At 44.0% G+C, this 103,377-nt stretch overlaps 1 protein-coding gene across 1 annotated transcript; it reads left to right on the top strand.

Moving 5' to 3' along the window:
- Window positions 1-16,942: 16,942 nt before the first annotated feature.
- Window positions 16,943-69,963, top strand: LRRC63 (leucine rich repeat containing 63). The gene is given in 13 exon segments (XM_030565271.1): window positions 16,943-17,143; window positions 28,242-28,359; window position 29,261; window positions 34,083-34,505; window positions 34,508-34,537; window positions 34,540-34,884; window positions 38,144-38,281; window positions 39,106-39,263; window positions 43,181-43,279; window positions 49,454-49,590; window positions 61,743-61,826; window positions 66,051-66,290; window positions 67,393-69,963. Coding segments are annotated over 13 exon segments (1,980 nt in total). The 5' UTR covers window positions 16,943-17,120; the 3' UTR covers window positions 67,577-69,963.
- The last annotated feature ends 33,414 nt before the right edge of the window (window positions 69,964-103,377 follow it).

Genomic DNA, 103,377 nt, shown 5'->3' with positions numbered 1-103,377 from the left:
GAAGGAATCAATGCGGCATCCCATTGGAGAAACACCACAAACAGGGTTATAACACAAACCATAAACAAAAACCCACCTCCAAGTACGTTTGGCACTGTCCTTTTTCCCCTTAGGGTTGTAAGTCCAATCACCCCAAAGTCCAACAACCCAAAAGTCTCTGGTCAATGCCACCCCAGAGTTCGAGAGTTTATCTGTAGAGGTCCCTCCCCCCAGCCTGGGTAGAAAGGGGCACCTTACGTGGTCCAGGACCAACTTCCCTGCCTCTCCATGGGTTCTGCTTCCGCCTTCTCCATGAACTGCTCCACTTTACCAGCTGCTCCACTCTGCTCCTCCAGCCGTCCTCAGAAACTGCTCCGCTCCACCAGCTACTCTGCTCCATGAGCTGCTCCAGTTCTCCCTGCAAACTGCTCGGCTCTGCTCGCTCTGTGGGCCACTCCACCCGTCCCACAGCTACTCCGCTCTGCCAGCCGCTCCGCTGCCACCAGCTGTCCCGTGATCCGCTCCAGCCGCCCCACAACTGCTCCACTCTGCCAGCTGCTCTGTTCCACAGTATGTCTTCAGGCTCCCTCACTAGTTAGCACAGTACTGCCATCTGTTTATGACAAGTACTCAGTGCTCTCAGCTCAGTAATTTCAGCTCTTTAGTGATTTCAACTCTTAGTGATCTCAGCTCTTAGCAGGGTAGCCCCAGTGCTAGTGCACCATTAGCCCAAAGTGAATTCAGCTCAGTAACCTGTATTTAGATTCTTGAGGGAATAAAAAAATCAACTCTGACATTCCACAGTGGAGAGAGGAGGGGGTAGAACTGGTGCTTCTAGCTCCACAAGCAGACTGCACCACCAGGCACAGATACCTGTCCCCAGCCTCTCTCAATTCACTGGGTTTTAGAACCCATGTCCCTTGTCTACCAAGTACCACTCAACTGAGGTTGAGTCATTTCTGTCACAAAGCAGTCCCACTGCTCGGCAGCATGGGATGGGGTAGGCGTGCCTATGCAAATACACTCTCTGAAATTCTTTCCACCAGATGTCAGGGTAGAGCTCATCCTGACTCTGCTTACAAACAGGTAACCTGACACAGAAGGCAGCAGTTTGTACTAGTGCCATTGACAGCATGTTGAAGACCTAATTTGGCCTGCAGAACCTTTATTACTGGTGATGCACTAGAAAGAAGGAACCCAACTTGATTTACTGAGATCAAACTACATTTGCAGGAATGGCAGTAGGATTTTTTAAATCTTGTTGGTTAAATGCCTTATCGAGGCCATGTTTGCACCACAAACTTTGGCCAAAGCATGTTACATTGACATAAAACCACCACACTTAGTATATCACTCATGAATGTGCACACTTGGCTCCTTGCACCAGTACTGAGCATACTCACCAGCAATGTTTGTGTCAATGCATTGTGGCATACTGTGTTCTACCTGGCTTTGCTGTTTTGGGGCTTGTTAGAAATGTTGTGGTGCTTGGTGTACATCTCTTACCATAACACTGTCAATGCACCTATTAATTTTGTTGTGCTCACTGTATAATTATTACATCACATTTGTCACTGATCCTGTGAGTTGTGCCAAACTCTACAGTAACCAGAAATTAGTTGCATTCAGTGCTGCTAGACACTCTGCAGCATATGTTCTGATCCAATGAAGATGGACAGAACAATCAGAACACACTCTCTTTCCTAATGATCTTTCCAATATCATAAGAGGCTGCTTTACATTCTCTGCAGCTAGGGCCAATGCACGCTGGGGAGAAATGAGACAAAGAGACCCCATGTGTTTTCAGATGTTAAAACGAGAATGATGGCTCTCAAAAGCTTTCCCAATAAACCCTAGCCCTATTCTTGAAAAAGAGCAATAAGCACTAAAACCATCTAAAAGATAGACAAGTCTGAATCAAGATTCTGTATTCATCACTATCCTGAGATAATACCAAAAGAACATAGGGGAACTCAAACAATTGACATATACAATACGGTAATATAAATCATAGTGGAATTTTGTTTTCTACTATTAAAATAAGTATGAGTTGAACACAATCATAGTATCGAGTCAAATCCTGCAGTCCTTACTTAGGCAAAACCTCCTTAGACTACAGTCGGAGTTTTAGCTGCGTATGGACTGAAGGCCAAATCTTGCTTACTTTACCCATGCAGTTATTCCCATTTGAAGATACTTGGACTATTTGCAGGAGTAAGATAATCAGAATGTGGACCTGAGTTAGGACTGAAGGATCTGTCCCATACAAATTAGAGATAGAGAATATTAGGTCTTCAAGCCTAACAACAGCATGTGATGAATGAATTAGAGAAATCATCAAAACAAAATATTCTGGTAACATCAGTGAGATCTATGGAATCCAATGAGTAAGCACAGTCTGCCCAGGCAGCTTTAACTTACATACTCAGATTTTCCAATGTTTAAGAAAACACTATTGACAAGAAAATATTTAATATGCTTAATTGAGTTTCTTCCTTCCTCTTCTTTTTCCTTCCTGCTTCACTCCTTGTTTGAGCATACCCTTGTATAACCCTCTCTTGTGCAACTGTCATGTTTTCCGTGATCTGCACACAATGCTTTGAGGGAAATGGCAAACAACAATATTTTTGGTGCAACATAATTCAAGATAAAGTAGTCATAATAATTTGCATTTTTGGAGTCATATTTTCCCACCTAGTTTCAAGTAAAACTCCCTGCTGTAAGCACGGCCATCACTGGGGGAATTGTGTTTAAACATAGCTTGTATGATAGAGCTTCTGCAGTGTATGAGGTACCCACAGAGTTTGGAAAGAAGTCAGGGGACAGGAAGTGGGGAGTTGGAGGAGAGAGAGTCATGGAGGCGGAGTGAGAAAGTGCTACTGCGCAACATTTTCTTTCAGCAACTGTTTACCGGAATGCTGATACTGGCCTCCCCTGCCTTGGTCACCTGGTTTGGAAATAAATGAGGATTAGCAAAGACACCACTGGTTACAGAATGGTTTACCCACTGACTCTAGTGGCTCAGTAATTCAGAAAGTTTATAAGAACAAACTAAGCTGTTGGAAAAAAACAGCACTGGGAGAAGAGAATCTATAAAAGAGAAACAGCAGAGGGGGATGTTGGTAGGGAAGGGAGTGGCCTATTGCCACACACCCTAAAAACTTAACTATGGCCTTGTATTCAAGCAGAGCCAATAGCAGGATACAGGAGTCCTCTCCTGGTTCTGTGCTCTTGTGTACAAGACCACACTTCCATACTGTGGCCTGAATCACAAAGGGACTTAGGCACTGCAATGCCTAACTTTTAGTCACCTAGAAAATCACAGTAACAACATTGATGATCCACAAAGTCAGACATCTAGGCTCCCTGTACAATGAATGGTGAGAGACAGGCATCCAAAAATGAGATCCACAAAAGCCAGCATGCTAGCTAATGAGAGATGCCAAAGAAAAGGGGGTCTCCTAAGGCCATCCCCTCTCATGGAGATATGTGCTTATCTCCACTAATGATCTACAACCAGATTCACTCCTGGAATCAGGAGGCTTAGGTCAGTGTTGCTCAACGAACAGGCTGTGGACCGGCTGTGGACCGGTCCTGGTCCCTGAGATCTCCCTGACACAGTTTAGGGAAGCAGCAAGCCAGTCCCTGATATCAAAAAGGTTGAGAAACACTGACTTAGGTGATAAGTGGTTTCTGATGAGAAAGAGTTAGGCACCTGCCTCATTCCACACACAATGGCTGGAGGAGGAGGAGCTGCTATTCCTTTTAGAAGTTTAGCCCAGTGGTTAGAATACTCACTTGGGAGATGGGAGACCCCAATTCAATTCCCTCCTCTCCCTGAAGGGGAGAAAGGATAAGATCAGGGATCTCCTAGGCCTCTCACGAGAGTGGTCCAGACACTGAGCTATAAAATATTCAGACTCCCTCAGTCTCTTCTGTTGAAGCTATTCCACTTTTTAAAAATAACTGAAGAGTCATGAGAGCCAAGGGATTTGACCTGGCATCTCCACCAGGATACAGAGTCACTCTCATGCTCTGTGGCCCAACAATTCTAAGTCTTTATACACAGTGGAACAGCTTCAAGAGAAGAGACTGAGGAAGACCCACATCAGAATATTCCATAGCTCAGTGGTTAGACACTCCTAAGAGAGGTGTGGGAAACCCCTGTTCAAATCCTTTCTCCCACTAAGACAGAGTGGGAAATGGAACCTATATTTCCTATACCTGAGTGTCCTAACCACTGGGCTAAAGGTTATAAGGTGGGCAGCACCACCTACAGTGAGGTGTTGAACAGGACCTGATCTAGTAGGCAGCCTCTGAGCATGCCTACCAGATCAGGCCCTGCAGGCATGCAGATGCCTATCTTTCCACAGTTTGTGGAACACATTGGAGCTTATGTGGCAAAAACATACAATGGGTAGAGGGAGGCAGCAGTGTGCTTGTCAAGAGGTTTAGACACCTAGAGAACTTCAACCCTGAAAACTTATGTGCCTACAGAGTTAAGTGACAGCAGAGCAGGAATTTTGTGGATCACAATGGAGCCTAAAATTCAGACCCGAAGTCTGGGATTCAGGCAGCTAAGTATCTTTGTGGATCTGGGCCTGGATCCCTAAATGTTTGTCATAACTGAAAAGGTATAAAAACTATCATGAATAATGAGCGAACTTTTGAACGCACATCTTCGACTAGTTAATATTTTTATATAATTCTACATAGTAATTGTATAAAACGAAGGATTCAGACTTGCACTCTGATTTTATTGAAGTCATAGAATCATAGAAAATTAAGGGTGGAAGAGACCTCAGGAGGTCATCTAGTCCAAGCCCCTACTCAAAGCAGGACCAACCCCAACTAAATCATCTCAGCGAGGGATCTGTCAAGCCAGGCCTTAAAAACCTCTAAGGATGGAGATTCCAACACCTCCCCAGGTAACCCATTCCAGTGCTTCACCACACTCCTAGTGAAATAGTTTTTCCTAATATCCAACCTAGACCTCCCCCACTGCAACTTGAGACCACTTCTTGTTCTGTCATCTGCCACCACTGAGAACAGCCTGGCTTCATACTCTTTGGAACCCCCCTTCAGGTAGTTGAAGGCTGCTATCAACCCCCTCCTCACTCTTCTCTTCTGCAGTCTAAATAGGCCCATTTCCCTCAGCTTCTCCTCATAATTCATGTGCCCCAGTCCCCTAATAATTTTTGTTGCCCTCCATTGGACTCTCTTCAGTTTGTCCACATCCTTTCTGTAGCGGGGGCCCAAAACTGGACGCAATACTCCAGATATGGCCTCACCAGTGCCGAACAGAAAAATCACTTCCCTCAGTCTGCTAGCAATGCCCCTACTAATGCAGCCCAATATGCCATTAGCCTTCTTGGCAACAAGGGCACACTGCTGACTCATATCCAGCTTCTCATCCACTGTAATCCCCAGGTCCTTTTCTGCAGAACTGCCACATAGTCAGTCGGTCCCCAGCTTCTAGCAGTGATTAGGATTCTTTCTTCCTAAGTGCAGAACTCTGCACTTGTCCTTGTTGAACCTCATCAGATTTCTTTTGGCCCAATCCTCCAATTTGTCTAAGTCACTCTGGACCTTATCTCTACCCTCCAGCATATCAACCTCTCCCCGCAGTTTAGTGCCATCCATGAACTTGTTGAGGGAGCAATCCATCCCATCATCCAGATCATTAATGAAGATGTTGAACAAAACTGGTCCCAGGACTGACCCTGGGGCACTCCTCTTGATACCGGCTGCCAGCGAGACATTGAGCTGTTGATCACTACCTGTTGAGCCCAACAACCTAGCTAACTTTCTATCTACCTTATAGTCCATTCATCCAATACATACTTTTTTAACTTGCTGGCAAGAATACTGTGGGACACCATATCAAAAGCTTTGCTAAAGTCAAAATGTATCACATCCACTGCTTTCCCCATATCCATAGAGCCAATTATCTCATCATAGAAGACAATCAGGTTGGTCAGGCATGACTTGCCCTTGGTGAATCCATGTTGACTGTTCCTGATCACCTTCCTCTCCTCCAAGTGTTTCAAAATGAATTCCTTCAGGACCTGCTCCATGATTTTTCCAGGATCTGAGGTAAGGCTGACCGGTCTGCAGTTCCCCGGATTCTCCTTCTTCCCTTTTTTAAAGCTGGGCACTATATTTGCCTTTTTCCAATTGTCTGGGACCTCCCTTGATAACCACAAGTTTTCAAATATAATGACCAATGGTTCTGCAATCACATCAGCCAACTCCCTCAGCACCTTCCGATATAAGTCCCTGGCCAAACTCCTCATTGGCTTCAATGATGACCAGGATTTGCCCTTGGTAGCCAAACTTTCAAAAGTGACCATTGACTCTGGGTGCCTCCTTTTCTGAGTTCCCAGCGTGAGATACTATACCTGACTTTCAGAGTTATTGAGCATTCACGGCTCTCATTGTCATCAGCTGGAAATGTGGACGAACAACTCACCTGAAAAACAGTCCATAAGTGTCTGAGGGCTGTAAATGTCCCAAATCTCAAGTGATGTTCACACATTTACCTCCCAGCTGCCAGAGGATGCTGTGACTCAAGGTTTGATACAGCCAGGCAGCACCTCTGCATCATCAATCTGCTCCCCTGCTGGTGCGAAGTCAGCCCTGAGCTAGGAGAAAGAGGAGTGGGCAGCTGTCAGGGATGTGCGGGGGTCACCTAGGAGGGCTCAGAATGAGCAAGGACTGATAATGGGGAAGAGATCAATAGGAAGATGAAAAGGGGCATGTCCCAAAAAGGGGATGGGGCTAATGGAGAGAGGAGTAGAATGGGGGGAAGCTGTGCAGAATTCTACAAACCCTCAACTCCTCAGGCTCCCATTCCCCTCAACGTTGACACTTCCTCCCACATACACAAAGCTGCTGTCCCAACACTTTAGGATCTCACCTGCTCCTATACCCCAGAAACAAATCCCTTTACTAGATTTGGGCAGTCCCTTACCTCCTCCAAGAATTGGGTCCCCACTGGTTACCCAAACAGTCTGCCTCTGGTTTGCACTCCTCACGCCCTCCTTTTTCTGTGGAGTGCACGGAATACTCTGCTGTATATGAGGAAATCATTACTACCATGCAGAATCATTGGATAATCAAATTACAGCAGTCAGGCAAAGCTCTCACATCCCCTGGCCAAGCAACTCTGTACTAGTCCTGGTCCCTTTCTCCTCTCAGCTCAGACCATGAGAGTTATCCCTGAACAGTTATAGGAAACGGAAGAAATTGACTGAGATCCCATTGTTGGGCTGCAGATCTCCCAGGAACCCAACAATTTTCCCCTCAGTGTTGCAGCCAAGTCCTAGCATGCTGTTCGGGGGCACTCTGCTGTTGGAGGTGCCTTCTTTCAATCACAACTGGGAGACTCCTTCTTGTACCTCATACATAAAACTGATGTCATTATAGTTAACCTCAGTGTCCTGGCCAAATTGTACTTTTGGCAATTCTGCCTACCTCTGAAGTTTTATCTGGATCCTGTATTCTTCACTTCCTCTCCTGTTGAACAGTGGCCATGTGTCATGTCAGAGGTGGCTGCATTTCAGTAACCAATAAGTGATCCAAGTGTAGTCTATCATTCAGTTACTCTGCTTAAAGCATGTGCACACTTTGGAAATCCAGTTAATTACTTATTACAGGCAGAGCAGATAGATTGCCTGTGCTTAAGGTTAACCTACACTTCCCATTATAAGATCTTATTTTCTGTAACTTATAACTTTGCCAAAATACAGCCAGCCATTCAAGCTAAAATTTTCCATGCTGAGTGTCTGCTCACAGTGAATCTCCCTACAAAGTTTTAGCCAAAACAGTTTACCTGTTTCTGAGAACAAAATTTAAAAAAAAATACACAGTTTCCCCCAAGTTAAATTTTTTCCCCATCAATTTCATGGATAAGCTTTAGCACCTCTGTGCTTTAGAGAAGAGACTTGAAATCTGGAATGGGGCATGCCTTGTGTCAGGGATGTGCCTTCTGTCATCCCTGTAAAAATTTACCCAAATTTTGCCAAGTTATAAGCCTCTGAAAAATCTCAGTTCACACATGCTCAATAAACACTTGTCAGAGTTTGGAGGCTAAGTTCTCTAAAAATTTTCTCTGTACCAAGCATGAACTATTCTGGGGTTGCAGGGCTGAGCAAGACTTTCCCTGCATTTGTTCCTCCCAGCCCCCTGGGGCTACTGTGGTGCTGGGCACCTGAAATGAGAGAGGGAGACTGTATCTCCTGTGTGCTCAATGCTCATTTAAGATCATGTTGGGTGGCCAGACGATCTCAAAGAATTAGCAATTATTTTCCCACTAGTAATATTGTTGCCTTGCCAACACCGTGATGAGTGATTAGAAATGTAGTATAAATAATAGGCTATAAACCAGGAGTCGGCAACCTCTGGCACGCTGCTCATCAGGGTCAGCACCCTGGCGGGCTGGGGCTGTTTGTTTACCTGCTGCATTCGCAGGTTTGGCCGATCATGGCTCCCACTGGCTGCGGTTTGCTGCTCTAGGCCAATGGGGGCTGCAGAAAGCGGCGCAGGCCAAGGGATGTGCTGGCCATGGCTTCCCGCCGCCCCCATTGGCCCAGAATGGCAAACCGCAGCCAGTGGGAGCCATGATCGGCCGAACATGTGGATGCGGCAGGTAAACAAACTGGCCTGGCCTGCCAGGGGGCTTACACTGGCAAGCCGCATGCCAGAGGTTCCTGACCCCTGCTATAAACCCTCTTGATCAACGGTTCAAATCCAGTCCAGGCTAGTAGAGACTGTAAAGAATTGCCATCTAATAGATGTTTTGTGGCCATGAATTGGTGGTTTCACTTCCTTCCCAGTGGACAGGTATCCACAATACAAAAAAATACTCTTCCTAAGGACCACATTTTCAGCAGATCTCCTCACCTACAGTTTTAAAATTTGCAAACACCTTAGGTATTTATATGGCCCTCAGTACTGTAGTATCTGAGTGCCTCAAAATCTTTGATGTACTTATCCTCACTCTACCCCAGGAGGGCCGGGTATGCTATTATCCCCATTTGACAGAGTGAGAATTGAGACACTTACAGACTAAATTATTTGCCCAAGATATCCATAGCAGAGTAGGAATTGACTCCAGATCTCAGATGGCCTAAGCTAGCGCTCTAACTACTGGACAAGCCTTCCTCTCCTGCGGAATCTGTTTGCCTGCACATAACTTTATCTGTCTACACTTAATAGGTAATTGTGAAAGCAAACGTTCCAGGTTACACGTGCCAGTCAGTATTGTGCATGAAGATGCAAGTGTTTGTGTTCACAGCTTTTCCTGTGAAGCTAGCTGAAATTTGGCCTTAATAGGCAGTCTCAGTAGAGAAGTCAGGTTTGAAATGGGTTGACAAGTGACTTGCCCTCACACACCTAGACTTGGTCCCTGAAGAACTGAGTTGAGGCACATCAATAGCCAATGGCTTAAACCCGCACTGGAACTTTATAGGGTCTGTGAATTCAGCTTCAGACATTTTTTAAGAAATACCTGCAAAGAGAAAAAAGAAGATTGTACATTTTTTTAATTCAGTGTGTTTAAAAAAAGAAAAAAGATAAAATGGGTTCTTCTGACATTACACATGAGGTCAACATAGTGTTTTCTGTACTGTTCTTACTGGAGGACCAGGGTGGACGTGATGAATCTTTAACAAAATCATCTTTCCTTGCAGACTGACTAAAACTCATTTTCCATTCAGTTACTTCAGTATCACTTCTTTGATACTTGTGATGTCATAGTCTAGCCACGAAGTCATCGAGGACAAACCAGGTAGATAAGAGCTGAATTTCTGACTTAATATAAAGCAGAAATTAAAAACTTTCAAGCCTTTATTAATCATAAAGGAGCAAAAAGTACAAACCTACCCCTCCTCTCCACTGGGACCGAAAGCATATTTAGATTTGACAGAAGCCTGCTGTGGATTTCAAGAGTCTGTTATGATAAACTGCATAAGTAGAACTGTGTATATGTAAGAAATGCCAGTGTAATCGTGTTTGTGAGAATGAGAAAAGATAAAGTAACTAACAAGCTAGATAAGACCCATTTGAACTAACGCTAAACCTGTACTGAAGGGGGAAAAGAGTTAACATGGAAATGAGAGAATAATACAAATGTATAAGAAGAGAGAACAAATGTTATAAATAAGTTTGTGTGTTAAATGGAGGTTGAAGCTGCATTGTCCAATGCTGGAGGCGACTATGATGAGATTGTCCTTATAAGCTTCTCACTTATGGGAAACTGATTACTATTCTGAGCTGTTTTGCTATAATAAATATTTGTTAGACCCCTCTGCTGAGTAAGTGAACCTCAATCCAACACCCCTACCCCTATTGCCGGTCTTTTTTATTTGCTGATAAAGTCCCATGCTCACCTATGGCACAATATAAAAACACTGCCAATCCCGAACCTTTCACAAGCACTAAATTCCCCAGTTTCAGACATATTTAAAAATAAGCATCATTTGAGAAACTGTATGTCTGGCATCAGGAGTGCTTCAGAGAATACAACCTAACCTAAGCCAAAGGAGGCCCGAGGATTCTGAGGCCCCACCTCACCAAGGATAGATTGCACTGCTAGCGTGTTGTTTACTCCTATGCTCCAGTTTCATATAATGAGGGGCATAAGCTGCTTTGTGCTGACTGAGAGTGCAGTGGTCGTAACAACTTGAATCCCTTGAATACAGACATTTCCTCAATGTATCTCTGCCTGGGCTGGGCACATAGCAGGTTCTCTTCTTGCCTACTTAACAGGAAACCTTCTCCCACTCATATCAGTTTCAAACACATCCAAAGTCGTCACTGCACTTCAGTGAGACTTAACCTCACCAGTCAGCAGGGCAAAGGAGTTTGGGCTAGTTGAGGACAAGCGTAGAAGATTTCTCACTGATGTCTGGACCTTTTAGTTGCACAGGCCAATTAAGCGGTATTGCAGGGAGCCCCATATCTGCTTGAACTGCTTCTTTCTGGAAAATTTTTTGGTTCTAGGAATTATTCTCCTTTTTCCTAAAGTGATATATTTTAGGTGACATCACACTTCTGCCCAATAATCAAAGTCCAAGTTAGTGGAAGAGAAGTTTGGCTGGGAAAAGACTATCAGACCATTTTAAAATAAACATAGATTTTGAGGGAAGTTTAAGTATTTTTAAAAATACTTAAATTCGTTGTTCATTTTAATTTATAGGTTAAAAAAAGCCTTTATTATATCTTCTCTCATCCCCATTAGCGCTTTTAACTGCTTGTGTGCACAGAACTACAGTTCTGATTGACTTTGCATATATACATGATCTCACTGTAACCTGTAAAATGTAATACAGTCCAATAATGCTCTTCTTGGACAGGTTTAACCCTATAGAACAATGAATGGAGTTCAGAGAATCCCAGAAACAAGAGTCCAAGATCTTCAACAGTGACTAGTGAGGATGCATGCATAAGGGTATGTTTACTCTGCTACTAAAAATCTGCAGCTGACCTCTGCCACCTGACTTGGACCTGCGGGGCTTGGATTAATGGGCTGTTTAACTGCAGTATAGACATTCAGGCTCAGGCTGAAGCCTGGGCTCTGGGACCTTGCAAGGTGGGAGGGTCCCAGAGCTTAGGCTGCAGCCCAAGATCACATGTCTATACCACAATTAAGCCCCTTAACCCAAGCCCCTTGAGCCTGAGTCCACTAGCTTGGCCAGCTAAAGGTTTTTAATCGCAATGTAGACATACCCTTAGTTTTTGCATGTCTGACACCTTAAATAGAGCATTGTCTTAAGAGGGGACAGTGCTCAGCACTTCATGGAAATTAGGGCCCCTTTAATTTGCACCCCCAAACCAAGATACCCAACATTGCAAATGACTTTTCAAAATCTTGGCTCAAGTATATAATCAAAAAAATCTGAGGGCAAAGGTCAGCCAGGAGACCTGCTGGTATATAGCCAACAAATATATGAAATGGGAGAGGGAAAGGGAAAATACATTGTCAAGTCTAAACTACTAAAAACAAGTTAAATTTTAAATATTTTATTATACACGTTTCATGATAAAAATCTCAGATTTTTTTTTTTAAACAGAACATCAGTGATTGAAGACTGTGTACAAACAGCAGAGAACTACAAATGCTTGGAACTTAAAAACTTTGATGAAACACACCCAGGAGATTTAAAAATTCCAAATATAACAATAGAGCTGAGGTTGTATAGTCAGAAAATATGTGGAGTTTAAATGATTTATCTTCTCCTACATTCAAGAAAGCACTGGTCTACAAGATGCACTGAGATATCTTGCTTCAGTTCTCCCCATAAGCATTACAAAAAGAACTTGCTGGCATCCTATTGTAGCTAATCTTTTGGAGACTTATATTCACATACATTAAAGGATGTTCTCATGTATTATTTCACAACATTAAAATGTAGAATCTGTTTCTTAAGTATATCATTTTAGACAGTAATTTCATCTGAGACTTCTGCTTAAGAACTGCTAGCATATTGTGTTTGTATGTTTGTACAAATAAATAAATCTGTTAGTCTTTAAGGTGCCACCGAACTCCTCATTGTTTTTGTCAAGGATGTATATTCAAAGCATAATCACCTTGCTCTGGCAATAATATATCACAGCAGGAAAGAAAGATTAAATATTAAAGCTTCAGTCGCTAAAAGGAACAAAAGCAAAGCAATGTAAAGCTAGAGATAAAATTAATCATATTGAGGGAAAGTTTGTCACAGATTGTTAAAAAAAAGCCATTTTAAAAATAAAAATGTATAAAAAGGATCACAACAGGTAATCATCAAAAACAAAAGTCACTGCATTCCAAAAGAGCAATCAAATGTATTAACAACTTGTCCTCCACCCACTAATATTATTGCAGAAGAAATTCATGTTCTTCAGACATTAGGGATCAAACCCAAATCCCAGTGCCCGGCATGAGAAGCTGACCAAGATGACAAGCAGGAGGGGAATACTCAAGTACAGACTGCAGATCTACTCTGTGACCCCTCGATGACAGCCCAGCCACTTCCACTGCCTCTTGGAGCATGCACGGGCTGTACTGCCCCCGGCTTTTCCATTTTTACACAGCAGAATTGCACCAGTTTCATTACTTAGGGGACTTCTGTGGCTTTAGAGGAGGGAGCTGGATTTGCCCCTACAAGCACAATATTGAAGAAGCAACAGCAGATTTCTTCCTTGTGCTGAATATTGAAGAATTTAGGGAATTAAAGTCCCCAAGCAGGCTCATGATATTGTCATAAATTTGTGCATTTTCACAAATGTGCTTACAGTATTGTATCCATGTGTCACAATTACAATACATTCTACTAACTTCAAACTCAGCAAGTTTGTGTTTTTTAAGACAGCTCTTGTCCCTGCTTTATATGCTGAAATGCAAAACATAGGCCCTGATCCTACAAACACTTAGGCATAAGCTTAACTTTAACTTTACTCACATAAACACTAAGGGTGAAATCCTTGCCCTTTGGAACCTAATGGGAGTTTTGCCAGTGATGTCAATGCAGCCAAAATTTCATCTTAACTGGTGGACACTGGAGCTGGAGATGTAATTTCCAGCTCATGTAGACATACCCACACTAGATCTGATTCAGCTAGCATGCTATACAGAGAAGTGTGGCCATGGCAGCATGAGTGACAGAAGGGGCTAGCTACCCAAGTATGTACTTATGGTCTTGGATGGCATCAGAGGGTACCCATCCAACTACTCGTGGCTATTCTGTTTTTAGAGTGCTGTCTCAATCAGAACTAGTTAGTGCAGGTATGTCTACTCAGGCTGGAAATTATACCACCTAGCTCCAGTGTAGACATACCCGTAAGGTCTGCAAAATCAGGGCCTTAAAATTTGGAGCCCAACCCTGCATTCCATATGCAAGTAATGAATTATCAGGCCTACTATTTGGTTTTGACTTCCTAAAGAGTTGGAAGGCTAATACTGTTTAATATTTAAATACAATAATCCGCCTTTCCTAAAACTATATAACGCCCAATGCTTCCAACACTTCTCAGGTGCAGTTCTTACTCAGACTGTTGGTTTTATTAAGCTCAATGGTATTGCTTTCATGAGGAAGAAGTATTTATTTCAGTAAGGGTTTGTATGATTGCACCATACACGAGTCACAAAATTGCTCATTCAGAGTCAAAGACAAGGAACCCAACCAAATACTTCACTATGGACAATGTGAAAATGTAGATTAGTTTCAGCACTTCAGTTTTCTTGAGATCTGTTTAAACAAGAGGATTTCTTTAAAAGTCTTAATCAGGATGAGGGCCCTGTTGTGATAAATGCTGTAAAAATTTAGTCGTGGATGTGGTGCCTGGCCAAAAGAATTTACAATCTAATCTAGAGTTCATCATTTCACATTACATTACTGTGAGAATACATCTTAGACATAACAAATATTGCTTTGGATTTCACATCACTAAACACAACAGAAATATATGACTTGTAGACCAGATATCACATTGTTATTAAGGAGTGATACTTATATGGAAAAATCTGAACATACCAATGTAATTTAGCAAATAACCTGCCTTCAATTTTCTATTATTTACTTTACAGTCAATATCTTTGGTTTTGTTTTGTATAAAAAAAATATATAAAATGTCTCCCCTCCTCCCATCACCAGTGTGTAATCTTCCATGTAGCTGATTTGTACATTAAAAAAAGCACAAGACAGGACAATTGATTTGATGACAGTCCAGTTGAAAAACATTAACCTTGCAGATAAAAGGACAAACAACATATTAAATCAGCAACATGCAAAACAGTTTCTTTACTTCCATAATAAGTTAGAGAAGGGGTGGGCAACCTACCGCTTGTGGGCTGGATCTGGCCCATCAGGGCTTTGGATCCAGCCCACAGAATTGCCACTTCTGTGGCACTGCAGGCCCCGCACCGCTCCCAGAAGTGGCCGGCACCACGTCCCTGTGGTCCCTGGGAGGCTGAGGGGGAAGGGCAGCATGTGGAGCCCTCTGCCCTTCCTCCCCCGAGGCCACAGGGATGTGGTGCCGGCCGCTTCCAGGAGCGGCACAGGGCCAGGACAGGCAGGGAGCCTGCCTAGTACGACTGCATGTCACTGCCACCCCGGAGCCACTCACCCTGAACCCTAAACCCCTCCTGTACCCCAACCCCCTGCCCTGAGCTCCCTGCCACATTCTGCATCCCAACTCCCTGCCCTGAGCCCCCTGCCACACCCTGCATCCCAACCCCCCGCCCTGTGCCCCCTCGCACATTCCACACATCCCCCAGCACCTCAACCCCCACCCCAACCCTACATTCATGGCCCTGCATGCAAATTCCCCATCCAGATGTAGCCTTCAGGCCAAAAAGTTTACTCTAACTGAAAGGTGAGCAATGACCTTCAATGTTTGTGAAAACAATTACAAATATAAAGAAGTTTTCTTTACTGTGTCACTTTAAAAAACTAAGATTAGCTGAAACAAAAAACAAGAGCCATCACTATTCACACAAAGAAAGACACTATCTTCCTGCTTCTCCTAAGCATGCCACTGAACTTAACGTTTTCACCTGACAGAGATATGAAAAGCAACTCCATTTCTGCTTTCTCTCTCACCCCTTCCCTTTTATAAATAGTCTGGAACGGACCCAGTTTAGTCTTTCCTCAGGTGACATTTCTAGTGCAGTCAATCAATAGCAGTTTTGCTTGAATCAGGACTGCAGTATTGGTCACGTTGCTGAAATTTAATGTTATCTGAAGGCAGCTTAAGTCAATTTGGAAATAAAAACCACTAAGAAACCTGCATTGTTATCAAATACAATTAGTAACTCTATGTCCAGTAGATAACAAGACAACGGGTCAAGGTTAAATGAATACAACTAAGCTAAATGTGAAGTTTCTTTGATTTTTTTTTTTAAATCACTGCTAAGGACAATTCCCTTTTACTTTGCACCTTTCCAGACTACACACAGACAAAAATTATTTTGTCAACTACCTTAAAGCCGATAACTTAACACACAACAAGAAACATGAGGAAAACCAGACACAACATCCAGAGCAACAAACATAAGATGACTGTGACAGGAGATAACGGTTTCAAAACTCACTGTTTGCTTTGTTTTCTTTTTAACTGATGCTGCTGCCCTTCAGTCAGTGGGTTTCATTCCTAGGCACACAAACAGGCAATGGAATCCTGCATCAAAAGGAAAGGATGAGAAAAAGGGTAAGTACTCCTGAGTCATTAACTACCAAGCAGCATGCTCAATAAGTCTCCTCATTAAGAAGGATCAATATATTAAACAGCATTATAGATTATTAAAAAATCATCAGTCAGTACAGAAACATCTTATACAAGTAATGTGCCAGTAATAAATCACAACCATAAATCGCAATGACAAGCAGAAGGATGAAAAACATAAATGATAAGGAATACTGTAACACTATAGCTGATAAATAACTGCAGATAGTAATAAAGGAAGTACAACAAAAGGTAAGAGCAGTAATAATCACATCAATAATTACTTATCACTAATGATGATAAAGCTAACCCTAGGGCAGTAGTGATAAGGACTATTCTAGCATCATCCATAACTATTCAGCGACACCAGTAACTATGGAAAGGCTGACTAGGAAAGACTATAACTACACTAACAAATGAATCTAGACGCACCCATGCTAATTACGAGTGTGTCATACTTATAAACTCAATACTATTAATTATCTTCACCACTCCTGTAGTGCAAGGCTGCTGCACGTGGGTCCAGCGCCTCCTCCTGTTTGCCTCCCCACCTTGGCCACTAGCACCTTGCAGATGGGCTGCACCACGCCTGCCCACCAGCCCCAGCGCGCGCGCCGCACGGGAGCGCGCCGGCCTCCCTCTCTCTCCTCCCCCCCCCCGGAGGACTGGAAGCCGGGGACGCGCACTCGCGCTCTGTTTCTCTGTCGTCGCGCGGGCTGGCGAGAACGAGGCTCCCTGGGGGTTGCTAGGGCCCGTCTCCAAGGCCGCCTGGGGCAGCCGAGGAGGCATGTGAGGGCCTGCGGCTGCAGCAGGGCGGAGAGGAGCCCCTTCCCCACCGCCCCCCGTCTCCTGGTGCTAGCGGGGATGGGGCGGAGGCTGCTGTGAGGCTGACTCCCCCCGAGGAGAGGCTGGGGCGCCCGGCCCATGTTACTGCAATGCCAGGCCCCTGGGCTGTCAGGTGCGGCTGGGGTCAGGGGGGCAGAGCAGTGTGACAAAGCGATCCCGGATGGGGCCCCTCTCGCACACTTCCCCGGGGGCTGTAATGCTGCCGGCGCGCCAGGTTTCTGACAGCTGGGGCTGTGCTTAGAGCCGCAGCAAGCCGGGATTCGCTGCGAATTTCAGCCTGCGCTGATTCAGTGAACGTTTCTAGCGCTCCTGGTTGTGGTGGAATCAGAAAACCAGGGCTGAGTGCACCCCCACTGCTCGAAGACCAGTAGAAACAACCCTAAATTGATTATTTTTGTCAAATCTCATGACTTTTAAGCCAATCTCATGATTTTTTTTTAACCATTTGTGGTCAGGAGTGCTGTGTTTGGATGAAACAAAGCGTGTGGCGGTCAGAAAATGGCACAAAATACCACAACTGTCTGTACAGTGTTTTGAGATCCTTGCATGGAAGGAGCAATAGACATGCAGAAGATTATATACTTATGTGTGTATACACATATCTATAAATCTTCACTTTAATAAAATTGGGGGAGGGGCTTAAAATATAGTTAGACTATGGCAGGGACATTACTGTATCAAAATGTGCTTTTTTAAAGGATATGTAGAAATAATGTATGATAGGAAAGAATTTTTTTTTAATTTGAGTCCAAGATGGGGGAGGGGGAGGGAGGATTCTTGCTTACAAAACAAAAGCGAGTATAATGTGTATTACCAGTAGCTTTTGTACTGTAGTCTTTATTTGTCCCTAACTGTAATATTCTTTTCAAAGTATATATTTATGAAAAAGTTACTTTTTCATTTAACATGCAAAGCAGATGCTTTGTCCTGGACAGTTAATATGAAGCTATGTGGGTTAGGGTGACCAGATAGCAGGTGTGAAAAATCAGGACGCGGGTGGGGGGCCTATATAAGAAAAAGCCTCAAACACTGGGACTGTGCCTATAAAATCAGGACATCAGGTCACCCTAATGTGGGTATAAATCTATTTCTGCTATATACAAGAGCATAGTGGTTCTGATATTTAGCAATTATTAAAGCCAAATAGAATCTGGTTCACACTTTAAACTGATTTGCGTCCCATACTGTATTAGTCACAAAAGATGAAGAGAGAAAATTTAGATTGAAAGACATTGAAAGCATTTGGCCTTTAGTGCAAATTTATAACATGATTGAAGAAGAGTGCTAGAATTAGATATGAAATAAAGAGGTCTTGTTACTACAGCTATGTCAAACTTGCAGTTTTGCTTGCAAGGGTTTATATATTCTTCAGCTTAATAGTTTTTTAAGATGAGAAATCTTATGATAATGATAATCTTATGATAATCCAGTCTGACTACTTGCATAAGGCCACAGAACCTTACCCAGTAATTTGTGCATCAAGCCCATAACTTCTGTTTAAGTTATAGCTTATCTTTTGGAAAGATAACTAATCTAGGTTTAAGTGATAGAGAATCCACCTTGTCCTTCGGTGAGTTGTTCCAGGGGTTAAATACTCTCAGACCTGGTCTACCCTACGCGTTTATACCGATTTTAGCAGCATTAAACCGATTTAATGCTACACCCGTCCACACAACGAGGCCCTTTATACCGATATAAAGGGCTCTTTAAACCGGTTTCTGTACTCCTCCCCGACGAGAGGAGTAGCGCTGAAATCGGTATTACTATATTGGATTAGGGTTAGTGTGGCCGCAAATCAATGATATTGGCCTCCGGGCGGTATCCCACAGTGCACCACTGTGACTGCTCTGGACAGCAATCTGAACTCGGATGCACTGGCCAGGTAGACAAGAAAAGCCCCCGCGAACTTTGAATTTCATTTTCCTGTTTGGCCAGCGTGGAGAGCTCACCAGCACAGGTGACCACGCAGAGCTCAATCAGCACAGGTAACAATGCAGTCTCCTGAGAATTGGAAAAGAGCTCCAGCATGGACCGCACGGGAGGTACTGGATCTGATCGATATATGGGGAGAGGATTCTGTGCTAACAGAACTCCGTTCCAAAAGACAAAATGAAAAAAGTTTGAAAAAATTTCCAAGGCCATGATGGAGAAAGGCACACCAGGGACTCAGTGCAGTGCAGAGTGAAAGTTAAGGAGCTCAGACAAGCCTACCAGAAAACCAAAGAAGCAAACAGAAGGTCCGGGGGAGGGCCGAAAACATGCCGCTTCTACGCTGAGCTGCATGCAATTCTAGGGGGATCCGCCACCAGTTCCCCACCCGTCCATGGATTCCGAGGTGGGGGTGGTAATCTCAGCCATGGCTGAGGATTCTGCGGATGGGGAAGATGAGGAGGAGGAAGAGGAGGACGAGCTTGCAGAGAGCACACAGCACTCCGTTAGCCCCAACAGCCAGGAGCTTTTTCTCACCAAGATGGAATTATCCTCCCAAGACAGTAGCCCAGACAATGGAGCCATAGAAGCGACCTCTGGTGAGTGTACCTTTGTAAATATAAAACGTGATTTAAAAGCAAGCTTTTTTTAATGATTGATTTGCCCTGAGGACTTGGGATGCATTCGCGGCCAATACAGTTATTGGAAAAGTTTGTTAACATGTCTGGGGATGGAGCAGAAATCCTCCAGGCACATCTCCATGAAGCTCTCCTGGAGGTACTCCAAAAGCCTTTGCAGAAGGTTTCTGGGCAAGGCAGCCTTATTCCGTCCACCATGGTAGGACACTTGACCACGCCATGCATGTAGCAAGTAATCTGGCATCATTGCATGACAAAGCCTAGCTGTGTATGGTCCCGGTGATTGCTGGCTTTCAAGCAACATCAGTTCCTTATCTCACTGTGTTATCCTCAGGAGAGTGATATCGTTCATGGTAACCTGGTTGAAATTCAGGAATTTAATTAAGGGGACAGAGATGGCCATTCCTACTGGGCTGTTTGCCTGTTGCTTAAAAGAAATCCTTCCTTGCAGGTAGCCAAGCGGGGGGAGGGGAGAGGGGGAATGGCGCTGAGCTTTTTTGCGTTTGGCTAGCAGGGATCTTCCCTGCTACCAGCCACGCGGTGGGAGGGGGTGGGGGGGTGATTAGCAGTGATCTTCCATGATACCAGCCATGCGGTGGGGGGAGGGGTAAAGCGATTATCCCAGAGAATTGGATGGGGAGGTGGTTTCTGATGCTGCATGTTAACAGGAAAGAAGCAGCACTGAACGGGATTTGCTTGGTATTTGGGAAAGGAGGGCATTGTGTATATGAAGGCTACAGAAGCCGAAAGACAATGGCTTACCATGGCCGCATGCAAGCTGGATTCTGCTGTCCGGACCTGCGTCTGAGAGATCTCTAACACCAGAGCTGCAGGTACTCAATATTAACATGCAAAATGTGACCTTGTAGTGAAATCACATGTGCTATGTAAGGTGAATAGTGTTGTTCACTGTGAAAGAGTATAAGCATTGTCCTGTAAAATGTATCTTTTTAAATACTTCTCTCCCTTTTTTCCCTCCCTCATGCAGCTGCAAATTTTTCAAGCCTCCCTACTCCATCCCAAAAGCTATCTCAGATAAGGCGGCGGGAAAAAAAAAGAAGTGAGACGAAATGTTCTCGGAAATCATGGAAGTAACCCGCAATGAAAGAGCTCATCTGAATGAGTAGAAGGATATGGTATCAAATTACAGGAAAGATGCCAGTGAATGTGAGGACAGGAGGGACGCTCGAGATGAGAGGTGGCGCCAGGAAGATCAGAGGTGTAGGCAGGAAGATCAGCGGTGGCGGGATGCAATGCTGGGGCTGCTGCGTGAACAAACTGACATCCTCCGATGTCTGGTGGAGCTTCAGGAACAGCAGCAGGGTCACAGAGTGCCGCTGCAGCCCCTGTGTAACCACCCTCACCACTCACCATGTTCCATGTCTTCCTCACCTATAAGAAGGCATGGGGGAAGACTTCGTGCACCCGCCCACTCCACCCCCGTGGACAGCCCAACCAAAAGGCTGTCATTACTTTGAAATATTTTTAGTGGCCTTTTCCTTCCCTCCTATCCTCCTCCCAAACCACACCCGGGCTACCTAGTCAGTTCTCTCCCTCTTTTTATAATGACTTTTTAATAAAGAATACGTGATTTTTAAACGATAGTGACTTTATTTCCTTAAGCAAGCTGTAAATGAAGTGGGAGGGTGGGTTGCTTACAGGGAATGAGTCAATCAAAGGGGGGGGTCATCAAAGGGAAACAAACACAACAGTCACACCATACCCTGGCCTGTGATGAAACTCATTTTCAAAGCTTCTCTGGTGCACACCGCTTTGTGGTGTGCTCTTCTAATTGCCCTGGTGTCTGGCTGCGCGTAATCAGTGGCCGGGTGATTTGCCTCAGCCTCCCACCCCGCCATAAAGGTCTCCCCCTTACTCTCACAGAGATTGTGGAGCACACAGCAAGCATCAGTAACAATGGGGACATTGGTTTGGCTGAGGTCTGAGCGAGTCAGTAATGTGCACCAGCGCGCCTTTAAACGGCCAAATGCACATTCTACCACCATTCTGCACTTGCTCAGCCTGTAGTTGAACAGCTCCTGACTACTGTCCAGGCTGCCTGTGTATGGCTTCATGAGCCATGGCATCAAGGGGTAGGCTGGGTCACCCAGGATAACTACAGGCATTTCAACATCCCCAAATGTTATTTTCTGGTCTGGGAAGTAATTCCCTTGCTGCAGCCATTTAAACAGAGTAGTGTTCCTGAAGACGCGAGTGTCGTGAACCCTTCCTGGCCATCCCACGTGGATGTTGGTGAAACATCCCTTGTGATCCACCAGTGCTTGCAGCACCATGGAAAAGTACCCCTTGCGATTTACGTACTGGGTGCCCTGGTGCTCCGGTGCCAAGATAGGGATATGGTTCCATCTATCGCCCCACCACAGTTAGGAAATCCCATTGCAGCAAAGCCATCCACTATGACCTGCACATTTTCCAGAGTCACAACCTTTCATAGCAGCAGCTTAATGATTGCTTTGGCTACTTGCATCACAGTAGCCCCCACACTAGATTTTCCCACTCCAAATTGATTCCCGACTGACCGGTAGCTGTCAGGCGTTGCAAGCTTCCAGAGGGCTATTGCCACTCGCTTCTCAACTGTGAGGGCCGCTCTCATCTTGGTATTATGGCATTTCAGGGAGGGGAAAGCAAGTCACAAAGTTCCATGAAAGTACCCTTACGCATGCAAAAGTTTTGCAGCCACTGCGAATTGTCCCAAACCTGCAAAACTATGCGGTCCCACCAGTCTGTGCTTGTTTCCCGGGCCCAAAATCGGCGTTCAATGGCTAGAACCTGCCCCATTACCAGCAGGATCTCCAAAGCGCAGGGGCCCGCGGTTTGAGAGAATTCTGTGTCCGTGTCCTCATCACTCTCATCGCCACTCTGCTGTAGCCGCCTCCTCCTCACCTGGCTTTGCAGGTCCTGGTTCAGCATAGACTGCACGAGAATGCGCGAAGTGTTTTCAACGTCCACCATTGCGGTCTTGATCTGAGCAGGGTCCATGCTTGCTGTGCTATGGCGTTTGCACAGTTCACCCAGGAAAAAAGGCGCGAAACGGTTGTCTGCTGCTTTCAGGAAGGGAGGGGTGAGGCTGTACCCAGAACCACCTGCGAGAATGTTTTTTGCCCCGTCAGGCACTGGGATCTCAACCCAGAATTCCAAGGGGCGGGGGAGACTGCGGGAACTATGGGATAGCTACGGGATAGCTACCCACAGTGCAATGCTCCAGAAATCGACACTAGCCTCGGTACATGGACGCTCACCACCGAATTAATGTGCTTAGTGAGGCCGCGTGAACTCAACTTTATACAATCTGTTTTACAAAACCGGTTTATGTAAAATCGGAATAATCCCGTAGTGTAGATATATCCTCAGTGTTAAAAAAATTGTGCTTTATTTCTGGCCTGAATTGATCTAGCTTCTGCTCCTGTGCACTGGATTTCATTATTGCTTGTTTTCTGCTTTATTAAAGAGCAGTCTACTGTCAGAAATCTCTTCCCCATGTAGGTACTTTCCAGATTATGATCAAGTCATCTCTTAATTGTTGTTTCACTTTGAGGTTTCTTCACACACAAAATTGCACCAGTTTAACTAAATTGGTACATCCACCTTAGTTAAACCAATGCATCTTTGTGTGTGGTCCAGGACATATATTCAGGTTTGAACAAAGTCAAAATGACTTCCAAATGAAATCATCAAATTGATACTAATTTCATATGAAATCATTGAAAACCAAATATTTCATTATTTGAAAGCAAACCAACAGAGATTCACTTGCATATAAGCCCAGAGTCACATGAAAACTTCATGAATCTTCTGTATGAACCTCTTTACACACTGTATATAGCTTAAACTTCTAGTCCTGCCTTTCAGTGTCTTCTGGAGCTGTGCTCCTGCCTACATTATAGACCTTGTCTCCTATCCTGTCTCCTCTTGACACTTCTGCCTCATCAATTAACCCAAACAATGTTATTGGTCCATTACTAGATAGAAATGGTAGAATTGCCAATAAAATAATGAAGAAAAGGCAGAAGTGTTCAATAAATATTTGTTCTCTATTTGGTGGAAAAAATAGTTGATGTATCATGATGATAATGAAACAGTTTCTAATCCAATGGTAACCCAGGAGGATGTTAAACAGCAGCTACTGACATTAGACATTTTAAAATCAGCTTGGCCAGATAACTTGCATCCAAGAGTTTTAAAAGAGATGGCCAAAAAGCTCTCTGGACCATTAATTTTGATTTTCAATTACTCTTGGAATATTGGGGAAGTTCCAGAAGTCTGGAAGAAAGCTAATATTGTGCCAGTGTTTAAAAGGAGGTAAATGGGACAACCTGGGTAATTATAGGCCTGTCAACCTGACCTCAATCCTGACAAAAATAACAGAACAGCTGGTATGTCTTGATTAATAATGAATTAAAGGAGGGTAATATAATGAATGCAAATCAACCTGGGTTTATGAAAAATAGATCCTGTCAAATTAACTTGATATCTTTTTTTCATGAGATTACAAGTTTGGTTGATAAAGGTTGTAGAGTTGATATAATATACTTAGACTTCTGTAAGCCACTTTACTTAGTACCACACAACATTTTGATTAAAAACCAAGACCAATACAAAATTAATGTGGCACACATTAAATGGATTAAAAATGGCTAACTGATAGGTCTCGATATAATTTTAAACAGAAAATTTTCATCAAGCTGGTTTGTTTCTAATGAGGTCCTACAGGAATCCATTCTTGGCCCTAAGTATTTAACATTTTCATCAGTGACCTGGAAGAAAATAAAATTATCACCGATAAAGTTTGCAGATGACACAAAGATTGTGGGATGGTAGATAATGAAGAGGACAGGTCATGGATTCAGAGTGATGTGGACTGTTTGTGAAGCTGGTTGGAAGCATACAATATGTGTTTCAGTAGGGTCAATGTAAAGTTATATATCTAGAGACAAAAATGTAGCCCATACTGACAGGATGGGGACTGTATCCTTGGAAGCAGTGACACTGAGAAAGGTTTGGAATAGTGGTGAATACTCAGCTGATCACGAGCTTCTAGTGTGATTGTGTGACCAAAAAGGCTAATGCAATCGTTGGATGTATAAATGGTAATCCTAGGGGAATTCTGCATGTGTGCGCAGAATTCATGGCCCCCACAGATTTTTTTTTGTTTTCTCACAGAAAAATGACTTTCTGACAGGGAAGCAAAGGGAAGCCACAAGAGTGGTCATGTGCCCCTCCCCAGCAGCATAGGTGTGTCATTTTGGGCACCTGGAGCAGCTGGCAGAGAAGTAAATTATGGGGGGAAAGGAGAGCTGAGGACACCCTGGCTGGTGCCAGATCAGACCCACCCCCCATCTGACCAACCCTTGTGCATCCAGACCCCCTCTGGACCCTCTGCTGAGCCTCACCTCCCCTTCGCAACCATAATCCCTCTACTGAGCCACTTGCATCTGAACCTCCCACTACCAAGCCTTACTTCCTGTATCCAGCCCTCCCCAGCCCCTGTACCTTGAACCTCCCCAATAAAGTGCTGTACATCCAGATCCTCCCCCGCACACAGACCACCCCCCCACTGAAGTCCCGCACCCAGATTGCCCCAAACAGAACCCTCTTAACCCACACCTGGACCCCCCAAACTACCCCTCCACACTCAGGTCCTGCGGGGCTGAGTCTGCCTGCCCAGACCTAATGTGGAGAGGCAGGGCCACAGGTGTTTCTGGGGCAAGCCCAGCCCCTGTCCTGTGTCAGGGCTGGGTACAGGCTCACCACTGAGTCTGTGTCCCGGGGTGGGGGTGGGGGCAGTGGCGTAGCCAGGTGGAGGGAAGAGGGGGAGCAGGAAAAAAAAGGTGCCACCCGCTGCAGCGCTTTTACTGACGGGGCAGTGTTCCGGGTCTTCGGTGGCACCTCAGTGGCGGGACCGTCACTCGCTCCACAGGTCTTTGGCGGCATTTCAGCGATGAAGCTTCAGTGCTGCTGAAGACACCCCAAGCAAGTGAAGTTCCCGCCATCGAAGACCTGGAGTGCTGCCCCATCAGTAAAAGTGTCGCAGCGGGTGGTGCCCAGTTCAGACCCACGTCGTGGCAAGGAGTGGAGCATCAGGCCGGCTGGGCCACACATGGAAGGAAGGGGGTGGCAAGAACTCTCGGGGAACTGGGACCCCAGAGGGGGGAGCAGAACATGGGGAGGGGGCACTGCCAGGGGACCCTGGATCCCACGAGTGGGGGGCAGCCCAGCAGCACTCTCCGAACTGGGGGCAGCAGCATTGCCTCAGGGGCAGAGTGGACTCTAAGTCGACGGGCCAGACCCAGTGCGGCACATGCTGAGCAGGGGACCCCTGAGCCAGACTGTACCATCTTGTGGGGGGACGGGCTGCAGCTCCCGGGAGGGGACTCAGCTGCTCCCTTCCCCTCCAAAGACTAATGCATCCAGCAGAGTGCCTCCAAGCAGCCGCCAGGTGGGGATGTCCCAACCCCATCCCCTGTACCCATTCCCCAGGGATCGCATACTGTGCCACTAACCCTTTTCCCCTCTCCAGCACATGGTGCAATCCGTTTCATTCTAGGGCGGTGCTGTATCAGCCAATCAAATCATAACTTGGGGGCTTTCTGACCAATCAGCTGCTGCTTCATGTTACAACCCAATGCAAGGAGGGAAGCGTCGGTAAAGTTCTTTAAAGGGTCACCCAGGTAGCAGGGGGTGGAGAAGGGGCGAGTTTGGATAAACCAATGAGGGGTAGCGCCTTTTTTTTTCACTGGTGTGATTGGAACCCAGGCTCCCGGGTGAGTAAAATTAAAAAGGCGCCACTTGTGCTCGGTGGAAAAGCAGCTGCTCCCCCCCAGCTATGCTACTGTGTGGGGGGACTGCAGGGTGATCTCAACACCTCCATGCAACCAGTGGCCTGTGCTCCCCACTGCCATGCTAGAACCTCCACATTTATTGACAAACTCTGCAGAATTTTGCATTTTTTTAAAAATGTGTGCAGCATTGTTATTTTTTGGCACATATTTTTTATTTTTTTGATGCAGAATTCCCATCAGGAGTAAAATGAGAATCTTAAGTAAGGGTAAGGAGGTTATATTACTTCTGTATTTGATATTGGTGTGACTTCTACTGGAATACTGTGTCAGTCTGGTGCCAACAATTCAAGAAGGATGTTGATAAATTGAAGAGGTTTCAGAGAAGGACCAAAAGAGTATTAAAGGATGTACAACCTGCCTTATCATGATAGACTCAAATCTGTTTATCTTAACAAAGAGAAGGTTAAGGGTGACTTACTCATAGTTTATACGTAATTCATGGGGACCAAAAATTTGATAGTGGGTTCTTTAATCTAGTAGACAAAGGTATAAGATGATCCAATGGTGGAAGCTGAAGGTAGAACAATATAGTCTAGGAAATAAAGCACAAATTTTGAACAGTAACAGTAATTTATCATTGGAAGAATTTACCAAAGGTGGTTGTAGATTCCCCATCACTGACAATTTTTAAATCAAGATTGGATATGTTTCTAAAGATGTGTTTTAGTTCAAGGAGGAATTAATTCAGGGAAGCCCAATGCCCTCTGTTACATAGGAGGTCAGACTAGACTAGACTAGACCTAAATGATCGCAGTGGTCCCATCTCACTTTATAATCTGTGAATGCTGCCAGTCTCAATTACTTTTCTTTCTTTCTTTCTTTCTTTCTTTCTTTCTTTCTTTCTTCTTCTTTCTTTCTTTCTTTCTCCCACTCTCACTCTGTGTGGGCTTTTTCCAGGAATACCCCTATGCATGGAATGCTATCCCCCAGGCCAGTGTACCAAGATGCCACTTTCTCTTCATTAAAGTCCCTTTTATAATCCCCTTTTGCCACTAGGCCCTAAAGAGTGAGTTATAAATTACAAACAAAAAAATAAAATCATCCCACAATGTGTTGCATCTCCAAAAATCTACAAGATAGATGCATTTTCTTAGGACAGAGGCTATCTCTGTTTTCATGTACTGTACGCCACCACATACATATTTTATAATAGTAATTTACGGGTGCACTTAAAACACAGATTAAAATTAAATTTTTATAAATTAAAATCCATGATCTTGAAACATGCTGAAGCAGATGAGAAGCCAATTTGAAGCATTGAACACAAATATAATATGCCTTATACCCAGCTGCTTCACTAAATCAGAAGAATTAACTGTTACCCACAGCATTAAGAAATAGCAATTTAAAATTGATTTTATTATTAACTATACATCTGTTTATCCGTGTTTAGAAATGCTGCTTTTTTGTGAACTTTCAAAAGTTTCATGTAGCGAAAATTAGGTTTCCTTTTTTCACCCTTTGCTTCTTAGAGACAGAACCACCACTGCCTCACTTTTAGAACAACGGTGTCATACGTCATTCTCTGAGTATTCCAAACCTGAATTAACAGAACAGCTAGATTATTTTTTAATAATGTCACCTTTTAGCTTCCAAAAACACTGCTGTAGCAAATTGTCAAGTGAGTTCTAAGTAAACAGAGTACCATTTTCATCCTTTATACTGGTGTTTTCTAACAGCGACTGTATCTGGGCAGACATTTACAAGTCATACATAAATCCAAAGATGATTTTCTTTTGTTTGCCTTATATCTAGAATTTTCAAACTTTTGAATACTCCTCAGTTGTCCAGCAAGAATAATTATTAGGCCAAAAATGCTTGAGCAACCAAAACTACTTCGTAGGCCTCTGCCTCCAAAGCTGCTACCTGAACTGCCTATGCCAAGGAGAACACCTATAAAGGTAAGCAGTACTAATAACAGATAGTCTTCACAATGCATCGTTCCAAGATTTACATATTCTTTGCAGACAATATTGAAGGAATGTGTATTAATCAATTTAAGTATTCATTTAAACACTATATAGTTTATCATTATTCAGCAAATAATAAATCAAACCAGAATAATTGCTCAGTGAGACTGCACTGTGACAACAAGGATTGGAGCTGGAGATGTAATGCCATGTGAATATGATTGGAAGATGATCATTGCATGTGTTCCCAACCCAAAGGAAAGTCAGCAGCTGATAACATTTGAGATTGCTATCCTGTCTTTTGTATGAGAATGTGGGATTAAGTATGAAGAAGACCCATACAGTCTCTTGTCCCACTGAACTGATTTCAAGATTCAGCTGTACAAAAAGTTTACTAAGTACTTAAGTTGCAGAATAGAGTATTGATTAATTAGCACCCCATGCAGCAGCATAAAGAGAACAAGAGAAGTTCCCTTTGGGGCCCTAGCTTAGGCCTCAATTCAGGAAGGTACTAAGCACATGCTTACCTCCATTTCTATTAAGGAAAGTACTTAACTTCAAAGCATGTTCTTACGTCCCGTTGATTTCAGTGAGACTTAAATTACCCACTTAAAATTAAGTGTGGGCTCAAATGTTCTTCCTGAATAGGGGTGCTTCCCGGAATCAAGGCTTTAAATTGGTAGCCATTTTAAAGTAAAGTTAAAGAGACAGTAGCTCCGACTCCTTTTTCTTTCAACTGCTTTTCACTGCTCAGGCAGTGCAGAACAGTCAGAAAACTGCCCCTGAGTATTCCAATCTGTTGGGAAGTTGCCAAATGTAAGGTGGCATAAAGCCAATGTAGCTGGCTTTTTGCCACTTGCTTCAGGTGTCCCATGACATGGGCAATGGGGAGGGTGTAAAAGAACTGGAGCAGGCAGTACCAAGCATGCTGTGTTTCAGCTGTCCTTTACGTAATGGGCTCTTGGGAGAATTAAATGTGGGTGCAAGTTAGAGCAGTTCCTAGGCTACTCCAATTTGTGGTGAAGCTTGTTTGGCCCTATAGTCACCATTAGCATCAGGGTGGGGAATGAAAACTGCTCCAGTGTTGTTGTGGATTTAACTTCAAACACTTGCTGATGGTTTCATACATTCAACATATCATAAGTTCATACATTAACTGAAATGACCCAGAACAACAGGTAGTGCTCAGATAACATTAAAAAACCTTTAATCCGTGACAAAATAAATGTTTGGTTTCACATGGTCTCTCCTCTAATTCCAGAACAAACGTGTTATTAAAAATAAATTAATAATTAGAATTCAGGATATATAAGGCTCTTTCTTACATGCATTGAAGTTAATGGCAAAACTCTCACTGATTTCAGTGGGATCAGGAATAGACCACAAGTATCCATTATCAGACACCAGGCTATAACTCACATCCCTAACACTATGATGAAGGCTTATATTATGATCCAACCAAGGCCCGCCGCTATGAGGGTCAGGTATCAAATGACAAACAAAAAGGTGTAGCAAGAGATAAAGAAGGTGATGAGAGAGATTAAAGAGGATGGAGTCAGGAACAAAGGTAAAGATACAGGGAGGTACAATTGTGATTCAGTGATTATGAAAAAATTAAGGCCATTTGCGGATGGTCCCATCCCTCCTGGTGTACAGCTGCATAAGTAAACACTTGCATATATACATGTAGGGTCATGTAGCCTTTGAAGACAATGGGGGGTTCTGCTTAAAAACTGATATAACTTGATGATACAATACAGTTCAGAAATATCTGTACATTTTGCATGCTATATGTGACCTAGAAGATGCAAAAATGGGCTTCACCATTTATTTAACAATAACTAGTAACTAGGGCTGTCAAGCAATTAAAAAAAATTAATCATGATTAATCGCACTGTTAAACAATAATAGAATACAATTTTAATATTTTAGATGTTTTCTACATTTCCAAATATTTTCAATTACAACACAGAATACAAAGTATACAGTGCTCACTTTATATTTATTTTTATTACAAATATTTGCACTGTAAAAAACAAAAGAAATAGTGTATTTCAATTCATCTAATACAAGTACTGTAGTGCAATCTCTTTATCATGAAAGTTGAACTTACAGAGGTAGAATTATGTACAAAAAATCACTGCATTCAAAAATAAACAATGTAAAACTTTAGAACCTACAAGTCCACTCAGTCTTACTTCAGCCATTTGCTCAGACAAAGTTTGGTTACAGTTTGTAGGAGATAATGCTGCCCGTGTCATGTTTACAGTGTCACCTGAAAGTGAGAACAGGCATTCGCATGGCACTGTTATAGCCAGCATCGCACGGTATTTATGTGCCAGACGTGCTAAAGATTCATATATCTCTCGATGCCTCAACCATCATTCCAGAGGACATGCCTTCATGCCGATGATGGTTTGCTCGATAACGGTCCAAAGCAGAGCAGACCGACACATGTTTATTTTCATCATCTGAGTTAGATGCCATTTGTAGAAGGCTAACTTTCTTTATTGGTAGTTCGGGTTCTTTAGTTTCCGCATCAGAGTATCGTTCTTTTAAGACATCTGAAAGCATTCTCCACACCTCATCCCTCTCAGATTTTGGAATGCACTTCAGATTCTTAAACCCTGGGTCAAATGCTGTATCTAGTCTTAGAAATTTCACATTGGTACCTTCTTTGCATTTTGTCAAATCTGCTGTGAAAGTGTTCTTAAAAACATGTACTGGTTTATCATCCAAGACTGCTATAACATGAAATATATGGCAGAATGCAGATAAAACAGAAAAGGAGATACAATTCTCCCCAAGGAGTTCAGTCACAAATTTAATTGACACATTATTTTTTTAATGAGAGTCATCAGCTCGGAAGCATGTCCTTTGGAATGGTGCCCAAAGCATGAAGGGGCATATGAATGTTTAGCATATCTGGCACATAAATACCTTGCAACACCGGCTACAAAAGTGCCATGCGAATCGTTGTTCTCACTTTCAGGTGACATTGTAAATAAGAAGCAGCCAGCAGTATCTTCCGTAAACGTAAACAGACTTGTTTTTCTTAGCAATTGGCTGAACAAGAAGTAGGACTGAGTGGACTTGTAGGTGCTAAAGTTTTACAATGTTTTGGTTTTGAGTACAGTTATGTAACAAAAAAAATCTACATTTGTAAGATATACTTCATGATAAAGAGATTGCACTTCAGTAGTTGTCTGAGGCAAATTGAAAAATACTATTTCTTTTGTTATTCATTTTTACAGTGCAAATATTTGTAATAAAAATAATAATATAAAGTGAGAACTGTACACTTGTATTCGTGTTGTAATAGAAATCAATATGTTTGAAAATGTAGAAAAACATCCAAAATATTTAATACATTTCAATTGGTATTTTGTTGTTTAACAGTGCGATTAATCTTTTTAATCACAGCTAATTTTAATCGCATAAGTTAACTGCAATTAATCGACAGCCCTACTAGTAACTAATAATTAAATATTAAATTTAAAGATAGAGGTAACAGCCAATAACAATTGATAGTAGGAATATTTTAATGTAACTAATAGTTCAAAGAAAGAGCTGAACACTCCACTGCTTGAGACTTTTTGAAAACTAGGTCCTGATCCTACAACTGAGTCTTGCAGAAGGACTCTTACTCCTGAACAGTCCCATTGAGTTCAGTCAAACTTATGCTCCCACAAGAGTCTGCTGTGCAGATTCTTTAGACTGGACAATATGTTAAAATAAACTAGCACTGTAAAAGAATAATCCTGCCTTGGCAGTGACATGGAAAAGATGTCTTAATAGGTCTTTTCTATCTCTAACTTCTGCGATACTATGACCTATATGTAAAACTACTTAAATAGATAAAACTATTAAATCTGAACATAATCAATAAGTAAAGTAAAGAAAAAGTTCTGAAAACAATTTGTTCATAGTATTTGATATGTAACTAATGTGAAATTTCTTAACATTAATATTATGATATTGTTTATTAATATATGGTCATCTTACATGTGTTTTTTATTTTAATAATTCCAGTTATCATTTATTATTTCACTAATTGATTAAGAATACTCATAACATTATAATGGTATGGTAAAAAATAAGTAGAAGGGAAATCTCAGTGAGTGAAGTAAGAGGCTGCGATCTTGGTCTCTTGATATTATTAAGTCCATTAATGGATTAGTTAAAGTTGTTGGTGAAATTTTCCATCTATGTCTGTACAACACATTTCCAGTCTGGCACCATCCAAAATGTATCTAAATATTTCTGGCTCAATACCAAAGCTCTGCTCCACTGATTTAAAACTATTTAAAATGATAAACCTTTTATCCAGAGACAGTGTTCTGTTGCAATGACTTTTTTCTATTTTAACATATGATTAGTGATGAATGCTATTTAGAACGTATAGATTTATCAGTACCTGACAAGAATCAAAGTACTGCACAATAAAGCACATTTAAGGATCACTTCATGCACCACAAAACGTAGCCATTACCTTTGATAGATGTTTATAAAGTGGAGTGACCATTGATCAGAATCCAGTTTTTCAGTAATGGTAATATGATCACCTTGGAGAACACACTGGTTCTGTGTTTCATCAAATATGAGACCAGTTCACTCCTTAAGAATAAGATGAACCTATTCCCAGGAAGGTGGGGCACTAATCCAGACAATACATAGGGAATCCTATGTGACTGCGCTTCTAGCTGGTGGCCTGGAAAAAGGGCTGCAGCTCTTCTGCAGCCCTTCTGTGAAGATTTTTTGGCACTGGACCCTATATTCATGATTTAAATGTCTTCTCACAAGCTTATCATGGCTGGTCTCATCTGCATCATCCTAGTTGAAGCTGGCACAGAGCCCACATCATGGTGTTTAGGGGATGTGGAAGCCCCCTGAATGGTTGCTTCTGCCTGAGCGCTACTCCTCACAAGCATGGCTATCATGGGGCCTAGATGGTATAGAGAGCCTTATGTGGGTCCTTCATAATGGGATGGATGTTAGTCCAACTGACCATTATTAGAAACTAAATATATCAGTTTATGACTGGCTAATAGTTTGAAATTATTTGTTGGTAAATTAACAAATCAGCCATTTGGTAATTTAACCAGTGGACGTTAATTTAATTTGCTGCTTCTTGTTCAAGGTGGTATATATTGTTCTTTGGAGCAACACAGTTCATAATGGATTATATTGTGGCTCTCAGTCACAGCCCCACAGTAGGGTTCTGTGGAGAAATATTGCCCCAGAGAGCCCCTGCAAGCTTCTTGCAGCAAGGACTGCCTCATTGTTACGTGTGTCCAGTGCCTCACACAGTGGGACCCTGATCTTTGATTCAGGACTCTCAGAACTATCACAATAATCAAGTTTTATGTGCAGTAGAACCTCAGTAATTAGCTTTTCACTACTCTGTGTGGCTCATCATAAGCATTCTAAATATAGATATCTAACACATGTTTACAAAATTACTAGAGATCATTCGGTGTTGTTTACTTTGTTCAAAATTAAATTATACTTGTCAAATGTACAAAGTAAAACATTTTGTGATGCAGTAGGGTTGATTTTTTTTAAATTATTATTTTTGTGTGTTTACTCAGCATAGGGGAAATTCTCTCTGAAGCATCCAGTTTGAGTCAATCACAATATTTTCTTGAAAAAGGTGTGAAATGTATGCCTAATTATAAATGTATCCTCACTTTTCTTTCTTTTGTGTTCTCCAGGCAGGATTCCTGGAAAACACCGACCTGGAGTGATAAGAAGCACAAATGATGAAGACAGTAATATTTTTTCCAGTAGTTATTTCAGTGGTCAAACACAAGTCCAGCCCAAAGATGCACATCTCCTTCTTGACCAAAATTCCAGTGGTCAAACACAAGTCCATCTCAAAGATACTCACGTCCTTCTTGATCAAAATCTAAAAAAGGAGTTGACTGTTACTGCTCCTTATTTTTGTACACCTGCTGGCTGCACATTGCAGAAAGATGGTAGATCCTCTGACATGGACGTTCTAGCTCCCCCCGAGGAGAGTGATTCTGTTTATAGGTCTTTACCAGACATTGCTACTGCTGCAAGCACAACTGACAAGGACAGAATTACTCTTTCTGGCTATTATTCAAGCAGTCGAACATCACTCCAGCTCAAAGTCCAAATCTTTTTCCTGATCAAATTCTTAAAAAGATATTATAACTCCAACTCCTAGTGGTCCCGCCAGCTTCCCATTACACAAACATCGTAAATCCTTTCGCATGCAGCTTCTTGGTTTACCGAAGGATGAGCCTGCTTATTTTACGTTTCCAGAGTTTACCTTTGGAAGCTTAGCTGCAGTGTCCTCTTCTCACCCATCACCTGTGATTGCAGCCGTTAGAAAGCCAGTTGTTTCTCACTGTAACTATCAAAAACTCACTACCCAGTTGACCAGTAAAGTGAGAAAGAGCATACAGACTGAAGTTAACACAACGATATTGTCCGATAATGAGTTCCCAGTAATTTCACAAAGAAAGCCTGAGAGACAGAGTATCATAGGTACTGTATTTTACATTGTCAAGTGTTCTAATTCACTTTTGTCTGTGCATGATTTTTACTGAAAGCATTTCCAAAATAGGCCTCCTTTACAGGAAAAAAACTTTGCCATTTGTCTGTTTGTGAGAATTTTACATCATCATTTAAGAACTAGAAAGTGCAAAATTGTAGCTAGTAATAACTAATCTAACTTTATTTTTAAAAACTTTAACAACCAGTAACAATTTGGGGGGAGGGATAGCTGAATTTGGGGGGAGGGGTTTGAGCATTGGCCTGCTAAACTCAGCGTTGTGAGTTCAATCCTTGAGGGGGCCACTTAGCGATCTGGGGCAAAATCAGTACTTGGTCCTGCTAGTGAAGGCAGGGGGCTGGACTCAATGATCTTTCAGAGTCCCTTCCAGTTCTATGAGATAGGTATCTCTCCATATATATATATAGGATCCATGAAAGATGGTCCTTACACCTGCACAGAGTCTTTCTAGGCCCAGTGCTTTGTAGCCCTGCATCTTGTGCACTCATTTAAATGAGTGTAAAATGCTAATATTCTGGTTTACTATCATTTTGCAATCACTTTGTACTAATGTAAGGCCCAGATTTTCAAAGGTATTTAGGTGTTGCTGAGTTCAGTGTTGCATTGCCTAATTGATATAGGAACCTTAATCTTATTTTCAGAAGTGATTTAGGCACCGAAGAGCCTAAATCCCATTGCTAGTAAGTAGGATTTTGGCTCTTAAGTGAGAATAAGATTTAGGCTCCTGAGTAAAGCAGCATTTAAATACCTTAAAGAATCTAGGTCTAAATAACTACATAAGGTGCAGGACAACAGTGAATTGGGCCCACGGGCTTCAGTAGGACTCTGATGGTATTTCTGAGTAAAGAATGGATTGGGCTTTCTAACATAGTGGCTTTTGCTTACCTGCACAGGGTTAAACAGGTTGACAAATCAAGGCAACAATATGAGGTCATTCCTGCAAAGGCTTGTTGCCATGCAAGTAGTCTTTATTCATGTAAATAGCCCCATTGACTATACATGGGAGAGTAAAAGTTTGCAGGATCAGGCCCCATGTTACCAGGGATCTTGGCTTGTTATGGCTTTCCTCCAAGTCTAAAGCACTCAGCCAAGATCTTTGATTAGGAGATGAGTGTATCCCCCACAATCAACATCCTTTGCTCCCAGGAGAGACAGGCGCTAGAGAACCATATTTTTTTCCAATTTTCGACGTCTAAGTAAATAATGTTTGATAAAATTATGGTGCAGCAGGCCCTGTGCTATAGTTAAGATTGTGTTACAGCATAACTTTTAACCTTTTATTTATTTATATATATATATGTCCTTGAATAGGCAAAAACAAAAACATAGAATATAAATTTTGAGCACTGTTTGAATTTTTCGTGATGGTGTGATGAAAAATGAATTGATAGAGAATAATAATAAAATTGCCCTTTCTTATGATTCCTTCTTCCATTGCCTCCCTGGATTGCCTCACTCTTCTTTGCATCCCTTTTGCAAAAACTCTGCAACTCTCTGGGACCTATCTTTTGTCCAGATTGTTGCTCCTCACGTGCTGATTTGTAGAATATCAATTATACATCGGTATTGTTTATCTATTTTTATACCTCTTCTGCTGTAACAGAAAATGTGTGCCAAACAAACCCACTGAATTTTAATTCAACAATAAATAATATGCCAAGAGATAGGGCTTACTGTGAAATCACTGGTGGCCTAAACCCCAAGCTTATGGCATGCACAATCCCAAGTTTAGCCACTGTGCTATGACCTTTTTGGAGCAACTAACCTAGTTTTGGATAGCCTATCTTTCACTACTGTCAACTGCACCCCCCTCCCAGAGCCAGGGATAGAATCAACTGGTGATTCCCACTCACCAATTTTATATTAACTACTAAATAGGTGGGTAACTCACTGTGAAAGTGTGTCTAGTCTCCTCTGATGCCTGGTCTAGAAAGGGGTGAGCAATTATTCCTGTAGCTAAATTAGTAGTGATTCACAAAGGCGAAGTAAGCAAGCCTTAACTGTCACTAAATGTAATTTTTGTTTGCTAATGAAAATGTCAGAATCTGACCTGATTCTAGGACTGGTCAGACAGTCCAGTTCTGTTATTTCTCTTTGCTAATTTACAGGCTTGGCCTTTTATGACCTGAAATATTGTAAACATTTTTAATATATTTTTTCTGGAGAAGGGTGATGGGTAGAAAAAAAGTTGAGTAGGCAATATTCACCCATTATTTTCTTAAATATATCTTAGAGAGACACTTATTTCAAGGGTTGCATGGAACGTTAAAATGAATACACACTGTAACCAGATAGTTATGGCATTTTGTCATTAAATTGATTGTACAATCTATTGTTCTGAACTGTCAATATTAATATATATCTCCACCCTCATCCTGAACAAGTAGGCACTCAACTCTCACTGTAAATACTACACACCAGTCGACACACGTGCATATTTCAATTCTGTTATTTTTACATTAAAATTGCTTCCAAATTTGGGCCCATCACCAACCAGATAAATCACCCATTTATATAACATTTCCTGAATGTTACATAAAAACATAGTTTGCAGCCACCATTTACAGTCTTACCCTCTATCTCTTTTACACACCCCAGTACAAAACTATATATAAGGTTATGTAAAATGGAACATGAAACCACACCAACTCTATATTTAATCATATGAACACAACCATTAATGTGATTGTGGTGTTGAGACTGCACATTGGTTGTTCAAAATGAGTGGAGATAAGTGAATTGTGGTTCCTGGAAGGGAGGGAGCTAAGGTTGAGAAAGGGAACTGATGAGTGGAGTGCAGATGGGCTATTGAATGACATAGATACATATTTCCATTCTTATGGTTTGCATTGGCTGAAAATATAGTGCATCAATCTTAACTCTAAGATAAGCCTACAGTGCATTTTAGTGGGAATATAGGTATGGGTTTTTTTTTAAATGACTGCCAGGAATACTAGTGAAATAGCGTATCAGGAATTTCAGATAGCTGTCCTATAACCCATGCAAGCTTCTCTATGATAAGAAATTCAGTTCCCTGGTGGTCATTTACACTGTCTCTTTATGCTGTTCTGGTAATGTAAAGGGGCCTTAAAACTAAATGCTGACTTGATGGTCCGTTTATGCTGCAGAGCTGTGTAAATGGTGCTTTGTGTAAATGAGAAATGGGGTAGTCTGACTAAGTTAATACATTTCTCACATACCTCTTCTACCACCACTCCCAACTTTTTTCAGAAATGGCTTTGGAGGAGAAAATGAGAAAATCTAGCTCATCGGAACAGATTTTAGAAGAAGGTGATGAAGGAAAAGGATCTTTTACAGACAATTTAAAGCTGTACACTCATGGACCGAACAAAAAAGTGCCTTCTTCAGGTAGGGGCAAGATATATACATTACATGTATGAAATAAACTATGTTCAGCACTGTAGTGGTAGTTTTGTAATGGCAATATAAAAGATGAAGAGCAGTCCTACTATCAACTCCCAATAGTGCATGCCATTGTTAAGGGGAGAATGAAATGGACATTATAATAATAATTAGAAATGTACAATTACAATAAAATCAAGACAGGAAGGAAATTCAGAGCCAAAGCTTTTCACTCTGTTGGGTTTTAGGATTGTAAGGTCTTAAACTAGTGATTGAGGAATCCATTTGGGATGTTAACAGTAAGAGTGGCAGAAAGCTTTTGTAACCAAACCTGAAATTCATCCCAAGCTTGTGCCCTGGGTTGAGCTTCCCAGAATTAAAACCCTCAGAATCAATTGCCACTTCTGAAAATGTAGGCTTTAATGGTTTATCTAAAGAGAAACAAAATCTTCAATCTCTTTAACATCATGTGTTGTGGGCTGAAGCTACAGATGGACCTGAACAAAATGCTCCCAAACTTTAGGAAAGTTCTCTCCAAATCCAAAGTCACTGGTCAGGCCCTTTTATCAATAGCTGAAACCTATTCTGCTGCTCACCCTTCAAAAAAAAGTTGAATAAATGTGAATGCTTTTAAAGGGTCAAATTCTGGAGTCTTTACCCAGGCATTGCTAAGATACTGATTTGTATCAGGGAATTTTGCCTGAGTAAGATCTGACAGTGCATGGAAGGATTTGGCTATACATTTGGGATCTACATAATGAAGCATTAGTTCTTTATTTCCTAATCTCGATGTTTATTTCCGTATTTGACTACATATATTTTACTTGCAGAACCTGATCTTACTCTTGATGATGGTACTATAAAGGGTATCCAGGGATTTGGGTACCAGAATTTAAGTGAGCAGGATGAACAAGAACAGCTGATGGCCAGGTCCAGAATGGCAGTTTTATATTGCATAATGCATAGCAGAAATGCACTTAATCTTAAGGTACACCTTTTAAAAATTACAACTGCACCCACTCTCCATATCGCTATCCTTAATGGTCAACTGCTGCTTTCATTAGAAGCACAGTTTCCCTAGGATTAATAACTTGGCTTTCTTAACTTAATCCACCTAGAACCTGGTTTTAAAATTCTCAGTATATAGCCACTTTTTAAAAATTAAAAATGGCTAAAATCATTTAAGATTTGTTTAGTAATTTTAGAGTAGTCTTAAGCTTGGTTGTTCTAGATGCGCCTTTTTAATTCTCTTGCCTCACCTTGGTCTCCCTCTCTATTATCTATTTCCTCCCCTTTTTCACCCACACTCTTCTTCCGTTATGCTGTGTGTCTCTCCTCATTTTTCTGATGCACCTCATGATTTATGTGACATCCGCTGGCTCCCAGCACCTCCTGCAGTAGTGGACTGAGTTTGAACACACTGCTGCTTCTTCTCCTCTTGTAGTGCCATCAGATTGCTTCAGCACCGTGCAAGTAGGAATGGCAAGATCCTGAAGGCAGGAAAAGCTGCCCAACCCTCTTTCTAGAAGGCCAGAGACATGACAGTCTAAAGTTTCTAGAACCTTGCCTGTCATCAGTTCGGCCCTGTTATGTACTTGCTGTTTTTAATTATTTCTGTTTTCATGTAATGTGTGGATCTGTTGAGTCAAAGCATTGACAACTGATCTGTCAGTATAATAATGCTTAATATTTATTCAACTATTTATTATGCTCCCTGTTTATTCAATCTGTAGCATCTGCTAGGTAGGTATGGTTTACTATGTAACTTTCATAGAAATGACTCATGAATTCTAGCATACAAGGGAATAGTTACTGCACATAAATAGATATAAGGTTGTAGAGAAAGTATATTAATGTATTGAGATTATAATATATGACGTAATTAAATACTGTATCAAACTATTTATACCAAGGGTGTAGACAAAGGTTGTGCATGCAACCGTAACTTAATTTCCTGATTTAAGCCAAATCATAAATTCATATTTTTTTTACCATAGCTTTTATATGGTGTTCCCTAGCTTTGAAAGAAAGGGCTTTTAAAAAATGAAAAGAAGAAGCTTCACTTTCTAGGATTCTGGAGCTCTGAGTTGCAAACATCATGTGTACATCCTAGAACCTATTTAGCTAGACAGCCCCGGAGTACTCATTCCATGCACCTTAGGAAGATCACAGGAAAGAGCCCAGTATATTTTGTACAAAGAGGGCATAATAAGAGATAAACGTAGGAACTAGGCCATGAAGAGCATAGAAAGTGGGAACTAGCTTAAATTTGATGCAAGAGGGAAGGGGACATCAATGAAGTGAGAGCTGAGAGGCGAGGCAGACGAAGTTTTGAGTTGCCAATGTGGCCCTCAGCTAGGTGAATATTTTGATGCTCCTTGCATAATGATTTGGTACTGTCTCGTAGGACTTTTTTATAAACAACTAGGGAAATACAACCTAGACGGAACTGTTATAAGGTAGGTGCATAACTGTTTGGAAAACCATTCCCAGAGAGTACGTATTAGTGGATCACAATCAAGCTGGAAGGGAATATCAAGTGGGGACTCACAGGGATTGGTACTGGGTCTGTCTCTGTTCAGCATCTTCATCAGTGATTTAGAAAGTGTCTTAAAGAGTATACTGATAAGGTTTGAAGATGATACCAATCTGGGAGGGGTTGGTTGCAAGTGCATTGGAAGATAGGATTAAAATTCAAAATGATCTAGACAAACTGGAGAAATGGCCTGAAGTAAATAGGGTGAAATTCAATGAGGACAAATGCAAAGTACTCCACTTACGAAGGAACAATCAGTTGCACACACACAAAATGGGAAATGACTGCATAGAAAGGAAAACTTTGGAAAGGGATCTGGGGTTTATAGTCACACGCTAAATATGAGTCAACAGTATAAAACTTTTGCAAAAAAGCGAACATAATTCTGGGATATATTAGCAGGAGTGCAAGACATGCTGGTAAGGCATCAGCTGGAGTATTGTGTCCAATTCTGGGCACCACATTTCAGGAAAGACGTGGACAAATTAGAGGAAGTACAGAGGAGAGCAACAAAAATGATTAAAGGTCTAGAAGAATGATCTATGAAGAAAGATTGAAAAAAATGGGGTTTGTTTAGTCTGGAGAAGAGAAGGCTGAGAGGGGACATGATAACAGTTTTCAAGTACATAAAAGGTTACTAGAGGGAGGAGGTAGAAAGATTGTTCTTGTTAACCTCTCAGGATAGGACAAGAAGCAATGGGCTTAAATTGCAGTAAGGGAGGTTTAGGTTGGACATTAGGAAAAACTTCCTAACTGTTAGGGATAGTTAAACACTGGAATAAATTGCCTAAGGAGGTTGTGGAATCTTCATCATTGAAAGTTTTTAAGAACAGGTTAGACCAGGGATCAGCAACCTCTGGCATGCGGCTCACCACGGTAAGCACCTGTCATAGTATAATTCCCAAATCTGAACCTTGGCGTCCAAAATATGGGTACTAGCATGAATCCCTCTAAGCTTAATTACCAGCTTAGATCTGATAGGCTGCCACCAATCAGGCCTTAGGTAGAGTGCCTGATAGACTCTGGTCTCCCCAAACCCTTCCCTGGGGACCCCCAAGACCCAGATTCCTTGAATCAAAACAAAGGGGAATAAACCATTTTCCTTCCCCTTCCTTTTTTTCTCCCAGCTCTTTCCCACCCTGGGTACCCTAGGAGACCACCGTGATTCAATTCCTTGAATCACCCCTTCCGCCTCCCTTCTTTCCCAGAGAGAGATACAGAGATAAACGCCGAGAGCAGGTTTTTCTTCCCTCCTCCCTTTCCTTTCTCCCACCAATTCCCTGGTGAGTGCAGACTCCCTTCCCTGGAGTCTTACAAAAGATAACCAAAAAAAAATCAATTAGATTCTAAAAAAAAAGAGGAAAACTTTAATAAAGAAGGAAAAACATAAAAAATGTCTCTGTAATCAAGATGGTAAATATACAGGGTTTTTCTAGCTTATAGACAATAGAAAGAAGCTTCCTCCAGCAGAAACACAGTTTAAGCTACTTCCAGCAAGTACACATCTGCAAATAAGAAAACAAGTTAAAAGACTATAACCGCCTTTTTTACTTACTAACTATTCTGAATAGATAAGAGACTGTAGCAGGGAGATTGGCAGAAACCTGGTTGCACCTCTAGTCTCGTCCAGGACCCCGAGAGAACAATGCACAAACCCAAAACCCACAAACAAAGGCTTCCCTCCACCCAGATTTGAAAGTATCTTGTTTCCTGATTGGTCCTCTGGTCAGGTGTTTGGGTCCCTGTTTGTTAACCCTTTACAGGTAGAAGAGACATTAACCCTTAACTATCTGTTTATGACAGCACCTGGAGGGCCAGGCCAGTTTGTTTGCCTTCCGCATCGGCAGGTTCATCTGATCACAACTCCCACTGGCCACGGTTTGCCGTCCCAAGCCAATGGGAGCGGCAGAAAGCAGCAAGGGTGAAGGATGTGCTGGCCGTGGCTTCCTGCCACCCCCATTGACTGGGACTTTGAACTACAGCCAGTTGGAGCTGCAATTGGCCGAACCTGCCGATACGGCAGGGAAACAAACTGGCCCAGCCCGCCAGCGTACTTACCCTGGTGAGCCGCATGCCAGAGGTTGCCAACACCTGGGTTAGATAAACACCTGTCAGGAATAGTCTAGTCCTGCCTTGCGTGAAGGAGATCGGACTAGATAACCTAAAGTCCCTTCCAGTCCTACACTTCTATGATTCTATGTATCTATCAATGCAGTCATGTTGCTGATTTGTCTAATTATTTTTTTAATGATAAATCTTTTAAATTAAGTCCTGGTGGAGCCTGTTCTTAGCTCGTTTTTTTTCCTCTTGATAAAAAATGTTGATTTTTATTTAGTTAATATATCTTTTCTACTGTTTATGTCTTCTAGGGCTATTTTCTGACTCTCCTTCCAGACCTTACACCTTTAGTCGACACTTTGGTGTATCTTAACCTGTCTTTCAATGACTTACACTTCTTTCCCAGGGAGGTATGTACCAGTTATTTTTTGTATTGTTATTAAGGGTAAAACTGTAAGACAGCCTGAATTTTTATAGTTTAATATTAAACTAAACATAAAAAAAATAGACTTTCAAACAACAATGATTTAATAATAGATGCAAATTGCATAGCTCAGATATTGGAAAAACATCATTCCTTTACTTTTCTGGTTATTTATGGGATAGTAAGAATCAATGTGAGCCTGGAAAAATTCCAACAAGATTTAGAAATACCTCTGCATCCGTGTCTGAAGGTCTCATTCCAATCTTGCTTTATACTAGTGTCATTCAGTTGACTTCAATGGGAAGTTATTCCCAATTTAAATTTATCCTCATTTATAGAACACCAATCTATGGGTTGATATTAATATTACACACAAAAAATACTCTGAAAGAACCTTAATCCAGTAGCAAGGTCAAGCACTCAAAAGTTAGGAAATTCCAGAATTAAAATTGCCTGTGCAATCTTAATTCAACTCCCTTGTGCATACGCTAAGATCCAGTCCTCAATTACATGATTACATACTACTTTTCCACAGGATCCATGCCTCGTTCAGTGCACAGGATGAACAGTACTCAACTAATACGTAGCTAGTCAATATTTTTTTCTCCTCATTGTTCAGTGTGTGGCTGTAGGATTTAGTTACCTCACATTATTCAAATCCTCCTCTGAAGTCAGAAGTATTAAATTTCTCAGGGACTTTGTATAACGCTCAGAACTATAGCATCTGAGTGTTTCACAAACATTAGTGACTTGATTTTCACCACACTTCTGTGAGATGAGTGGGTGTTTATTATCCCTATTCTGCAGATGGAGAGCTGAGGCACAAAGAGATTAAAGTCAAAACTATGCACTAATTTTGGGAGCCCAGTTTGTGATCCTGGAACCTGATTTTTCAGAGTACTTACCGTTATAGAGCACAGTATATATATGTTTAGGGTCCTGCCAAATTCACGGTCCGTTTTGGTCAATTTCATGGTTGTAGGCTTTTTAAAAATCATAAATTTCATGATTTCAGCTATTTAAATGAGAAATGTCATGGTGTTGTTATTATAGGGATTCCAACCCAAGGAGGAGTTGGGGAGGGGTCACAAGGTTATTGTAGGAGGGGTTGCGGTACTGCTACCTTTACTTCTGTGCTGCTGTAGGTGGCGGTGCTGCCTTCTGAGCTAGGCAGCTGGAGACCAGTGGATGCTGGTTGGGACCCCATCTCTGAAGGCAGAGCTGCCTCCAGCAGCAGCATAGAAGTAAGGATGGCATGGTATGGTATTGCTACCTTTACTTCTGAGCTTCTGCCTACACAGCTGGGCCCTCAGTCAGCAGCTGCCACTCTCCAGCTGCCCAGCTCTGAAAGCAGCAGTGCAGAAGGAAGGGTGGCATGGTATGGTTTTGTGGGGAGCTACCTTCGGAAATGGGCGCCTAGCCAACAGCTGCCACTCTCTGGTCACCCAGCTCTGAAGACAGCACCAAAGTAAGGGTGGTAATACTGTGACACCCCCACCCATTACTCCTCTTTGGGTCAGGACCCCAGTTTGTGAAATGCTGGTCTCTCTCCTCTCTCCCCCCCTTGTGAAATCAGTATAGTATAGAGTAAAAGCACACAAAAGACCAGATTTCATGAGGGGAGTACAGATTTCATGGTCTGTGATGCGTTTTTCATGGCCATGAATTTGGTAGGGCCCTATGTATGTTCAAAGCACAGCTTCCATTGACTTCAGTTGCAGTTGTGAGTGCTCAGCACTTCTGCACATAAAGCCTCAAGGTCTCCTGGGCACCCATAAAATGAGGAACACACAATTAGTGATGACCTGGTAAAAGTTTAGTTTAAGTGATTTGCCTAGTATACATAGGAACTCTATGGCAGAAATAGGAGTAGAATCAGATTCTCCAGGGCAGCATTCAGTTTCCTTAACCACTTCCACTCTGCTCTGTGCTGATAAGGCCTCAGCTGGAGTATTGTGTCCAGTTCTGGGTGCCATGTTTCAGGAAAGATATGGACAAACTGGAGAAAGTCCAGAGAAGAGCAACAAAAATAATTAAAATTCTAAAAAATATGACCTATGAGGAATGATTGAAAAATGGGGTTTGTTTAGTCTGGAGAAAAGAAGACTGAGTGGGGGCATGATAACCATTTTCAAGTACATAAAATATGGTTATAAGGAGGCGGGAGAAAAATTGTTCTTGTTAACCTCTCAGAATAGGCTCAAATTGCAGAAAGTGAGATTTTGTTTGGACATTAGGAAAAGCTTCCTAACTGTCTGGGTAATTAAGCACTGGAACAAATTGCTTAGGGAGGTTGTGGAATCTCCATCATTGGAGGTTTTAAGAACAGGTTGTACAAACACCTGTCAGGAATGGTCTAGTTATTAAGTAGTCCTTCCCTGAGTGCAGGGGATTGGATTAGATGACCTCTCGAGGTCCCTTCCTGTCCTACACTGCTATGATTCTATGAGACAATCATTCCTCTTCCTATAGTCCCGTCTCATTCACCACACACCTTCCAACTGCAATAAATGAAGCAGGGTGCCTGCAGACAACAGCCTTCTGTACTACACAACCCTGATTCATCCCCAGAGCAAGTTAAGAAGTAGGGGTACTGTGGAAAAATAGTATGTGATAGTGTAATTAGACTGTATCATAATACATACACATAAAGGCCAAATTAAGGTTGCCCTGGCAACCTTAATTTTGGCATTTCTAAATTTTGAGTGTTTGACTTTGCAAGCCTAATAATGTTTGCTTAACATAGTTTTTGTGTAATTTCCTAGGTTTTTGAAAAAGCAAACTGAAAAACATTGTACTGAGGCCCACATGGGTCATCAGCAGGGTTGGAATCTTTGGATCCATCACAAAGACCTCTGCCATTTGAACTAACAGAGTAACTGATAGATGATAACATACTACTGCTTGGAGCAGTACTCAAGGGGGCTAGCACACTTTGCCACTGGGTTACACCAATACTTATTCACAGGAGAGGAATGGTGAGACTCTGGAATATTGGTTTCTATTCCAGATTGGTCTGTCCCTTTCCCCCAAGCGTGATCTGTAGTATCTCATCTCTCCCACTGTTCCTTGTCCCAGTCCTGCTTTTTCCCCACCCCTGGCTTCTCATCTTAGTCTCATTCTCCTTATCTAGCCACTCTGAGTCTCTACTTCTCAGACTTTTCATCTAGTCTCAGAATCCTTGTCCAGCAAGCTCTACCTCACCCCTCAGGGCTCCCTGTTCTAGTCTCCTTGCCCAGACATTTCCAGTCCACCCCAGACCTTCATCTAAGCTGTCTCTCTCCTCCAGACTGGCCTCCTGTCTTGTCTCATCATCCACATTCCTCATCCCCACTGTCTCTCAGTCCAGTTCCAATTTCTTTCCCCAGACTCCAATCTCAGTGTCGTTATTCACTCCCCACACACACAGTGGGTTCTTATCTTAGTCTCTTTACCTAGTCAGTCCCACACTCTGCACAGCTCCTCATGCAATCTCTGTCTCTCCCATCTCCCACCTACTGAGCTTAAACTCAGAAAGGAAGCTTTACAAGAAGTGAAAATTTGGACAGATGACTAGGGAGGAATATAAAAATATTGCTAGAGCATACAGGGGTGTAATAAGGAAGGCCAAGGCACAATTGGAATTGCAGCTAGCAAGGGATGTGAAGGGTAACAAGAAGGGTTTCTACAGATATGTTAGCAACAGAAGAAGGTCAGGGAAAGTGTGAGACGCTTACTGAATGAGGGAGGCAACATAGTGACAGATGATGTGGAAAAAACTGAAATACTCAATGATTTTTCCCCTCAGTCTTCAAACACAAGCGCAGCTCCCAGACTGCTGCACTGGGCAACACAGCATGGGGAGTAGGTGAGCAGCCTTTAGTGGTGAAATAACAGGTTAAGGACTATTTAGAAAAGCTGGACATGCACAAGTCCATGGGTCCAGATCTAATGCATCCAAGGGTGCTGAAGGAGTTGGCTGATGTGATTGCAGAGCCACTGGCCATTATCTCTGAAAATTCGTGATCAGGGGAGGTCCTATACGATTGGAAAAAGGCAAATATATACAGACCAGTCAGCCTCACTTCAGTCCCCGACAAAATCATTGAGCAGGTCCTCAAGGAATCCATTTTGAAGCACTTGGGGGAGATGAAGGTGATCAGGAACAGTCAACATGGATTCACCAAGGGCAAGTCATGCCTGACCAACCTGATTGCCTTCTACGATGAGATAACTGGCTCTGTGAATATGGGGAAAGCGGTGGATGTGATATATCTTGACTTTAGCAAAGCTTTTGATATGGTCTCCCACAGTATTCTTGCCAACAAGTTAAAAAAAGTATGGATTGGATGAATGGACTATAAGGTGGATAGAAAGCTGGCTAGATTGTTGGGTTCAACAGTTAGTGATCAACGGCTCGATGTCTAGTTGGCAGTCGGTATCAAGCAGGTTTTTTTCAACATCTTTATTAATGATCTGGATGATGGGATTAATTGCACCCTCAGCACGTTCACAGATGACATTAAACTGGGGGAAGAGTTAGATACGATGGAGGGTAGGGATAGGGTCCAGAGTGACCTCGTCAGATTGGCGGATTGGGCCAAAAGAAATCTGATGAGGTTCAACAAGGACAAGTGCAGAGTTCTGCACTTAGGAAGAAAGAATCCCATGCACCGCTACAGGCTGGGGACTGACTGGCTAAGCAGCAGTTCTGCAGAAAAGGACCTGGGGATTACAGTGGATGAGAAGCTGGATATGAGTCAGCAGTGTGCCCTTGTTGCCAAGAAGGCCAATGGCATATTGGACTGTATTAGTAGGAGCATTGCCAGCAGATCGAAGGATAGCAGCCTTCAGTTACCTGAAGAGGGGTTCCAAAGAGGATGGAACTAGGCTGTTCTCAGTGGTGGCAGATGACAGAACAAGGAGAAATGGTCTCAAGTTGCAGTGGGGGAGGTCTAGGTTGGAATTAGGAAACACTGTTTCACTAGGAGGGTGGTGAAGCACTGGAATGGGTTACCTAGGGAGATGGTGGAATCTCCATCCTTAGAGGTTTTTAAGGCCCGGCTTGACAAAACCTTGGCTGAGATTATTTAGTTGGTGTTGGTCCTGCTTTGTGCAAAGGGTTGGACTAGAAGACCTCCTGAGGTCTCTTCCAAACCTAATATTTTATGATTCTATTCTATGATACTGGTTCCCCATCCTTATTCCCATTGTCCCTTCCCGTCTCCTAGTCTCCTTCCAACCAGTCCCAGTTTCTGTGCCCAGCCAATCCCCGAATTCCCTCCTGGCTCCCAGTCTCTGACTCCTCCATGTTGCATGGGCCAAGCGGGGCAGGGGCGGGGGGATTAGCTCACCCGTGTTCTCAATGTCTCAGTTAATGTGCTTGGACCCAGATATGGTATGGGCTGCAGCAACCCGGAGCTGCCATCACTGGGAAAGTCCTTCTCTGACCTGTCTGTGCACATTCAATGCAGACAGAATCTTTAGGGAAATTAGCTGCTAAAATCTAAAGAAGTCTCTACTGATCATACGTGAACTGTGATTTTTCAAAGACTTATAACTTGGCCAAATTTGGGCTGATTTTCATAGGGACAGCAAAAGGCACATCCATGATACGAAGGCCACCCCTCTGCCACATTTTAAATCCCTAAGTATGGGGGTGCTAGAACTTAAAAAAAAGATTTTAATCATATTTTCAACATAGTCAAAATAATGTATTTTTCCCTAGCCTCATTCTTCAAAATGGCTGACTGTTCTGGCTGAAATTTTCCAAAAAGATTCAGCCTGTGGCAGACACCCAGCATGGAAAATTTCAGCCAAAACAGTTAGTTTGGCTAAGTTATAAGCAACTGAAAACATGTTTTTGTATTAGGAAGTGTAGGGCAACCTTGATAGTAGACAGTGCTACCAGCCCAACCTATAATACTACAGGAGTGTAAGTGAGATCAAGATCAGGCCCAGAAACTACATATTTATAAGGTACTTTAACTAAAATAACATTACTAATTAGCTACTGCTATACATTAAATACAAGATTCATACAATATTAGGACAGTTTCTTTGTTTCTAGTTCTTACAGTGTCACTTACTAATGTTAGAAATGTAGAAAGTCTTACCATAACAGGAATCAGACTGTCTTTGTGGTAACAACTTTTTTTCCATTACCTCTTCCCCTCCTAAGGTATATAATATTAAAAACTTAGAAGTACTGAAGCTCCGAAACAACCCCATCAAAGAGATTCCTGATGATGTCCACAGACTCAAGACACTTAGGATCCTTAACATGTCCTTCAATTTACTATCTGTCCTTCCCACTGGGTAAGGTGTTTACTATTAATGAATAGATTAGATTGCACTATTTCTGTGCTCAAACAAGGATTCAGTTTTGTGTGACCTACATTATATTCATTCATTAATTCATTTCCATACTGGCTTTGTAAATTACACCTACAAAAAAGGCTTATATACTTTATATACTATATATACTATATATAGTAGGGCTGTCAAGCGATTAAAAATTAATCATGATTAATCGCACTGTTAAACAACAATAGAATACCATTTATTTTAAATATTTTTGGATGTTTACTACATTTTCAAATATATTAATTTCATTTCCTCTTATCAATTGGTAGACTATGAAGTAGGATTGAGTGGACTTGTAGCCTCTAAAGTTTTACACTGCTTTGTTTTTGAGTGCAGTTATGTAACCAAAAAAAATCTGCATTTGTAAATTACACGTTCACGATAAAGAGATTTCACGACAGTACTTGAATGAGGTGAATTAAAAAATTCTGTTTCTTCTGTTTATCATTTTTCAGTGCATATATTTGTAATAAAAATAATAAATAAAGTGAGCATTGTGCACTTTGTATTCTGTGTTGTAATTGAAATCAATATTGAAAATGTAGAAAAGCATCCAAAAATATTTAATAAATTTCAGTTGGTATTCTATTGTTATAAGTGTGATTAATCGTGATCAATTTTTTAAATCACAATTAATTTTTTGAATTAATCACTTGAGTTAACTGCGATTAATTGACAGCTCTAATATATAGCTACAAATATGCATAAGCAAATATTCATCAACATCAGTAGTACACAGAGACCCTATCTGTGATCAGAGCCACATTGTACTAGGAGCTGTGTATACACATAGTGTAGGCAGCTCCTATCTGAAAAAGTTGATAATCTAAATAGGTACAACAGAAGGGAGAGGAGAAGTGTTGTTATGCCCAATTTAAAAATGGAGAAGAAAGGCACAGAGAGATGAAGGGACTTGCCCAAGCAGATTGTATAGTGCCAGGAATTGAACCCAAATCTTAAGCATCCCACTCCACGTACCTTAATCACAGGATCATCCTTCCATCTAATGGTTTAAATTGAAAGTCTGTTTACTAAAAGTGAGCTAAGGTTGGTATATACTAGTAGCCGAAAGCCCACTCTATTGCATGGGTGTAATTTGTAAGTCATTTGTAAAAGCACTGAAAATGATGGAAATCTTAAAGTTGGATAATAACGGACAGAATCCCAGTGGTGATTGAACCATTGGTATTCCAAACCTAAAGAGCTCTCAGCCCTGCTTGTAGCCGTTTCCATCACTCACACTGACTGAACAGACATTCTAGGCTTCAAAGTGATGTTTGGGGTTATTGTGTGTGCTGATTGTATTGCCTTGTGGGTGACTGTGTTGATTTGCATGTGGGATGTGTTGAGCAGGGGGAGTTGTGTGGTCAGTGAATGAGAGGGTGTACTGTGCTGAGGGGGTATGTGTTTTGGGGTTATTGTGTGTTGGTTGTGTTGTTTGGATAGTTGTGTTAATTTGTGCCTAGGAGGTTTGTGCCTGGAGATTTGTATGGATTTGTGCAAGTGGCAAATGAAGGGTGTGGCACTCTGTACCTCAAAATAGCACCCTGGAATCCCCGTATTCACCACTGTGATATGATTATAATGTTTTGTACAATGCATGGCTTGTGAGGGATCAGTTAAAAAGTCTTGATCTACTGAACATTAATATCCTGTTGAATTGTATGTTCTCTCATTGTATGTGAAGTTATGAAATATTGCTATATGCTTCTTACTGAAATATGTGGTAAGTGGGAAACGCCCACAGCGAGCCCTTCAGTGACAACAAAGGAGCAACTAACAGTGACCAGACAGGCATTGATGGCCCATTAAGGAGGATCTACCCTCTCAAGTGGCCCTCCCGGAGACTCCTCAGAGGGCACATACACTATGGGGTGCACCTAACTCCACAGCAAGAATCTTTCTAGCACCTGGAGAGAAAGTATATATAAGGGTTGATGACATCACCACTTGGCCTCTCTCCTCCCCGACCTACTCTGAAGGCAACAAGAAATTTGAAAGACAAAGACTTTGAACTGTGGAGATTGGTCCCAGGCTAAGAAGGAAATTCAGCCTGTGTAATAAGAACTGTAAACGGCTGGAACGTCTAGAGGGGCAAGAAACTACTTGATTCAAATCTTGCTTAGTCTGTAGAATTTAGGCTGCAATTTTATCTATATTTCTTATATAACCAACTTTGATCTTTATGCCTACCCCTTATAATCACTCAAAATCTAGCCTTCTGTAGTTAATAAATCTCTTTTATATTTTATCTAAAACAGTGTGTTTTGGGTTGAAGTGCTTGGGGAATCTGCTTAGATTACAAAGATTGGTGCATGTTCACTTCCTTTGACGAAGTGGCGAACTAATTAATGAGCTTGCACTGTCTCTAGGGAGTCTTGAGCAGTGTAAGATGGCACATTACTGGAGTGCAAGGCTTGGGGCTGGGGACAATTGCTGCTGTCTCTTTATACAGTTCAAGAGTGGCTTAGAAAGCATTTATACAACTCAGCAGGCTGTATGAGCTCGCTGCATATTGATGGGTGAGTGATCATAGCATCTGGAGAGGTTTATTGCTTGTCACTAGCATAGCGAGAAACAGCCCAAGCTGCAGAATTTAATGGGACTCAGTGGTCTCACAGTCTAGGTTGTACCCCGGGGACATGTCACAGAGGTGCAGCGAGCAGACTGAAGTGCACAGCTTGTTGTTCTGAGTGAGATTTGCACTTCATACACTGGTGCTGAGATTTTAGGTGGGTTGGCTGAATACAGTAAAAAAAAGTTACACTTTTGTTATTTTCTGTTTGCTTATTTGGGGAAAGGGAAATAGGAGCAGAAAGGCATAAAAATGGATAAGAGTGAAGCAGTTGCAAAGTTAGAGCTGTACAGACTGCAAGTAGCAGAAAAAGAGAGAGACTGTGAGCATCAGTTAAGACTTAAAATATCTCCATTGTCATGCTTATTGGGGATGATTTTTTCCATGTAGCTCCGCAAGAAGGAAAATTATGCTGGGACCCCAGAGGAAAAGGATAAAGTCCCAGGAATTGCTGAAGGAAAGGGAGAAAGTCTCTTTGATTCCTCTGCAGCAAAATGGAGCAGCATGCTTCCAGGTGTGGGTGGAGTTGAGACTGTCTCTTGCACTGCAGTTGAAGGCAGCACCTCATCAGGAAGGGAGGGGGGTGGAGTGCCTGTCACTGACAGAACTGTTCCAGCTGTTAGCTGCAAGCCCTTTGCAGCTGAACAAAGGCTGGATCCCACTGTAGTGAGCATAGAGAGATGTGTCCTAGAGGGAGGCCCAGAGAAAGGAAATGATTTCTGTAGGAAATAAACAACCTTGTAAGCATAGTGTGTCAATGCACAGTGCGAGGTATCCCAGGGTGCAACCTGCCACCATTCTATGCACTGTCTTTTGGGAAGTTATGGCAATGCATGGTGAGGAAAAAATGAGTCATGAGGGGTAACAGGTAGCAAGGGGTCAACTTTCCAGTGTGCAACTTTCTCCACCCCATAATGTCACGCGTAGCCCATCATTTTCACAGCTTTTTAAAAAATCCCAGGAATCTGCACAGCCCTCCTCATTGTCCACCATCTCTGACGGAAGCATGGAACCTGCGCAGCTCTGCACTATTGTTGTAAGTGTTGCAATCACAGAACGCATGCCAATCCTCCAGTATTTGCAGAGCCGCAAGAAGAACAGAATCAGCAGGGAACATCACAATGTTATGGAGGACAGATTGCTGTGGGATATAGCAAGAATCAGTTCAACTGTTTTGGTGACATTCATGGAGCAGTTGCAGATGGTGGAGCACTGCTTCTGGGCCTGAGAAACCACCACTGACTGATGGGATTGCATCGGAATTCAGGCTGATGATGAGCAGTGGCTGCAGAACTTTCAGCTGTGCCAAGTCACGTTTCTGGATCTGTGTGCTGAGCTTGCTCCAGCCCTCCAGTGCAGGGACACCAGAACGAGTGCTGCACTGAGAGGGAAGAAGCATGTGGCAGTCTCAAACATCAGATTGCTACCAATCAGTAGGTAATCATTTGGGAGTTAGAAAATTGACTGTTGGGGCAATTGTCATGCAAGTGTGCAGGGCCATTAATTACCTCCTGCTATGCAGGACTGTGACTCTCAGCAATGTGCAGGACGTAGTGCATGGATTTACAGCAACGAGGTTCCTGAGCTGCGCTGGGGCAATAGACAGCACATGTATCCCTATTTTGGCACCAGACCACCTTGCCACTCAGTTGAAAGGACTACTTTTTTCTGGTTATGCAAGTATTGGTGGATTACTGGGGACGTTTCACCAACATCAGTGTTGGCTGATCAGGAAAGAGCATGATTCTCATAGCTTTAAAAACATAGGATTGTTCATAAAGCTACAAGTAGGGACTTTCTTTTAGCACCAGCTGATTACCATTAGCAATATTGAAACGCCAATAGTGATCCTGGGGGACCCAGCCTATGCCTTGCTCCTCTGGACATGAAACCATATACCGGCCACCTCAGCAGCACCAAGGAAAGATTCAGCTACCGACGCAGCAAGTGCAAAATGACAGCTGAATATGTTTGATAGATTGAATGGATTCTGGCAGTGCTTACTCACAAGATTGGATTTCAGTGAAAAAAATATCCTAGCGGTTACTGCTGCCTGCTGTGTCCTGCATAATATCTGTGAAGCAAAGGTGGGAAAGTTGCCATTGGAGTGGAGGGCAGAGGTAGAGCAGCTGTCTGCTGCATTTGAACAGTCAGACACAAGGGTGATTACAAGAGTTCAGCATGGAGCTATATGGCTCAGGGTGGCTTTGAAAGAGCATTTTAACAGTCAGCCATAGTCATGCACCGTGATGTGCTGTGCTCTGCCTGGCTTTGCAGTGTGGGGGTCTGTTAGGAAGTGTGTGGTGCTTGCTATATATTTATGATTATTACACTGTTTGCCACTGATTCTATGAGTTTTGTATCACACTGTACAGAAACCAGTACGTGATTGCTTTCAGTACTGCTAGAGATTCTGAAGCATATGTTCTGAACTAATAAAGATGAATTTTTCTCCAAATAATAGAATTTGAGTAACAAAACCAATACAAAGAAAAATCTGTGCAAATAAAAGCAAATACATTAAAAACTTACTCAATTAATAGAACAGAACTTAACAGGGCAAAAGATGTTCATGTTCATTTTAGCTACACATACAGCAACTGGGGCTTTCATAGGTTAGTGCATGTGAAACTGTGGTTGTTTATGGCTCCCAGGCTGGAGTGATAGGGTAGGGATGCAGCCACCAAGACCATGTGGAATGCTGGGGGAAAGAGATATAGGGAGGTGCTCTAATGGAGTTCTCCAGACACTGCAAAAGGAAATAAGCTGGGATTGTTGATCCACTAGGTCCACAAGAGTTTGCAGCATCTGTGTTTGCTGCTGGAGAAGCCCCATTATATCCTGATGCATCTCCCTCTCCTTTTCCTGTTGTGACTCTTGGGCCTTTCTCCTGTCTGCTCTTTCCTTCTCCATACTGTCTGCAATATTCACCCTCCAGGCACTTTGCTCACAGTCTAATGCAGCCCTGGCTTGCAGAATCTCACTAAACATGTTATCCTGAGTCCTTGTTCTTCTCCTCCTTATCTGACACAGCCATTCCATCAGTGTGGAGGGGGAACCCCCTCAAAGCCACAATGGCAGCAGCTACAGATAAAACACACAGAGATACTAGTGTCAGTATAGTCACAAAAGAAAGTGGACGTTAAGATTCAGAACTCCCTTCCCTCGCTCCCCTAGAATGTTATAAGCAGACATGAATATTGACACTTCTGCTTCGGAGTGCTTGTGCATGGCACCACTCACAGCACCAAACATGGTGAGCATGGCCCACCACGGGTGAGGGAAATAAGCCAGGAATTGTTCAGTTGTATAAAACCATGAGTATATGGCAATGGCACTGAACAATGGCACCATTGTCCACAGGTGATAGTGATTTTAGCAGATCTCTTACTCCTGAGAGTAACAATGGCACAGAGAGCACAGCTGCTGCTGACTTCCCAAAGCTGCTCAGACCCATATGTTGCTGGCCTGTTAACAAGGGCAAGCACCATTGCAGAAATCACGACTGGCATGGGAAAACATCCTACCTCAGAGGAAGAAATAAGGCTGCCCTGCTAGAAATCTTCAGGAGGGGAGTGCAGAGTACCTCCATGAAAGTTTCATCACGATCTCTCTGGAGGATTCAAGGGACACCTGTGTACATACACAAACTGCTTCACATGGTCCACCCTGCCTAACTGTACAGGGAAATGAAAAGCACATAAACAACTCTACTTCTCTTTGTAGTATGAGTAAATTTAATGAAACGTCGATAGCTGTGTCCTGTTAAGTTGAGGGCTTCATTAGTACATCACCGTAATGGGAAATACATTTACACACTTATCCAAGGTTCCTTCCCCTGCATTGGGCTTACCCTGCTTAACTGCCAGGACTCACTGGTCTGCAATCAAATCTCAAACAGGCTCTGGATTGTGGCATAGCTGCATGCCCACAGCTGCATATCTCCCACCCTTCTCCTTTTACTCCTCCTCCTCACTCACGCTGTTCATGCCAGGGACCTGTGACGGGCTCCTCAAAGGTATCCAAGGTTGTCTGCGGGTGATGAGGTGTCCACCAAGTATGGCATGCAGGTCTTTGTAAAAGCGGGAAGTCTGAGGCTTGGCACTGGATCAACTGTTGGCCTCCCTGGCCTTACGGTATTCCTGATATACTCTGCTTTCAAGCAGCACTGCTGCTGATCCCTGCCATACCACTTCTGTATCCACGGTGCAATCTGCTCATAGGTGTCCACATTTATGGTTAGTCTGTAGCTGCACCTGCATAGCCTCTTCTCCCCACAGGCCCAGGAGATCCAATACCTCTGGTCTACTTCAAGGCAGAGCATCTCTGGACGTAGAGCTGGCATGGTCAGCTAGGCAGTTGCATACAACAATGATGAGCTGGTAGGTATGCTTACCAAGCTGGACAATCATGAAAAGGTATTTCAAAAACTCACAGGACTTTAGAGGGGCATAAGGCCTTCAAGTCTCCAGACCCTTGGGAAATAGAGTTCACCAGAGTGGTCAGTGTCAGGCATTATGGGACTGCTGCAGGAGGACTGATAGGGTTAACATAAGTAATGCAGTGTCAACACTTGTGGTTCGTCAACCCTAGTACATTACCCTGGCTCACCACTGCTTGGGGAAGTGGTGTTACTGCATTTCTGTAATGGGGCACTTACATTCAGGCGGAGACAAATTTAAGTGTAGACATATGTGCAACTAGGTCGATGCAAGGTAAGGTTGACCTAACTTTTTAGTGTAGACCAGGTCACAACCAGGTGAAATTTTATTATATATCTACATATAACCTCTTTTCTCTTGGCACTACCTCCTTAAGTGATCTGTAGATCTTCCTTCTTTGGTATTGTCCATGTTAATTCTGGATATATCATAAGGAATTCTGTAACTCAACTACTACTCTTCTGGCAAATTTATTTATTGGGTTTAATTGAGAAGACAGTGCACTGAAAGTGAAAGACAGACAGACAAATAATTTCCACTGATCAACAATAATAATGCTCTTCTCTACTCCTGAAATGATTGCCTTGTGAATCACTTAACATTAAGTTCCCTAAAACACAGCTTATAGGTGGCTGGGAAAGGAAAGAACATTTGATAACTTGCCAAACAAATGACTCATTACAATATGGGAAGAACTCCTGTAGAAGTGAAACCAAGCAACCTAATTGCCTAACAAGGAGCTAGAAAATTTTAATATATTTACTGGATGCAAAGTAGTGGTGTGCATACACTGAAATTGGCAGGATGCATTGTTATATTTATGCCATGTACAGATGTGTAAAAAGCCATGGATCTTCTGTGTAAGGAAGGCTCATCGTATAATTCCAACCCTCTGTACTCCTAACTTTCTTTTCCTGCCTCCCACCTCAGTACTTTTATTCTTGTTCCTTCACCCATACTTCCCTCAACTCATCCACTCCACCATTCTTGGGCCGTTCCCTCATAAGATAGTCAATAAAACAAACTTCAGATCATGGCTTTCCCAACCTTCCCCTGATCGCTTTACTTTTTAATTGTATGTACCCCATTTCGTCCACCTTTTATCTTTCATATCTCATTTGTAAGCTGTAGCTCTTACTGTGAAGTTGCACAGTGCCTGACCTCGATTGAGGCTTCAGTGCTATTTTAGTATTCGTGTCGCACTGGCTGGAGTGGCTTCTGACCAAAAGAGACAATCTCAGGGCAGACTGTTAAAAAGCAGGGCAGACGCCCCAAACTTGTTGTTCTATAATTACATTTCACCAACCAAGTGTGAACTCCTAAAGCACTATAACAGTCTTACCATGGAGTCAAAGACGGTTGCCTTGGGCATTCCAGTCTATCTGCCACGCAGGCAAGCTGGACTATGTGACAGATGATCATTTTACACCAAAATTCACAACAATATTCAAATTACTGCCAGTCTCAAAGGACCAGTCTCTTACCCCAGATCAGTTGTACTCCAATCTCAAATCAAAGGCAATAGCCAATCGTGTAATAAAACAAAGTTTTATTAACTTTTTAAAAAGTTCTTTAAAAAGTTAAAACAAGAAACATACAGACACAAATGAGTTACAGTCTTGAATTTAAAAAGGTAATATACGCTTCTATAAAAAGCAGCTCTATGTGTGCTCTAGGTCTGACCCATGCCAAGCAGCACAGGAATCGCTTGCTTATGTTTAGGAATCCTTGCCTCTTAGACTCCAGATGCATAAAGATCCAGTTTGTCCTTGTCAGGGATTTTTATCCCCTTCTCCCCAGAGCCCACACTGATAGAACAAGTGTCGGCTCCTGATGCCTCTTCATGGGAGTGGGGTGGGCAATCAACAGTCTTTGTCCTTTTGATGTCTTACAAGGGCTCATTTGGTTTCAGAGGCTCTCTTGTCTGAAGGACTAGCACTTTACATTAATTAATACTTCTTTTCCTGTTTGAGGCCAGTTCTACACTACAGACCTACGTCCATATAACTGCATCACTCAGGAATGTGAAAAATCCACACCCCTGAGTGACACACTATATTGATCTTAACCCCTGTGTAGAGAGCCCTGTGTCAGCCAGAGGGCTTAGTGTGGAGATGTATTAACTACGCCAACAGGAGAGCTGTCTTCCATTAGTGTAGGAGAGTCTTCATTTAAGTGCTACATCAGCGTAGCTGCATCGGTGCAGCTACGCCAATGCAGTGTAGACCTGCCCTGAGTTACACAATACCAGATGTTTACAATGGAAACACTCAATATAACTTTATACCATGGTCTACAGAGGTTGTAAGTGAGGGGTAGCTCAGTGGTTTGAGCATTGGCCTACTAAACCCAGGGTTATGAGCTCAATCCTTGAGGGGCCATGTAGGGATCTGGGGTCAAAATCTATCTGGGGATTGGTCCTGCTTTGAGCAGGGGACTGGGCTTGATGACCTCCTGAGGTCCCTTCCAACCCTGATATTCTATGATTATAAGAAGCACACGGAATCTTTTTCAAGGGGATAAGGCAATACACCGTGTTTACTGAGAGTACAGTTTAAACATCAAAATCAGCATATGCTTACACACACACAAGGTTCTGCAGCTGGATCTTATAGTTACCAGTCCTTTGGTTTGCTCGGTCAGTTCTAGAGGCCAGCTGAAACTGCACATGAGGGAGGGGAGCTGGGTCTCTGTCAAACACATCTGAAGCTCCGATGTTGATGCAGAACAAACCCAAAGTCCCATGGCAATACACCCTTCTTTTATAATAATAAGTTCCCATGCAAGTCTATGGACCTTGCTGTGGCACACCGGAGCTGTTAATCACGAGGTAGTCAAAGTTGCTCTTAATCAGCATTATTTTGAGTTGTTACCGAGAGGATCTGCAGCTGTTTATCTCGTCCCTCTGGCTGAACTCCTTAGCTTGTCCTGGGGTATATGCCTTTGCTTTAGGGTCGTCAATCTGCCATCAGGGTGATCCTGATATAAAGTTGGTGCCATCTCAACTCCTTCACTCTCCTTTCAACCATCCAGCCCATCAATACTGGTGCCTCCCGTCTCTTTTCTGTTAATCAGTATGCCATACCTTCTTCACTCGCACACAAAACAGTAATGATTTCAAAGGCAAGAATTATAGCCATAAAACTTCTATCCTTCTAAGAACAATCATTGACATAATCAGCAAAGAATAAACTCAGAACAATTTCTTCCTTACTAATTCAAAGCTAGCAAAATGGAGTACGAAGCAAATAAGCAAAATGGAGTACAATTTACATAGACAATTTTTCCCCATTAGGCTTTTGGCCTACATTGTCCCCCTTTTGACCCTTTAATATCAATATATTAAATGGGTCACATCTCATGTAATTGCTTTAAGGCAATGAATTGCAAAGCAATTTGGCTTGTGGTTTTAATTGAGGTACATTCTTTTCATCCAACAGCACATAAAGCACATTAGGACAAACATTATTCCATTTGTACAAAGAAAACAATTCTGAGATGAATCATAATATTTAAAACTGATGTCCATGAGGGGGACCAGCCTCTAAAAATGCCATACCAATGGTGCACCATCATTTGTTGAGCTTGTGTGGATACTTTCAGAATTTCAGTTAGCTGGTGCAAAATAGCCAGACTTCGTGTTAATACTTTTGTCTGGGTTGCTGCAGTTAATTGACTAATCTGCTTATTCCTTGCTAGCTATTGGTATGAGGTGGTCCAATTAGCCCCCAAAGAAAAATTAAAGCTCAGGGCATTATTGGTATCTACTAGGTTAACATCCTTATTTTTATGAACCAGAAAATAGTAAGTCATGGTGGGAGTTCACAATATTGTCACATTGCACATACATTGTTGTAACAGGTGGCCTTTGAGGATACTTTCCTGCCACACAATTTTTTCCAGTCCAATCATACAAAATAATTTTTCCCATCATAGTGTACTTTGGTGGTGCTATTAACTAATTCATCCCAGTAGCATGTTGCTAAATTTTTGATTTGCATGGAGCAATGCTCCTCTAAAATTCGCAAGGTGGGGCATACCCACTGTCGAGTAGTCCATTTTTTTACACCCACAGGGCGATCACTGATTTCTTCCCACAAAGGGGAGAATGTTTTTGTTTCAATGAGCCATACCAAGCGTTGAATAAGGGGGTGCTGTATGGTGCACGTTTGGGCCGTGTGATGGTTACATTATCCTTTATCCAATTAACTGTGATGTGTAGCATTGTTATCATAGGTACCATGCTGGTCTGCCAGCATCACAGCTAGTAACAAAGAGTACTGGAAGATAATATTTTCACAATTTCTAGCGGTCTCTAATGGAGCCACTGCTTGAGCTTATTCTACTCCTTGTATTGGCCTGTCAAATGCACACCGGCCATGGTTACACAGGAAAACCCAATGCTACAGTCCTCAGCCTAATACACCTATCAGGTCTGTCTCTGTGTGGCTCTTTGAACCTCTTGCCAGCAGTGGCAGTACAGTTGGCTGATTGTCTTGGCAGCTAGTGTGTACCATTTGCTGGCTTCACTCAAGTGACTCCTCTGAGAATTTGCAGAATAAGTATAGGAGTTGAAGGAGTTGAATACACTTTGGGACTCTTAACCTGCTAGTACTACAACCTCTCTCTCTCTCTCTCTCTCTCTGGATGGGGATTTTGGCTCACAAACACACACACACTAAGGAGGGAGGCGAGGAGCAATCCTGTTTGGAATAAATTCACAATGCAGCTATTTCATTTGTAATACTGCTTTATATTGGTCAGCATATTAGCTTCTGTGCATGGACTTGTTTCAATTTTGGGGTGACACCACATCTTAGTGGAAATGTTTTCTGTTTTCTGCTCATTTTGACCACCATGAGCCTAAGAAATGCATGGTTTGAAAGGACTTGTTCCCTTCCAGACATCTGTCTGACCATGGGAAGTAAATTAGTTTTTTTAAACTCTCAACAGTTAACACTGATAGCAGCTGCCCCATCACAGATTTTATAGGTAGATATAAATAAGATATACACAATATATCGATTAGCCTAGATCAATGTATTTAACTAGTTCTTCTGTAATATACTGTGTTTTCTCTTTTTCAGGCTGTTTTTATTACCATACCTTAGTTATCTGGATGTTTCCTTCAATGATATTAGCGTTATCCCTCATGAAATCAGGAATCTCAGGTATTGATATATAATATACACTGGAACCAGACCTATGTGTAAAATATTGTGAACCTATTAGGAAGTTGATTGTTATTAGTAAATCTGGAGTAACACTACTGAGTGCCATGGGATTTACTCTGGATTTGCACCAGTATAACAGAGATCACAGTCTGGCCCACTGCCCTGTGGACAGGGTCTGATTTTTAAAATGAAATGCATGTCCATTTGCTTAAATATCATGATTATGCTTGTAAATCAGGTTAAATTCACAACAAATTATGATCATTTGGCTAATTGTGCCTATATGCATGTGCACTTGCCTAATTTGCATGCATGACCCCTGTAAACTGTATGCCCCCATATCATGTAAACCACATTGTCATTCCCAGAAGTGCAAGTGCAAGTGTGATTGCAGTGCAGCTAGGAATACCTGCGCTAGCTTTAATCCAGCTAGCATGGTAACAACTGTAGTGACCATGTGGGTGCAGGGGTTTAGCATGGGCACTTGGAGTACATACCCAGGATCCCTTGTATGCTGATTGCTAGCCCATAGCTGCCACTTCTTCACTACTATTATTTACACATTAGCTAGGTTAAAGCTAGCACAATTATGTCTGCCATGCCACAGTTACACATTCACTTGCAGTGTAGACATACCCTCAGTGTGTTTGTGTGAGATAGGCAGGAGAGGTCAATACTTTGGCTTCATGGGAATGATACACTAGAAACTTTGCGACAGACAGAAAAGGGTTTTCTGAAAAAAAAATATGGAATTAAGAACAGGAGTGTTTGTGGCACGTTAGAGACTAACAAATTTATTTGAGTGTAAGCTTTCATGGGCTACAGCCCACTTCTTCAGATGCATCTGTAGCCCACGGAAGCTTATGCTCAAAAAAATTTGTTAGTCTCTAAGATGCCACAAATACTCCTGTTCTTTTTGAAGATACAGACTAACACGGCTGCTACTCTGAAATATGGAATTAAGTTACCTTTTAGAATTAAGGTTAACACCTTTGGGGTATATTGTATTAGAAGCAATTGTATATGTGTTATTGTGGCATTGTATGTACCTTCTCTAGTGGGGAGGGGGCTGCTAATATACTTCTTCCATTATAAACCCTTTGAAGCCACCCTCTGGGAGGTTCACATATACCAGTTCAAAGTGGATTCTCCAGGGACCAACAGACAAAGAAAGGGTTTTTGGATAAACAGCCTGGTTTTAAACTGGCTCATGGCCTTCTTTCTGAGCCAGCAAACAGACAGGACCTGTGTTCCAGGAAGGGCCCCAATCCTTTAGGGCAGTGGCTCTCAACCTTTTCAGACTACAGTACCGCTTTCTGGAGTTTGATTTGTCTTGTGTACCCCCAGATTTCACCTCATTTAAAAACTACTTGCTTATAAAATCAGACATAAAAATACAAAAGTGTCACAGCCCACTATTACTGAAAAATTGCTACTTTCTCATTTTTACCATATAATTATAAAATAAATCAATTGGAATATAAATATTGCATTTACTTTTCAGCATATAGTATATAGAGCAGTATAAACAAGTCACTGTCTGTATGAAATTCAGTTTGTCCTGACTTCAGTCGTGTTTTTATGTAGCCTGTTGTAAAACTAAGCAACTATCAAGATGAGTTGATGTACCCCTGGAATACCACTGCACACCCCCAGGGGTATATGTACCCCTGGTTGAGAGCCACTGCTCTAGGGAAGGGTTGGAAGGGCAAGACCCACTGAGGCCCCATATGATTGTTGGCATGTTCTGAGCTGAAGCTGTGATGAATTTGTTTCTAAAAGGCAACCCTTAATATGGGGTGTCGAAGGACTGCTCCTTCCAGAGCCCATGTTAGGGCTGGGGTGAGGACTGGTCAGTTTATTAGCATGTGTGTAGACAGGGCCAGCTCTAGGTTTTTTACCACCCCAAGCAAAAAAATTTTGGCTGCCCCCACCCCAGCCCTGGGCTCTCCCCCACACTCCCCTTCTACCTCAGCCCTGGGCTCTCCCCCCCCAGCACCTGCATCCCTTGCTGCCCCAGCTCTGGGCCTCCCCCCACCCACACTCCCCCTACCGCCTCAGCCCTGGCTCTCCCCCCTGCCACACTCCCTGCCACCCCAGCCCTGGGCTCTTCCCCCCATTATCCCATGCTGTCCCAGCTCTGGGCTCCCCTTTCTCCCCCCACCAGTGCCCCTCCCACCCACACACCCCCTGCCGCCCCAGCCCTGGGCTCTGCCCCCTCCACCTGCACCCTCCTTCCGCCCCAGCCCTGGGTCACTGGTAACTTGCTCCTAGGGTGGGTCATTCAGCAGGAATTTTGGATGTGCACAGAACACAGACAGGATTGATTCCCATATGGTTACAGAACTATAGTAAGTGGAACAATTTTCAGCTGGTGTGATTGGAGGATATCTGGATGCATATTATAAGACTGTCCTCCATAAATGAGAAAAAGTTGAGGTGCCTTTATTATTCTTTTGTTCCGCTCTTTGTTTCTATGGGGAATTTGCCAATGCAATATCACTGTCTTCCTTTTAACAAATAAAACTAAAAAAAATAAATAAAAAGGCAATGGCTGTTGAAAATAGCAATTCCAGTCCTAAAAACCACTGGGAAGCATTTCTTGCTCAATTTTATCCTACTTTTTCAACAGCAAATTACAGTGGATCAGTATATTTAATTTGGGAGAAATGAATTAACAGCTGCCCAAATTGAGCATGAGCACTCCTGAATTTTGAGGTTTTCAAATCTGGAAGGCAGGTGCTAGATTCCCTTTCTGAATATTAGCTAAATCTGGAAAGGAAGAGTCAACTTCTGCTTCCGTGGCTCAGAAGTGGAAATCCTCCTACGTGCCTGATACTGTATCTAAAGCTGCCGAAGTCCCCTAGCAGAGCCTCCCCTCCCTTACTTTTCATTTTAAATTCTAGTGGGATCCACATACCTCCCTTGCTAGGGTTCAGACAGAGAGGAGCACTGTCCATTTAGTCCACCCAATTCCTTCTTTGGCGGTTGCAAGGTGAGGTCACACCAGTATCCCTAATCCAGTATGGGGATGTCTTCTGAAGGGGACATCTGGGCCAAAGCCTTCTACTCCTTGGGCACACTTGTTCCCTATTCACAGTGCCACCCCGCTCTAGCAGTGAGCTCTCCATTCACAGCAAGCTGCAGCATGAGGTTTCCACTACCATACTCCCTTCCCCCCCGTTTCCTGTTGATAGCGGCCAAGGGAATGCTGGGAAGTGTAGTTCTTTCCCTGCTCCAGGGCTGGCTCTATAGGCAGGGAGCTAACCAAGGAACTACAGCTCCCAGGGCCTCCTGTTGGTTCTCAGCTCCCAGGCTGGATCCCTGTGGGCTGCCGCCCCTGCAAATAGGCTGCCCCAACCACCTGCTTGCTTTGCTGGTGCGTAGAGCCACCCCGTATGTAGATTCTTTTATTGTTTTAATATGTTTTTTCTGTAATGCTTTGTACCTTAAGAATAAAGTAGGTTTGCATGGGAAGTGCTGTATGATACCTTATAAGTGCAACAATTACACCTGTTAACCATCCCTAAAGAGAAAGCACACAGGTGCCATTGGGCAACTCGTCTGTGCTAGGAGTAACACAGTGAAGGCAGGGAACTGTGCAGCCTGAAGATACTCCAGTCAGAAGGGACTGACCTATGGGTCTCTGCCCAGAACAGCTAATGACTGGGAGAGCCAGTAACTTGAGAATGGTTGCCCTTGCTGGACTGTAGAGGGGAAAAACAGGTGCAGTTGCCCTAAATTGTGACACTAGGCAAAAGGAATTTTTTCCCACAAAGGGTCAATCTGTCTCTGGTTTTGGTTAGAAATTTTGAGAGTATATCGGCAGCTGTTTATATGAGCAGAAGGAGGGCAGATATTGAAGTATAACTACATGTTAATAAGCAAGAGTGTGAAATTAAGAACATACACACTTACCATTAAGTTTTTGAGAAATCTGATGATGGCCTATGTGTGTGTTTGGACACCTGTCCTAAGCATTCAGTTGGATACACACACAATCCCTTATTTCCAGTTGCATTAGTTGTGTAATTGTACTTCAGAAAATAATTCTCTTTGTGCACATAATTGCATCAACACTTAAAAAATTTTTTTTTTAAACTTAGCCTTCTATACATGTGCAATCTTGGTGCAGTAACTCAGCAAGTGGGAAGTAGGATATGTATACAATTATAGCTGAGATGAATTGTGTACATAATTTGGTGGTCTTTAAAATTACAGGGCACTGGAATATCTGAATGTTGAAGGAAATCAGCTGTGTGCCTTGCCTTGTGAGGTTTTGAGACTTCCCCTGAAACTCCTTAATACAGAGAATAATTTAATGCATCCCTTCTTATGGAAAGAAAACAGCCAGAACCAATCACAGAGACTTACTGATCTGGCTGCCCTTTGCTTCTCCAGAAACAAGATGTGGCAAAGATATACTGAGATCTCAAAGGATATTCAAGAAATATTAAACAAGTAAGTGACAGAAATCTCCAGCTGCCACTCTGGCTTCCATGAGAGTTTTGGTTACACAAGAAATGTACCAATGGCCCCTAATCACTTATTCTGGCAATGTCAGAAGGACGCCAGCTTTAGACCTGGTAGTATATACTTTCTCCATCATGAAACCACTTCTGTAGATCTCCACTGTAGGAGCTGCATGCCATGCACTGTGAGCCACAGACTAAGCTAAGAGAAGTTATTGACATCTTCACATTAAACTACAATAATGCTGATCAATAATATCGCTGTTACTTATTGGTCAATATATAACAAGTCCCATGCAGGTATACTAAGCTATGTATTTCAATGCATACCAGACCTGTGTATTTTTGATAATACACCTCTAACTCCATATAACGCTGTCCTAGGGAGCCAAAAAATCTTACCGTGTTATAGGTGAAATGGCATTATATCAAACTTGCTTTGATCCACCTGAGTCCACAGCCTCGCCCCCCTGGAGCATTGCTTTATATTATATCCAAATTCATGTTATATCAGGTCGCGTTATATCGAGGTAGAGATGTACGTGGAACTGTACATTTAATCAAACATTATGTGCCAATAATTGTTTTGATCCATTTAACTAGCTTAGGGTTCTGTACTGCCACCTATCACCATAGTATATTCCAGCCAGAAATGTTTGCTGCAGCCTCGTGGAGGTTCTGCACTGAACCAGTCTGTTCAAGAGAGAGCTGTGAGCTTCAGAACAATCTAAGTTGAAAAAAATACCAGCTCAATTTCTGGGAGTGGCAGCACTATCTCCACCCATCCACTGCATCTCTCTATTTTCACCTTGTCTGCCTCAGACTTCCATTTCTCCTCCTTCTCCATTGGAGCCATACAAGTATAACTACCCCCTTGGGCTGGAGTAATTACCCCCTTGGAATAGAGCACAGCTTACACCACAATGTAGTTCAAGAAGTGCAGGAACTTTCCATAACCATCAGTCTCAGAATCAATGTGAGGCCAGCTAGATCCCTTAATTTCTAGTTGAGGATGCAGAAAGTGAACTGGACTGTACTGTGTGTGTATAGTCATATGCAATGTTTCTGACTCATTTTTCTCTCCGTCTTAGCTGTAGTGTCTGTGACTGCTGCAAAGGACCCTTGTATGGTCAAGGACTTCGTCTCATTCGATCGTGCAGGAACATATTTAGATTCCGCAAACTTCCTTTTCTCTTTAATGCCTGCTCACCATCCTGTTACAGCAACTTCATGTCTCAGACTGACTCTTTGACTCGAATGCTTTATGGAAATTGATCTGGACTGCACCATAGAAACCGGTGATAGAATGCAGTTAAGAAATATGAGGTCTTGTAGGTCATGTTGTACAAGAAAATAGCTTGTGATACTGGAATGTTTAGGATCACTTTCTCTGTGCAATTATCATATACTCTTTAAACTGCTTTCTGGCCTAAATGTTCTATTTTTATTTGGAAAGGAGACTTTGCCTGTTTAGGTTTGTTTGGGATCACTCACTAGCCTTCTCGTGTGCTGTGTCGACATACCCATAGTTCCCAGAGGAGTGTGGACGTAACCTGGTTTTGATTTGAACATGATTAAAGTATGCTAGTAAAACTGCTTTTTTCCCACTGGTATAAAAAATGCTTTAAAGTGCTACACTATCTGCCACAGACAAGACACTAATTTGGCTATTAGTAATTGTTAAATGGCACAATTACAGAAAGGTGCCTCTTGAACATGTCTGCAACCCAGACTCAATATACTGTTGGTAATCCAGATGCAGAGTCTGTATGTGGGCTAAGATTCTCAAAAACAATTAATGATTTTTTGTCAGCTGGAGATACCTCAAGGAGGCCTGATTTTTCAGAAAGTGCTGAGCACTCAGTCCGAAAATCAGACTTTGTTAAATTGTCTCAAGTTGGCACCCAAAATCACTAGTTGCTTTTGGAAATCTTGGCCACAGTGCATATTTTATTACAAATAGCTTTGATAAAGGAAATTAACGCTAAAGTGAAGTTTGCTAGATAGTATTCTCATTTATTTGAACACAAGACAGACTCCAATTGTCTGGCCAATTACATGTATGTATATGTTTGTATAGTCCTTAATTTTGTTAATGTGAAAACCCAAGATAGGAGATTGCCAAAGGAACCCTGTAATTTGTATTTAAAGGATGTTTGGGCTATGCCTGTTTTTTATAACGCTGTATATAATGTGACATTGTCAAATACAAAACATTGGTTGGTGGAAAATGTTTAATAAAAAATTAAACTTGAGGGCAGAAGAAAAATTTGCTCTGCAAATTTCAAAATATTGTCAGATTTCCTAAGTAGGAAGTCTGAATTTCTTCACCCTCAGTCACCAGTTTTGATTTGATGGGCTTGCTCTCCTCAAAATAGCTAGTAGCGGCAGGAGCAGCAGCCAATAGGAGCAGATGGTTTTGGTGGCATCTGTCGAAAGACCTTTTATGGCTGATGTCTTTCCCCAAAATCTCCTCTGTTTCAGGGAAGTATAGTCACAACAGAAATGCTGATAGTTCAGTATTTTGCTTGTTTGATGTTGTAATGGTGTGTTCATCCCACATAGGCCATGAAGTGGGCCTGAGAGACCAATTTTAACCCACGTGGTTGCAACTGGAGGGTGAGCCAGACATAATTAGAGAAGAAGTCAAACTGGGTTGTGGTTATTAGAAAGAGAGGGAACCTACCATAGAAGAATACTGCACGGGGAGAAAAAGTAAGTCTTTGGTCACTCTGTGGGATTAGAGAGACCAGGACAATTGAGGAGTAAGCCCTGGTATCCTTGCCTGGGTGTAGAGAAGGCTGGTATGTGGCCAGGAGAGACAGGGATCAGCCACTGGGGTGGAGCTGGTTCTAGAGATATGCCCTGAAAGAAAGCAGCATCTGGTCTTCTAACGAGGGAGTCCTGGGAGTCAGTCAGGGAATATAGCAGGGAACTGAAAGAGGGATGAAAGGTCAAGCCCAAGGAAGGCAGAAGTGGGGTTAAATTTTAATTGTAGGTTTGGGATTTTGTTGGGGGATTCCAGGTGAGGGCCCTGAAAGTAAGAATAACGTAGAGAGGTTGCAGGGGAGAAGGCATGAGTGAGGCATGGGAGGGAGAAGTCTAAGGTCTGGTCTGCACTACAGACCTATATTGGTATAACGACATCACCCTGAGTGACATAGTTATACCGACCTAACCCTCCCATCAATGTAGCTACCACCTCTCAAGGAGGTGGATTAACACCCACAAGAGAGTTTTCTACTGTCAGCTTACAGCAACTTAAAGTGTTACAGCAGCGCAAGTTGGCCAAGGCAGCATTTTAAGTGTACACATGCCCTAAGGAGGTGACAGCAAGAAGTCTGGGGCCATGAACTTTGCCAATCTGTCCTATGGAGTAGGAGGGCTGGGTTTCCCTACCAGCCACTGGTAAAGTGGTGTGAAGCCCTGAGAAGGGGCCAAGGATGATGGAGAGCCCTGAAAGAAAGGTGTGAGGACTACAGGATTCTGAGGACTGAAGATCTTTTTGTCAGCATATTTGAACTTTTATTTGTTGGACTTTGTTACCCCAAAAGGGGTGAGACTAAACTGATCTGTACACCTGGGGGACTTCTGCACCTAAAAATTCTGTACAAAATAGTCTGCAAAATTCTGCATATTTTATTTGTCAAAAAAACACAATATAATCATGCCACTTTCAATTATTTTGATAATTTATATCAAAATACCTGTTGACAAGTCTGTAACAATACAGACAACAAAAAAGATTCAGGAAATGTTTTCTGACAAATAGATTCCTTACTAGGCATATTAATACAGAACTCTGAGTAATAATTCATTTAAACGACTATACAGAAACATATTTCCAGCACCCTCAGAAGCAGTGCAAAGGCTTGGAGGAGTCAGGGGTAATGGAGGAGCTGAGAGAGAGGGAAGTAAATGCTGGGAAGGACCCTGGGAATGAAACTGGAGGGTCGTTGGGTGCGGGTGAGAGAAGTATACAAGTTTTTTTTTCGGGGGGCGGGGAAGGGATTATCAGGGTGTTGGGAGCCTCCCCCATGCAAACCCTGGATAACTCCTAACTGCTCCCGTTCAGTCAGGCACATCTGCTCCTGTGCCCATGTGTCCCTGCACCACCACCTCAGCCACCCTTCCTCACTCCATCCCCGTGTGTCCTTGCGCCCCCCCACTAAGCTTCCCCTTCTCCCCATATGACTCTGCACCCCCCCTCAGCCAACTCCAACCCCCATGTTTCCCTGCATCACCACTCAGCCACCCCCTATTCCCATGTGGCCCTGCCCTATGGCCCCATCTCCATGTGTCTCTGCACTCCCAGTCCCATTCAGCCCCCCCACTCTATTTGACCCATCCCAGCAGCCCCGTGTGCCCCACTCTGCCTGTCCCCCCCCATATCATATGCCTCTTCACCTGGCCCCAGGGGCAGGATGCTGTGAGAAACACAGCCATGCCTCCTCCCTATTGGTTACTGGCTGCTACAGTGAGCCAGCTGCTCTCTGTTCTCATGCCACAGCAGCCCCTGATGGGTGAAAGCTGTAACTGCAGCTCCTCTCAAGCAGAATGTGTTTTCTGCAGAGAAAAAATAAATCTGGGGGGGGGACATGAAGTCTGTGTGTGTGCAGTAGCGCAGAAGTCCCCCAGGAGTAAACATGGCCAGAGGGACAAGTGATGGGAAGAGAGCCCAACACAGGGCTGAAGCAGCTGTCAGCAGGGGGCGCCAGATGGGGGAAAGCCTGTTACACCACACCCAGCCACAAGGGGACACACCAGCAGTGAGCGAGTGCTTCAGGAAAAGATTTCCTCTCCCACTACATCCCCGGATATGTTTTCAGCTTTGCTTATCTGAGCAGTCTAAACAACTCAACAAAGCGGGCCTGATCCTTAGTTGCAGATGATCAGTGAACTTTGTTAATATTAATAGAACTGTGAGAGTTTACAATAGCTAAAGATATGGCCCAGTTTTTTTTTCCAGAGGTGACAAACTATCTGCCACACTCTTAACTTGGGCTCCTAAAAGATGTGGTGAACCAAAAGGAACATTTTCAAATGTCAACCGACTTTAGGTGCTCCTGTTTTTGGTTGCCCAATTTAACACACCTAAATCCTGACTTTCAGAAGTGTTGAGTAACTACCTTTGCCACTAGTTTCATTTGGCGTTGGGAATGTTTTATACTGCTGGAAAAGAGGCCGGGGAGGACTTCAGGGTGGGTACCCCGTAAGGCAGGCTAGACAACAGTTCCATTTTGCAACAGATGTTGAGGCTTTGACATTTGTTTTCATTCTGATTCTTGAAATCTTTCAAGAGAGACTGACCAATGCACTCGAGAACAGCCTGGGGTTTAGAGCACTCAGACTCAGGTAAAGCAGCAGCGTGAACCTGGGTCTTCCCCATTTCAACAAGGTATGTGCCTTACTCACCCAGATAGTGACTCTTCTGGGGAAGTGGCTTTCTTGTTTTGACCAGAAATTCTATTTTGGACCTGAGACCATATTGTCGAAACATTTAAGTTCCTGAAAACCATTTCAGCTTCGACAAAATTACATTTTTCTATGGGGAAAAAAATGTTGTCAATTAACTTTCCACCAGTTCCCATACCCCAAACCGAATGAACCTAATATTAATACCTCTTTTTTTGAAAAGTTTGGACCATGTAACTCAGTGGTAGATTTAGAGTTAGTGGGGCCCTGTGCGCAGCTTCATTTTTAGCCTCTGCCCCTCCCCACCAGGGACCCAGCCAAGAAAAAGAACATTCTCATCTCCCGCCCCCGTTTTTCATTCTTTTTTTCTTTCATCCTCCTCCTATATTTTAAGTAATGGGAAGTAAATGAAAACAAAGTGAGGTAGGCAGGAGGGCATGTGGGGGAAGGGCTCTGGGAGGAAGTTTGGGTGCGGGCTCTGAGCTTGGGCAGGGAGTCGGGGTGTGGGAGGAGTGAGGGGTGCGGGCTCTGGGAGGAAATTTGAGTACGGGGTTGGGCTATGGGCTGGGACAGAGGTGTGGGAGGATGGCTGAGGACCCCGGCAGAAGTTTGGGTGCAGGCTTTGGCAGGAAGTTTGGATGGGGGGGGGAAGGCTCTGGGCTGGGGCAGGGAGTTGGGGTGTTGGAGGGGGAAAGGGGGCAGCACAGCTCCCAAAGCAACCAGCGCACACATGAGCAGAGCTGCCAGGGACGGGGCTGATACAGTTCCCGTCCCAGACAGTTTGATGTAAGTCTGCTTGCCTAGGGAGCCTCTGTCAGGGCTCGGTTTTGGGGGTGTTGCTTAAATGTGGAAACCAATGCAGATTGCCCCAGCGCCTCCTGTCTGTAGCACAGGGCCTCCTGGGACATGGGATTTACTACAGGCTAAAGGGGGGGTCCCCCTTGATCAAACAGTGGCAGAGACTCCCTGATTGGATGCTTAGGCACTACCACAGTGGGCTCTATATAGAGCTAGAGCTGGGCAAACAATGGATATTTCAGTTCAGTGGCACTTATGAGAAATACGATATTTTAAAGTTTTGTTTTGGGTCAAACTGAATGTGAAATTTTTCAGACTTTTCAGTGACTCAAGGACAGTCCCTGGTGGGTCTATTACAAAGCAGAGATTTGAACTGTTGCCTTTTACAGCTAGGGTAAATGCAGCCTAACCACTGGACTAAAGGCAGAGAAGTTGCAACACCAGCAGCAGAAGCACCTTTCTCCTTCTCTCCTGGCCCTTTTGTGACTGACCAAAACTGTATGTGTCAAATGCGCTATTCATTTCAGGTCACCCGAAACTGCATTTTTCATTTAATAATCCTCTTCATCCAAAGAACGTCACCCAGTTTGACATAGAACACCAAGAGCTAAATTCACTGAGGTGTGGTGACAGTGAACCTCACCATGCCTAACTTTTAGATGATTCACAAAACCTGGGTTGGTGCCTGGGCTCTCTGTAGAACTGAGGTGAGACAGACACCTGAGAAAGGGATTCACAAAAGCTGGCAGTGGAAAAGACTCCAGGTTCAAGAACTACTCTCTAGCTGAGGGGAGAAGAATTTGAATGGGGATCTGCCACCTGTCAGATGAACTCACTGGGCTTTGGGATAGCCTGACAGGGGCTCCCTCAATCACTCCTGTTGAAGCTGTTCCATGCGGGGGAGGAATAATCAAAAAATCATTGGTGCAGGGAGCCTGGACACTGGATCTTCCACTTCCTCATACTTCTCTCATCCTCTGTAAGCTCACTTAGAGGAGCCTGATTGGGCCCCACAGCCAAGTTAGGTGGCCAGACTCCTCCCGCCCTGGTGTGGGTGCTGCAGGGAGCATGCTCAGAAACACAGATGCCTAGTGAACTTTTACTACAAAAAATGTCACTGTCAAGTGAGTTTAGGACCCTGCAGTGGTGAGCAGCAGCTTGGCGGGGGGTTGGGCATCCCAGTGGGGCCTGATTCTGGCCATTAGGTGCCTAAAGCAGCAGTTAGGCACTTAAGCCCTGTGGTGAATCTGGCCCCAAGAGGTCGGCAGAGCTGGGAAGGGATTTGAGCTCATAGGAAGAAGGAATCACAACTGGGAGGGGCTCAAGAAGTTTTGGGATCTTAACTATGTGGGATCCCCTCTGAGTCATTCCTATCTCTTGGAAAGCAAAGAAGTTCCTCATAGATTTTAAGGCCAGTCGGGAACATTGTGATCTTCTAGTCTGATATCCTTCACCTTGCAGGCCAAAGAACCTGACCCATCTCCTCCTGTAATAGACCCATAACCTTCCTGGGCCTTTGTGGTTTGGGGCAAACCAACCAGTACTTGGTTTTGTCAGAAGTTGATCTCATCAGGTTCCTTGGGCTAGGTTCCTCAATAATTCCCAGGCTTGAGAAGCTCCTTGTAGAGGTATCAGCTACAACACCTTCCCTGGGCCCTAGTGTCACCCCATCCAGCCTCTCCCCCTGCCCAGTGATGCTGGGGATGGCTAGCCAATGGGTTGCTTGTACTTGAGGCTGCTATCCCTTTAAGGCTGGAGAGTCCTGCTGTAATAGTACCTGCCTCTCTTAGGGGGTTAGCAGAACCTTCTCTCCAGTCACTTGTCTGCTCCCAGACACTAGGTAGATGGCCCACTTTCTGTTCTCCAAACCTTGGCCTTGCTACGTTCCTGTGCTGCAGGTAATCGAGCCCAGGAAGCTCAGCTAATATATGGAATGCAGGTGCAGTGGACTGGGGTTTAAGTTGCAGGGCACCTCAACTATCCAGGCCTCAGTTCTTGAGATCTCTGTTTTCCACAGCTTGGCCGTGGCCATTCATTATACTAAAGCCCCCTTTAATTATTAGTATCTTCCTCCCTTGCTCCGACACCCCAGCCCCATGACATCTCAGCTCTTGGATGGTGTGCTGTAGAGAAGGGAAATTGGGGTTAGTCATACTCCATTTGGATGGCACTCCCCTCGGGTCTGTGGCAGATCTCTCCTTCTTTCGCCCTTTGGTTCAAGGGCCTCACTTCCTTCCTGCCCCAGCCCCTCCCTCGGGTCTTGTGCCTGCCAACTTGGAAATGCCAAACTCCAACTTTCCGTCACCCCAGGAAAGCCCTGCCCTTTATCTCCTAGGAAGTTTCTCTTCTGAGCCCTGTGCAAACCAAGTGCCCCATGGAGTCCCCTGCTTTCCACTCTCTAGTATAAACATCTCTGGGATATTTCTGCCCACTGCTGCCACCCTTCGATGTCTGACACCAGGTCAGTTTCTGAAAACTTAGAGGGTTTGCTATTCTCCTTCTCCAGGGGTTGTTGGCTTTTATTCACACACGTGGCTAAAACATCTGTAAGGATGAGACTTCGGCAATGCATCTGTCAAAGAAGGATTGATTCTTGAACCAGATGAGGTAAAATAACAAATCCAGTGAGCTAGTCACACAATCAATCTCATTGAAGGCCCAGGCCCCACTTTAATCTTGGAATCTGGGGTTAAATGTCATACCCCAAGGAGAGTCTCATCATCAGTCTCTGTGTCCCAGGACAACAAGCCATTGTTCTCAGCCACTTTGGCCCATGCTTACAAGGCCCACTGGTTGTTAGGGAGATGGTGGAATTAGTGGGCCCCTTCTGTTAATAGGCATGCTGGCAGGGTGGGATTCAGTAGTATGGAAACCAGAAATAATATAAGGGACCTACCATCAATCAAACCCTATCCCCTCCCCTTGGACGCTTAAACCCTGCCCCTTGACCCCATAAGTCCCGACCACCTGTCACTGGAAGTCCCATCCATGGGGAATATTACTTCCTGGGTCAAGAAGGACACATGACTGGAAGCAAAGTGTGTCATGTGACCCTTCTAAGAACTCCTCCCACTGCCCTCTACCAATCAGGAGGGGTTTCACCCCCATAAGCCCACCCTGAGAGGAGATTTGTCCAATCAGGGGTGTTCCGGGGCATGGTGACCCATCCAGAAGTGGTTCGTGTGACCCCTCTAAGAACTCCTCCACTGCCCTCTGCGAATCACGATGGGTTTCGGCCACACAGCACTGCCCTGACAGCAGATTTGACCAATTTGTGGTGTTCTGGGGCGGAGTGAGCTGCCCAGAAGAGGGTCGTGTGACCCCTCTAAGAACTCCTCCCAGCGCCTTCTGTCAGTCAGAGCGCAGCACCATCATCCCATAAGTCCCAGCAATCGGGGCAGAAGAGGCCATCTTTTAGCAAGAACACATGCTTTAGAAATCGTGGAAACATGGATTCCTTCACCACCCTGGTGAGAACTTCAGACTTTGTGTTAGCCCTGAGGGCCTTTGGACTTGTGTGGAGAAAGCGCTACATGAGCTACAGTTCCCACAAGGGCCCTTTGACTCAGCCGTTTCTGGCTACACCAGAACCCGAAACCCAAACCCTCGTGAGGCACCCTGATGAGCATGAAGGCCTCTCATTGTCCACCCCCCTAGAGGTGGAAGACGAACGCAGCTTGGAGTAGTCACCAGAGGACAAGGTGAACAGAAAAGATGTCGCTCAGGTAAATGAATGATTAAGAAGTGACGGTTGATGATGGGGTGTAATGAGGTTAGGAACCGGGAGGTTGTGTAAATCTAAAAACAAGAAGTGGAGTGCTTACACTGTTTCTTTTCTGAAAATCTCTTAACAGCTCGATGATGCCTTTCTAGAGACCTTTGAGAACTGACATCGGTAGCCTCATGGGAGTAAATACATCATGCATCAGCTGTTTTTGCTCATGTCTGAGACACAGATCTCAAGAGGAAAATCCAGAAAAGGACAAAATGGAAGAATGAACCAGCTCAGACTCCCTTATGGTAGGGGTCATGGTGTCCATTTTTACAGGCGGCTGTAAAAGGTCGTGTTAAACCAGGTGATTAATAAAACTTATTTATTTAAATGTGTCAGTATAAATGTGTCCCCCTTCATATTTGTGTTAGAAAAAGACAGTACCGGTAACAGTAATTTCTACACAGGCAGCTCTGTTAAAGAAAATGTATTACACCCCAAGGGAAGATGGGAGCTGCGGCGGGGTGAACCCTCTTTCTCAAGTGGCCAGAAAGCATAGTAAAACTTTAAATAGAAGACAAGTAACAGCTTGGCTTTCAGACAAGGACACTTACACTTTACACATTTCCACCCCAACATCAGCCTCAGCCTGGACCATACCACACAAGAGATCCACTTCCTAGACACTACAGCACTAATAAACGATGGCCACATAAACACCACCCTATACTGGAAACCTACTGACCGCTATACTTACCTACCTGCCTCCAGCTTTCATCAAGACTGCACCACTTCATCCATTGTCTTCAGCCAAGCTCTACGATACAATCGCATTTGCTCCAACCCCAGATAGAGACAAACACCTACGAGATCTCTATCTAGCGTTCTTACAACTACAATATTCACCTGCTGAAGTGAAGAAACAGATTGACAGAGCCAGAAGAGTACCCAGAGGTCACCTACTCCAGGACAGGCCCAACAAAGAAAGTAACAGAACGCCACTAGCCATCACCTTCAGCCCCCAACCAGGGGCATATCATCACCTAGGCCAATAAGGCCTAGGCCTAGGGCGTCAAATTTGCTCATGCCCCCTCCCCAATTCTGCCCCTTCCCCAAATCCCTGGCCCGCCTCCTTCCCCAGGCGCGCCGCGCTTTACTCCTTCCACCTCCCTCCCAGGCTTGCCACGCGAAAGTGCTGGGAGAGAGGGAGAAATGAGTAGCAGCGCACTTGGAGCAGAGGTGAGCTGGGGCCCGCGGGTAACTCGCTCCACCGCCGCCATCCCCCTAGCATTCCACAACTCCCCTTCTCCCCCCTCCCTCCCAGGCTTGCCGTGGGGGAGCAGAGGTGAGCTGGCACGTGGGGGGGGGGTGCGCAGAAATTTTTTGAGGGCCTAGGGGCGGCAAATTTGTTAATCCGCCACTGCCCTCAGCTAAAACCTCTCAAGCGCATCATCAAGGATCTACAACCTATCCTGAAGGACGATTCATCACTCTCACAGATCTTGGGAGACAGACCTGTCCTCACTTACAGACAGCCCCCAAACCTACAGCAACCACACACCACACAACAAAAACACTAACCCAGGAACCTATCCTTGCAACAAAGCCTGTTGCCAACTCTGTTCACATATCTATTCAGGGGATACCATCACAGGACTCAATCACATCAGCCACACTGTCAGAGGCTCGTTCATCTGCACATCTACCTATGTGATATATGCCATCATGTGCCAGCAATGCCTCTCTGCCATGTACTTTGCCCAAACTGGACAGTCTCTACATAAAAGAATAAATGGACACAAATCAGACTTCAAGAATTATAACATTCAAAAACCAGTCAAAGAACAATTCAGTCTCCCTGGCCACTTGATTACAGACCTAAAAGTCACAACATTACAACAAAAAAACTTCAAAAACAGACTCCAACAAGAGACTGCTGAATTGGAATTAATTTGCAAATCGGACACCATTAAATTAGGCTTGAATAAAGACTGAGAGTGGATGGGCCATTACACAAAGTAAAACTATTTCTCCATGCTTATTTTTTCCCCCACTACAGTTCCTCACATCCTCTTGCCAATTGCTGGAAATGGTCATTTTCATTATCACTACAAACAGTTCTTTTTCCCTCCTGCTGATAATAGCTCACCTTAACTAATCACTCGCCTTATAGGGTGTATGGTAACACCCATTGTTTCATATTCTCTGTGTGTATATATATGAATATGAATATATACATGAATGAAGTGGGCTGTAGCCCACAAAAGCTTATGTTCAAATAAATTTGTTAGTCTCTAAGGTGCCACAAGTACTATTCTTTTTTAACTTTACACAAACCGGCTTGAATACGTTTTCAAAGAAATAAGACCATTGTTTCAGATGTGGATGTGCAATGGCAGGCAAATTTGGTGGATATGCACCGGTTCTCCAAATGCAACAGCGGTTTTAAGTACATCTTAACAGTGATAGACATTCTATCCAAATATGCCTGGGTCTTCGGCCTAAAAGACAAGATGAGTGGTGAGGTATCCAAGGCCTTTCAAGCTATTTTCAGCAAAGGTCGCGTGCCTCAAAAATTACAAACCGATTGGGGGAAAGAATTTTTAAACAAACCTTTAAGCAGATTATTAAAGTGGCATGGAGTTCACCAGTTTGTTACTAATAATGAAGTCCAAGCAGGGGTTGTAGAGCGATTTAACAGAACTTTAAAAACTAGGATGTAGAGATATTTTACAGCCCATAACACCTTTTGCTACATTGATGTATTACCTGACTTTAAAGAGCTACACCCAGAGTTTCACAGAACTATACGTACCAGACCCGCTGATGTTAACCTTCAAATTCTTTGAAGGTATGGAAAACGGTTTATGAAGATGGTTTAAAATAAAACGTGTTGTTGTCCCTTTGAGAAATGCAACCATGTGAGACTATCTAAAACCAAAGGAGCTTTTGAAAAAGGTTATGAAAAGACATTTACCAATGAGATATTCCTTGGGCATGCCTAGCCTTGCTCAAAACATGTTTCAACAAGCACAGACGTGTATCTTGCGATGATTTTCATAGCCATGTTACCCAATAAAGCACCCAGGTGAGGGGTTTAAAGACAATTGATGTTTAGTGTTTGTTTTTTTTAAAAAAAGACCAATTCAGAAAAAAATACACAGATTATTATTTTTTAAATTAAAATAATCACTCATGAGGTCCCCTAAATAATCCCCCAGAGGGGGATTCCACTCATCCTCCCTTTTCACAGATATCACCAAGTCAGTGTCTAGGAGGTTGTATAGTTCTAGGCAGGCATAAGCGGTGGTGAAACAGGCTATGAAGATGTTGGTATTGCCAGAGACTGAGTACCAGTCTTTTGCGTGCTTCCAAGACACATGCGGTTTCATCGTCGATAAACTCTCAGGATGAAACCTTGTAATTGGGGGAAAACAGGTACTGAAAGAGTGGAGAAATTGGAGAGGGTCCAGAAAAAAGCAACAAGAATGATTAAAAGTCTTGAGAACGTGACCTATGAAGGAAGGCTGAAAGAACTGGGTTTGTTTAGTTTGGAAAAAAGAAGACTGAGAGGGGACTTGATAGCAGTTTTCAGGTATCTAAAAGGGTGTCATAAGGAGGAGGGAGAAAACTTGTTCACCTTAGTCTCTAAGGATAGAACAAGAAGCAATGGGCTTAAACTGCAGCAAGGGAGGTTTAGATTGGACATTAGGAAAAAGTTCCTAACTGTCAGGGTGGTTAAACACTGGAATAAATTGCCTAGGGAGGTTGTGGAATCTCCATCTCTGGAGATATTTAAGAGTAGGTTAGATAAATGTCTATCAGGGCTGGTCTAGACGGTATTTGGTCCTGCCATGAGGGCAGGGGACTGGACTCGATGACCTCTCGAGGTCCCTTCCAGTCCTAGAATCTATAAAATCTAAAGATTTATTCATAAAAAGGAAAAAGATACAGATGAGAGCTAGAATTGGTTAAATGGAATCAGTTACATACAGTAATGGCAAAGTTCTTGGTTCAGGCTTGTAGCAGTGATAGAATAAACTGCAGGTTTAAATTAAGTCTCTGGAGTACCTCCCCAGATGGGATGGGTCATCAGTTCTTTGTTCAGAGTTCAGTTTGTAGCAAAGTCCCTCCAGAGGTAAGAAGCAGGACTGAAGACAAGATGGAGATGAGGCATCAGCCTGTTATAGTCTTTTCCAGGTGTAAGAACACCTCTTTGTCCTTACTATGGAAAATTACAAGCAAAATGGAGTCTAGAGTCACATGGGCAAGTTCCTGAATACTTTGCTGACTTACAAGGCGCATCTGCCTTCTCTCAATGGGTCAATTGTGTAGCTGATGGTCCTTAATAGGCCATCAAGCAGGCTAGGCAGAGCTTACACCAACTCGTCTGGGATGTCACCAAGAAGCATAGCATAAGTTTGAGGTACAGACAGGATAGAGCCAATATTCATAACTTCAACTACAAAATGACACATTCATACAGACAGCATAATCATAACCAGCAACCCATAATCTGGTCTTAGACCCCTTATATGACCCCCTTTACATAAGATTTGGTGCCACTACAGGACCTTGGTTGCAACCATGTTCTATACGGTCTCAGTTCAAGTCAATAATGTGACACTGGCATCTTCCGGTTTGGTCATTTTCTTTAAAACACGGTCAGGGTCTGCACTAAATTGCACAGCATTTATCAAGGTCACCCCTTATGCTAAATGTTCTTGGGTTAGGCACAGACATTGCATAGCATAACCTATGGCAAGAACAGTGTTTAATAAGCTTTCCAAACTCAGCTCAGCACACAGGCCCCAGAGCTTGCAGTTTATATCTACTGAAGTCCAAGTCACACAGTCATGGTGCCGTGGGGCTGGCGCATCTATGACGCAGCCCTCACAATCTTCAAAAAGCTTTTCCCTAAGGCAGTGATTAAGGACAGCATAAACAGCAACATGTACAATAGTCCACATGACTTTTTTACACTCACGACGTGGCACTGGCTCAGTTAGTTCCATTCCAAGCCTCTAAACTCCTCATAGCCATCATCCTCAGAGTCCTCTTCAACAATTTGTATCAGCATTGAGCAAAAACAAGGAGAGCCCGGTTCATCTTCGCTGCTTGATGCAACGCTGTCCAAGGCCTCTCGGTCCTCTCGAAAGGCATCGTCAAGCTGTCGAGAGATTTTCAGAAAAGAAATAGTGTAAGTTCCCACTGCTTGTTTTTAAATATACACAACCCACCCTACCCCCTGGTTCCTAACCCTATTACACCCCATCATCAACGGTCACTTCTTAAACATTCATTTACCTGAGCAATGTCTTTTCCATTCACCTTGTCCTCCAATGACTCCCCCGAGCTGCATTCGCCTTCCACCTTTGGGGGGCGGACAATGAGAGGCCATCACACTCATCGGCATGGCTCAAAAGAGTTTGGGTTTTGAGTTCCGGCATATCCATCAACGGCTGAGTCAAAGGGCCCTCGTGGGAACTGTCGCTCATGTAGCGCTTTCTCCATACAAGTCCAAAGGCCCTTGGGGCTAAAACAAAGTCCAAAGTGCTCACAGGGGTGATGAAGGAGTCCATGTTTCCACGATTTCTAAAGCACATGTCCTTGGTAAAAGATGGCCTCTTCTGCCCCGGTGCTGGGACATATGGGGTGATAGTGTTGAGCTCCGATTGGCAGAAGGCGGGGGGAGGAGTTCTTAGAGGGGTCACACGACCCTCATCTGGGCGGGTCACTCCCTCCCGGAACACCACCAATTGGCCAAATCTGCTCTCAGGGTGGTCCTATGCGGCCGAAACTCATCGCAATTGGTAGAGTGCAGTGGAAGGAGTTCTTAGAGAGGTCACATGAGCCACATCTGGATGGGTCACCCCACCCTGGGACACCCCGATTGGTCAAATCACCTGTCGGGGCAGGCATATGGGGGCGAATCCTCTCCTGATTGGTAGAGGGCAGTGGGAGGAGTTCTTAGAGGGGTCACATGATACACTTTGCTTCTGGTCATGTGTCCACCTAGACCTGGAAGTAATACTCCCATGGGTGGGACTTCTGGTGATAAGTGGGCGGGCTTTAAGGGGTTAAGGGGTGGGGTTTTAGGAGTCAAGGGGCTGGTTTGGGTTTGATTGATGGTAGGGCCCTAATAGTACTACTGGACACCCTTAGAGGCCCTTGCCTTCCAAAAGGGTGGCTTTGTAAATTTAGTATCAGCTCTTCTTGAAGGAAGGATTGATTCTTGAACTGCATGAGGTAAAGTAACAAATCCAGTGAGCTAGCCACACTCTCAATCTCATCCAAGCCCCCAGGCCCTCCTTCATCTTGGAATCTGGGTTTAAATATCATACCCCAAGGAGAGTCACTTATACATCAGTCTCTGAGTCCCACGACAACAAGCCATTCTTCTCAGCCACTTTAGCCCATGCTTACCAGACTCGCTGGATGATAGAGAGATGTTAGAATTTGTGGGCCCCTTCTGTTAGTGGTCATGCTGGCAGGGTGGGATTCAGTAGTATGGAAACTCAACACCCTTGGAGGCCCTTGCCTTCCAAAAGGATGGCTTTGTAAATTTAGTGTCAGGTGTTCTTGAACGAGAGTCCTTGGACATTCGGGACTTCACTTTGTTTTGAAGCTTGCTGAAGGTTTGCTTGAGGCACATTAACATCTCTTTGAGAATTGGAACTTTGCTCTTGAAGGGGATGGTGTCGTAGCTCTGGAGGCCTTTGGTGACTTTGGGGGAAAACCGTCAGGACTCCCAGTTGCTTTCTCCCCAGCTTGCGAAAGCCCTGTTGTACTTGTAGCAATGGACACCATCTTTGGTTGCTTGGTGGGAGCCGTTTTCCCCATTCCATCCTGCGTCTTGCTCTTGTCTGCTGGAAGGAGCCACACCACTGGCATCTTGTTGTGGTTGGATGATGCTGAGGAGTCTCCTGGAGTCCATCGCTGTGGAATTCCATGGGATCCTCTGGGCAAGTCAGCACCTGCAGAGCCAGCTGGTCTCTTCTATCGAAGATTACTGCACTTCTTGCAGATTTTGATTGGCAGCTGGTCTGTGGAGAGCTTTGAATTCACAGTTCCATTGAATCCATGTGAATCCATGATGTCTCGAAGACCATGCAGCTCAGCAGATGTCTCCTTCTGAGTTTTCTTACCCTTCATCTTTCCTGGATGTGCCTTGTGGCAGACTGAAACCTGGCCTGCCAAGGGGCGGGAACTGCTCAACATTTCCATCAGGTGCTTGATCTGCAAGTCGTGTGCAGTCTGCCCAGCAATGAGAGAGTCAAGGGTGGATCTTGTTAGCTGCTCAGACCCTGGCGCCTCTGGGGCAACCTGGTGGCATTGGGTCCTGGGAAGATCTGCCCTGCCCTCACCTGCCTGTGCTCCTGGCCCCAGGCAGGAGCCTTCTCCCAAGATAACCTTCCTCTCCATGTGCAGCTCCAGCTTCTCTTCAGTCCCTTTGGTGCCACTCAAACTGGTAAGGGGCTTTCTCAACTCGCTCCTATAAAGGTGGAGTGTTGCAGCGAGTGTCTTCTCTGTTATTGCAGTTTCTGGAGGTGGTGATGTCAGATGCACCCCTGCTGGCAGAGTGCAGCGATCTGGGTTAATCTGCCACGCCATCATTCCTGCCCGTCTCCATGGTGGTATCTTCCACTGGCATTGGAGGATGTATGGAAGAAGAGTAGCTTGTGCTTTGCCTCCCCAACTGCAGGAAATCGATCTCCATCTCACTGAACTCCACACTGGCTCCCCTGGCTGGGACGGTGTGGGGCAGCTTTGCCGGGGGCTCTGGGTCCAGGGTGAGCAGCCCCCTCTGCATGATGAGATGCTGACGCCTTATGTGGAGTTGGATGGGGTGGGCAGGCTGTTGTCCCATCATTGGGAATGCCGCTGTCCTGTGCTTGCCTGGCTCCCGTGTGGGGCGGAGTGACCCAGGCAGGGCAGTCTCTCTCTGGAGGGGAGCATCTCTGTGCGACTCTTGCACCATCTTAGGAAATGCCTTCATTTGGATCTCTGAGCATTTCTGAGCCATGTGATCCTGCAGCTTGACCACCGCCCTGGGCACCTGCCTCGCCAGGATGGCATCGGGGGATGCCATGATCCTGTGGGCCTTCTGAGGCAGGGATCCCGAGGGGCAGACACATGGCTCCTGGATCTCCTGTGCATGCTGAGGGCTGGTGTCGGATCTCAGGGGCTTTGGGACCTTTGCTGGAAATCCACATTTGGGCGAATCTGTGTCTAATTCCAATTGCTGCTTGGTGTCCCACTCACTCAGCAATGGCTCCCCCAGGATGGGGGTTTGTGGAGCCCCCAGTTGGCTCTGCAGATGCTTCTGTTGGATGTTGAAGTCTGAGCCCTGGATTGAAGTCTGGTCCAGACCTATGATCTGCTCTCGCCAGTCTCGTCTGCTGTGGGCAGGAGGCCTGGGGAGAGGCTGGGCTTGGATGGGATGAGTGGATCCTTCCCGGCTCGTGACAGGCATGATCTCCCAAGTGTGGCAGAGGGGCTCTGCCCAAGTCATGGAGGCTTTTCTCAGGGAAAAGGAGCTGTGACTCCAGAGGGAAGAGATGGTGGATTCCATAGAGGAATAGGCAAACTGGCTCATCACAGATGTCAACACACTCGGCCTGTGGGAGAAAGCAGACAGGGACAGATGGGACATGGCCCTGCTGAGCAAAGGCAGGGTTTGGGCACAGCCTTCCAACTGTAGTGCAATGGGGCAGTGCCTAGGCATGCATTGCACACCACACTCTGACACAAGGACATCAACTGGCTAACAAAGGACTGAGAGGGGGAGCTGACACTCTATAATGATAACCCCTTTGTCACACGCATATGTGCAGCACCTAGCACAATGGAGCCTTGAGCATGATTGGGGACCTAGTGCTATTTTAATAGAAAGATTAACTAACAACAATTGCTTTGAGTGAGGAAGATATGACGTGTGTGCAACCCTTGCCAGAGGATGTTGTGGAGGCCAAGACTATAAACTATAAAAGGAACTAGATAAATTCATCAATGGCTATTAGCTAGGATGGGCAGGGATGGTGTCCCTAGTCTCTGTTTGTCTGAAGCTGGGAATGGGCAACAAGGGATGGATCATTTGATGATTCCCTGTTCTGGTCATTCCCTCTGCTGCACTGGCATTGGCCAGTTTTGGAAGACAGGATACTGGGCTAGATGAACCTTTGGTCTGACCCAGTCTGGCTGTTCTTATGTTCTTACATTCTAACCCGCTGGAAAACTGTCCTCTTCTAATGGCTGATACACTAGAGGCTAACAACCTACTATTGCTCCCAGTTAATGGAGTTTCTCCAGTGGTGGAGGTCTGTGCTATGGTCTTGAAAGTCCTGGGTTTGAACCCAGCTGATGATTCATGTTTGGGGTGTACCACGGGGTGCCCCACTCACTGCTTGACTAGTGCCTACTCTGGGGATTAGCTCTCAAGGTCAATGCCCCTTCCAATTGTTGCATGTGGTCACATCATCTCTCTCTCATTCCGGAAACTGCAGTGTCCTCTTCTTCACTCAGCCCCCTGGCTAGGCCACTTAGCATTTCCCCCTTTTCCAGGGTACAGTCCTTCAATTGTCTGTCACTCCCACCAGACAGTCTTCCTGTTCACTGCCACGCCAGACTATGCCATGCCCTCAGTGGCTGGTAGGGAAACCTGGGCCCACACTTCACACCAGGCTCCAGACCAGGGACCCTCAACCAAGCAGTTTTGGGCTTTCCTCTCCCAGCCTGGACTGCTTCCTACTACTCCTGGTTCCCCTCCTTCCTCTGGGCGCGCCAGCTCCAAACACTCCCCACTCTTTCCAGGGAGGGGCTGCCCTTTCCTAGCGGCAGCCCCTGTCTGTTGCCAGCTTCCTGGCTTTATAGGCTCTGCCCAGCTGAGCCTGCTTGGAATCAATTCCCTGCTCCCTGGCTCTTCCTCCAGGTGCACCCTGTGGAGTTAATGGGCCTGCCTGGCCACCATAGCCCCTTCCAGTCCTATGTGGGGTGGACATCCCCTCACAGTGTGTCATTTGATTGCTTTTTCTTTCAAACACAGCACAGGCAGGTTCTAGACAGTCACCTGCTGGCAGATATTGCCACAGAAGGATTTGATCCTACTCACAACCCCGACTTGTAGTCTCTGCATTTAATTTCTGATAATCCCTCACCTCACTTTCACTGGTATTTCACTTGTTATTTTAGGATCCTGGAGTGTCTGGTTTTCCCTGCTCCCTCCTCTCTACATTCACTATCCCCTCCCACCCAGCCCACAGTCTGGTGCCCCCCATTCAGTTGCCTTACGGTATCAGAACTTCATCCAGGTGTCTGGCCACGTACTGTAGCCTCCTCTCAAGGAGCCTGAGGCTCTGAGCCAAGGGGAGCCTCTCCAGGGGCACAGGACAGCTGTGGAACAGAGAGAGCAGAAAGCTGAGTGCAGGCCCTGCCCTCAGGCCCTCTTTTACCCAGAGGTGCTGCACTGAAAGACTCTCTGTCCCATTCTCCACTGAGGCAGCCTCCTCCCCTGCAATACCCGGGCCTTGGAAGTTCTAGTTTTGGGTTAACTGGATTGTTAGGTGATCCCTGTCTAGTGCTGTGGAAGTGAGAGTGTAACCTGCTGGCAGCATGTGTGTCATGGCCCTTCCACAGAAGCTAATCAACATATAGGATATCAGCCTACTATAGCTACCAACTAATGCAGCTATCTCTTTAGCTCTAAGGGGTTCTTTATGCTGCAGAGCTGAACGTCCAGGGTTCAAATCCTACTGGGAACCTATGCTGGGGGACTGGAGAAGGGGCCATTACCCAAGTGCTGCTGGATCCCTTTCACCCTACTCACCATACCAGAAAGGCCAGCCTTCCTCCTGACCTCTCCACCTCACCAGAAAACATTTTCTCCCCCTCTTGGGAGGGGAGGATGGTCCATTCTAGTCGACACAATCTACCCCCCGCCACACACTGCCCCAGGTTAAATGAGCCGTATGATGCTCGAGGAAGGGAATGACCCACTGTACAAGGCGGTGGATTAGAAATGGCAACTTCTGCAGGGTGGGAATGAATTGCATGAGTCTAAAGGAGAAGAGCTCCTTGTGTGATACATAGGTCGGGGCAGGGGAGGGATTACTTAGGCTACGGCCCCTGGGTGGGGATGAATTACATGACGCTAAAGGAGGGCACTGACCCATTGCAGATTTATGGAGGGGGGCATTGCTTACCATGTCTCTAGGGATGCACAAGCCTCCTCCAACTCTTCCTCACAGTGTCTAAAAGCTGCCAGAAGTGAGACATAAAGGAGACATTGAGCTGCTTGGGCACCTTCTGCTTCCTAGTACCCTATTGCCCCAGATTTCAGAAGCAGCCTGCGAATGGAGCCCCAGCCAGTGCCTTTGCACGACTCTGGGCATGACTGTGCCTTCGCAGGAAGAGGGTAAGCAGGTTGGGGAATAGACCCTATTTCTCTGCTTTGCATGGGGCCTGAGTCTGCCACTGCAGCTATGGGGTCAGGGGCTGCTTACCTTTCAGTTTCTTCTTTTTCTCTCTGTGCCTCCTCTTCCTCGGAGAAGCCTGCCACACATAGAGAAAGCAGCAGGGTTAGAAAAGAACTCCTCAATAAACCTGGGAGAACAATGAGCCAGAGATGATTGCCATGTGTGGCCAGAGGGAAGTTTTTCCTTCTGGGAGAGTATTGCACTATGAGGCATCATAGGTAGGCATTGTGCTTTCCTATGATGCAGCTAATATAGGGCGTAAAGCTCAACCCATAACAGGGGTCACCGGGACAATCTAGGGGTTGGAGAATCAGGGATTGCTGGTACCAGGAGCCTGCAGAGTTTATAAGCATTGAAGGAGAGAGCCTGTAAAGTTCTCTCTCCTGCAGAGATGATAAAACTCTGCAGGTTTTAGGATTGTAGGGTATGCAACTAACCCCAGATACTATGCACGGAATTCAGACTTTGGGGGAGAAATCCGACATCTGGACAACAGTGTTTCCTATATACATATTTAGGGAATGCATGATATCGGTGTTTTATCTGCATGCATTTGGGATGGCCATGCTACTTCTGAGTGGTGAAGCCATGAATGGCTTATGCAAATCCTCCCAAACAAGTGCTGATATAACCCCTATATCATCCTTAAACGGCAGCTGTTTTACACCAAAAAACAACAACAGTTTGGCATGAGTTCTGTCCACTTGCCTGGGAGCTGCAAAGTTTCTTGAAGGTAAACTGCACTGCTTCCAGCTTAAATATCCAGGTATTCCTTTCACAAGCTAGATCTTTCTCACCTGGGCTCAGCCCTTCCCCTCTCCTCCCCCCCCCACTATTAGTTCCTTTATTTCTCTAGATGTTTTCAGCAGTCTTCCATTTTGGGCAGGGAGGTGGTGGAGAAGAACCTAGATTAACTCAATTCCAAGCCTTAAATAGGATTTGGCTATGACAGGAATCCTTTGTCTCCCAGTTTGACCCCCCCACTCCCTCCTAGTGGAAAAATACCACTAGTCCAAAATGATGTCCATCTGAGGGAACTGGGATTGTTTAGTCTGCAGAAGAGGAGAATGAGGGGGGATTTGACAGCTGCTTTCAACTATCTGAAAGGGGGTTCCAAAGAGGATGGATCTAGACTATTCTGAGTGGTAGCAGATGACAGAACAAGAAGTAATGGTCTCAAGTTGCAGTGGGGGAGATTTAGGTTGGATATAAGGAAAAACTTTTTCACTAGCAGAGTAGTGAAGCTCTGGAATGGGTTACCTAGGGAGGTGGTGGAATCTCCTTCCTTAACAGTTTTTAAGGGCAGGCTTGACAAAACGCTGGTTGGGATGATTTAGTTGGGAATTGGTCCTGCTTTGAGCAGGGGCTTGGACTAGATACCTCCTGAGGTCCCTTCCAACCCTGATATTCTATGATTCTATGAGATGACACGATCACATGACCCTGCAGTTTCAAAGCAGCATCCCAGGAAACTTCTCAGGGAGAAGGAAGATTAGTATCTTCAAAGTCCTATCGACCTTCCTAATGGCCCATCCAGGCTGATTGCCTACTGTTTGGGGGCTTTCCCCTGGTGCAAGCACTTTTGTAATTGATACAGAGCCCATATTGCTAACTTCAGATACAGAAGAGATGCATCCATACAAATAGGATAATCCCATTCAGTAAATCATAACCTTTCCAATGATATCTCACATGACCTATCTTGCATAAAACATACCGTAGTTATGCCATATTCATAGAACAATATTTCTATAAAGAATATGGGGCGTAATGTCACAGGAGTGAAGAAGCATGTGGACAAGGGCGATCCAGTGGATATAGTGTACTTGAACTTTCAGAAAGCCTTTAACAAGATTCCTCATCAAAGGTTCTTAAGCAAAGTAAGTTGTCATGGGATAAGAGGGAAGGTCTTCACATGGAGCAGTAACTGGTTTAAAGATAGGAAACAAAAGGTAGGAATAAATGGTGAGTTTATGAAGAAAGATAAATAGCAAAGTCCCCCAAGGATCTGTATTGGGACCAGAGTTGTTCAACATATTCATAAATGATCTAGAAAAGGGTGGAAACAGTGAAGTGGCCAGATTTGCAGATGATACAAAACTAAAGATCGTTAAATCCAATGCTGAATATGCCCTCCTTGTTCCCAGATGTATAACTCTGCATTGGGCTGTGTGAAAATGCATTTTGTTTGAATGGGCCCCATTTGCCAAACAAACTCTCCAGAACTCTCTGTATGACTGCCCTGTCCTCATCGTTATTTACCATTCTGCCAATCTTCGTGTCATCAGGACATTTTTATCAGCAGCAATTTTGTATTTACTTCCAAGTCATTGAAAAATATTGACTAGCATCAGACCTAGTCCTGATCCCTGCAGAGCCCCATTAGAAACACCCACATTTGATGAGCCCTTTGACAATTACTTTTTGAGATCTGTCAGTTAGCCATTAGCCTGTTCTCAATCTGTTTAACCTGTGCTCCATTGATTTTGTATAGTGCTAATTTTTAATCCAAATGTCCTGCGGTACTTGTATGCATAAACAGGGGAATCTCAAGCTGGAGGAGAGAGGTTATTTTACCTCTGTATTTGGCACTGGTGCAACCACTGCTGGAATCCTGTGTCCAGTTCTGGTGTCTAACATTCAGGAAGGATGTTGATAAATTGCAGAGGGTTCAGAGAAGAGCCATAAGAATGATTAAAGGACTAGAAAACATGCCTTGTAGTGATAGACTTTAGGAGCTCAGTCCATGTCTCTTAAAGAGGTTAAGGGTGGTTTGAGGAAAAATCTATAAATACCTACATGGGGAACAAATAATTACAAACGGGCTCTTCAATCTAGCAGAGAAAGGTCTAACATGGTCCAATGGCTGGAAGTTGAAACTAGACAAATTCAGACTGGAAATAAGGTGTCCATTTTTAACAGTGAGAGGAATTAACCATTGGAACAACTTACCAAGGTCATGGTGGATTGATTCTCCATTACTGGCAATTTTTAAAATCAAGATTGGACATTTTAATAAAAGATATGCACTAGGCATTATTGTGCGGAAGTTCTTTGGCCTGTGCTACTCAGGAGGGTCAAACTAGAAGATCACAATGGGCCCATCTTGCCTCGGAATATATGAAAAACTACACCTTACAAAAGTATAAATTTGTCACATCTATATTTGATATGGCCCATTTTCCATAAAACATTGTTAACCTGCTATAAATATATTCCCGTCCTTTAATTCTTTATTGATTGAATCCCATATCAGTTTGTCCATTATTTCAGGCTAACTGGCGTGTAAGAAGCTGGGCCAACCTCCCGTAGCTTTTTGAATATTGACAAAACATTAGCACACTTCCAGCCTTCTGGAATTCCCTCAGGATCCTAAATTTGTTAAAAAATTAATGTCAGTAGGCCAATAACCTCCTGCGCTAGCTCTTCGAGGACTCTTGGGTGGAGATGATCCAAGCCTGCTGATTTAAAAATACTTATGTTTGGTTCCTGCATTCAGCTGGCATCAATCCAGCCTTTCCATCTCTCTAGGAGTCTCACTTACCTCAGATCTGGTGAGCCTTATTACAGCATAATAGCCAAGAAAGAGCAGCGTGAATTTCAGGATCGTTAGGCAGGAGGCAGAGTTGAGATAGAGCAGGAGTGAACTCATTTTGCCGGGCTCAGGCACTAAGACCCACAGACACTCTCAAACCAGCAACAAGTACCCAGGCTACACCTGAGGGCAGGTGCTGCTCTGGCATCAGGCAGGTGCTGATGTCATCTCTAGGTCAGAATGGGGCTGCTCTTCTGCAATCTCCCTCTAGCCTGTGAGGTGTCAATGCTGTACTTAGATCAGGAGATAGGATGGGGCAACCGCTCAAGGGGGATGAGCTTCTGAGCTCAGAATAAGGCAGAAGAGAGGGCATCAGGTTTCCCAGGAAAACCCTGGGTCTTTTCCGAGCTCTATGACTCTCAAGCCCCTAGGCAAGGGACATTCTTTCCCTATTTGTGGGAACTCATAATACCCCTGTGACTGAGGCAGAATCTCCCAGCCTAAAGTGAGAAGCAGCCCTGAAGTGATTATCTAGTGCTACGAGTGCAGAAAAACATTCACGGTATCGCCAGCCCAAGCATTCCAAAACCTTGAGCTGGGCCCCACCAAAATCATGAGATTGACTTCAAAATAATGAGATCTTCAAAAACCATTCATCTGGGGAACTCTTCATTTGCCTTCTGGTGTCTGAGCTGCTAGGATGCACTGAATTCATGCTCTCCAGCTTCTCTTTGTAACCACATGGGCTTAAAATTGGCTAACAAATAAAATAAAATAAAGAGCAGAGATTCTCAAATAAATCACTTGACTCCAGCAGTGGGTGCTTTAAGAAAAGCACCCTATATCATAAGATAATAAAGAGCCCTACCTCTTATCTAACATGTTCAATCAGTAGATCTCAAAGCACTTTACAAAGGAGGTCTGTAGCATTAGCCCCCTTTTTGAGATGGGAAACTGAGGCATAGAGCAGAGCAGTGACTTGCCCAAGGTCACCCAGCAAGACAGTAGCAGAGTCAGGACTAGCACTTAAGTCTTCTGAGTTCCATCTAGTGCTCTATCCACTAGGCCACAGTCCATTTGAAGTAAGGGGTCATAGTCAATACATTCCTGTAGTGGTTATTTTGGGCTCTTCCAATACTATTGTTATTGAAGTTACACATTTTGACCTGTGGCCTGTGCTGGCACAGGGGCATCCTTGTTAAAATGAGTTTCTCACAGCAGGTTGCATCTGAGTTCTTGTTAGGCCTGAACGCAAGTTCATTGGACCATGTCTCCGATGTTCCCATGGGAAAGTTTAAAAGCCATTGAAGACCTTGCAGTGCACTGACATACTGGGATTTTCAGAAAGCCTTTGACAAGGTCCCTCAGCAAAGGCTCTTAAGCAAAGTAAGCAGTCATGGGATAAGAGGAAGGGTCCTCTCATGGATCAGTAACTAGCTGAACGATAGGAAACAAAGGGTAGGAATACTGCATACAGATGTGGTCTCCCAAGCTCAATAAAGATATCTTGGAATTGGAAAAGGTTCTGAAAAGGGCAACAAAAATGATTAGGGGTATGGAACAGTTTGCATAGGAGGACAGATTAATAGGATTGGGACTTTTCATCTTAGAAAAGACAACTACAGCGGATATGATAGAGGGTCTATAAAATCATGATTGGTGTGGAAAAAGTAAATAAGGAAGTGTTTGTTATTTACTCCTTCTCATAACAGAAGAACTAGGGATCACCACATGAAATGAATAGGCAGCAGGCCGAAAAGAAACAAAAGGAAGTATTTCTTAACACACTGCACAGTCAATCCAGGGAACTCTTTGCCAGAGGATGTTGGGAAGGCCAAGACTATAAGAGGGTTCAAAAAAGAACTAGATAATTTCATGAAAGTTAGGTCCATCAATGGCTATTAGCCAAGATGGGCAGGGATGCCACACCAAGCTCTGAGTGTCCCTAGGTTCTGTTTGCCAGAAATTGGGAATGGACGACAGGGGATGGATCACTTGATGATTCCCTGTTCTGTTCATTCCCTCTGAAAACCTGGCATTGGCCACTGTCGGAAGACCGGATACCGGGCTAGATGGACCTTTGGTCTAACCCAGTGTGGCCGTTCTTATGTTACAGCTGTTCAGCCTCCTTGATACCTGTGATGTCATAATCCTGCTCAGTTCTCCAGTCTTCCTTGGAGCCTGGATGGAAAGACAGGGTAGATGTCACCTAGTGAGCTGGGCCTGTAAGAGCAACCTGTATTCAGGCAGAGATGGACTTCTGGGAGAGCAGAGTCAGTGCTCTGTTAAAGAGCCGGAGACAAGGGCCTGGCCTGAGTGTAACCCACCAAACTTTGACTACACCCGTACCCGTAATAATTCCATTGTATTGCAGGGATAGTGAGCAGGTTCAGTCTGTTCTGACAGCAGAACTCCTACCTGTGGAGAACAACTCAAATATGCAAATTGGGACAGGTGCGGATGCCATTACCCTGAGTTGCTCTGATTTGGAGGAAAGACACCACAGTGTAGTAAAGCTGTTCAGACGAAACAAAAAAATTCTTCTGTTGATAAGACGACAATCTGTGGGTTAACTAAGATGCCTCATAAATCAAAACATGCTCTTATCATTACAGCAATACAGCACATACCAGTCAAAGAAAAATAACAGTACCTAACATACAGATTTCTTCAGTACTGAAAGGTACACGGGCCACTAATCCTATGCATTGAAAGCATGCGCTGCTTATTTGGCATTTATGTCCTCACACCCTCCTGAGCTGATCAAGCAGCAAGCACTCTGTTCCTTGAATAGGCTGGGATCCTTCTCCTGGCAGTTATCTTCAGCGCCCTTCCGATATGGCTGTCTCTCTCTGGGGCTGGCTAAATTGGCAGAACAGGTTGGCACCCCTTTTTTTAAAATTTGGGAGTGGAATTGGTCCTCCATCCTTGGAGATGCCCTACTGAGCATGTGTGACCCAAAGCAGCCCTCTAGTCACACCCTACATGCGATGATAATAATCTTTGTACAAAATATGCCTTGTGAGGTACCATCTGAAAACTAACAACTCTCTAGTCAATAAGATCATGATGCAACATTACATAGTTATGAGTTCCCCCTGTACGACATTACTTGTGAAAACCCGACAGCCCCTCCTAGGCATACGCTGTTAAAGAGGTCTGTCCTAAACAAAGGAATGGGGGTTCATATAAGCAGCAAACAGGGTCATCAAGACAGCAGGGGAAGGAGATGGTAGTGAGTAGAGCAATTTACATTTCAGCAAACACAAGTGGGGGGAGGGGGAAGAGCACGTGTAATGTTGACAGACCCTGGTTGTTGGCAGGCAGGATCAAACCTGGGACTTCTGGAGCTTAGTGTATGATCCTCTACTGCATGAGCTAAGAGTCAACTGGCAGTTAGCTGGGGCTGTAGAGCAGACTCATTTAACTGTCTCTAAATGGTTTTGGTGCCACTAGATGGGACAGAACACCACACCCAGGAGGTGTGTGGGTAACATACTTCCCCTCGCTGAGGAAGCACATCCCGAGCTCAGAGACTTCGCGGTTGAAATCCCAGATGAGCCCCCACTTGTAACATTGACAGACCCCTCTTGGTGGCAAGTGGGATTGAACCTAGGGCCTCTGGAACTTACTGCATGAGTCTCTACTGCATGAGCTAAAAGGCTGCAGCGCAGACTCATTTTAGCTCTCTCTCTTAAGTGGTCTTGGTGCCGCTAGATGAGACAGGACACCACACCCAGGAGGTGTGTGGGTTACACACGGAGCCTTCACTACCAGACTTCATGTCGCCTTCCTCACAGCTTGGATAAACTTTGCTTTGAGGGGATCCTTTAGAACAGTGGCTCTCAACCTTTTCAGTCTACTGTGCCCCTTTCAGGAGTCTGATTTGTCTTGTGTATCCCCAAGTTTCACCTCACTTAGAAGCTACTTGTTTACAAAATCAGATATAAAATACAGATGTGTCACAGCACACTCTTAATGACAAATTGCTGACTTTCTCCTTTTGTCTGTAATGAATTTTTAACCTGTACTTATTTCACTAGTGCTTGTTATGTAGCCTGCTGTAAAACTAGACAAATATTGATAGGAGTTGATGTGCTCCCTAGAAGAACTCTGTGTACCCCATGCCCCTGGTTGACAACCACTGCTTTAGAAGAATCAGCTTCCAAGACTCAATGGACTAGAAGAGAAAGAGGCAGACAATCCCACATTCTTTCACCTAAGAAAACAAAACCACCAGCACCTTTGGGCCCCTGGAAGAGAGCCTGAGCAAGGGGAGAGCCAGTCACCATTTTGCTGGGAGACTGTGGCTGAGAGAAACCATCTTGAACAGAGCCTGTGTGAAATAAGGCATACATTTATATTGGTGAGAGTAATTAATCATTGGAACAATTTACCAAAGGTTGTAGTGGATTCTCCAACACTGACAACTTTTAAATCAAGACTGGATGTTTTTCTAAAAGAGCTGCTCTAAGAATTATTTTGGAAAAGTTTTCTGGCCTGTGTGATACAGCATTCCGGCCTTGGAATCTATGAAAGCACCTTTCGAAGGGCAGTATGGGTTAGTAGACTATTAAACACATGAGAAAACTGAGGTACAGAGAGGCGACTCATCCAGGCTCATGCAACAGGTCAGTAGCAGAACTGCGACTGCACTGAGGTTTCCTGACTGCCCAGCCAGTGCTCTGCCCATTGGAACACACTGTCTCCTCGATAGTACATTATATTCCCTCAAAATAAATTCTGAATAAAAGGAAAGGAGACCATTCACGCTAGCAATCAGATTTCTTGGAGTTCTGCTCATCCAATCAGGGAACAGAAGTCAAGTCATATGACCCAAGTGTCCAATCCACACACTGTGAGTTTTAACTGGCAAACTGATTCCTGAAGAAGAATTATTCATTGAACTCACCCCGTGATTATTTTTGAAATAGGGATAAATTTGAGTACTCTGTAAGCTTTTTATGCAGAATTTGTGAAGAGGAAATGGGATGGGTTCACAGCCTAAATTATTTGCTTGGCTGTAAAGATAAGTGTTTCCATACCCTCCACATATCGGCAAGTACCGCCGACCCAATACATTCAAACATCACAAGTCAGGCCTCCCAAATCATGAGATTTCAAAATTATCTGGGGGATTCTTTTGATTTGCCTTATACTTTTTGAACCATTGGGGGGGTCACATTTTGAGGCATAACGGACTAGACATTTACTATTTTTTAAATGAAAGTGGAAATTCTTGTGTGCTCGGGGGTGGCCACACTCCAGGGTACTCTCTTTGCACTGGTCACTTCCCTGACCAGCACATTAAGTTCAAACCAAATAAAATTTATTAAACAGCAACTGTAAGGAAAATAAGAAAAATTGGAAAAGGGTTAAGGTGAACAAGGGACCCACCCTGTGGGCTCAGGGGCACCACAACTGGCGTCTCTGGGACGTGAGGGCAGGTCACAGCCTGTTCCTCACACTCCCAGCTCCCTCGCAGGCCTCAGGCTCTAGCCAGCCAGGCCCTTCTTCCCAACATTGCCCACCCCCCCGGTCAGGGTCACATTCCCTGTCCCCCCAGTCTGGTCTGTGTGTGTGGGGGAGTCTCCCTGCGCTGGGCCCCTGCCAGGGCCCCCCTCGCTCTGCCCAGCCACTCCCTGCGCCTGGCTCCAGCGTGACCGGCACTCGCAGTCCCGGCTCTGGCCCCGCAGCTCCCCGCTGCAGCTTGGCCCTGGCTCCCTGACGGTGCAGCTGATCTGCGCTGCCCCAGCTCCCAGCTGCTCCAGCTCCCCTATCTCTGGCTGCTGCTCTCCCCTTAGCTCTGCCTCGCTTGCCTCAGGCAGCTTCCCTCACACGGAGGATGGGATCCTGGGCTCCTGGCTCCCTCATTGGCCGGCCTGCCCTGTCAATCAGGCTCACCTGGAGCGTTGGCATTTCCCCCTTGGCCCTTGGGACTGTCAGTCTCAGGATTCTGATGTCTTTTCATCCATTCCCTTTTCTTTTGGTACTGGGAGAGGCCAGCCAAAAACCCCACTAAGCGTCAGTGGGGGGCAGCAGCCCCCTCCTGCTGGCCTAGATCCAATCTTCAGAGCAGGCCTCTTGGACTGAACTGGAAATTGGGATTCAAAACACACACACATCCAGTCCCTGACACTTTGAGCTCTGAACAGTTCTTAGATCTGGCTGAGGTTCCACTCTCACAAGCTCTTCATCTACCCACCCTCCAGTCCCTCTTCCGAGTGCACGGGCAGCCCAGGGTTGCACTGACAATATTTTCAGCACCAGGGATTTCCCTACACCCCCCTTGAATTTCCCCAACACCCTCCCCGACAGTTTTGTGATCTAGTTACATGCCAAACCTGGCAGCTGAATTTTGCGACTTTGTCCTCACCCACAACTATTTCACATTTGTGGATAATATATACCTTCAAGTCAGTGGCACTGCTATGGGTACCCGCATGGCACCATAGTATGCCAACATTTTTATGGCTGATTTAGAACAACGCCTCCTTAGTTCTCATCCACTAATGCCTCTACTCTCCTTGCGCTACACTGATGACATCTTCATCATCTGGACCTATGGAAAAGAAGCCCTTGAGGAATTCCACCATGATTTCAACAATTTCCATCCCACCAAGCTCAGCCTAGATCAATCCACACAAGCGGTCCATTTCCTTGGCACTATTGTGCTAATAAGTGATGGTCACATAAACACCACCCTATAACAGAAACCTACTGACCGCTATACTTACATACATGCCTCCAGCTTCCATCCAGGACACACCACACGATCCATTGTCTACAGCCAAGCTCTAAGATACAACCGCATTTTCTCCAGTCCCTCAGAGAGAGACAAACACCTACAAGATCTTTATCAAGCATTCTTAAAAACTACAATACCCAGGTGCTGAAGTGAAAAAACAGACTGACAGAGCTAGAAGAGTACCCAGAAGTCATGTACTACAGGATAGGCCCCCCAAAAAAGAAAGTAACAGAACGCCACCTCATCCCCCAACTAAAACCTCTCCAGAGTATCCTTAAAGATCTACAACCTATCCTGAAAGATGATCCCTCACTCTCACAGATCTTGAGAGACAGGCCTGTCCTTGCCTACAGACAGCCCCCCAACCTGAAGAAAATACTCACCCGCAACCACACTTCACAGAACAAAAACACTAACCCAGGAACCTATCCTTGCAACAAAGCCCGATGCTAACTCTGTCCACATATCTATTCAAGTGACACCATAATAGACCTAATCACATCAGCCACACCATCAGGGGCTCGTTCACCTGCACATCTACCAATGTGATATATGCCGTCATGTGTCAGCAATGCCCCTCTACCATGTACATTGGCCAAACCAAACAGTCTCTACACAGAAGAATAAATGGACACAAACCTGACATCAGGAATCATAACATTCAAAAACCAGTAGGAGAACACTTCAACCTCTCTGGCCATTCAGTAACAGATTTAAAGGTGGCAATTTTGCAACAGAAAAGCTTCAAAAGCAGACTCCAACTAGAAACTGCTGAACTTCAATTAATATGCAAACTAGATACAATCAATTTAGGCTTAAATAGAGACTGGGAATGGCTGAGCCATTACACACACTGAATCTATTTCCCCATGTTACTTATCCTCACACCTTCTTGTCAAATTGTTTTAAATAAGCTATCTTGATTATCACTACAAAAGTTTTTTTTCTCCTGCTGATAATAGCTCATCTTAATTAACCTCTTAGAATTGGTTGGGCAACTCCCACCTTTTCATGTTCTCTGTATGTATATATATATCTGCTCACTCTAAGTTCCAGTCTATGCATCCGATGAAGTGGGCCCACGAAAGCTTATGCTCAAATACATTTGTTAGTCTCTAAGGTGCCACAAGTACTCCTGTTCTTTTTACTGCTACAGACTAACACGGCTGCTACTCTGAAACATGTCAATTTAGTGACTGTTTGGAAATTTGAATTGAGATTGAAACATTAATACATACTTGAAAAGCCTATACAATGTATGATAAAATACGTGTATCTGAAAGTATAATAGATTTGAAAAGTATGAACATAGACTAGCTTCCTTATACAGCTGTTGTTTTTTATGACAATGTCAGTGCATTTATTTCCATGATGTTGGCCAACCTAATAATTTCAGATGATGATTTGTAAGCAAAGTCTCAATGAGCTCTCCCTGACAATTAACAATGAGCTGGGGGCTGGGGGGAAAGGCTTCAGGACCAGATTGTATTTATATTCACACCTAATCTACCTAGGTATCCAGCAAACAGAGCTGTGTTGCCCAAGTGATAGATTTTGGCTGGAGTTGGATTACAAATCACTTGAATGCGGGGTTTGGGGTTGGGAATGAAATGTTGTTATTCTCATTGTATGAGTAAAAGGCAGTAGAACTGTACTTAGCCTGTGCTGATTGAGGGCATCAGAAAAGGGGGTGGGGACCTGTCCCTCTCCACTGTTTAAAGACAGAGCTAATTAGGCTCCATAGATAGTCTTCTGTTCTGTTAAGTGACCACTGCAGCTGAAATCCTTGACAATCAGGTCTATGTGCTTAATCCTGCTGTGGGGACAGTGTTCCTGTGGGTACAGTGTTTTTGTGAGCGAGGTTCCTGCACTGAGAGCTCAGCTGAAATCACTGAGAGCTGGTGGAACCTCAAGAGACCAACTCGCAGAGGTCACAGTGGCAGGTGGCAGCAGAAGGTGACTGAGCAGGGCCATTGGCAACAGAGTGGTGGAGTGAATGAACAGCCATGGCCAGAGAGAAAAGTAAGCAGCTGGAGGAACGAGCAAGGTGCCTTCTCACCCCCCACCTGGGAGGTGTGCTCACGTGAAAGCACCTCCGAAGGCTTAAATAAGGGGCACATTAAATAAACATTTGTTTGTTGGACTATATTTTAGTGACTTTGCTCCAGAATGCTAGATTTGTGACTGAGAATGGAAACTTATATAAATATATTTCCTAGTAGGCCAAGATTTTTAAAATGCAGTATTTGCCAAGGTTGTTATCTCACATTGTTGCTATCTTGAGAGGTCATTATGTTGGGGAGTTTCTGTACTAAACATTTTTATTATTATAATTAATTTTTACATAAGAATGATCATACTGGGTCAGACCAATGGTCCATATAGCCCAGTACCCTGTCTTCCGACAGTGGTCAAGGCCAGGTGCATCAGAGGGAATGAACAGAACAGGTAATCATCAAGTGATCCATCCCGTTGCCCATTCCCAGCTTCTGGCAAACAGGCTAGGGACACTCAGAGCATGGTGTTGCATCCCTCCCCATCCTGGCTAATAGCCACTGATGGACCTATTCTCCAGGAATGTATCTAGTTTCTTGAGTGTTAACAGCTAATTTAGACCCCATCATTTTGTACGTATAGTTGAGATTGTTTTCCAATGTGCATGACTTTGCATTGATCAATATTGAATTTCATCTGCCATTTTTGTTGCCCAGTCACCCAGTTTTGTGAGATCCCTTTGTAACGCTTCCCAGTCTGCCTGGGACTTAACTATCTTGAACAGTTTTGTATCATCTGCAAATTTTGCCACTTCACTGTTTACCCATTTTTCCAGATCATCTACGAGTATGTTGAACAGTAATGGTCCCGGTACTGACCCCTCAGGGATACCACTATTTATCTCTCTACATTCTGAAAACTGATCATTTATTCCTACCCTTTGTTTCCCACCTTTTAACCAGTTACTGATCCTTGAGAGGACTTCTCTCTTATCCCATGACGGCTTACTTTGTAAAAGTCAATTTAAATTAAATGCCTTTTTAAAAAAAAAATTGTAGATTTTTAGAAATCTAGACCTGTTATATGTTTTGGTGCAACTTGCATTATCCTTATGTTAAATTTGTATCATCCTAACAAAATATTTACTTTATTCATATCTCTTTTATGTATCTCATCGGTCCTAACACGCCCCCCTGTAAATTCAAACACCTCGCCTAATTTCAATTACTGGGGAAACCGCTGGCACACACCCCTCTAGCAGTGGCTCCTAGGCGGGGGAGGACAGGAGTCTCCGTGAGTCACTGCCCACAGGCGCCGCCCCCGCAGCTCCTATTGACTGTAGTTTTTGGCCAATGGGAGCAGTGGAACTGGCCCTCGGGGCAGGGGCAGCGCACAGAGACACACACACACACCGAAGGGCCACAGGGACATGCTGGCCGCTTCCGGGAGCGAAGTGACGCTGAGGGAGGAAGGCAAGGAACCGACTTAACCCTGCTGGCTGGCACGTCTCTGTGTGCCCCTTGGGGGAAAGGGGCAGCAGGTCTCCGTGCACACAAAGCCACCTCCCCCCCTGCCAGGGGTGCGCAGAGACGTGCCAGCATCCAGCTGCTTCCAGGAGTGGCATGGGGCCACCAGCCACAGTATGCCGGCAGCCTGCCTGCCTGCGCCCTGCTGAGTCGCCGGCTGGGACTCGGGGCAGGTTGTCAGATATTTGTCCTGCATTTTGGTCGCCCCCCTGTTGTTGAGCGCCCCATGCCACCTCACGGTTTGCTTCATGGTAAATCCGCTTCTGATGTAACTTGTCTTCACGTCATGCAGGAAATCTGTGATGGAGCTGAGATCAGAATCCAAAACTCCTACCTCTGGTACAATATCTTAACCATAACACTGTTCAACAATGCAGAGTTTTTAATTGTATATTTTTCCTCATAGTTTCAACACAAGTGTTAAAATACACAAATAACTACATGAAACTTGCGTTTTTTTTAAAAACCTGATTTGTATGTGAACTAGCTCACAATAGTCATCCAGAACTTTTCACTCTAATACTGTAACATTCTTTAGCATTTTCCTTTAAATAGCAAAATTGAATCTGAAATTTTTTTTACAATAAAACTTCAAGGGCTTTATTCCAATCCCAGGAACAAATATTTTGTCATTTGCTCCCAGATAGCCAACGTCAGAATCAAAGCCTTAGTTTTATTTTCGTTTGTTTTCCTGGTAGGGTTAACTCTTGCTACATTCTTGAATCTGCATTTCTATGTAGTTTTCTTGGCTTGTGGAAGAAAGAAGCAGTGGTATGCTCCTAGTGTATACAGTACTTCTCCTTTCACTGGCTCACTGACAGGAGGGGTAGTAACTGTACAGGGACCAGCTCTGTGTAACTGAAATGCGATTAGCTGAATACTTAAGAGCCTACCGTTTGGGAATGCTCAGGATAGGTTTCGTAGTGTTGTTGTAGTCACATGGGTCCCAAGACACCAGAGAGACAAGTGGGGGTAAGATAATATCAGGATAGGTTTTTAGCAGTTAGTGGACAAACTTAATGTATGATAAGGCTAGAATTATTATACGCAGGGTTTCAGGCAAGCACCTGCAGACAAACTTTGGACCTGAACCTTCCCCCCATTGGGTCAATATGTGTTCTGTTATTAACTCCTGTGTGAGGAGGTCTAGGCTGCAGAAGAGTCACTGCCCCAACAGTAGGCTAGCAAGGCATTGCCCCTCTGAGGCACAGATTCTCCTGTGATCATCTGTTGTGCTGGGACAGGAAGCAATCTGCTACAGTACTTACATGTGCAACATAATCCAGGGCCACCCAGAGGATTCAGGGGGCCTGGGGTCTTCGGCGGTGGGGGGTCCTTCCGCTCTGGGACCCACCACTGAAGTGCCCCGAAGACCCATAGCGGGGGTGCCCCGCCGCCAAATTACTGCAGACCCGGCACTTCAGTGGCAGGTCCCGCTTCAGCGGGCGGAAGGACTCCCAGCCACCGAAGAGCCGAAGTGGAAGAAGCTTCGGGGGCCCGGGCCTCACGAGAGTTTTCCAGTGCCCACGGAGCAAGTGAAGGACCTCGTTCCAGGGGCCCCGAAAAACTCTCATGGGGGCCCCTGTGGGGCCCGGGGCCTGGGGCAAATTGCCCCACTTGCCGCCCCCCCAGGCAGCCCTACATAATCTCATTATTTGTGTCCAGCCAGGTCTGATCACCAGTGCATTGGAGGGTCAAAAAACACAATTCTGCCACCGCTCCCCACCTTGAGGAGGCAGTGGTAGAGGCAGTTTCTGCTCCCCTCCCCTGTGCCGAGAGCATTGAGGCAGATCTAAGGTGGCCATGCAGAAGAAAGGGTCTGGAAGGGTGGGGGGCCTTATTCCCCTGCATGACCACATTAGTCCCAACCACA

The sequence above is a fragment of the Gopherus evgoodei genome, chromosome 1 (assembly GCF_007399415.2).
Source record: "Gopherus evgoodei ecotype Sinaloan lineage chromosome 1, rGopEvg1_v1.p, whole genome shotgun sequence".
Taxonomy (NCBI): Eukaryota; Metazoa; Chordata; order Testudines; family Testudinidae; genus Gopherus; species Gopherus evgoodei.
The sequence above is the reverse complement of the archived record's forward strand: the minus strand, read 5'-3'. Positions and strand labels throughout refer to the sequence as shown.